This window comes from Heptranchias perlo, chromosome 1 (assembly GCF_035084215.1).
Source record: "Heptranchias perlo isolate sHepPer1 chromosome 1, sHepPer1.hap1, whole genome shotgun sequence".
Taxonomy (NCBI): Eukaryota; Metazoa; Chordata; class Chondrichthyes; order Hexanchiformes; family Hexanchidae; genus Heptranchias; species Heptranchias perlo.
The window spans coordinates 4,323,785-4,455,780 of record NC_090325.1 but is presented as its reverse complement, the minus strand read 5'-3'; the positions used below and the strand labels follow the sequence as shown (position 1 = coordinate 4,455,780).

General features: G+C 48.1%; 3 protein-coding genes across 3 annotated transcripts; 2 read left to right on the top strand and 1 right to left on the bottom strand.

Annotated features, from left to right (window-relative positions):
• Positions 1-22,098: 22,098 nt before the first annotated feature.
• smyd5 (SMYD family member 5) lies at positions 22,099-63,736 on the top strand. Its single transcript, XM_067979062.1, has 13 exons — positions 22,099-22,215; positions 34,413-34,521; positions 38,080-38,219; positions 38,699-38,820; positions 41,403-41,472; positions 45,090-45,194; positions 52,700-52,762; positions 52,898-52,968; positions 54,592-54,698; positions 56,394-56,450; positions 57,102-57,196; positions 59,571-59,641; positions 61,521-63,736. Exons 1-13 carry the CDS (start codon positions 22,123-22,125, stop codon positions 61,657-61,659), a joined length of 1,242 nt encoding a protein of 413 aa, XP_067835163.1. The 5' UTR covers positions 22,099-22,122; the 3' UTR covers positions 61,660-63,736.
• A 1,649-nt stretch (positions 63,737-65,385) lies between these two features.
• On the bottom strand, positions 65,386-79,826 carry LOC137322553 (protease-associated domain-containing protein 1-like). The gene is made up of 5 exons (XM_067985497.1): positions 79,690-79,826; positions 76,610-76,710; positions 68,183-68,292; positions 66,825-66,992; positions 65,386-65,654 (listed from the first exon to the last, which is right to left on the bottom strand). The coding sequence occupies exons 1-5, from the start codon at positions 79,754-79,756 to the stop codon at positions 65,534-65,536; spliced, it is 567 nt and encodes a 188-aa protein (XP_067841598.1). The 5' UTR covers positions 79,757-79,826; the 3' UTR covers positions 65,386-65,533.
• A 10,038-nt stretch (positions 79,827-89,864) lies between these two features.
• Positions 89,865-126,239, top strand: cct7 (chaperonin containing TCP1, subunit 7 (eta)). Its single transcript, XM_067978980.1, has 12 exons — positions 89,865-89,970; positions 98,550-98,703; positions 100,472-100,578; positions 100,927-101,052; positions 103,364-103,416; positions 109,146-109,317; positions 111,542-111,706; positions 115,689-115,877; positions 116,843-116,940; positions 123,982-124,114; positions 124,742-124,948; positions 125,730-126,239. The coding sequence occupies exons 1-12, from the start codon at positions 89,965-89,967 to the stop codon at positions 125,952-125,954; spliced, it is 1,635 nt and encodes a 544-aa protein (XP_067835081.1). The 5' UTR covers positions 89,865-89,964; the 3' UTR covers positions 125,955-126,239.
• Positions 126,240-131,996: the final 5,757 nt, after the last annotated feature.

The window sequence follows — 131,996 nt, the reverse complement described above, 5'->3', positions numbered from 1 at the left end:
CCAGGGGGTGGGGAAGCCAGGGTGGGCCGGGGTGGGGGCGGGAGAATCCAGGGCGGGGGGGGGGGGGGGTGGGCCATGGGGGGTGGGGGGGTGCGGGGTGGGGGTGATGGAAGAGAGGGGATGATTTGGGGAAAGACTGTGGTAATCTGGGAGTCTCAGGTTGCAGAATGTCGGTCAGCTGATCTCCAGCACTCCCTTGTGGCAGATTGAAGCTATTGCAGAACTTGAGCAGAATATAAAGATGTGGAGATGCCGGTGATGGACTGGGGTTGACAATTGTAAACAATTTTACAACACCAAGTTATAGTCCAGCAATTTTATCTCAAATTCACAAGCTTTCGGAGGCTTCCCCCTTCGTCAGGTTCACATCGTTCACCTGACGAAGGGGGAAGCCTCCGAAAGCTTGTGAATTTGAGATAAAATTGCTGGACTATAACTTGGTGTTGTAAAATTGTTTACAAGAATATAAAGACACAGAACATTTCTCACAAACATCTCGCTTAGATAAACGCAGAAGTTATTTTATTCAGAATAAATTGCAACGAGATGAATGACCAGTGAAGCTATTTTTTGGTTGTGTTAGTCGAGGTGGATCAGCAGGTAGCACTCTCGACTCTGAGGCAGGAGGTCGTGGGTTCATCGTCCCACTCCTGTGACTTGCGCTCGTAATCCAGGCCAATGATAAATCGCAGCAGTGACTGCCCTTCGTACGCACAGTCCCCACCACTTACAGTGGGCGTGATGGACTCAAGGCGATTTGCCCACTATACGCAGTGGCCGGAGTAAGCAGAAAATTTTAAAAGAGTTCTTTACAGACACAGAGCTCAACACTAGCTGCTCGGAGCACAAGCAGGAGTTCTCGAAGCCCCAGGGTCGGGAGGGGGGGGGTAACTGATAGGCGGCAGGGCTGCACTTTCTAACTTCCTCCTACAGTTATTAACAAGTCCCAAAGTCTCACACGCACTTGCAGGGGAGACCAGGGGGCCATAAATATAAGATAATCACAAATAAATCCAATAGGGAATTCAGGAGAAACTTCTTTACCCAGAGAGTGGTGAGAATGTGGAACTCACTACCACAAGGAGTAGTTGAGGCGAATAACATAGATGCATTTAAGGAGAAGCTAAATAAACACATGAGGGAGAAAGGAATAGAAGGATATGCTGATAGGGTTAAAGTACGAGGCTCGTGTGGACCAGAAACACCAGCATAGACCTGTTGGGCCGAATGGCCTGTTTCTGTGGTGTAAATTCTATGTAACATGAGATCAGGCCAACCTTTACTTCAATATCTTTGTTCTATTTATGTCTCTGTGGTTCTGTTTATGTGGTAAAGTGAGATGTTGATTGGATGCAATAAAAAATTGGCTGATAGACAGTAAGCAGAGAGTAGTGGAGGGAAGTTTACAGTGGTGTTCCCCAGGGGTCAGTATTAGGACCACTGATCTTTTTGATATTTATTAATGACCTGGACTTGGGTATAGAGGGTATAATTTCAAAGTTTGCAGATGACACGAAACTCAGAAATGTAGTAAACAATGAGGAGGATAGTAACAGACTTCAGAAGGACAGAGACAGACTGGTGAAATGGGCAGACACATGGCAGATGAAATTTAACACAGAGAAGTGTGAAGTGATACATTTTGGTAGGAAGAAAGAGGAGAGGCAATATAAACTAAATGGTACAATTTTAAAGGGGGTGCAGGAACAGAGAGACCTGGGGGTGCACATACACAAATCAATGCAGGACAAGTCGATAAGCCTCTTAAAAAAGCATATGGGATCCTGGGCTTTATAAATAGAGGCATAGAGTACAAAAGCAAGGAAGTTATGCTAAACCTTTATAAAACACTGGTTAGGCCTCAGCTGGAGTATTGTGTTCAATTCTGGACACCACACTTTAGGAAGGATGTCAAGGCCTTAGAGAGGGTGCAGAAGAGATTTACTAGAATGGTACCAGGGATGAGGGACTTCAGTTATGTGGAGAGACTGGAGAAGCTGGGATTGTTCTCCTTAGAGCAGAGAAGGTTAAGGGGAGATTTGATAGAGGTGTTCAAAATCATGAACGGTTTTGATAGAGTAAATAAGGAGAAACTGTTTCCAGTGGCAGACGGATCGGTAACCAGAGGACACAGATTTAAGGTGATCGGCAAAAGAGCCAGAGGTGACATGAGGAAACATTTTTTTATGCAGCGAGTTGTTATGATCTGGAATGCGCTGCCTGAAAGGGCGGTGGAAGCAGATTCAATAATAACTTTCAAAAGGGAATTGGATAAATACTTGCAGGGAAAAAAATTACGGGGCTATGGGGAAAGGGCAGGGGAGTGGAACTAATTGGATAGCTCGTTCAAAGAGCCGGCACTGGCACGATGGGCCGAATGGCCTCCTCCTGTGCTGTACCCACTATGACACTGTGAACAAATCTGAAGTGCAAGGTATCCACTCAGGACACTTTGTACTCTATGCCTCTATTAATAAAGCCCAGGATCCCATATGCTTTTTTAACAGCCTTATCGACTTGTCCTGCAATGATTTGTGTATGTGCACCCCCAGGTCTCTCTGTTCCTGCACCCCCTTTAAAATTGTACCATTTAGTTTATATTGCCTCTCCTCATTCTTCCTACCAAAATGCATCACTTCACACTACTCTGCATTAAATTTCATCTGCTATGTATCTGCCCATTTCACCAGTCTGTCACATGCGCCAAAAGATTTGGTCGGGTGACAGTATTATTTCCTCCTTTTCTCTTCCCTGTTCTCCTTTCCTATATTTCTTGTCAGTTTTCTCTTATCTCCCTTTTTTATAAGGTATTTTTCATCTGCTCGTTAAAGCTCGCCCGTTTGCTTGATATGAAGCTATGGAGGCTGGACGGTCCCAGCATTCATAGTGTCTGCGAAAGCCCTCTATTAACACTGGAAGACTGCCCCTTCTTCATAAAGGCATTTCACTGTCATTATGAATGCTGGGATATCTCCACCTCCATTGTGATCTCTTGCTTTCACTCTCCAGCCAGGGAAAACAAGAGAAATGCTGGGAATTGTGGACACAGTGCACACACCGGGGAGAGAACAATCCACGGGGAGACAGACAGGAGATTTAAATCCCGCGTGAGCTGGAGCTGAGAGGATTGGTAGACCTGCTTAAAGCTAGGAACCGGCAGAATATTTCACCTTTCCTCCACTGGTTATATCTTTTCCCAATTGCTCTGCTGATTAACAGGCTCCCAGATACCTTGGGGGCCCCATGTGTTCTTTTTGCTTGACTCAAGGAAAAATAAATAAATAGTTTTTATTTACCCATTGCATGTAGATGACGTTTGTTCCCCTCACATGTCACGATTACACAAATAAGTAACTCTCTTGCACTTGGCACTTGGCCAAGGCTTCTTCACCAGCACCTCCCAAACCCGCGACCTCTACCACCTAGTAAGACAAGGGCGGCAGACACATGGGAACAACACCACCTGCACGTTCCCCTCCAAGTCACACACCATCCCGACTTGGAAATATATCGCCGTTCCTTCATCGCCACTGGGTCAAAATCCTGGAACTCCCTTCCTAACAGCACTGTGGGAGAACCTTCACCACACGGACTGCAGCGGTTCATGAAGGCGGCTCACCACCACCTTCTCAAGGGCAATTAGGGATGGGCAATAAATGCCGGCCTCGCCAGCGATGCCCACATCCCATGAACGAATAAGAAAAATGAGACATCAGCTCTTTATCAGTTCCTCCAACTAAACATTGGGAAGACCGATGCCATTGTCTTCGGTCCCCACCACAATCTCCGTTCCCTCGCCACCGACTCCATCACTCTCTCCGCCCACTGTCTGAGGCTGAACCAGACCGTTCACAACCTCGACCTCCCATTTGACCCTGAGAGGCGCTTCTGACCCCATATCCGCTCCATCACCGAGACCGCCTACTTCCACCTCCGTAATATCGCCCGTCTCCGTCCCTGCCTCAGCTCATCTGCTGCTGAAACCCTCATCCGTGCCTTTGTTACCTCTAGACTTGACTATTCCAATGCTCTGCTGGCCGGCCTCCCATCTTCCACCCTCCATAAACTTGAGCTATGCAAAACTCTGCTGCCTGTATCCTAACTCGCACCAAGTCCTGTTCACCCATCACCCCTGTGCTCGCTGACTTACATTGGCTCCCGGTTCGGGAACGCCTCAATTTTAAAATTCTCATCACTGTTTTCAAATCCCTCCATGGCCTCGCCCCTCCCTATCTCTGTAACCTCCTCCAGCCCAACAACCCTCCGAGATCTCTGTGCTCCTCCAATTCTTGCCTCTTGTGCATCCCTGATTTTAATCGCTCCACCATTGGCGGCCGTGCCTTCAGCTGCCTGGACCCTAAGCTCTGGAATTCCCTCCCTAAACCTCTCCGCCTCTCTACCTCTCTCTCCTCTAAGATGCTCCTTTAAAACCTGCCTCCCTGTCCTAATACCTCCTTATGTGTCTCCGTCTCAAATTTTGTTTGATAATCGCTCCTGTGAGGTGCCTTGGGTGGTTTTACTACATTGACGGCACTATATAAATGCAAGTTGATGTTGTTTATCTTTTCGTTTCCATCTGTTTAGGATGTGATTATTATAATGAAAGGCAAGAAATATAGATGGTTACGGTGGTGTATTGGTTATGTTACTGGACTAATAATCCACAGAACATAAATTGAAATCCCACCATGGCAGTTTGCGAATTCTAATTCAGTTTTAAAAATTTGGAAATAATTAGCTGGTCTCAGTAAAAGTGACCGCCAAACCGTCAGATTGTCGTAAAAATCCAATTGGTTCAGTAATGTCATTTAGGGAAAGAAACCTGCCGTCCTTACGTGATCTGGGCCTATAGGTGACTCCAGTCCCACACCAACGTGGTTGACTCCTAACTGCCCTCTGAAATGGTCCAGCAAGCCACTCAGTTGTATCAAACTGTTGCCAGCGGTTCAAGAAGGCGGCCCACCACCACCTTCTCAAGGGCAACTAGGGATGGGCAATAAATGCTGGCCTAAACATGAATATAAAACCTACAAAAAGATTAAACTAAATTGCATTTTACTTCCTTTACTAAATATCTCTGCAACAGTGCCTACTGTCATTAAAAGGTTCTGCTCACATAAACACATTTAAATTTTCATTCAGAACCTCTCATAGTCATCTAGTACGGAGAAAAATTCTCAAAGAAAATCGTCAGATTGTGAACTAGGTTGTGGAACACTTTGGGAGATATAAACTAATGTGTAAGAGTCGGGGTTACACAGGGAAACTATTGGATTTTTTTTTGACAAGGAACGTAAGATGTCGATAAGGGCAGGAGTACAGATGAGATAAACTTGCATTTTAGGAATACTTTTGATAACTTCACTCTTGGAAAACTATGATGTGGAGATGCCGGTGATGGACTGGGGTTGACAATTGTAAACAATTTTACAACACCAAGTTATAGTCCAGCAATTTTATTTTAAATTCACAAGCTTTCGGAGGCTTCCTTCTTCGTCAGGTGAACGATGTGAAAATGAAATCCTCAAAATGAAATCGCATTTATAATTCACAGAACAATGCTTGGTGAGTACAGACAGTTTTTTCAACTGCCCGTTGCCAAGGCAATCAGTGTGCAGACAGACAGGTGTTACCTGCCAGGTCTCACAGAATATACAAATCACCAAAAAAAAACAACAAACAAAAAAAAACAGAGATAGAGAGGTAGAAACATAGAAAAGACAGCAACTGACCCGTTATATTAAAAACAGATAACATTTGTTCGCTGGTGGGGTAACGTGTAGCGTGACATGAACCCAAGATCCCGGTTGAGGCCGTCCTCATGGGTGCGGAACTTGGCTATCAATTTCTGCTCGACGATTTTGCGTTGTCGTGTGTCTCGAAGGCCGCCTTGGAGTATGCTTACCCGAAGGTCGGTGGATGAATGTCCATGACTGCTGAAGTGTTCCCCGACTGGGAGGGAACCCTCCTGTTTGGCGATTGTTGCGCGGTGTCCGTTCATCCGTTGTCGCAGTGTCTGCATGGTCTCGCCAATGTACCATGCTCTGGGGCATCCTTTCCTGCAATGTATGAGGTAGACAACGTTGGCCGAGTCACAGGAGTATGAACCATGCACCTGGTGGGTGGTGTCCTCTCGTGTGATGGTGGTATCTGTGTCGATGATCTGGCATGTCTTGCAGAGGTTACCGTGGCAGGGTTGTGTGGTGTCGTGGACGCTGTTCTCTTGAAAGCTAGGTAATTTGCTGCGAACGATGGTCTGTTTGAGGTTGGGTGGCTGTTTAAAGGCGAGTAGTGGAGGTGTGGGGATGGCCATAGCGAGGTGTTTGTCCTCATTGATGACATGTTGAAGGCTGCGGAGAACATGGCGTAGTTTCTCCGCTCCGAGGAAGTACTGGACGACAAAGGGTACTCTGTTGGTTGCGTCCCGTGTTAGTCTCCTGAGGCGGTCTATGCGATTTTTTGCTGTGGCCCGTCGGAACTGTCGATCGATGAGTCGAGCGTCATATCCCGTTCTTACTAGGGCGTCTTTCAGCGTCTGTAGGTGTCCATCGCGTTCCTCCTCGTCTGAGCAGACCCTGTGTATTCGCAGGGCCTGTCCATAGGGGATGGCCTCTTTGACGTGGTTAGGGTGGAAGCTGGAAAAGTGGAGCATCGTGAGGTTGTCCGTGGGCTTGCGGTAGAGTGAGGTGCTGAGGTGCCCGTCTTTGATGGAGATTCGTGTGTCCAAGAAAGAAACTGATTCTGAGGAGTAGTCCATGGTGAGCTTGATGGTGGGATGGAACTTGTTGATGTTATCGTGTAGTCTCTTTAGTGATTCCTTGCCGTGGGTCCATAGAAAGAAAATGTCGTCGATGTATCTGGTGTATAGTGTTGGTTGGAGGTCTTGTGCAGTGAAGAAGTCCTGCTCGAACTTGTGCATGAAAATGTTGGCGTATTGGGGTGCGAATTTGGTCCCCATGGCTGTTCCGTGTGTTTGGGTAAAGAACTGGTTATCGAAGGTGAAGACATTGTGATCTAATGTCCTTTAGGGAAGGAAGCCTGCCGCCCTTACCCGGTCTGGCCTATAAGTGACTCCAGACCCACAGCAATGTGGTTGATTCTGAATTGCCCTCTGAAATGGCCTAGCAAGCCACTCAGTTGTAAAATCTCGCAACAAAAAGTCATAATAAGAATAAAACCGGACGGACCACCCGGCATCGGACCACTAGGCACCGGACACGACAACGGCAAAACACCAAGCCCAGTCAACCCTGCAAGGTCCTCCTTACGAACATCTGGGGACTTGTGCCAAAATTGGGAGAGCTGTCCCACAGACTAGTCAAGCAACAGCCTGACATAGCCATACTCACAGAATCATATCTTTCAGCCAACGTCCCAGACTCTTCCATCACCATCCCTGGGTATGTCCTGTCCCACCGGCAGGACAGACCCACCAGAGGTGGCGGTACAGTGATATACAGTCAGGAGGGAGTGGCCCTGGGAGTCCTCAACATTGACTCTGGACCCCATGAAATCTCATGGCATCAGGTCAAACATGGGCAAGGAAACCTCCTGCTGATTACCACCTACCGTCCTCCCTCAGCTGATGAATCAGTCCTCCTCCATGTTGAACACCACTTGGAGGAAGCACTGAGGGTAGCAAGGGCACAAAATGTACTCTGGGTGGGGGACTTCAATGTCCATCACCAAGAATGGCTCGGTAGCACCACTACTGACCGAGCTGGCCGAGTCCTGAAGGACGTAGCTGCTAGACTGGGCCTGCGGCAGGTGGTGAGCGAACCAACACGAGGGAAAAACTTACTTGACCTCGTCCTCACCAATCTACCTGTCGCAAATGCATCTGTCCATGACAGTATTGGTAGGAGTGACCACCGCACAGTCCTCGTGGAGATGAAATCCCGTCTTCGCACTGAGGACACCATCCAACGTGTTGTGTGGCACTACCACCGTGCTAAATGGGATAGATTCAGAACAGATCTAGCAGCTCAAAACTGGGCATCCATGAGGCGCTGTGGGCCATCAGCAGCAGCAGAATTGTATTCCAGCACAATCTGTAACCTCATGGCCCGGCATATTCCTCACTCTACCATTACCAACAAGCCAGGGGATCAACCCTGGTTCAATGAGGAGTGTAGAAGAGCATGCCAGGAGCAGCACCAGGCGTACCTAAAAATGAGGTGCCAACCTGGTGAAGCTACAAATCAGGACTACATGCATGCAAAACAGCGGAAGCAACATGCTATAGACAGAGCTAAGCGATTCCACAACCAACGGATCAGATCAAAGCTCTGCAGTCCTGCCACATCCAGTCGTGAATGGTGGTGGACAATTAAACAACTAATGGGAGGAGGAGGCTCTGCAAACATCCCCATTCTCAATGATGGCGGAGTCCAGCACGTGAGTGCAAAAGACAAGGCTGAAGCGTTTGCAACCATCTTCAGCCAGAAGTGCCGAGTGGATAATCCATCTCAGCCTCCTCCCGATATCCCCACCATCACGGAAGCCAGTCTTCGGCCAATTCGATTCACTCCACGTGATATCAAGAAACGGCTGAGTGCACTGGATACAGCAAAGGCTATGGGCCCCGACAACATCCCAGCTGTAGTGCTGAAGACTTGTGCTCCAGAACTAGCTGCGCCTCTAGCCAAGCTGTTCCAGTACAGCTACAACACTGGCATCCACCCGACAATGTGGAAAATTGCCCAGGTATGTCCTGTCCACAAAAAGCAGGACAAATCCAATCCGGCCAATTACCGCCCCATCAGTCTACTCTCAATCATCAGCAAAGTGATGGAAGGTGTCGTCGACAGTGCTATCAAGCGGCACTTACTCACCAATAACCTGCTCACCGATGCTCAGTTTGGGTTCCGCCAGGACCACTCGGCTCCAGACCTCATTACAGCCTTGGTCCAAACATGGACAAAAGAGCTGAATTTCAGAGGTGAGGTGAGAGTGACTGCCCTTGACATCAAGGCAGCATTTGACCGAGTGTGGCACCAAGGAGCCCTAGTAAAATTGAAGTCAATGGGAATCAGGGGGAAAACTCTCCAGTGGCTGGAGTCATACCTAGCACAAAGGAAGATGGTAGTGGTTGTTGGAGGCCAAGCATCTCAGCCCCAGGGCATTGCTGCAGGAGTTCCTCAGGGCAGTGTCCTAGGCCCAACCATCTTCAGCTGCTTCATCAATGACCTTCCCTCCATCATAAGGTCAGAAATGGGGATGTTTGCTGATGACTGCACAGTGTTCAGTTCCATTCGCAACCCCTCAGATAATGAAGCAGTCCGAGCCTGCATGCAGCAAGACCTGGACAACATCCAGGCTTGAGCTGATAAGTGGTAAGTAACATTCGCGCCAGATAAGTGCCAGGCAATGACCATCTCCAACAAGAGAGAGTCTAACCACCTCCCCTTGACATTCAACGGCATTACCATCACCGAATCCCCCACCATCAACATCCTGGGGGCCACCATTGACCAGAAACTTAACTGGACCAGCCATATAAATACCGTGGCTACGAGAGCAGGTCAGAGGCTGGGTATTCTGCGGTGAGTGACTCACCTCCTGACTCCCCAAAGCCTTTCCACCATCTACAAGGCACAAGTCAGGAGTGTGATGGAATACTCTCCACTTGCCTGGATGAGTGCAGCTCCAACAACACTCAAGAAGCTCGACACCATCCAAGATAAAGCAGCCCGCTTGATTGGCACCCCATCCACCACCCTAAACATTCACTCCCTTCACCACCGGCGCACTGTGGCTGCAGTGTGCACCATCCACAGGATGCACTGCAGCAACTCGCCAAGGCTTCTTCGACAGCACCTCCCAAACCCGCAACCTCTACCACCTAGAAGGACAAGGGCAGCAGGCGCATGGGAACAACACCACCTGCACGTTCCCCTCCAAGTCACACACCATCCCGACTTGGAAATATATCGCCGTTCCTTCATTGTCGCTGGGTCAAAATCCTGGAACTCCCTTCCTAACAGCACTGTGGGAGAACCGTCACCACACGGACTGCAGCGGTTCAAGAAGGCAGCTCACCACCACCTTCTCGAGGGCAATTAGGGATGGGCAATAAATGCCGGCCTTGCCAGCGACGCCCACATCCTGTGAACGAATAAAAAATTTTTTAAAAAATCCAGGATGAAGCGGATGAGTTGTAGGATGGCGTCCGGAGATTGGCTGTTGTTGGTGTTGAGTATTGATGCTGTCGCAGCGATGCCGTCATTGTGGGGGATACTGGTGTATAGTGCCGAGACGTCCATCGTGGTGAGAAGTGTTCCTGGTTCAACTGGTCCGTGGGTACTGAGTTTTTGTAGGAAGTCTGTAGTGTCGCGACAGAAGCTGGGGGTTCCCTGTACGATGGGTTTCAGGAAAACTAGTTCAGATACGGTATTAGCAGGGTGATGGGAGACAGAGGGGCTGTCTGAATGGCAAGCATCCTGGATGGAGAGGTGGGACAAGTGGGGGCCCTGAAGTCTTGTTGTGGGGACCAGTACTCTGCAATGATTCTTAGAGTCTCGATTATTATATATAACCCCTTATGTGAACGGTTTCTTATTTTAAAACATTATCCATAACTCCTATGGATGAATAGACCCTATGCTATGAATTGTTATGTATAAAACCCTACGGGTGAATGGGTCCTATAATATAGGATATTGCATATAACACTCTATAGGTAAATGATTCATATACTATAGGTTATTATATAAAGTCCTATACTATAGATTGTTGTCCATAATGTCCTATGGGTGAATGATTCATAGACCATAAATTATAATCGGCTATAGATGAGATGAACCTATACCAGTAATTGTTACATATAACTTCTAAAGTCAATAGTTGCTATACTGTAGATTATTATCTATAGTCTCCTAAATATATATTCATATCCATAACCCCCTTTCGGTGAATAACACTTATACTATTGACTATTATCTATTATCCCTTACAGATTAATGGTTCCAATACTATAGTTTATAATCTAGAACCTCCTAAAGTTGAATGTTTTTATATTGTTATATATAATCCCCTATAGATGAATGATGCCCATATTATTGACTATTAACCCTTACACATAACACAAACATCATAAATAACACATACTAATAATCTACATACAATGTAAGCACTCTAAATAATATATACTAATAAACTATATATAAAACATAAACATCATAAATAATTTATACTAATAATCTAGAGAAAAATAAACACCACAAATAATCTATATTAATAAACTACATATAACACAAACACTATAAAATATATATTAATAATCTACATATGACATAAACATCATAATCTATACTAATAATCTGCAGTGAATTGCTTCTATAATACAGATCATGTATATTGTTTGTTATACATAGATTATTTGTGTTGATTATTTGTGTTGTTTATGGTATATGCAGATTATTAGTACAGATTATGCTGTTTATGTCATATGTAGATTATTAATATATATTGTATAGTGTTTGTGTTATATATAGTTTATTAGTATAGATTATTTGTGGTGTTTATTTTATATGTAGATTATTAGTATAAATTGTTTATGTTTTACATATAGTTTATTAGCATACATTATTTATGGTGCTTACATTGTATGAAGATTATTAGTATGTGTTCTTTATGGTGTTTGTGTTATATCGATTATTTGCATATGTTATTTATAGTGTTTGCGTTATATGTAGATTATTTGTGTAGATTATTTATGGTGTTCTATTTATGTGTAGATTATTGGTATAGATTATTGATGGTGTTGTCTTTATATGTAGATTATTGGTATAGATTATTGATGGTGTTGTCTTTATATGTAGATTATTGGTATAGATTATTGATGGTGTTTACTTTATATGTAGATTATTGGTATAGATTATTTATGGTGTTTACTTTATGTGTAAATTAATGGTATAGATTATTTATGGTGTTTACTTAATGTGTAGATTATTGGTATAGATTATTGATGGTGTTTACTTCATGAGTAGATTATTGGTATAGATTATTGGTGGTGTTTACTTTATCTGTAAATTAATGGTATAGATTATTTATGGTGTTTACTTAATGTGTAGATTATTGGTATAGATTATTGATGGTGTTTACTTCATGAGTAGATTATTGGTATAGATTATTGGTGGTGTTTACTTAACGTGGAGATTATTGGTATAGATTATTGATGGTGTTTCCTTTATGTGTAGATTATTGGTATAGATTATTGGTGGTGTTTACTTTATCTGTAAATTAATGGTATAGATAATTTATGGTGTTTACTTAATGTGGAGATTATTGGTATAGATTAGGTAGGGCGTTGGGGAGAGTTATAGAACAAAGAGATCTAGGAGTACAGGTTCATAGCTCCTTGAAAGTGGAGTCACAGGTGGATAGGGTGGTGAAGAAGGCATTCGGCATGCTTGGTTTCATTGGTCAGAACATTGAATGCAGGAGTTGGGATGTCTTGTTGAAGTTGTACAGGGCATTGGTGAGGCCACACTTGGAATACTGTGTACAGTTCTGGTCACCCTTTTATAGAAAGGATATTATTAAACTAGAAAGAGTGCAGAAAAGATTTACTAGGATGCTACCGGGACTTGATGGTTTGACTTATAGGGAGAGGTTAGATCGACTGGGACTTTTTTCCCTGGAGAGTAGGAGGTTAAGGGGTGATCTTATAGAAGTCTATAAAATAATGAGGGGCATAGATAAGGTAGATAGTCAAAATCTTTTCCCAAAGGTAGGGGAGTTTATAACGAGGGGGCATAGATTTAAGGTGAGAGGGGAGAGATACAAAAGGGTTCAGAGGGGGAATTTTTTCACTCAAAGGGTGGTGAGTGTGTGTAACGAGCTGCCAGAGTCAGTAGTAGAGGCGGGTACAATTTTGTCTTTTAAAAAGCATTTGGACAGTTACATGGGTAAGATGGGTATAGAGGGATATGGGCCAAGTGCAGGCAATTGGGACTAGCTTAGTGGTATAAACTGGGCGACATGGACATGTTGGGCCGAAGGGCCTGTTTCCATGTTGTAACTTCTATGATTCTATGATTCTATTATTGATGGTGTTTCCTTTATGTGTAGATTAGTGGTATAGATTATTGATGGTGTTTACTTTGTATGTAAAGTATTGGTATAGATTATTTATGGAGTTTACTTTAAACGTAGATTATTGGTATAGATTATTAATGGTGTTTATATGTAGATTAGTGGTATAGATCATTGATGGTGTTTACTTCATATGTAGATTATTGGCATAGATTATTTATGGTCTTTACTTTATCTGTAGATGATTGGTATAGATTATTGATGGTGATCACTTTATATGTAGATTATTGGTATAGATTATTTAAGGTGTTTACTTTATATGTAGATTAGTGGTATAGATTATTGATGGAGTTTACTTTATATGTAGATTATTGGTACAGATTATTGACGGTGTTTCCTTTATATATAGATTATTGGTATAGAATATTGATGGAGTTTACTTTATATGTAGATTATTGGTATAGATTATTGATGGAGTTTACTTTATATGTAGATTATTGGTATAAATTATTGATGGAGTTTACTTTATATGTAGATTATTGGTACAGATTATTGATGGAGTTTCCTTTATATGTAGATTATTGGTGTTGATTATTGATGGTGTTTACTTTGTATGGAGATTATTGGTGTTGATTATTGATGGTGTTTACTTTATATGGAGATTATTGGTGTTGATTATTGATGGTGTTTACTTTGTATGGAGATTATTGGTGTTGATTATTGATGGTGTTTACTTTGTATGGAGATTATTGGTGTTGATTATTGATGGTGTTTACTTTGTATGGAGATTATTGGTGTTGATTATTGATGGTGTTTACTTTGTATGGAGATTATTGGTGTTGATTATTGATGGTGTTTACTTTATATGGAGATTATTGGTGTTGATTATTGATGGTGTTTACTTTATATGGAGATTATTGGTGTTGATTATTGATGGAGTTTACTTTGTATGGAGATTATTGGTGTTGATTATTGATGGAGTTTACTTTGTATGGAGATTATTGGTGTTGATTATTGATCAGCAATTTTATTTTAAATTCACAAGCTTTCGGAGATTTTCTCCTTCCTCAGGCAAATGTTTCAAGATCTCCTTGAAGCCTACGCATTTATACATATTGAACAAAATATGGTGTTTACAGACTGCCCCTGCAACTGCCCGTTGCCAAGGCAATCACCGTGTTCAGACAGAGAGGTGTTACCTGCAGAACCCCCGAATACACATTCAACAAAAAAACAAACAGGGAAAAAAAACAGAGAAAAAAAAACACAGAGAGAGGCAGAAACATCCGGAAGGCAGAGAGAGCCAGCAAATGACCCATTATATTAAAAACAGATAACATTTGTTCGCTGGTGGGGTAACGTGTAGCGTGACATGAACCCAAGATCCCGGTTGAGGCCGTCCTCATGGGTGCGGAACTTGGCTATCAATTTCTGCTCGACGATTTTGCGTTGTCGTGTGTCTCGAAGGCCGCCTTGGAGTACGCTTACCCGAAGGTCGGTGGATGAATGTCCATGACTGCTGAAGTGTTCCCCGACTGGGAGGGAACCCTCCTGTTTGGCGATTGTTGCGCGGTGTCCGTTCATCCGTTGTCGCAGCGTCTGCATGGTCTCGCCAATGTACCATGCTCTGGGGCATCCTTTCCTGCAACGTATGAGGTAGACAACGTTGGCTGAGTCACAGGAGTATGAACCATGCACCTGGTGGGTGGTGTCATCTCGTGTGATGGTGGTATCTGTGTCGATGATCTGGCATGTCTTGCAGAGGTTACCGTGGCAGGGTTGTGTGGCGTCGTGGACGCTGTTCTCTTGAAAGCTAGGTAGTTTGCTGCGAACGATGGTCTGTTTGAGGTTGGGTGGCTGTTTAAAGGCGAGTAGTGGAGGTGTGGGGATGGCCATAGCGAGGTGTTTGTCCTCATTGATGACATGTTGAAGGCTGCGGAGAACATGGCGTAGTTTCTCCGCTCCGGGGAAGTACTGGACGACAAAGGGTACTCTGTTGGTTGCGTCCCGTGTTAGTCTCCTGAGGAGGTCTATGCGATTTTTTGCTGTGGCCCGTCGGAACTGTCGATCGATGAGTCGAGCGTCATATCCCGTTCTTACTAGGGCGTCTTTCAGCGTCTGTAGGTGTCCATCGCGTTCCTCCTCGTCTGAGCAGACCCTGTGTATTCGCAGGGCCTGTCCATAGGGGATGGCCTCTTTGACGTGGTTAGGGTGGAAGCTGGAAAAGTGGAGCATCGTGAGGTTGTCCGTGGGCTTGCGGTAGAGTGAGGTGCTGAGGTGCCCGTCTTTGATGGAGATTCGTGTGTCCAAGAAAGAAACTGATTCTGAGGAGTAGTCCATGGTGAGCTTGATGGTGGGATGGAACTTGTTGATGTTATCGTGTAGTCTCTTTAGTGATTCCTTGCCGTGGGTCCATAGAAAGAAAATGTCGTCGATGTATCTGGTGTATAGTGTTGGTTGGAGGTCTTGTGCAGTGAAGAAGTCCTGCTCGAACTTGTGCATGAAAATGTTGGCGTATTGGGGTGCGAATTTGGTCCCCATGGCTGTTCCGTGTGTTTGGGTAAAGAACTGGTTATCGAAGGTGAAGACATTGTGATCCAGGATGAAGCGGATGAGTTGTAGGATGGCTTCCGGAGATTGGCTGTTGTTGGTGTTGAGTATTGATGCTGTCGCAGCGATGCCGTCATCGTGGGGGATACTGGTGTATAGTGCCGAGACGTCCATCGTGGTGAGAAGTGTTCCTGGTTCAACTGGTCCGTGGGTACTGAGTTTTTGTAGGAAGTCTGTAGTGTCACGACAGAAGCTGGGGGTTCCCTGTACGATGGGTTTCAGGATGCCCTCGATGTATCCAGAGAGGTTCTCACACAGGGTTCCGTTGCCTGATACGATGGGACGTCCGGGTGTGTTGGCTTTGTGTATCTTTGGGAGGCAGTAGAAGTCTCCCACGCGGGGATTACGTGGGATGAGAATGCGTAGGATGCTTTGAAGGTCTGGATCGAAGGTCTTGATCAGTTTGTTGAGCTGGTGGGTGTGTTCTTTGGTCGGATCTGCGGGTAACCGTCTGTAGTGTTCCTGGTTGTCCAGTTGTCGGTATGCTTCTTTGCAATAGTCTGTTCTGTTCTGTATGACTATGGCTCCTCCTTTGTCCGCTGGTTTGATGACGATGTTGCGGTTGGTCTTGAGAGCGTTGATGGCGTTGCGTTGTGCTCGGGTGACATTCTGGACTGTCTTCTGAGTGCGGCTGATGAATCTGGCATTGACGCATTTCCTGACAGCTTGAGCATACATGTCCAGCTGAGGGCAGCGACCCTCCGGAGGAGTCCAGTTTGACTCTTTCCTCTTCGGTTGCTGTACCGCGGATCCCTCTGTCTGCTGTTCCGGATCGTCGATTGTCTCATTGGGTTCGCTGCTGAAATCTTGGGGTTTGTGGTAGAATTCCCGGAGCCTCATTCTCCTGATGAATTCCTCTGTGTCCGCCGCGAGACTAGTGGGGTCCATTTTGGTAGTGGGGCAGAAATTGAGCCCTCGGCTGAGAACTTCGATTTCGTCTGGTTGAAGGGTGTGGTCGGATAAATTGACAATAGACTTCCCTGTGGTTGCAACCGTGGTACCAGGGGAAGCTTGGTCGTTGCTGGTGGTGATGCCGAGTTTCTCAAGCTTCCTGCTCTTGGTTTTCATGTAGGCAGCGTAGTTCCGTTGCCTCGTCTGTTTGGCGGTATAACGTAGCTGGTCTGCTGTGTCCTGAGTACAGGTTGAGAGTATGGACTCTATCTTGGTTTCGAGGTTGTGGCGTCTGCTGTAGAGTTGGTGTATGAGATGGTTGCGGAGTGTGCGAGAGGTACGGCGGCAGAGTCTCTCAGCGTAATCCGAGTTGTATGTGGACTTGAGTGGGTTCGTGATCTGGAGTCCTTTCGGGATCTTGTCTGCTTTCTTGCAGCTCTGTAAAAACTTGATGTCTGTGTCTAAATGCGCGATCTTCTTGGATATCCTTTCCACTGTGAGCCGGCAGTTTGTGGTGTCGATGGTAGTCATGATGTGGAGATGCCGGTGATGGACTGGGGTTGACAATTGCTTCAAGGAGATCTTGAAACATTTGCCTGAGGAAGGAGAAAATCTCCGAAAGCTTGTGAATTTAAAATAAAATTGCTGGACTATAACTTGGTGTTGTAAAATTGTTTACAATTGTCAACCCCAGTCCATCACCGGCATCTCCACATCATGACTACCATCGACACCACAAACTGCCGGCTCACAGTGGAAAGGATATCCAAGAAGATCGCGCATTTAGACACAGACATCAAGTTTTTACAGAGCTGCAAGAAAGCAGACAAGATCCCGAAAGGACTCCAGATCACGAACCCACTCAAGTCCACATACAACTCGGATTACGCTGAGAGACTCTGCCGCCGTACCTCTCGCACACTCCGCAACCATCTCATACACCAACTCTACAGCAGACGCCACAACCTCGAAACCAAGATAGAGTCCATACTCTCAACCTGTACTCAGGACACAGCAGACCAGCTACGTTATACCGCCAAACAGACGAGGCAACGGAACTACGCTGCCTACATGAAAACCAAGAGCAGGAAGCTTGAGAAACTCGGCATCACCACCAGCAACGACCAAGCTTCCCCTGGTACCACGGTTGCAACCACAGGGAAGTCTATTGTCAATTTATCCGACCACACCCTTCAACCAGACGAAATCGAAGTTCTCAGCCGAGGGCTCAATTTCTGCCCCACTACCAAAATGGACCCCACTAGTCTCGCGGCGGACACAGAGGAATTCATCAGGAGAATGAGGCTCCGGGAATTCTACCACAAACCCCAAGATTTCAGCAGCGAACCCAATGAGACAATCGACGATCCGGAACAGCAGACAGAGGGATCCGCGGTACAGCAACCGAAGAGGAAAGAGTCAAACTGGACTCCTCCGGAGGGTCGCTGCCCTCAGCTGGACATGTATGCTCAAGCTGTCAGGAAATGCGTCAATGCCAGATTCATCAGCCGCACTCAGAAGACAGTCCAGAATGTCACCCGAGCACAACGCAACGCCATCAACGCTCTCAAGACCAACCGCAACATCGTCATCAAACCAGCGGACAAAGGAGGAGCCATAGTCATACAGAACAGAACAGACTATTGCAAAGAAGCATACCGACAACTGGACAACCAGGAACACTACAGACGGTTACCCGCAGATCCGACCAAAGAACACACCCACCAGCTCAACAAACTGATCAAGACCTTCGATCCAGACCTTCAAAGCATCCTACGCATTCTCATCCCACGTAATCCCCGCGTGGGAGACTTCTACTGCCTCCCAAAGATACACAAAGCCAACACACCCGGACGTCCCATCGTATCAGGCAACGGAACCCTGTGTGAGAACCTCTCTGGATACATCGAGGGCATCCTGAAACCCATCGTACAGGGAACCCCCAGCTTCTGTCGTGACACTACAGACTTCCTACAAAAACTCAGTACCCACGGACCAGTTGAACCAGGAACACTTCTCACCACGATGGACGTCTCGGCACTATACACCAGTATCCCCCACGATGACGGCATCGCTGCGACAGCATCAATACTCAACACCAACAACAGCCAATCTCCGGAAGCCATCCTACAACTCATCCGCTTCATCCTGGATCACAATGTCTTCACCTTCGATAACCAGTTCTTTACCCAAACACACGGAACAGCCATGGGGACCAAATTCGCACCCCAATACGCCAACATTTTCATGCACAAGTTCGAGCAGGACTTCTTCACTGCACAAGACCTCCAACCAACACTATACACCAGATACATCGACGACATTTTCTTTCTATGGACCCACGGCAAGGAATCACTAAAGAGACTACACGATAACATCAACAAGTTCCATCCCACCATCAAGCTCACCATGGACTACTCCTCAGAATCAGTTTCTTTCTTGGACACACGAATCTCCATCAAAGACGGGCACCTCAGCACCTCACTCTACCGCAAGCCCACGGACAACCTCACGATGCTCCACTTTTCCAGCTTCCACCCTAACCACGTCAAAGAGGCCATCCCCTATGGACAGGCCCTGCGAATACACAGGGTCTGCTCAGACGAGGAGGAACGCGATGGACACCTACAGACGCTGAAAGACGCCCTAGTAAGAACGGGATATGACGCTCGACTCATCGATCGACAGTTCCGACGGGCCACAGCAAAAAATCGCATAGACCTCCTCAGGAGACTAACACGGGACGCAACCAACAGAGTACCCTTTGTCGTCCAGTACTTCCCCGGAGCGGAGAAACTACGCCATGTTCTCCGCAGCCTTCAACATGTCATCAATGAGGACAAACACCTCGCTATGGCCATCCCCACACCTCCACTACTCGCCTTTAAACAGCCACCCAACCTCAAACAGACCATCGTTCGCAGCAAACTACCTAGCTTTCAAGAGAACAGCGTCCACGACGCCACACAACCCTGCCACGGTAACCTCTGCAAGACATGCCAGATCATCGACACAGATACCACCATCACACGAGATGACACCACCCACCAGGTGCATGGTTCATACTCCTGTGACTCAGCCAACGTTGTCTACCTCATACGTTGCAGGAAAGGATGCCCCAGAGCATGGTACATTGGCGAGACCATGCAGACGCTGCGACAACGGATGAACGGACACCGCGCAACAATCGCCAAACAGGAGGGTTCCCTCCCAGTCGGGGAACACTTCAGCAGTCATGGACATTCATCCACCGACCTTCGGGTAAGCGTACTCCAAGGCGGCCTTCGAGACACACGACAACGCAAAATCGTCGAGCAGAAATTGATAGCCAAGTTCCGCACCCATGAGGACGGCCTCAACCGGGATCTTGGGTTCATGTCACGCTACACGTTACCCCACCAGCGAACAAATGTTATCTGTTTTTAATATAATGGGTCATTTGCTGGCTCTCTCTGCCTTCCGGATGTTTCTGCCTCTCTCTGTGTTTTTTTTTCTCTGTTTTTTTTCCCTGTTTGTTTTTTTGTTGAATGTGTATTCGGGGGTTCTGCAGGTAACACCTCTCTGTCTGAACACGGTGATTGCCTTGGCAACGGGCAGTTGCAGGGGCAGTCTGTAAACACCATGTATTGTTCAATATGTATAAATGCGTAGGCTTCAAGGAGATCTTGAAACATTTGCCTGAGGAAGGAGAAAATCTCCGAAAGCTTGTGAATTTAAAATAAAATTGCTGGACTATAACTTGGTGTTGTAAAATTGTTTACAATTGTCAACCCCAGTCCATCACCGGCATCTCCACATCTTGATTATTGATGGTGTTTACTTTGTATGGAGATTATTGGTGTTGATTATTGATGGTGTTTACTTTGTATGGAGATTATTGGTGTTGATTATTGATGGTGTTTACTTTGTATGGAGATTATTGGTGTTGATTATTGATGGTGTTTACTTTGTATGGAGATTATTGGTGTTGATCATTGATGGTGTTTACTTTGTATGGAGATTATTGGTGTTGATTATTGATGGTGTTTACTTTATATGTAGATTATTGGTGTTGATTATTGATGGTGTTTACTTTGTATGGAGATTATTGGTGTTGATTATTGATGGTGTTTACTTTATATGGAGATTATTGGTGTTGATTATTGATGGAGTTTGCTTTGTATGGAGATTATTGGTGTTGATTATTGATGGAGTTTACTTTGTATGGAGATTATTGGTGTTGATTATTGATGGTGTTTACTTTGTATGGAGATTATTGGTGTTGATTATTGATGGTGTTTACTTTGTATGGAGATTATTGGTGTTGATTATTGATGGTGTTTACTTTGTATGGAGATTATTGGTGTTGATTATTGATGGTGTTTACTTTGTATGGAGATTATTGGTGTTGATTATTGATGGAGTTTACTTTATATGGAGATTATTGGTGTTGATTATTGATGGTGTTTACTTTGTATGGAGATTATTGGTGTTGATCATTGATGGTGTTTACTTTATATGGAGATTATTGGTGTTGATTATTGATGGTGTTTACTTTGTATGGAGATTATTGGTGTTGATTATTGATGGTGTTTACTTTGTATGGAGATTATTGGTGTTGATTATTGATGGTGTTTACTTTATATGGAGATTATTGGTGTTGATTATTGATGGTGTTTACTTTGTATGGAGATTATTGGTGTTGATTATTGATGGTGTTTACTTTATATGTAGATTATTGGTGTTGATTATTGATGGTGTTTACTTTGTATGGAGATTATTGGTGTTGATTATTGATGGTGTTTACTTTGTATGGAGATTATTGGTGTTGATTATTGATGGTGTTTACTTTATATGGAGATTATTGGTGTTGATTATTGATGGTGTTTACTTTGTATGGAGATTATTGGTGTTGATTATTGATGGTGTTTACTTTGTATGGAGATTATTGGTGTTGATTATTGATGGTGTTTACTTTATATGGAGATTATTGGTGTTGATTATTGATGGTGTTTACTTTGTATGGAGATTATTGGTGTTGATTATTGATTGTGTTTACTTTGTATGGAGATTATTGGTGTTGATTATTGATGGTGTTTACTTTGTATGGAGATTATTGGTGTTGATTATTGATGGAGTTTACTTTGTATGGAGATTATTGGTGTTGATTATTGATGGTGTTTACTTTGTATGGAGATTATTGGTGTTGATTATTGATGGTGTTTATTTTGTATGGAGATTATTGGTGTTGATTATTGATGGTGTTTACTTTGTATGGAGATTATTGGTGTTGATTATTGATGGTGTTTACTTTGTATGGAGATTATTGGTGTTGATTATTGATGGTGTTTACTTTGTATGGAGATTATTGGTGTTGATTATTGATGGTGTTTACTTTGTATGGAGATTATTGGTGTTGATTATTGATGGTGTTTACTTTGTATGGAGATTATTGGTGTTGATTATTGATGGTGTTTACTTTGTATGGAGATTATTGGTGTTGATTATTGATGGTGTTTCCAGCCCATGGCCATGACGCAGGGCTCTGCGCTGATTGGTTACTGCCCGGTAGGGGTCAGGGTTGAGAGGTGAGAGGAGAGGAAGATGGCGGCTCCCATGTGCGAGCTCTTCTCTCTGTGCCCGGACCCCGCCGCCGCCGCCTCCCGGGTCGAGGTCCGATTCATCAGCAACCTGAAGGTGAGAGTCCGCGGGGAGCGGGGGCAACAGGCTCGGCATCGCCCGCCGCCGCCACCCGGCTGCCGCTCACTGCCGGCGGGGCAACTCCGCTCCGGAGCGGGATAAGGGGCAAGGACACGGGGGCTGCCCCGGGACAGGCCGGAGTACACACAGATATAGGGGACTGTGTAGGGGGATAGATAGGGGGATATATAGGGGACTGTATAGGGGACTGTATAGGGGGATATATAGGGGACTGTATAGGGGGATATATAGGGGACTGTTTAGGGGGATATATAGGGGACTGTTTAGGGGGATATATAGGGGACTGTTTAGGGGGATATATAGGGGACTGTATAGGGGGATATATAGGGGACTGTATAGGGGGATATATAGGGGGATATATAGGGGACTGTTTAGGGGGATATATAGGGGACTGTATAGGGGGATATATAGGGGACTGTATAGGGGGATATATAGGGGACTGTGTAGGGGGATATATAGGGGACTGTTTAGGGGGATATATAGGGGACTGTATAGGGGGATATATAGGGGACTGTGTAGGGGGATATATAGGGGACTGTGTAGGGGGATATATAGGGGACTGTATAGGGGGATATATAGGGGACTGTATAGGGGGATATATAGGGGACTGTGTAGGGGGATATATAGGGGACTGTGTAGGGGGATATATAGGGGGATATATAGGGGACTGTATAGGGGGATATATAGGGGGCTGTATAGGGGAATATATAGGGGGCTGTATAGGGGAATATATAGGGGACTGTATAGGGGGATATATAGGGGACTGTATAGGGGGATATATAGGGGACTGTATAGGGGGATATATAGGGGACTGTGTAGGGGGATATATAGGGGACTGTATAGGGGGATATATAGGGGACTGTATAGGGGGATATATAGGGGACTGTGTAGGGGGATATATAGGGGACTGTTTAGGAGATCGTTAGGGGAATATATAGGGGGATGTATAGGGGGATATATAGGGGACTGTATAGGGGAATATATAGGGGGATATATAGGGGACTGTATAGGGGGATATATAGGGGACTGTATAGGAGATCGTTAGGGGGATATATAGGGGACTGTATAGGGGAATATATAGGGGACTGTATAGGGGGATATATAGGGGACTGTATAGGGGGATATATAGGGGACTGTATAGGGGGATATATAGGGGACTGTGTAGGGGGATATATAGGGGACTGTATAGGGGGATATATAGGGGACTGTATAGGGGGATATATAGGGGACTGTGTAGGGGGATATATAGGGGACTGTATAGGGGGATATATAGGGGACTGTATCAGGGGTTATATAGGGGGATATATAGGGGACTGTATCGGGGGATATATAGGGGACTGTATCGGGGGATATATAGGGGACTGTATAGGGGGATATATAGGGGACTGTATCGGGGGATATATAGGGGACTGTATAGGGGGATATATAGGGGACTGTATAGGGGGATATATAGGGGACTGTATCGGGGGATATATCGGGGGATATATAGGGGACTGTATCGGGGGATATATAGGGGACTGTATAGGGGGATATATAGGGGACTGTATAGGGGGATATATAGGGGACTGTATCGGGGGATATATAGGGGACTGTATCGGGGGATATATAGGGGACTGTTTAGGAGATCGTTAGGGGAATATATAGGGGGATGTATAGGGGACTGTATCGGGGGATATATAGGGGACTGTATCGGGGGATATATAGGGGACTGTTTAGGAGATCGTTAGGGGAATATATAGGGGGATGTATAGGGGACTGTATAGGGGGATATATAGGGAACTGTTTAGGGGGATATATGGGGGACTGTTTAGGAGATCGTTAGGGGAATATATAGGGGGATGTATAGGGGACTGTATAGGGGGATATATAGGGGACTGTATCGGGGGATATATAGGGGACTGTATAGGGGGATAGATAGGGGACTGTTTAGGAGATCGTTAGGGGAATATATAGGGGGATGTATAGGGGACTGTATAGGGGGATATATAGGGAACTGTTTAGGGGGATATATGGGGGACTGTATAGGGGACTGTGTAGGGGGATATATAGGGGACTGTATAGGGGGATATATAGGGGGATATATGGGGGACTGTATAGGGGGATATATAGGGGACTGTATAGGGGGATGTATAGGGGGATATATAGGGGACTGTATAGGGGGATATATAGGGGACTGTATATGGGGATATATAGGGGACTGTTTAGGAGACCGTTAGGGGAATATATAGGGGACTGTATAGGGGGATATATGGGGGACTGTATAGGGGGATATATAGGGGACTGTATAGGGGGATATATAGGGGACTGTATAGGGGGATTATATAGGGGACTGTTTAGGAGACCGTTAGGGGAATGTATAGGGGGATATATAGGGGACTGTGTAGGGGGATGTATAGGGGACTGTGTAGGGGGATGTATAGGGGACTGTGTCGGGGGATGTATAGGGGACTGTGTAGGGGGATGTATAGGGGACTGTGTAGGGGGGTGTATAGGGGACTGTGTAGGGGGATGTATAGGGGACTGTGTAGGGGGATGTATAGGGGACTGTGTAGGGGGATGTATAGGGGACTGTGTAGGGGGATGTATAGGGGACTGTGTAGGGGGATGTATAGGGGACTGTGTAGGGGGATGTATAGGGGACTGTATAGGGGACTGTGTAGGGGGATGTATAGGGGACTGTGTAGGGGACTGTGTAGGGGGATGTATAGGGGACTGTGTAGGGGGATGTATAGGGGACTGTGTAGGGGGATGTATAGGGGACTGTGTAGGGGGATGTATAGGGGACTGTGTAGGGGGATGTATAGGGGACTGTGTAGGGGACTGTGTAGGGGACTGTGTAGGGGGATGTGTAGGGGGATGTGTAGGGGACTGTGTAGGGGGATGTGTAGGGGGATGTGTAGGGGGATGTGTAGGGGGATGTATAGGGGACTGTGTAGGGGGATGTATAGGGGACTGTGTAGGGGGATGTATAGGGGACTGTGTAGGGGGATGTATAGGGGACTGTGTAGGGGGATGTATAGGGGACTGTGTAGGGGGATGTATAGGGGACTGTGTAGGGGGATGTATAGGGGACTGTGTAGGGGGATGTATAGGGGACTGTGTAGGGGGATGTATAGGGGACTGTGTAGGGGGATGTATAGGGGACTGTAGGGGGATGTATAGGGGACTGTAGGGGGATGTATAGGGGACTGTGTAGGGGGATGTATAGGGGACTGTGTAGGGGGATGTATAGGGGACTGTGTAGGGGGATGTATAGGGGACTGTGTAGGGGGATGTATAGGGGACTGTGTAGGGGGATGTATAGGGGACTGTAGAGGTGGATGTATAGGGGACTGTGTAGGTGGATGTATAGGGGACTGTGTAGGGGGATGTATAGGGGACTGTGTAGGGGGATGTATAGGGGGATGTATAGGGGACTGTGTAGGGGGATGTATAGGGGACTGTGTAGGTGGATGTGTAGGTGGATGTGTAGGTGGATGTGTAGGGGGATGTATAGGGGACTGTGTAGGGGGATGTATAGGGGACTGTGTAGGGGGATGTGTAGGGGGATGTGTAGGGGACTGTGTAGGGGGATGTATAGGGGACTGTGTAGGGGGATGTATAGGGGACTGTGTAGGGGGATGTATAGGGGACTGTGTAGGGGACTGTGTAGGGGACTGTGTAGGGGGATGTATAGGGGACTGTATAGGGGACTGTGTAGGGGACTGTGTAGGGGGATGTATAGGGGACTGTGTAGGGGGATGTATAGGGGACTGTGTAGGTGGATGTATAGGGGACTGTGTAGGGGGATGTATAGGGGACTGTGTAGGGGGATGTGTAGGGGGATGTGTAGGGGGATGTATAGGGGACTGTGTAGGGGGATGTATAGGGGACTGTGTAGGGGGATGTATAGGGGACTGTGTAGGGGGATGTGTAGGGGGATGTGTAGGGGGATGTGTAGGGGGATGTATAGGGGACTGTGTAGGGGGATGTATAGGGGACTGTGTAGGGGGATGTATAGGGGACTGTGTAGGGGGATGTATAGGGGACTGTGTAGGGGGATGTATAGGGGACTGTAGGGGGATGTATAGGGGACTGTGTAGGGGGATGTATAGGGGACTGTGTAGGGGGATGTATAGGGGACTGTGTAGGGGGATGTATAGGGGACTGTGTAGGGGGATGTATAGGGGACTGTAGAGGTGGATGTATAGGGGACTGTGTAGGTGGATGTATAGGGGACTGTGTAGGGGGATGTATAGGGGACTGTGTAGGGGGATATATAGGGGACTGTATCGGGGGATATATAGGGGACTGTATCGGGGGATATATAGGGGACTGTTTAGGAGATCGTTAGGGGAATATATAGGGGGATGTATAGGGGACTGTGTAGGGGGATGTATAGGGGACTGTGTAGGTGGATGTGTAGGTGGATGTGTAGGTGGATGTGTAGGTGGATGTGTAGGGGGATGTATAGGGGACTGTGTAGGGGGATGTATAGGGGACTGTGTAGGGGGATGTATAGGGGACTGTGTAGGGGGATGTGTAGGGGGATGTGTAGGGGACTGTGTAGGGGGATGTATAGGGGGATGTATAGGGGGATGTATAGGGGACTGTGTAGGGGGATGTATAGGGGACTGTGTAGGGGACTGTGTAGGGGGATGTATAGGGGACTGTATAGGGGACTGTGTAGGGGACTGTGTAGGGGGATGTATAGGGGACTGTATAGGGGACTGTGTAGGGGACTGTGTAGGGGGATGTATAGGGGAATGTTTAGGAGACCGTTCGGGGAATATATAGGGGGATATATAGGGGACTGTTTAGGGGGATATATAGGGGACTGTTTAGGGGGATATATAGGGGACTGTTTAGGGGGATATACAGGGGACTGTTTAGGGGGATATACAGGGGACTGTTTAGGGGGATATACAGGGGACTGTTTAGGGGGATATACAGGGGACTGTTTAGGGGGATATACAGGGGACTGTTTAGGGAGATATATAGGGGACTGTTTAGGGGGATATATAGGGGACTGTTTAGGGGGATATATAGGGGACTGTATAGGGGGGTGTATAGGGGGACTGTATAGGGGGATATAAAGGGGACTGTTTAGGGGGACATATAGGGGACTGTATAGGAGACTGTTAGGGGAATATATAGGGGGATGTATAGGGAACTGTATGGGGGACTGTAGTGGATGTATAGGGGGATATATAGGGAATATATACAGGACTGTGGGGGGGAATATACCAAACGCCATAGGGACTATATAGAGGTCGGTCTAGGGACTATATAGAGGTCGGTCTAGGGAATATGTACAGAACGGTCTGGGGAATACCTGCAGGACTGTAGAGGGGATACCTATAGAACATTATAGAAAAATTTACAGAACTGTAGAGGGAATACATACAGAACAGTTTAGGAAAATATACAGAACTGTATAGGGAATACATCCAGAATGGTATAGAGAATGGTATAGAGAAATGTATAGGAAAATATACATTACCATATAGGAAATATATACAGAACCATGTAGGAAAATATACAAAATAGTAAAGGAAATACATACCGAACTGTATAGAAAATACATACCAAACTGTATAGGAAATATATGCAGAACTGGATACAGATAGGAACTATATACGGAACTGTAAAGGAAATGTAGACACAACTGGATACAGATACATAGGAAATATCTTTAGAACCATATAGGAAATATATACAGGAAACATAGGCAATAAATACAGAACTGGATAGATACATATAGGAAATATATACATAACTGTATGGGAAATAGCTACAGAATTGTATAGAAAATACATGCAGAACTGGCTACAGGCGTGTAGGAAATATGTACAGAACTGAATAAGAACATAAGAAATAGGATCAGGAGTAGGCCAATCGGCCCCTCGAGCCTGCTCCGCCATTCAATAAGATCATGGCTGATCTGATCCTAACCTCAAATCTAAATTCATGTCCAATTTCCTGCCCGCTCCCCGTAACCCCTAATTCCCTTTACTTCTAGGAAACTGTCTATTTCTGTTTTAAATTTATTTAATGATGTCGCTAACAGACATTTGGAAATATCTCCAGAACTATATAGGAAAGATCTGCAGAACTTGAAGTGCCGTAATCTACAAGGCTACGGACCAAGTGCTGGAAAGTGGGATTAAGCATGTAGCTCTTTTTCGGCTGGTACAGACACGATGGGCCGAATGGCCTCCTGTGCCATAAATTTCTATGATTCCATGAGAACTGTATAAGAAATACATGCAGAACTATATACAGACACGTAGGAAATATGTACAGAAATGTATAGGAAATATCTACAGAACTATATAGAATATACATCCAGAAGCCTGTAGGAAATATATACAGAACTGTATAGGCAATATTAACAAAACTGTAATTGAAATATTAACAGAGCAGTATGGAAAAGGTATACAGAACTGTATAGGAAATATATACAGAACCGTGTATGAAACATATATAGAACTGTATAGGCAATATTAACAGGACTGTATATGAAATATTAACAGAGCAGTATAGAAAAGGTATACAGAACTGTAGGAAATATATACAGAACCGTATATGAAACATATACAGAACATTATGGAAAATATTAACAGAACTATATAGAACATATTTACAGAACCATATAGGACTAATACAGAATCGTATAGGAAATATCCACAGAATCATATAGGAAATATCCACAGAATCATATAGGAAATGTATACAGGACAGTGTAGGAAATGTATACAGGACAGTGTAGGAAATGTATACAGGACAGTGTAGGAAATGTATACAGGACAGTGTAGGAAATGTATACAGGACAGTGTAGGAAATGTATACAGGACAGTGTAGGAAATGTATACAGGACAGTGTAGGAAATGTATACAGGACAGTGTAGGAAATGTATACAGGACAGTGTAGGAAATGTATACAGGACAGTGTAGGAAATGTATACAGGACAGTGTAGGAAATGTATACAGGACAGTGTAGGAAATGTATACAGGACAGTGTAGGAAATGTATACAGGACAGTGTAGGAAATGTATACAGGACAGTGTAGGAAATGTATACAGGACAGTGTAGGAAATGTATACAGGACAGTGTAGGAAATGTATACAGGACAGTGTAGGAAATGTATACAGGACAGTGTAGGAAATGTATACAGGACAGTGTAGGAAATGTATACAGGACAGTGTAGGAAATGTATACAGGACAGTGTAGGAAATGTATACAGGACAGTGTAGGAAATGTATACAGGACAGTGTAGGAAATGTATACAGGACAGTGTAGGAAATGTATACAGGACAGTGTAGGAAATGTATACAGGACAGTGTAGGAAATGTATACAGGACAGTGTAGGAAATGTATACAGGACAGTGTAGGAAATGTATACAGGACAGTGTAGGAAATGTATACAGGACAGTGTAGGAAATGTATACAGGACAGTGTAGGAAATGTATACAGGACAGTGTAGGAAATGTATACAGGACAGTGTAGGAAATGTATACAGGACAGTGTAGGAAATGTATACAGGACAGTGTAGGAAATGTATACAGGACAGTGTAGGAAATGTATACAGGACAGTGTAGGAAATGTATACAGGACAGTGTAGGAAATGTATACAGGACAGTGTAGGAAATGTATACAGGACAGTGTAGGAAATGTATACAGGACAGTGTAGGAAATGTATACAGGACAGTGTAGGAAATGTATACAGGACAGTGTAGGAAATGTATACAGGACAGTGTAGGAAATGTATACAGGACAGTGTAGGAAATGTATACAGGACAGTGTAGGAAATGTATACAGGACAGTGTAGGAAATGTATACAGGACAGTGTAGGAAATGTATACAGGACAGTGTAGGAAATGTATACAGGACAGTGTAGGAAATGTATACAGGACAGTGTAGGCAATGTATACAGGACAGTGTAGGCAATGTATACAGGACAGTGTAGGCAATGTATACAGGACAGTGTAGGCAATGTATACAGGACAGTGTAGGCAATGTATACAGGACAGTGTAGGCAATGTATACAGGACAGTGTAGGCAATGTATACAGGACAGTGTAGGCAATGTATACAGGACAGTGTAGGCAATATATACAGGACAGTGTAGGCAATATATACAGGACAGTGTAGGCAATATATACAGGACAGTGTAGGCAATATATACAGGACAGTGTAGGCAATATATACAGGACAGTGTAGGCAATATATACAGGACAGTGTAGGCAATATATACAGGACAGTGTAGGCAATATATACAGGACAGTGTAGGCAATATATACAGGACAGTGTAGGCAATATATATGATAAGTACACATTACTGTATGATAAATACACAGTACTGTATGAGAAATATATGCAGAACTGTATAGGAAAATATACAGAATGGTAAAGAAAATACATAAACAGCTGTATAGGAAATACACACAGTGGTGTATAGGAAATATATACAAAACAGCATGGACAATATATACAGAAATTCATATATTCAGAACTGTATAGGAAATGCATTCAGGATGACATAGAAAATATATACAAACATAGGGATGATATGAATGACTGTAAACAAAATACACCCAAACATATAGGGAATGTATACAGAGCTGTATTTTAAATACAAATATATAGGAAATAAATGCAGAACTGTGTGGAAAATACCAATATATGAAATATGTACATCAATGTATAGAAAATACATAGTCATAGGAACCACATACGGAACTATATAGAAAACATAGGGAATATATACAGAATGGTATAGAAAATACATACAAATATATAGGTAATATATGAAGAAATGTATTGACCATACATACAACCATATCGGAAATACATACAGAACTATATAGACAATACATACAATCACATAGGAAATATATACAGAATAATATAGAAAATACATACAAACAAAAAGGAAATAAATATAGAACTGTGTAGAAAATGCATTCCAATATATAGACAATAAATGCAGAACCTATAGAAAACATACAATCACATTATATATTGTGTTATAAAATTTTATGTCTAAAATTATGTAGAATATTATAAAATATATTTTTATAAATTTGAAAAGTAATCAGGGGTGACCTGATATAGGTCTCTAAGATTATGAAGAGTTTGATAGGGTAGACGCAGAGCAGATGTTTCCACTTGTGGGGGAGACCAGAACTAGGCGCCATCAATATAAGATAGTCACTAATAAATCCAATAGGGAACTCAGGAGAAACTTCTTTACCCAGAGAGTGGTTAAAATGTTGAACTCACTGCCACAAGGAGTAGTTGAGGCACATGGAATAGATACATTTAAGGGGAAGCTAGATAAACACATGAGGGAGAAAGGAATAGAAGGACATGTTGATAGGGTGAGATGAAGTAGGGAGGGAGGAGGCTCGTGTGGAGCATAAACACCGGCACAGACCTATTGGGCCGAATGGCCTGTTTCTGCACTGTCGATTTGATGTAATTTATAGGTTTATCTATTTAAGAAATTCTAATTGAAATGGCTTTAATGCAGTAAAATGATGTATAGATACAATTTGATGTATAGATATAATATCGTTCTGTGTTATTGATAAAATATTAATTTGCCCGTGAAGTTGTCGCCCGCGGTCACCTGATCAATGCAGGTGTTTGCTTTAATATGCAAGATGGTGGCAATGTTGGGAGAGCAAGCCATTTTACACCACCACCTAGTGGCCAGAGCCTGCAATCACGTTGTGACTGTTGACATAGCAAAATTGGATGGGAAACGTTAACACCAAAGCCTGGCCAAAAATTGTGATATTCGGAAGTGCGTTTTCTCCTCATGATTATACGTGCATTACTTTCAAATAAGATGCAAGCAGTAAATGTACTCATTTTCATTCAATGTAATCAGTAAAATATTATTTAATATGTTCTTCATCAGAGCTTTGCAAATTAGCTGCAGAGGCGGCTATGTGTCTTAATTATCTGGTTGCAATGTACAATTAAACACATTGTATCAGTCAAGTCACACACATGGCAGGATTGCAGCTGTAAGAGGCAAATACCCGTGCATTAGTTTCATCTAAGTGGTACGTCTCCTGACTGGAATAGTTACAATGTGGAGTATATGAATAAGGTTTGCACGGGGCTAAACTCTTAATGTGCTGAATAGGAAGAAACATCTTGCATTTCTATAGCGCCTTTCATAGCCTCAGGACATCCCAAAGCGCTTTATAGCCAATTAAGTACTTCTGAAGTGCAGTCACTATTGTAATGTAGGAAACACGGCAGTCAATTTGCACACAGCAAGATCCCACAAACAGCAATGAGATAATGAGCAGATACGTTTTTATAGTGATGTTGGTTGAGGGATAAATATTGCCCAGGACACTGGGCAGGACTCCCCAGCTCTTCTTCGAAAAAGTGCCATGGGATCTTTTATATCCCCCTGAGAGGGCAGGCGGGGCCTCAGTTTAACGTCTCATCCGAAAGACGGCACCTCTGACAGTGCGGCACTCCCTCAGTACTGCACTAGGAGTGTCGGCCTAGATTCTGTGCTCATGGATATGGCGGGGAGGTATTGAGGGACACGGCGAGGGGGGGTACTGAGGGACACGGCGAGGCGGGGTACTGAGGGACACGGCGAGGGGGGGGAACTGAGGGACACGGCGAGGGGGGGGATTGAGGGACACGGCGAGGGGGGGGATTGAGGGACACGGCGATAAAATGGGTCGGTGCTGGTTAATCTATGACTCTGTTGGGCTGACAGGTTCTGGCCGTCCTGATTTATTGTGCGTTGAGTGTATTGTGTGAGGAGCCTCGTGCTCTGTGATATTCAGTTGTCCTTGTTGAAGTAAGTGGGACGCTGCAGCTGAAACTGGAAAATTGACTTTCCTCTTCCTGTAATTATATCTGTGCTGACTCCCTTGCAGGAGGTATTGACAGTGATTCCACACACACTACTATATTTGTAACACCCTCTCTGGTTCTCTCTCTTCCCCCCCCCCCCCCCCCCCCCCCCAATGAATACACTGACTCTCACTGGGGTACGGGTTCCACGGGCACTTGCTGCCCTCCGTCACCCCACTCCTTTGCCCATTCTTTACACTGAATGCTGAGATTCGACTATTCCAATGCTCTCCTGACCGCCCTCCTTCCACCCTCCGGAAACTTGAGCTCATCAAAAACTCTGCTGCCCGTATCCTAACTCGCACCAAGTCCCGTTCACCCATCACCCCTGTGCTGGCTGACCTACATTGGCTCCTAAAATGTCCCAAGGCGCTTCACAGGAGTGATTATCAAATAAAATTTGACACTGAGCCACAGGAGGAGATATTAGGACAGGTGATCCGGGAACGTCTCGATTTTAAATGTTTTCAAATCCCTCCATGGCCTCGCCCCTCCCTATCTCTGTAACCCCCTCCAACCCTCCGAGATCTCTGCACTCTTTCAATTCTGGTCTCTTGTCCATCCCGCACTCCCTTCGACCCATCATTGGCGGCCGTGCCTTCAGCCATCTAGGCCTTAAGATCTGGAATTCCCTCCCTAAACCTCTCCGCCTCTCTACCTCTCTCTCTTCCTTTAAGATGCTCCTTTAAAACCCACCTCTTTGACCAGGCTTTTGATCACCTGTCCTAATATCTCCTCCTGTGGCTCGGTGTCAAATTTTGTTTGATCGCTCCTGTGAAGCGCCTTGGGACGTTTTACTACGTTAAAGGCATGATATAAATGCAGGTTGTTGTTGTTAGAGGAGGATGCAGTGGGGCCACAGATATTTCAACCAGGGCAGCAGTTGGGTAACTACAGTTAACCTCAGTTGGGGGAGAGATGGGCAGAGAAATCAGACACCCCTGCTAGAAAATACGTGCACCCATAGACGTTCGGCTAGACAGGATTGTGCTTGGCTGTGATTCCCCACGTGGTAGAACAGTCTTTTTTGAGGCATGAAGACCAACGACAGTCATCCCTCCCCTGGACCGTACCCCAGCAAACAGGCAGCGCCATTAGGTGTGAAGAAAATGGTGGGGGGAGGGGGGTGGCGGAGATGGGTCAACGATTGCGTGGGTTCGATGGGCCGAATGGCCACCTTCCGCGCTGTCGCTCTGTTGGAGGGTCCACACCCGGAACGTTTCAGGCGAAGACGGACCTGCTGTGTCTTCTGTTTCTGCTGAGACTGATCCATTTTTTTCCCTTTCTTTTTGTCTCGAAGGGGAAAGGGCTCTTCGCCAGTAAGAGTATAAGGAAGGGGGAGACCATCTTTGTCGAGCAGCCCATAGTTTCGGCCCAGTTCCTCTGGAATGCCTTGTACAAATATAAAGGTAAGGTACCAAGTCAGGCTTGACGTCGCCCGCTGATTCGCACATCGATGTAGCGTGTTCCCGCGCAGCGACTCCCCCGCGGCTTATTGGGCCAATGCACCGTGTCGTGTGGCACTGAGCTCAACGTAGAAACAGGCCATTCGGCCCAACTGGTCTATGCCGGTGTTTATGTGCCACACGAGCCTCCACCCGCCTTACTTCATCTCACTCTATCTCCCCTCGTGCCATCTCTGAGCTCATCTTGACCGTGAGACCCACCTCCTGCCCCCTCGACCCTACTCCCACTAAACTGCTGACCATCCAACTTCCCTTCCTGGGCCCCATGTTAGCTGATATTGTTAACGGTTCCCTCTTCTCAGGTACTGTCCCCCCTCCCCTTCAAAACTCCCCTCCTCAAAAAACCCACCCTTGACCCCTCTGTCCTTGCAAACTCCCGCCCCATCTCCAGCCTCCCTTTCCTCTCAAGTCCTTGAACATTTTGTCGCCTCCCAAATCCGTGCCCACCTTTCCCGCAACTCCATGTTTGAATCCCTCCAATCAGGTTTCCGCCCCTGGCACAGCCACTGAAACGGCCCTTATCAAAGTCACAAATGACACCCTATGTGACTGTGACCGTGGTAAACTCTCCCTCCTCATCCTTCTCCATCTGTCTATAGCCTTTGACACGGTTGACCACACCATCCTCCTCCAATGCCTCTCCTCCGTCGTCCAGCTGGGTGGGACTGCCCTCGCCTGGTTCCATCCTTATCTATCCAGTTGTAGCCAGAGAATCTCCTGCAATGGCTTTTCTTCCCGCTCCCGCACCGTTACCTCTGGAGTTCCCCAAGGATCTATCCTTTGCCCCTCCTATTTCTCATCTACAGGCTGCCCCTCGGTGACATCATCCGAAAACACACCGTCAGGTTCCACATGTACACTGACGACACCCAGCTCTACCTCACCACCACCTCCCTCGCCCCCTCCACTGACTCTCATTTGTCACACTGCTTGTTCGACATCCAGTGAGCAAAAATTTCCTCCAGTTAAATATTGGGAAGACCGATGCCATTGTCTTTGGTCCCCGCCACAAACTCCGTTCCCTCACCACCGACTCCATCCCTCTCCCTGCCCACTGTCTGAGGCTGAACCAGACCATTCACAACCTTGGCCTCCTATTTGACCCTGAGATGAGCTTCTGACCCCATATCCGCTCCATCACCGAGACCGCCTACTTCCACCTCCGTAACATCGCCCATCTCTGCCCCTACCTCAGCTCATCTGCTGCTGAAACCCTCATCCCCGTGCCTTTGTTACCTCCAGACTCCACTATTCCAATGCTCTCCTGGCCGGCCTCCCATCTTCCACCCTCCATACGCTTGAGCTGATCCAAAACTCTGCTGCCCGTATCCTAACTCGTGCCCGTTCTCCCATCACCCCTGTGTTCACTGACCTACATTGGCTCCCGGTCCAGGAATGCCTCAATTTTAAAATTCTCATCCTTGTTTTCAAATCCCCCCCCCCCACCATGGCCTCGCCCCTCCCTATCTCTGTAACCTCCTCCAGCCCTACAACCCTCTGAGATCTCTGCGCTCCTCCAATTCTGGCCTCTTGCACATCCCCGATTTTAATCGCTCCACCGTTGGCGGCCGTGCCTTCAGCTGCCTGGACCCGAAGCTCTGGAATTCCCTCCCTAAACCTCTCCATCTCTTACTTGTCTCTCCTCTTTTAAGTCGCTCCTTAAAACCTACAAGCTCTTGGTCACCTGTCCTAATATCTCATTATGTGGTTCAGTGTGAAATTTTGTTTGATAATCGCTCCTGTGAAGCACCTCGGGACGTTTTACTACGTTAATGGCGCTATATGAATGCAAGTTGTTGTTGTATTCCTGTCTCCCTCATGTACTTAGCTTCCTCTCAAATGCATAGAATCGTAGAACGTTACAGCACAGAAGGAGGCCATTCGGCCCATCGTGCCTGTGCCGGCTCTTTGAAAGAGCTGTCCAATTAGTCCCACTCCCCTACCCTTTCCCCATAGCCCTGCAAATTTTTCCCCTTTCAAGTATTTATGCAATTCCCTTTTGAAAGTTATTATTGAATCTGCTTCCACCGCCCTTTCAGGCAGCGCATTCCAGATCATCACAACTCGCTGCGTAAAAATATTTTTCCTCTGGTTCTTTTGCCGATCACCTTAAATCTGTGTCCTCTGGCTACTGACCCTTCTGCCACTGGAAACAATTTCTCCTTATTTACTCTATCAAAATCCCACATGATTTTAAACACGTCTATTAAATCTCCCCTTAACCACCTCTGCTCTAAGGTGAACAACCCCAGCTTCTCCAGTCTCTCCACATAACTGAAGTCCCTCATCCCTGGTACCATTCTAGTAAATCCCCTCTGCACCCTCTCTAAGGCCTATGCTAGTGACCTCAATTACTCCATGTGGTAGCGAATTCCACATTCTCACCACTCTCTGGGTAAAGAAGTTTCTCCTGAATTCCCTATTGGATTTGTTAGTGATTATCTTATTTATGGCCCCTAGTTCTGATCTCTTCTCTACGTCTACCCTATCAAACCCTTTCATAATATTAAAGACCTCTATCAGGTCACCCCTTAGCTTTCCCTTTTCTAGAGAAAAGAGCCTCAGTCTTTCCTGGAAGTTATAACCTCTCAGTTATGGTATCATCCTTGTGAATCTGACCAACCACAGCCCCCGAAATCTCTACTCATCGGCTGAGGGGGGTCTCACTGAACTGGGGGCAGTGACCTGGTGGTTCTGGCACTGGACCAATGGACCAATGACCCAGAGGTCATGAGTTCAATCCCCACCACTGCAAGTCAGTCGACCAAATCCTAAATCATGGCATTGAACCCTGGGGTGGCACCAGATAAAGAGACCATGTAAAGCTGTTGGATTGTCATAAAAACCCAACTGGTTCATTAATGTCCTTTTGAGGAAGGGAATCTTACCCATGGCTGGTTCTTCTGCAAGCACTCCAGTTACTACTCAAGGAGGCCCACCATTGGGGCAATGAGCAATTGGCAATCAGTGTGTCGCCCACATCCGTCACTCATCAAGTGGGGAACGTGAGGAGGGTCATCAGTTGGGGTGTGCCATGCAAGGTCCTGTCCCCACCAACTAATTACAGGCAAACCTTCCAGAAGGTTCACTGGATAGTGAACAGGAGCAGTGTAGAGGGAGCTTTACTCTGTATCTAACCCGTGCTGTACCTGCCCTGGGAGTGTTTGATGGGACAGTGTAGAGGGAGCTTTACTCTGTATCTAACCCGTGCTGTACCTGACCTGGGACTGTTTGATGGGACAGTGTAGAGGGAGCTTTACTCTGTATCTAACCCGTGTTGTACCTGCCCTGGGAGTGTTTGATGGGACAGTGTAGAGGGAGCTTTACTCTGTATCTAACCCGTGCTGTACCTGCCCTGGGAGTGTTTGATGGGACAGTGTAGAGGGAGCTTTACTCTGTATCTAACCCGTGCTGTACCTGACCTGGGAGTGTTTGATGGGACAGTGTAGAGGGAGGTTTACAGCGGATATAATGCCTTCATTTTGTTGAATTGCTCTCCAGCGTGTGACCACTGCATGCGGTCCCTGGAAACGGCAGAGGAGAACAGCTGCAGACTATCAGGAAACCCCAGCCTGGTTCTTCCCCATCCGGAGCAGTGCAATGTCCGAAAGGAGCTCCTCGATACCTGTCCCATGTGCCAGGTAAGGGAAGTCCAGCCTCAGTGCGGGAGCGCCGCGGTTTCAGCACGTCCGGTCATTCAGTGCCAGAATAACCTGAGCACACAGCTAGAATTGCCGTATTGTGTGGAGGGAGTGGGCAACACTGCAGGAGGGAGAGCAATACGTGTACAGGTGGTGCACCGCAGGATCTGATGCAGACCCTCGCACACCAGGGAGATCGAGTGCGGACCCCTGACCAGTGGGGGATGCCCTGTAGGATTGCCTGCAGACCCGTAACCATGGGGGATGTCCTGTAGGATGGACTGCGGACCCCTAACCATGGGGGATGTCCTGTAGCATGGACTGCGGACCCCTAATGATGGGGGGACGTGCTGTAGGATGGAGTGCGGACCCCGAACAGTGGGTGACGTGTTGTCTGATGGAGTGCAGATCCCAAACGGTGGGGGATCTGTTGTTGGATGGAATGCGGACTCTCTAACTGGCGATATGTTTTCCTCCAGGTGTTGTACTGTAGCGTTGAGTGCAGGCAGGCTGCATTGAAACAGTATCACCAGGTTCTGTGTCTTGGTCCCTCGAAAGATGACCCACAGCATCCCCTGAACAAGCTGCAGGAAGGATGGAGGTGAGCGTCTGCGAGTCTGTCCTCACTGGGAAGGCGAACCTGACTTGTGTCCAATTCTGTGTACGGTAGTGTGCTGGTTCTGATACTGGACTAATATTCCAGAGAACGTGAGTTCGAATCCCACCAGGGCAGTTTGAGAATTTGAATTCAGTTTAAAAATAAATCTGGAAATAAAAATCTGGTTTCAGTAAAAGTGACCGTGAAGCTGTCGGATTGTCTTAAAAACCCAACTGGTTCACTAATGTCCTTTAGGGAAGGAAACCTGCCGTCCTTACCCGGTCTGGGCCTATATGTGACTCCAGTCCCTACACCAACATGGTCGACACTTAACCGCCCTCAGTTGTATCAAACCCGCAGCAGTTGAAGAAGAAGGCCCACCGCCACCTTCTCAGGGCGAGTAGGGATGGGCAATAAATGCCGGCCTTGCCAGCGATGCCCACGTTCTGAGATTGAATTTTTTAAAACTTGACGATGCACTGGGTAAATTCACCACCCGGGCTGGCACTTTTTAAAAAATTCGTTCATGGGATGTGGGCATCGCTGGCAAAGCCAGCATTTATTGCCCATCCCTAACTGCCCTTGAGAAGGTGGTGGTGAGCCGCCTTCTTGAACCGCTGCAGTCCGTGTGGTGAAGGTTCTCCCACAGTGCTGTTGGGAAGGGAGTTCCAGGATTTTGACCCAGCGACGATGAAGGAACGGCGATATATTTCCAAGTCGGGATGGTGTGTGACTTGGAGGGGAACATGCAGGTGGTGTTGTTCCCATGTGCCTGCTGCCCTTGTCCTTCTAGGTGGTAGAGGTTGCGGGTTTTGAACAGAGGTTCAGTTTCAGTTCCCAAACTTCACCGAGTTAACTGATCTGAGCCAGTTAAGGCGCCTGGGCTGGGGCAAAGCGAAAATTGATCGGCATCCCGGCTCCTGATCGCTATCCAGTGACCCTTGCTGGAAGGCAGGTGTGAGAACAGGAACTGTGATGCCCTATGCTGTCGAATAGCCTGCCAACACTTACTTTCCAGGTACCAGAGGGCAGGGGGTGGTGTTATCTGTACCCCAGGAACAGTCGACACCTTCAGGAAAGGAACAAAAGCTCGGAACGCGACCCCATAAAGATCCTGACCCCTTGGGTTTAAAAATGTGAGGTGTGGAAAGGACATTTTGGAAATGCAGGAATCTCCCCCTCTTCCCCACCTCCAGAAAATACAACCTAATCATGAGGAGCTTTGATAGAGTAAATAAGGAGAAACTATTCCCACTGGCAGGAGGGTCAGACGACACAGATTTAAGTTAATTGGCAAAAGTACCAGATGGGAGATGAGGAGTATTTTTTTTTACACGGTGAGTTGTGATGATCTGGAATGCGCTGCCCGAAAGGGTGTTGGAAACAGATTCAATAATTAGATCGTCACTGATCTGTACCTCAACTCCATTTACCCGTTTTTCTCCATATCTCTTGATGCCCTTAACCAATATCGATCTCAGTCTTGGAAATTTCAATTGATCCCCAGCCTTTTGGGGGAGAGAGTTCCAGATTTCCACTCCCCTATGTGTGAAAAAGTGCTTCCTGATTTCGCTTCTAAACGGCCTAGCTCTAATTTTAAGGTTCTGCCCCCTTGTTCTGGACTCCCCCACCAGAGGAAATAGTTTCTCTCTATCTACCCCATCAAATACTTCTAACATTGTCACCACCTCAATTAGATCACCCTTCAACCTTCCAAACTCGGGAATATAAGCCTAGTCTACGCAACCTGTCCTCGTAATTTAACCCTTTAATTTAGCCCCGGTATCATTCTGGTGAATCTGCGCTGCACCCCCTCCAAGGCCAATATATCCTTCCTGAGTTGCGGTGCCCAGAACGTATTTGGGGGGGGGGGGTGGGGGGGGAGGGTGGTTGTCTTCACCACCCCTAGATGTGGGAGTGGGAAATCCCCCCTGGTTCCTGCTCCTGATCTGGTGACTGCTGCTCGAAAGTGCACGTGAGTAGATGTCAGATGAGAGCAGCTGTAGGCTCGGCTATGATGCCCTCCATAGTCAAAAAGCTTGCTGACGCTCACCAGGCCCATACGTGAAGAACGGCCACTTGAGTGAGCTATTGCAGGGTGGTGGATTCCTGCTGAGTCCGTAACCCTGCGACACTCACCGCTCTCAGAGAAGAGAGAAGAAAACCAGCAGCAAAAATAAAATTGATTTTATAAAATATATAAAAAAGGTTTATGTCTATGCGTACTCCCTGTCAATTTTTCCCATTATAAATCTCTGCTTTGTTATTTATAATGGGAATTACCTATGTAAACTTGTCACACTGTAATTACATCCTACTGCCAGTGGAGGGGCTGCAGCACCACAAGTGGTGGGAGGGTGTAATTACAGCGTGACAAATTTACATTGGTAATTCCCATTATACATGTGCACATAGGAAGTTATAATTGGAATATAAAAATGAATGAGTTTTGAATCATGTCTGCATGCCCTGGTCGATTATCCCTTGCCCTGTAACCCAACTTCACCTGAAGACTTGTCCTCAACTCCCCATGTGCAGTGTCGTGGGAAATTAAGTGATAAATAAATATTCTCCTTTTATTGCAGGAACATGCATTACCCGCCAGAGACAGCCAGCATTATGCTAATGGCTAGGATGGTTGCCATGGTGAAACAGGTAATAATAAAAGAAGGACCCCCAGACAGTTGTACCTGAGCTGATGGATGATGGGATTTATTTCCCAACGAGATGGTGTGAATTAATTTGACCAAAGTTAGCCGGGGAACGGTCTGCTGACAGATCAGCAAGTTTAACCGGAGAGTTAGCTGGGAAAGGTCCCAGGTCTCTAGCCCTCATCTGTGCTGAGTCAACTGACTTCAGCTACAACAACAACTTGCATTTATATAAAGCCTTTAATGTAACAAAATGTCCCCAGGCACTTCACAGAGCCGTAGGGGGAAACAAAACGGACACAGAACCAAAGCCAAAGGTAACTAAAAGCTTGGTTGAAGAGGTGGGTTTTAAGAAGGGTCTTAAACCTCTCCACCTTTATGGAGGGAAAACTCCAGAGCGTTGGCCCCAGGCAGCTGAAGGCACGGCCGAAGGGAATGCACTAGAGGCAAGAATCGGAGGAGAGCGGAGATCTCGGAGGGTTGTAGGGCTGGAGGAGGTTACAGAGATAGGGAGGGGGAGAGGCCATGGAGGGATTTGAAAACAAAGATGAGAATTTTAAAATGGAGGCGTTCCCGGACCGGGAGTCAATGTAGGTCAGCGAGCACAGGGGGTGATGAGTGAACGGGACTTGGTGCGAGTTAGGATACGGGCAGCAAAGTTTTGGATGAGCTCAAGTTTACGGAGGGTGGAGGACAGGAAGTCGGCCAGGAGGGCATTGGAATAGTCGAGTTTGCAAGTGGCAAATGACGTGGATGAAAATTTCAGCAGCAGAAGGGGTGAGGCAGAGGCAATTGACCTGTTCAGATGGATATTAAAGATCCCAAGGCAATATTCAAAAAGGAGCTGGGGAGTTCCCCTGGTGTCCTGGGCCAACATTCCTCCCTCAATCAACATCACCAAAAAAAAAGATTGTCTGCTCATTCATTCTTGACTCTGTGTGTAAAATGGTTGCTACATTTTCCCACATAACAATTGTGACTACACCTCAAAAAAAATAATTAATTGTGTGGAACAGGCTCACAAGAGCATAAGAAAAAGGAGCAGGGTCCCTCAAGCCTGCTCCGCCATTCATAGGAACATACGAATTAAGAGCAGGAGTAGGCCATTCGGCCCCTCGAGCCTGCTCTGCCATTTCATAAGATCATGGCTGACCTGATTGTGACCTCAACCCTACTTTCCCGTCTACCTACTATAACCTTTGACTCCCTCGGTAATCAGGAATCGATCTAACTCAGCCTTAAAAATATTCAGTGACCCTGCCTCCACCGCTCTCTGGGGAAGGGAGTTCCACAGACTCACAATCCTCTGAGAGAAAAAATTTCTCCTCATCTCCGTCTTAAATGGGAGACCCCTTATTTTTAAACTGTGGCCTCTAGTTCTAGTCTCTCCCACAAGGGGAAACATCCTCTCAGCATCTACCCCTTCTAGTCCCCTCAGGATCTTATATGTTTCAATAAGATCACCTCTCATTCTTCTAAACTCCAATGTATACAGGCCCAACTTGTCCGACCTTTCCTCATAATATAACCCCCTCATCCCAGGAATCAGTCGAGTAAACCTTCTCTGAACTGCCTCCAAAGCAATTATGTCCTTTCTTAAATAAGGAGACCAAAACTGCACACAGTATTCTAGATGTGGTCTCACCAATGCCCTGTACAACTGTAGCAAAACATCTCTACTTTTATATTCCATTCCCCTTGCAATAAATGACAACATTCCATTTGCCTTCCTAATCACTTGCTGTACCTGCATACTAACTTTTTGTGATTCATGTACTAGGACACCCAGATCCCTCTGTACCTCAGAGTTCTGCAATCTCTCTCCATTTAAACAATATACTGCTTTTCTATTCCTCTTGCCAAAGTGAACAAGTTCACATTTTCCCACATTATACTCCATCTGCCAAAGTTTTTGCCCACTCACTTAACCTATCTATATCCCTTTACAGACTCCTTATGTCCTCTTCACAACTTACTTTCCTACCTATCTTTGTGTCATCAGCAAATTTAGCAACCATACATTCGGTCCCTTCATCCAAGTCATTGATATAGATTGTAATTAGTTGAGGCCCAAGCACTGATCCCTGTGGCACTCCACTCGTTACATCTTGCCGACCTGAAAATGAGCCATTTATGCCTACTCTCTGTTTCCTGTTAGCTAACCAATCCTTTATCCATGCTAATATGTTACCCCCTACACCACGAGCTCTTATTTTGTATAGTAGCCTTTGATGTGGCACCTTGTCAAAAGCCTTCTGGAAATCCAAGTACACCACATCCACAGGATCCCCTTTATCCACGTTGCTTGTTACTTCCTCAAAGAACTCCAATAAATTAGTCAAACACGATTTCCCTTTCACAAAGCTGTGTTGACTCTGCCTGATTGCACTCAGATTTTCTAAGTGCCCTGCTATAACCTCCTTAATAATAGATTCTAGCATTTTCCCTTTGACAGATGTTAAGCTAACTGGCCTGTAGTTTCCTGCTTTCTGTCTCCCTCCTTTCTTGAATAGAGGGGTTACATTCACTATTTTCCAATCTGATGGGACTCTTCCAGAATCTAGGGAATTTTGGAAAATTAATACCAACGCATCGACTATCTCTGCAGCCACTTCTTTTAAGACCCCAGGATGAAGTCCGTCAGGACCTGGCGACTTGTCAGCTTTTAGTTCTAATATTTTTTTCAGAACCCTTTCCCTGGTGATTGTAAATGTTTTAAGTTCTTCCCTCCCTTTCACCTCTTGATTCACAATTATTTCTGGCATGTTATTTGTATCCTCTACAGTGAAGACGGATGCAAATTATTTGTTCAATTCATCCGACATTTCTTTATCCTCCATTATTAATTCCCCAGACTCTCTCTCCAGAGGACCAACACTCACTTTACTTACTCTTTTCCTTTTTAAATCCTATAGAAACTCTTACTATCTGTTCTTATATTTCAATCAGATCATGGCTACCCTTCGACCTCAAATCCACTGTCCTGCCCAATCCCCATATCCCTTGATTCCCTTAGTGTCCCAAGTGCTCCAGGCAGAGGGTGGAAACGGTTATTATTGATTCATTAAATGCAAATTAGATTCATTTCGGAAAATAACATGGGATATAGTATGTGAATAATTTGAGACTTGTGGTGAGTGTAACAGGCTCGGGAGGAACAGGTGACTTTGGACCTATGGTTCCCAAAGCTCTCCACCACTGGGGGATTTCCTCACCTCATGTCTGGGGTCTGTTGTAGACTCATTGATGGAGGTTGATTTCTGTGATTAGTCAACAACTCCATTGTTGTTGTATCATGGGACTACCAGGATGGTAGACGGTGAGCTAGATGGGACCTTGATCTTTCTTCGTCCAGCAATTCCTACGTTCCTAAGTAGTTTGGGGCAGTGCACTAAATAATATTAATCTGTTTAATGTCGGTGCTGTCTTGCCCTGTCAGCGATGATCCTTTCTCTAGATTTCCCAGTGTAGGTCTACTTTTTATGGACTTCAAACCTGCGAGCTGGTCGATGGTTGGGGCCAGTTTGCTTATCCTACTAACCTTCCCCTGCGATTGGAGGAGATTGTGCGTCGTCAGTGCCGGTCTAACTCCCTTATTCCTATGTCTCTTTCTGTCCAAAGGCTAAAGACAAAGGCCGCTGGATGAAGCTCTTCTCCCAGTTCTGCAGCCGAACAGCCAACGAGGAGGAGGAAATAGTTCACAAACTGATTGGAGACAAATTCCAGGTAGGAGTTTCATCATTCGGCCTGCATTCTCTGTATAATCACTGTGTTTCGTCGAAGGATCAGGACAACCCAATTTACAGGGCCATCGAGGGGTCAAGACATAACCCAACTTTCAGGTCATCAAGGGGTCATGACAAAACCCATCTTACAGGGTCATCGAGGAGTCATAAGAACATAAGAAATAGGAGCAGGAGTAGTCCATACGGCCCCTCGAGCCTGCTCAGCCATTCAACAAGATCATGGCTGATCTTCAACCTCAACTCCACTTTGCTGCCCGATCCCCATATCCTTTGATTCCCCTACAATCCAAAAATCTATCTCAGCCTTGAATATATTCAATGACTCAGCATCCACAGCTCTCTGGGGTAGAGAATTCCAAAGATTCACAACCCTCTAAGTAAAGAAATTCCTCCTCATCTCAGTCTTAAATGGCCGACCCCTTATCCTGCAACTATGCCCCCTAGTTCTAGACTCCTTTGGCTCCTGTGTGAGGCAAAGGAGGAGATTGCGGGGGCTCTGACACATATATTCAGAACCTCTCTGGCCACAGGGGATGTGCCAGAGGACTGGAGAACCGCTAATGTAATACCATTATTCAAGAAGGGGAGTAGGGAAAAACCGGGGAACTACAGGCCAGTGAGCCTAACATCAGTGGTAGGAAAATTATTGGAAAAAATTCTGAAGGACAAAATTAGTCTCCACTTGGAGAAGCAAGGATTAATCAGGGATAGTCAACATGGCTTTGTCAAGGGAAGATCATGTCTGACTAATTTGATTGAGTTTTTTGAGGGGGTGACTCGGCGTGTGGATGAGGGTAACGCAGTGGATGTGGTATACATGGATTTCAGTAAGGCCTTTGATAAAGTCCCCCACAGGAGACTGGTCAAGAAGGTACGAGCCCATGGAATCCAGGGTGCCTTGGCACTTTGGATACAAAACTGGCTTAGTGGCAGAAGGCAGAGGGTGATGGTCGAAGGTTGTTTTTGTGACTGGAAGCCTGTGGCCAGTGGGGTACCACAGGGATCGGTGCTGGGTCCCTTGCTGTTTGTGGTCTACATTAATGACTTGGATATGAATGTAAAAGGTATGATCAGTAAGTTCGCTGATGATACAAAAATTGGTAGGGTGGTAAATAGCGAGGAGGATAGCCTCAGTCTGCAGGACGATATAGATGGGTTGGTCAGATGGGCGGAACAGTGGCAAATGGAATTTAACCCGGAAAAGTGCGAGGTGATGCACTTTGGAGGGACTAACAAGGCAAGGGAATACACAATGAATGGGAGGACCCTAGGCAAGACAGAGGGTCAGAGGGATCTTGGTGTGCAAGTTCACAGATCCCTGAAGGCGGCGGAACAGGTAGATAAGGTGGTAAAGAAGGCATATGGGATACTTGCCTTTATTAGCCGAGGCATAGAATATAAGAGCAAGGAGGTTATGATGGAGCTGTATAAAACACTGGTTAGGCCACAGCTGGAGTACTGTGTGCAGTTCTGGTCGCCACACTACAGGAAGGGGGGGACATGATTGAGGTGTACAAAATTATGAGGGGCACAGATAGGATGGATACTAAGGAGCTTTTTCCCTTCGTTGAGGGTTCTATAACAAGGGGACATAGATTCAAGGTAAAAGGCGGGAGATTTAGAGGGGATTTGAGAAAGAACTTTTTCACCCAGAGGGTGGTTGGAGTCTGGAACTCACTGTCTGAAAGGGTTGTGGAGGCAGGAACCCTCACAACATTCAAGAAGCATTTGGATGAGCACTTGAAATGCCACAGCATACAAGGCTACGGACCAAATGCTGGAATATGGGATTAGAGTAGACAGGGCTTGATGGCCGGCGCGGACACGATGGGCCGAAGGGCCTCTATCCGTGCTGTATAACTCTATGACTCTCCAGCCGGGGGAAACAACCTCTCAGCATCGACCCTATCAAGCCCTCTCAGAATCTTATATATTTCAATGAGATCACCTCTCATTCTTTTAAACTCCAGAGAGTATAGGTCCATTCCACTCAATCTCTCATAGGACAACCCTCTCATCCCAGGAATTAATCTAGTGAACCTTCATGGCACCGCCTCTAGAGCAAGTATATCCTTCCTTAGATAAGGAGACCAAAATTGTACACAGTACTCCAGGTGTGGTTTCACCAAAGCCCAGTACAATTGTAGTAAGACTTCCTTACCCTTGTACTCCAACCCCCTTGCAATAAAGGCCAACATACCATTTGCTTTCCTAATTGCCTGCTGTACCTGCATGCTAACTTTTTGTGTTTCTTATACGAGGACACCCAAGTCTCTCTGAACACCAACATTTAATAATTTCTCAGCATTTTAAAAATATTCTGTTTTTCTATTCTTCCTACCAAAGTGAATAACCTCACATTTCCCCACATTATTCTCCATCTGCCACCTTCTTGCCCACTCACTTAACCTGTCTATATCCCTTTGCAGACTCTTTGTGTCCTCCGCACAGCTTACTTTCCCACCTACCTTTGTATCGTCAGCAAACTTGGATACATTACACTCGGTCCCTTCATCTAAGTCATTAATATAGATTGTAAATAGCTGAGGCCCAAGCACTGATCCTTGCGGCACCCCACTAGTTACAGCCTGCCAACCTGAGAATGACCCGTTTGTTCTTACTCTCTGTTTTTCTGTCCGTTACCCAATCCTCTATCCATGCTCATAAGTTACCCCCGACCCCATGAGCCCTTATCTTGTGCAACAACCTTTTATGTGGCACCTTATCGAATGCCTTTTGGAAATCCGAATATACTATATCTACTGGTTCCCCTTTATCTACCCTGCTAGTTACATCCTCAAAAAACTCTAATAAATTTGTTAAACACAATTTTCCTTTCATAAAACCATGTTGACTCTGTCTAATCATATTATGATGTTCCAACTGCCCTGTTACCACTTCCTTAATAATAGATTCCAGCATTTTTCTAGAAGTAAAGGGAATTAGGGGTTACGGGGAGTGGGCAGGAAATTGGACATGAAGCTGAGTTCGGATCGGTCAAGGCCCTGTGGGTGGCGGAGAGGGCCCAGGGGCTGAGTGGCCGGGTCCTGCTCCTACTTCTTGTGTTCTTTAGATTTGAGGTTAGGATCAGATCAGCCATGATCTTATTGAATGGCGGAGCAGGCTCGAGGGGCCGATTGGCCTACTCCTGCTCCTATTTCTCATGTTCTTATGTTCTAACCGATGTCAGGCTAACTGGCCTGTAGTTCCCTGTTTTCTCTCTCCCTCCTTTCTTGAATAGCGGGGTCACATTTGCTACCTTCCAATCCACTGGCACTGTTCTAGAATCTAGAGAATTTTGGAAATCATAACCAATGCATCCACTATCTCTGCAGCCACCTCTTTTAGAACCCTCGGATGTAGGTCATCAGGTCCAGGGGATTTGTCGGCTTTTAGTCTCATTAGTTTCTCCAGTACTTTTTCTCTACCGATAATTACTTTAAGTTTCTCACTCTCATTAGCCCCTTGGTTCCCCACTATTTCTGCTATGCTTTTTGTATCTTCGACTGTGAAGACAGATACAAAATATTTAATTAACACGTCTGCCATTTCCTGATTCCCCATTATAATTTCTCCTGTCTCAGCCTCTAAGGGACCCACATTTACTTTCACTGCTCTCTTCCTTTTTACATACTTGTAGAAGATCTTACAATCTGTTTTTATATTTCTTGTTAGTTTATTTTCATATTCTATTTTCTCCCTTTCTTTAATTTTTTTGGTCATCGTTAGGTTTCTAAAACTCTCCCAATCCTCAGGCTTACTGTTCTTCTTGGCGACATTACAGGCCTCTTCTTTTAATCTAATATGATCATTAACTTCTTTAGTTAGCCGCGGGTGGATCACTTTTCCTGTGGAGTTTTTATTTCTCAATGGAATGTATATTTCTTTAAATATTTGCCGTTGCTTTTCAACCATCATACCCTTTAATTTAATTTCCCAATCATCCTTAGCCAACTCGCCCCTCATACCTATATAATTCACTTTATTTAAGCTAAAGACTGTAGTTTCTCACTTAAGTACGTCACTCTATTTGTAAATGGGAATCAGGGGGAAAACTCTCCAGTGGCTGGAATCAGACCTAGCACAAAGGAAGATGGTGGTGGTTGTTGGAGGCCAATCATCTCAGCCCCAGGACATTGCTGCAGGAGTTCCTCAGGGCAGCGTCCTAGGCCCAACCATCTTCAGCTGCTTCATCAATGACCTTCCCTCCATCATAAGGTCAGAAATGGGGATGTTCGCTGATGATTGCACAGTGTTCAGTTCCATTCGCAATCCCTCAGATAATGAAGCAATCCGTGCCTGCATGCAGCAAGACCTGGACAACATCCAGGCTTGGGCTGATAAGTGGCAAGTAACATTCGCACCAGACAAGTGCTAGGCAATGACCATCTCCAACAAGAGAGAGTCTAACCACCTCCTCTTGACATTCAATGGCATTACCATCGCCGAATCCCCCACCATCAACATCCTTGGGGTCACCATTGACCAGAAACTTAACTGGACCAGCCATATAAATACTGTGGCTACAAGAGCAGGTCAGAGGCTGGGTATTCTGCAGCGAGTGACTCACCTCCTGACTCCCCAAAGCCTTTCCACCATCTACAAGGCACAAGTCAGGAGTGTGATGGAATACTCTTCACTTGCCTGGATGAGTGCAGCTCCAACAACACTCAAGAAGCTCGACACCATCCAGGACAAAGCAGCCCGCTTGATTGGCACCCCATCCACCACCCTAAACATTCACTCCCTTCACCACTGGCGCACCATGGCTGCAGTGTGTACCATCCACAGGATGCGCTGCAGCAACTCACCAAGGCTTTTTCGACAGCACCTCCCAAACCCGCGACCTCTACCACCTAGAAGGACAAGAGCAGCAGGTACATGGGAACAACACCACCTGCACATTCCCCTCCAAGTCACACACCATCCCGACTTGGAAATATATCGCCGTTCCTTCATTGTCGCTGGGTCAAAATCCTGGAACTCCCTTCCTAACAGCACTGTGGGAGAACCTTCACCACACGGACTGCAGCGGTTCAAGAAGGCGGCTCACCACCACCTTCTCAAGGGAAATAAATGCCGGCCTTGCCAGCGACGCCCACATCCCATGAACGAATTAAAAAAAAAGAAATAAACAGCCTTTAATTTTGACTTTCTACCATTTTTCCCTACTTTGACCTTATTGATGCTCTATTATTGTTAAACTCTGTCCCCTCCTGCCACACTCTGCTGATCTTTACCCAAATCACTACACTGCTCTGTTGCCTTGACTTTTCTCATTAGATTTCTAAATTTCCCCTCCGCCCCCCCAGCCCCTCCTTTTTAGTTTAAAGCCCTATCTACAGTCCTAGTTATTTGATTTGCCAGGACCCTGGTCCCAGCCCGGTTTAAGTGAAGCCCGTCCGAATGGAACAGCTCCCTCTTTCCCCAGTCCTGGTGTCAGTGCCCCATGAATTGAAACCCCTGTCTCCCACACCACTCTTTGAGCCACTCTTTTAACTCTCTGATCTGTTTGACCCTATGCCAATTTGCACGTGGCTCAGGTAGTAATCCAGAGATTATTACCGTTGAGGTTCTGCTTATTAATTTAGACCCGAGCTCCTCAAACTGTCTCAGCAGAACCTCATTCTTAGTTCTACCTCTGTCGTTGGTTCCTACATGGACCACGACAACTGGATCCTCCCCCCTCATACTCCAAGTTCTTTTCCAGCCGCGAGGAGATGTCCTTAACCCTGGCACCGGGCAGGCAACACAGCCTTCGGGACTCCCGGTCACGGCTGCAGAGAACAGTGTCTATCCCCCTGACTATACAATCCCCTCCCACCACCACATTCCTTGCCGTGGTCAGTTTGCCCATCCTGTCTGCAGCCTTTGTTCTCATCCACACAGGTAGCAAGAGCCTCGTACCTGTTGGACAAGATCAAGGGCTAAAGCTCCTGAGGCAAGGGTCAGGTCATAACCCAACTTACAGGGTCATCAGGTCAGGACAATATCCAACTTACAGGGTCATTGAGGGGTCAGGACATAACCCAACTTACAGGGCGTTATTAGATTACAGGGTGCTACCGTTCTCTGGCACCCGGCTCACGTCTTTTATTCATTCTCGGGATGTGGGCATCGCTGGCGAGGCTGGCTTTTATTGCCCGTCCCTACTTGCCCTTGAGAAGGTGGTGGTGGGCCGCCTTCTTGAACCGCTGCGCTGAGTGGCTTGCTGGGCCTCTTCAAAGGGCAGTCAAGAGTCCACCACGTTAGTGTAGGGCTGGAGTCACATATAGTGAGCCAGTTGGGTTTTTATGACAATCTGACAGCTTCGTGGTAACTTTTACTGAGACTAGCTTTTTATTTCCACTTTTTTTAAACTGAATTCAAAGTCTCAAACTGCTATGGTGTGATTTGAACTCCCGTTCTCTGGACCTCTGGATTACTAGCCCAATTGCCTAGTGTCCCAGGATGGATACGGATAAGAAGGCATTTTGTCCCGATCTATTTCATCCATTGGGAATCATCGAATCTTACAGCACAGAAGTAGGCCATTCGGCCCATCATGCCTGTGCTGGCTCTAGTTCCTGTTGAACCTGTTTCCACCACCTTTTCTGGCAGCGCATTCCAGATCATTACAAATCACTGTATTAAAAAATTTCTCCTCATCTCCCCCCTGGTTTTTTTTGCCAATTATCTTAAATCTGTGCCTCTGGTTACCGACCCTCCTGCCAGTGGGAACAGTTTCTCCATATCTACCCTTCAGCATTTTGAACTCCTGTATTAAATCTCCCCTTAACCTTCTCTGTTCTAAGGAGAACAACCCCAGCTTCTCCAGTCTCTCCACATAACTGATGTCCCTCATCCCTGGTACCATTCTAGTAAATCTCCTCTGCACCCTCTCTAAGGCCTTGACATCCTTCCTAAAGTGTGGTGCCCAGAATTGAACTCAATACTCCAGCTGAGGCCTAACCAGTGTTTTATAAAGGTTTAGCATAACTTCCTTGCTTTTGTACTCTATGACTATATTTATAAAGCCCGGGATCCCATATGCTTTTTTAAAAGCCTTCTCAACTTTTCCTGCCACCTTCAAAGATATTTGTACGTACATCCCCAAGTCTTCCCATTCCTGTACCCCCTTTGCCAGTTTGACTCTGTGCTCCCTTGTCCTACTGTCACAGTTTAGTTTGATGTAGTATTCCAGGTGCAATTTTTCTGTACTGTTCACCGTCTTGCCCAGCCTGGTGATTTGTCTTGGGCAAGGGAATTGAGGGATACGGAACCAAGGCGGGTAAATGGAGTTGAGATACAGATCTGCCATGATTTAATTGAATGGCTGAATGGCCTCCTCCTGTTCCGATGTGACAGGCTCGAGGGGCTGAATGGCCTCCTATTCCCATTAACAGGCTCAAGGGGCTGAATGGCCTCCTCCTGTTCCTATGTTCCTGGTGCGAGGTCCTCCTCTTCTCTTGTCGGTTGTTTCACCTCTCTCCTGCTCTCTTTCAGGGTCAGTTGGAAACGCTGCACCAGCTCTTCGTCAAGGCTCTGTATGAGCCCAGCCTCAACAGGGTAAGTACAGCTGCCGACGGCTCGTGGGCAGATGTCCTCCCCGATTGCGTTCCTCGTTGCGTCTTGCGGTTCCTCCCGGCCTTTGTGGTTTGACATCTGTTCCACGCTCTCTCTCTCTCTCTCTCTCTCTTGCAGTGGTTTACTCCCGAGGGATTCCGCTCGCTCTTCACTTTGGTGGGAACCAATGGGCAAGGCATCGGGACCAGGTGGGTCGCGACCCAATCGGAATGGGCACGGGCGTGCGGTCAGTACCGTTGAATCCCCTCTTCCCCCACCCCCCCCCCCCCTTCGAAGACCCTGACCTGTGGGGTCCAGTTCCACGGGCACCGGTAGCCATTAAGTCAACCGACTTGGCCGTTCTTTTTCTCGTATGTGGACCTACCCGGTGAGTTTTGTCCGGGTATTTGACTGTGGTGGCATCGCAGCTGAGCTCGACTGACGCCCAAGGTCCAGGAAGTGGGGACTGGGCACGTGCGAGCCCTGACTAATCTCCCCCTCCTACTCCAGAGTCATTGAATCCCGTTACCATCAGCCGGCTGTGATCGAGGTTCAAATCGGCAGGAACCGGGGAAGGATTTTCTGGGTACTCACCGAGGTTACCGAGAGCCTTGCTGTGTGGAGTCCGGCATTGAAAAGAAAAAAAAACATAGTACTTGCATTTCTATAGCGTCTCTCACCACCTCAGGGCATTCCAAAGCACTTTACAGGCAATGAAGTACTTTTGAAGTGTAGTCACTGTTGTAATGTAGGAAACGTGGCAGCCAATTTGCACACAGCAAGATCCCACAAACAGCAATTAGGTAAATGACCAGATAATCTATTTTTAGTGATGTTGGTTGAGAGATAAATATTGGCCCCAGGACACCGGGGAGAACTCCCCTGCTCTTCTTCGAAATAGTGTCATGGGATCTTTTACATCCACCTGAGAGGGCAGGCGGGGCCTCGGTTTAACGGCTCATCTGAAAGACGGCACCTCCGACAGTGCAGCACTCCCTCAGTACTGGCACTGGGAGTGTCAGCCTAGATTCTGTGCTGAAGTCTCTGGAGAGGGACTTGAACCCACGACCTTCGGACTCGGAGGTGAGCGAGCTACCCACTGAGCCAAGGCTGGCACATTGCGATTGTGTAATAATCATGTCACTAGAATAGCAAACCCACAGGTTGTGAGAAAAAGACTCTAAAAGCTGATGTTTAGTTGTACAAGTCGATCTGGTTCACTGATGTCCTTCAGGGAAGGGAACCTGCCGTCCTTACCCAGTCTGGCATTAAGGGGTGATCTAATTGAGGTCTTTAAAATGTTTAAAGGATTTGATAGGGTGGATGGAGAGAATCCATTTCCTCTGGTGGGGGGAGTCCAGAGCAAGGGGACATAACCTTAAAATTAGAGTTAGAGATGTCAGGAAGCACTTCTTCACACAAAGGGGAGTGGAAATCTGGAACTCTCTCCCCCAAAAAGTTGTGGTCTACCCACTGTAAATGTGGCTTTGCCAGCATCACCCACATCCTGAGAACATTTTTAAAAACACAAGCTGGAACCCCAGCGTTCGTGTCTGCACCTGTCCAGGGGCTTCTCGTAGCTGAGAGTTGATGCTGGGGCTCAACTGAAATCTTCAAGACTGAGATCGATAGATTTTTTGTTGGGTAAGGGATGTGGAACAAAGACGGGTAAAGTGAGTTACAGTACAGATCAGCTGTGATCTAATCGAACAGCGGAACAGACTCATAGCACTGAATGGCCTCCTCCTGTTCCTGTGTAACAGGTTGGAGGGGCTGAATGGCCTCCTCCTGTTCCTATGAGTGAGCTGTTTCTGTGTTTTATTCCCTGACAGTTCCTTGAGTCAGTGGGTCCATGGCTGCGATGCACTCGAGCTTCCTGCCCAGGTGAGGGAGGAGTTGGACAGTTTCATTGACCAGCTGTACAAAGACATTGAGAAAGGTGGGAATTCCACAGATGTCTGTGTGTAAAGTGTAAAGAGTATGTTTACATATAGTGTCTGCGTAAAGTGTGTGTCTGCGTGTATGTAGTGTGTATGTGGGTAGTGTCGCGTTTGTGTGTATTGTGTGTGTGTTTTTCTGTGTAGGTGTGTATCGGTGTCTGTCTATGAGTGAATAGTGTGTTTGTGTCTGTCTCTCTCTAGGTGTGTAGTGTCGTGTGTGTGTCTCTGTCCATGGATTGTGTGTGTGTGTGTGTGTGTGTGTGTGTGTGTGTCTGTCTGTGGATAGTGTGTTTAGTGTTGTGTGTCTGTCTCTCTCTAGGTTTGTAGTGTCGTGTGTGTGTCTGTCTCTAGGTTTGTAGTGTTGTGTGTGTGTGTGTCTGTCCGTGGATAGTGTGTTTAGTGTTGTGTGTCTGTCTCTCTCTAGGTTTGTAGTGTCGTGTGTGTGTCTGTCTCTCTCTAGGTTTGTAGTGTCGTGTGTGTGTCTCTGTCTGTGGATTGTGTGTGTGTGTGTGTGTGTGTGTGTGTGCGTGCGCGCCCAATGTAACCAGCCTCCCTCAGTTCCGAGCTGTACTTGAGTGAGCTGAGAGTTTGAGATGCTCACCACAATATTTGAGTCTCCAAAACGAGCTACTGAGCCATCACACCAACCTGTCTACACTCACCCCCCCCCTTACCCAGGTCCAGAGCACTTGGCCACAGTCTGCCTGAGCCAAGGCTTAGGACCTCCCGTATATTCCAGCCTTACCAGCGAAGGACCACCAAAACGTTCCCCTCCAAGTCACACACCATCCCAACTTGGAAATATATCGCCGTTCCTTCATCGTCGCTGGGTCAAAATCCTGGAGCTCCCTTCCTAACAGCACTGTGGGAGAACCGTCACCACACGGACTGCAGCGGTTCAAGAAGGCGGCTCACCACCACCTTCTCAAGGGCAATTAGGGCTGGGTAATAAATGCCGGCCTCGCCAGCGACACCCACATCCTGAGAATACATTTTTAAAAAGTTGTATGCCACCATGCCCCATTGTGTTAACAGAATGCTCTCTGTCGAACACATAGGGCTACGTGAATGTAAGATTGAATTGGAAGGGGCTGAATGGCCTGACCTTGTTTCCATTTCATTCTGTTCTTTACCCTTCATAGAATGATACAGCACAGAAGGAGGCCATTCAGCCCATCGTGTCTGTGCCGGCTCTTTGAAAGAGCTATCCAATCAGTCCCATTCCCCTGCTCTTTCCCCATAACCCTGTAATTTTTTTCTTTTCAAGTATTTATCCAATTCACTTTTGAAAGTTATTATTGAATCTGCTTCCACCGCACTTTCAGGCAGTGAATTCCAGATCATCACAACTCGCTGCGTAAAAAAAATTCTCCTCATCTCCCCCTCTGGTTCTTTTGCCAATTACCTTAAATCTGTGTTCTCTGGTTACCGACCCTTCTGCCACTGGAAACAGTTTCTCCTTATTTACTCTATCAAAACCCTCATGATTTTGAACACCTCTATCAAATCTCCCCTTAACCTTCTCTGTTCCAAGGAGAACAATCCCAGCTTCTCCAGTCTCTCCACATAACTGAAGTCCCTCATGCTTCCTGACTGAATCGCTCTCACATTCTCAGCTGAAGGGAGGCTGAGCGAGACGTGCTGAAGGGAGTGTGGGAGTAAATCGCTGGACTGAAGGCTGTGTGTTTCCACAGAGAGCGGGGAGTTCCTGAACTGCGAGGGATCCGGCCTGTACATCCTGCAGAGCTGCTGTAAGTAGAATCATAGAATGGTTACAGCATGGAAGGAGGCCATTCGGCCCATCGAGACGGCGCCGGCTCTATGCAAGAGCAATCCAGCTAGTCCCACTCCCCCGCTCTATCCCCGTAGCCCTGCAAATTTTTTCCTTTCAAGTACTTATCCAATTCCCTTTTGAAGGCCATGATTGAATCTGCTTCCACCACCCCCTCGGGCAGTGCATTCCAGATCACAACCTCTCACTGTGTAAAAAAAGATTTTTCTCATGTCGCCTTTGGTTCTTTTGCCAATCACCTTAAGTAACTGAGATCAGGGGAAGGAGCAGTGTCAGAGTCGGGGCGTAGTTAACCAGATTCTCCATCAGCATCAAAAACAACTTTAACCATTGTTAGAAAAGAGCAAGGAATTAACACAGGGCACTGGGGGGAGGGGTTACTGAGTGACAGTGTGAGGGGGCTGGATTAACATCAGTAGAGATACAGTCAGTAACACAGGGCACTGGCTGGGGTGTTTGATGGGACAGTGTAGAGGGAGCTTTACTCTGAATAAATAAACGTTCCCTGGCGCAGTTCCTGTCGTATTGATCACACGTTTGAAGATGAACCATGTATGTGTTAATTCAGGGATGGATAGGGTGTGTAACCTTTGACCCTCCTTTCTTTCAGGTAACCATAGCTGCGACCCCAATGCTGAAACCTCTTTCCCAGAGAACAACTTCCTCCTCCACCTGACTGCGCTCCGAGATATCAAAGCCGGGGAGGTACGGCTCGCTGGGGGAAGGGTGGGGGGTGCGCGGGACCGGGGCGGGGGGCACCCCTCATCGCAGGACAGGCCAGTCTTTGAACCCTTGACCTGAAGGCCTTGTAGGAAAAGGCAGCCGCTGGTTGTGTTGCTGAGCCAAACTGACCAGGAAGGGCCTAGCTTCTCGATCCCTGCTCCATGCTCGGTTAACCAGTCTCTGCCTGGGGGCGATGGTGAGGTGGTTGGGTGGGGGGCAGCCTGAGCAGGTGGAGGGATGATAGTAGAGAATAGGCACTTGTCCAGCGGCCCTCTGCTGCAATTGTGCGATGACCTCTACAGTCGAATAGCCTGCCAATTGACTATGCTGACACATAGAATCATACCGCATAGAAGGAGGCTATTCGGCCCATCATGCCTGTGCGGGCTCTTTGAAAGATCTATCCAATTGGTCCCACTCCCCTGCTATTTTTCCCCCATAGCCCTGCAAATTTTTCCTACTCAAGTATTTATCCAATTCCCTTTTCACGATGAACGGACACTTTGATGAGGCCCTTATTTACCTCTAGAAGGACCCTCGCATTCGCCTCCTTTAAAGGCTGAAGAGCCTGAGGTTTTTTAATCTTTCCTTGTAACTGAGACCCCCCCCCCCGCCTGACCCTGGGGGATCAGCCTGGAAGCCCTTCTCTGCCTTTCTCTTAGATATAATCGGTGTAGCTGAACTCGAGGCTGCTGCCTGCGCAGGATACTGGTGTAGACAGCGCCTCTTCAATTACCTCTCGCTGGACACTTTCAGGGGGGGCTGAAAAAAGAAGAAAGGACTTGCATTTATATAGCGCCTTTCACAACCTCAGGACGTCCCAAAGCGCTTTACAGCCAATGAAGTACTTTTTGAAGTGTAGTTACTGTTGTAATATCATATCATCATAGTACGTACAGCACAGGAGGAGGCCAATCGGCTCGCTGAAAGATCTATCCAATTAATCCCACTCCCCCGCTCTATCCCCATAGTCGTGTCAATTTTCCCTTTTCAAGTATTTATCCAGTTCCCTTTTGAAAGTTACTATTGAGTCTGCCGACTGACTACGCTAACACGTAGAATCATACAGCATCCTTTCCACCAGCCCCCTTTCAGGCAGTGCATTCCAGATCATAACCACCCACTGCGTAAAAAAAAATTCTCCTCATCTTGCCTCTGGCATTTTTGCCAATCAACTTAAATCTGTGTCCTCTGGTTACCGACCCTTCTGCCGCTGGAAATGCAGGGAAACAAGGCGGCTAATTTGCGCACAGCAAGCTCCCGCAAACAGCAATGTGGTAGTGACCAGATAATCTATTTTAATGTAAGTTTGTTGAGGGATAATTATTGGCCAGGACACCAGGGAGAACTCCCCCTGCTCTTCTTCAAAATAGAGCCATGGGATCCACCTGAGAGGGCGGACGGGGCCTCGGTTTAATGTCTCATCCGAAAGACGGCACCTCCGACGGTGCAGCACTCCCTCGGCGCTGCATGGGGAGCGTCAGCCCTGATTATGTCCTTAACTCCAGCACTGCCTCCCCCTGTGCTGTAACCATTCTATGATTCTGTAAGTCTCTGGAGTGGAACCCACAACCTTCTGACTCAGAGGCAAGATTGCCACCTGCCGAGCCACGGGTGGCACCAGTGGGTGTGGGAGATGGAAGTGTCACCCTGCTGAGGAAATATGCTACCAGCTGGTTAGTTTGCCAGTGACCTGTTTCCCTCTATTCTCCCCACCCCCCAGCGAGTGGTTCTTCAGGCTTTTCCAGGCAGGTTCGAATTTCCCCCTCCCCATTAGTTTGTGGGTCCTCCTCCTCCTCACTGATGGTACTTCATCTCAAGACTGAGATCGATAGATTTTTGTTAGGCCAAGGGCATTAAGGGATACGGAGCGAAGGCGGGTAAATGGAGTTGCAGTACAGATCGGCCATGATCTGATTGAATTGCAGAACTGGCTTTGAGGGGCTGAATGGCCTCCTCCTGTTCCTGTGTAACAGGCTTTGAGGGGCTGAATGGCCTCCTCCTGTTCCTGTGTAACAGGCTTTGAGGGGCTGAATGGCCTCCTCCTGTTCCTATGTGACGGGCTCGAGGGCCTCCTCCTGTTCATGTGTAACAGGCTTTGAGGGGCTGAATGGCCTCCTCCTGTTCCTGTGTAACAGGCTTTGAGGGGCTGAATGGCCTCCTCCTGTTCCTGTGTAACAGGCTTTGAGGGGCTGAATGGCCTCCTCCTGTTCCTATGTGACGGGCTCGAGGGCCTCCTCCTGTTCCTATGTGACGGGCTCGAGGGCCTCCTCCTGTTCGTGTGTGTGTGTAGAGGGAGCGTGTAGCAGGGGTTAGCGGCCATGGAATTGATGGCGGATGGTTTGTGTTTTGACAGGAGGTGTGTATCACATACCTGGACTGCTGCCAGCGAGATCGGAGCAGGCACACCCGGCATAGGATCCTGAGGTACCGCTCCCCAATCCTTCTCACTCGACACTAGGCAACACCGCTCACAATCATAGAATCATACAGCACACAAGGAGGCCATTCCTCCCATCCTGCCGGTGCCGGCTCTTTGAAAGGGCTGTCCAATTAATCCCACTCCCCCGCTCTTTCCCCATAGTTCTGTAAATTTTCCCTTTTCAACTATTTATCCAATTCCCTTTTGAAAGTTATTATTGAATCTGCTTCCACCGCCCTTTCAGGCAGCGCATTCCAGATCATCACAACTCGCTGCGTAAAAGAAATTGACCTCATCTCCCCTCTGGCTCTTTTGCCGATCACCTTAAATCTGTGTCAGAATCATAGAAAATAAGAGCAAGTGTAGGCCATTCGGCCCTTCAGGCCTGCTCCGCCATTCAAAATGATCATGGCTGATCGTCTTACTCAGTAACCTGTTCCCACTTTTTCCCCATATCCCTTGATCCCTTTAGTGTCCTTCTGCCAATGGAAACAGTTTCTCCTTATTTACTCTGTCAAAACTGTTCATGATTTTGAACACCTCGATCAAATCTCCCCTTAACCTTCTCTGTTCTAAGGAGAACAATCCCAGCTTCCCCAGTCTCTCCACATAACTGAAGTCCCTCATCACTGGTACCATTCCAGTAAATCTCCTCTGCACCCTCTCTAAGGCCTTGACATCCTTCCTAAAGTGTGGTGCCCAGAATTGAACACAATACTCCAGCTGAGGCCTAACCAGTATTTTATGAAGGTTTAGCATAACTTCCTTGCTTTTGTACTCTTATGACTCTATTTATAAAGCCAAAGATCCTGTATGCTTTTTTAACAGCCTTCTCAGCTTGTCCGGCCACCTTCAAAGATTTATGTATTTGCACCCCCAGGTCTCTCTGTTCCAGCACCCCCTTTAAAATTGCATTACGAAATGAAACAGAGCCCTCGAGAGCAGGAAGATCCCAGATCCAGCCCTCACCCCTCCCCTCCTGTGTTGGGCTAGGAGTCAGGGCAGCAGGATGAGGCACTGCACTGGGCCTCAGTGCCCCTGGAGTAGGGAAGATCCCAGATTGAAACATCCCCTCCCCCAGTCTGTGCTGGGCGAGCTGAGGTGCAGCACCTTGCTCAGACCACACCAGGAGTACTATGTGCAGTCCTGGCCTCCATGATAAAGGGATATAGAAGCACTGGAGAAGGTGCAGAAAAGATTTACAAGGACGTTACCAGAATTGAGAGGGTAAAACTATCAGGAAAGACTGAACAGGTTGGGGCTCTTTTCTCTAGATAGATAAGTGTTGAGGGAGCTTTACTCTGTATCTAACCCGTGCTGTACCTGCCCAGGGAGTGTTTGATGGGACAGTGTAGAGGGAGCTTTACTCTGTATCTAACCTGTGCTGTACCTGCCCTGGGAGTGTTTGATGGGACAGTGTAGAGGGAGCTTTACTCTGTATCTAACCCGTGCTGTACCTGCCCAGGGAGTGTTTGATGGGACAGTGTAGAGGGAGCTTTACTCTGTATCTAACCTGTGCTGTACCTGCCCTGGGAGTGTTTGATGGGACAGTGTAGAGGGAGCTTTACTCTGTATCTAACCCGTGCTGTACCTGCCCAGGGAGTGTTTGATGGGACAGTGTAGAGGGAGCTTTACTCTGTATCTAACCTGTGCTGTACCTGCCCTGGGAGTGTTTGATGGGACAGTGTAGAGGGAGCTTTACTCTGTATCTAACCCGTGCTGTACCTGCCCTGGGAGTGTTTGATGGGACAGTGTAGAGGGAGCTTTACTCTGTATCTAACCCGTGCTGTACCTGCCCTGGGAGTGTTTGATGGGACAGTGTAGAGGGAGCTTTACTCTGTATCTAACCCGTGCTGTACCTGAAACCTGTGTTATTTTCTGAAGGGAGAACTATCTGTTCGTCTGCTCCTGTCCCAAGTGCGTGGCTCAGGCTGGTGAGCCTGACCTGACCTCTGAGGAAGAGGAGGAGATCGAGGCGGATGCGGAGAGCGCTGAACTGGAAGACGAGATGACGGATGTTTAGAGCAGACGCTAGGTCGAGCAATCAGCGGGAAGAGGTGCTAAGTACCTCTTCACCAATGCAATAACCACACGTAGATCTCCATTAAAAAAACACACACACACCCACCAATCTCTGTATAAAGCACTTGCTCCACATTACTGGCAGGCTGGTCGATTAATCACGCCAGTCGCTTCACGTGAGTGATTAAATCATCGCTGTTTTGGGAGAGCGGGCGACTGCTTCGAGATTCACCACACACCCCCTCTCCCCCCACCGCCCCTCTTTGCTTGCCGAGTGACCGGCTCCCGTTGCCGATTGTCCCCTTGGCCTCAATTGCTGTGCTCGAGAACTCCCCCGATAGCAGGCCCGTGATGTAACGGGGCAGAAGGGTCACTGGTCCGAGCCCGGGCCTGAGCTTGAGTTGGTGGTTTGGGCATGGGGAGGGGGCCGGGGCAGGACGGAGTGGGAATTGTAGCTCGCTGTCCAATGGCCCCAGCTGGAAAGTGCGTGCATCTGCGTAGCAACGGCGGGTTTGGCCGTGATTCCTCCCCATGGTGGAATAGCTCGTTGTCTGGGGCTCACGGAAGAACTTGAGGGAGGTTATTACGAGGTGTCCAGCATCTGTCGAGCCCGTATGCCAGCGAGAGTCAGCACCTCGCAGAGAGGAGAAACGCAAGGGATCGGGGGGTGGGGGTGGGGGTGAAGGAAGGGAGGGAGGGAGGGCAGATTCTACTCACCGTGAAGAAAGTGATTTGTATTTTATTTTAGCCTAACGCCCAGACTCCCTCCAGCGGCTGGGGATTGGTTTTAAATGGAGCAGCCTGGCACACTCCAAGTGTATTTGGCCCCAGTTCAGCTGGTGTGACGAGACAAAACACCTGTGTGTGTGTGTGTGGCTGTCTTTGTGGTGACTGTGTATATTTGTGTGCGTGCGTGTCTGTCCCACATCCTGCCTGGAGAACGAGGGCATCAAACTGCTGGTTCGAAGAGATTGTCTTCGACTGCCATGATCTTTTTCACTCCCCGTATGTTTATTGCAACAGCTCCTTCCGAGATATGGCCGTAAATCCAGCCCACGGACTGCCGATTGTCACCTGGACGAGGGCCGGAGATTGGAACCAGAACCGGGGAATTGTTCATCGACAGGTGTCAGCAAAACACTGGGGGAAAGGGGAGGGGGAGGGCGCTGGGTTGGGATGTGCAGCGGGAGAGTGGGTGTGCTGCTGTTTCTAGATCGTTGAGCGTTGTGTGCTGGCCTTTTAAGGGAACGAGCACAAGGTTGAATGTCTAATCTCTCTCTTACCCTCTCCTCCCACCTCGATCACTCCACAGGCCTGCCTTCAAGCAGCTGAGGGTGGGGTGGGGTCTACACATCAGCTCTCTGTGACCCAGGGTCTGGGTCGTTTCTCACTCCTCACTTTACTCACGGCCGCCCTTTCTGAAGACAGGAGGCCAACACTTCCGCTGACGTGCTTGGTTTACATAGAATGTACAGCACGGAAACAGGCCATTCGGCCCAACCAGTCTCTGCTGGTGTTTACGCAAGCCACCTCCTCCCACCCTACTTCATTTCACCTCATCAGCATATCCTTCGAGAAGTTAAGATGCAACGTAGCCAATGCCTGAAGAGGACACGAGTGAGTGTGGCATGGAGAGGGAGGGGCTACAAATGGCCTCAGTGTCCCGGGAGTGGGAGGAGGGGAGGCAGATAGCCTCCTGATCACCATCTTACTGGAATGTGTGTGTGGGGTTCAGGATAGGGAGGGTAGGATCAGGTTCGGCAGCAACGCCCCCCACCCAGGTCGAATATCCTGCTGCCCCTCACACATGAAGAATGGGCACTGGGGAGATGTACCCCCAAGGGGCCGGTGCCTGTGGAACCACCACCCCAGCAAGCAACCAGCGGCTTGTGAAGAGAAGAGAGGAGGGGGAATATTGTTTTTTTGTTATATATAATGGAGGGAAAAAAAATTCTATATAAATACTTTGCTTTAGGACGGGTCAGCGATGCACGAGCTGCCAATGTAAATCATCGCAGACTCACAAAGCACTGAGGTGTGATCAATTTGCATGTGCTCAATAAAGGTATGAAAAATAATCGAGCTGCAGTCTCTCTCTCGTCTTCCAGTCCCCCCCTCCCCAAATCAGCCTCTTGTTCTTGCCCAGATATTCAGCTGCTGGGAATATCAGTCACCCACTGTAAAGAACGGCTCAGTGAACTAGTGTTTTCATAGAATGAAGCAGCACAAGGGGAGGCCATTCGGCCCATCGTGCCTGTGCCAGCTCTTTGAACGAGCTGTCCATTTAGTCCCACTCCCCCTGCTCTTTCCCCGTAGCCCTGCAAATTTTCTCCCTTCAAGTATTTATCTAATTCCCTTTTGAAAGTTATTATTGAATCTGCTTCCACCGCCCTTTCAGGCAGTGCATTCCAGATCATCACAACTCGCTGCGTAAAACAATTCCTCTCCTCTCCCCCTCTGATTCTTTTGCCGATCACCTTAAATCTGTGTTCTCTGGTTACTGACCCTTCTGCCACTGGAAACAGTTTCTCCTTATTTACTCTATCCAAACTGTTCATGATTTTGAACACCTCTATCAAATCTCCCCTTAACCTTCTCTGTTCTAAGGAGAACAATCCCAGCTTCTCCAGTATCTCCACATAACTGAAGTCCCTCATCCCTGGTACCATTCTAGTAAATCTCTTCTGCACCCTCTCTAAGGCCTTGACATCCTTCCTAAAGTGCGGTGCCCAGAATTGAACACAATACTCCAGCTGAGGCCTAACCAGTGTTTTATGAAGGTTTAGTATAACTTCCTTGCTTTTGTACTCTATGCCTCTATTAATAAAGCCCAGGATCCCATCTACCATTTTAACAGACTTCTCAGCTTGTCCTGCCACCTTCATAGATTTGTGTATGTCTCTGAAGATGGCATCATTCTCGGGATGTGGGCGTTGCTGGCGAGGCCGGCATTTATTGTCCATCCCTAGTTGCCCTGAGAAGGTGGTGGTGGTGTGCCGCCTTCTAGAACCACTGCCGGTTTGTCATACAACTGAGTCTCTTGTGAGGTCACTTCAGAGGGCAGGTAAGAGTCAACCACTTTGGTGTGGGGACTGTGGTCAGATAGAGGCCCAGACCGGGTAAGGACGGCAGGTTTCCTTCCCTAAAGGGTGTGTCCTAAAGAAAAGATCTATCCTTACTCTTCTGATGGAGGGTCTACACCTGCGGGGTTAACTGGTCACTCGATTCGCAGCCAGATGGGGTGGCAGTCTCATTCCAGAATGTTCTGCTTTTTATCTCGGGTTGGGTCCCTGGTCCGTGCACAGATCGGGAGTTGTCACTAAGATTGACTTCAGCAGCCCTGGGCTGGCAAGGATGTAGAACCATAGAAAAGATACAGCACAGAAGGGGGCCATTCTGCCCATCGTGTCCGCGCCGGCTCAAAGAACAACCAGGTGCCCATTTTAATCCCACCTTCCAGCAGCCGGTCCGTAGCCCTGCAGCTGGGTGGGAAAATAATCAGCCAGTGTTCCCACTTTTGCCCGTGGATCCTGCGAGAAACCATGTGACCGGACAGGATTGAGCTTGGTGATGCCCCCTATGGTTGAATATCCTACCACCACCCATCTGGGTTCAGCCACTGAAGAATGGCCACTCGGGCGACTATACTCACGAACCCGTGTCCCGGCAGGAGACAGCACCTGTGGGAGAGGCGGAGTGAGAGAAAACGGGGGCGGGGAGGGAGATGAAAAGTGAAGAACAAATTTGTTTATTAAATAAAAATGTGTGAAAGCACAACCGTCACAAAGTCTTCATTCGATCGGAGAGAAAGATATTTTAGCAATTCGGAGTAGTGCAAACGTGCAGGCCCCCCCACCCCAGGTCAGGGTCCGTCTTTACCAGAGGGTCCAGGGTGGCTGTTTGAGTTGGAAGGTTGGAATCCCACTCACGTTCACTGGTATCGAGATCACAGCCCAGGGGAGCCCGTGTAGTTCCAGCGACCGCCTGATCATGTACCTGCCCAACGGGAGGGGAAAGAAAACAGCGTCATTTCACTCCATGGTTTTAATGTCCTTTCTATAATGGGGCACGCAGTGCTCGAACTGTGGCCCAACCAACGCATCATTAAAAAGCTCACTTTAGTACTGATCCTCACGCATAAAGTGGCCGACTCACGGAATGGACTCACAGACCATAGGAACAGGAGTAGGCCATTCAGCCCCTCGTGCCTGCTCCGCCATTTGATAACATCATGGCTGATCTGTGATCTAACTCCATATACCTGCCTTTGGCCCATATCCCTTAATACCTTTGGTTGCCAAAAAGCTATCTACCTCGCATTTAAATTTAGCAATTGAGCCAGTATCAATTGCCGTTTGCGGAAGAGAGTTCCAAACTTCTACCACACCAATGGAGGTCTACGCCCTGGAGTCACTCCAGGAGATAATTAGATCTTGCAATGGGGGTCATTCTGGATGGACGGGCCGAATGGCCTCCCTCGCCCCCGTAATCACTTTGCGAAATGAGCAGAAGGGTATTGCTCGCCTGAGCCCAACCCGTGAGGGGCCCGGGCAGAGGGCCTGCTCCCAGCCTCCGCTGGACCTGCTCTTCAACTGGACATTAGTTTGGGAGCCACAGGGCAGTTCTAACTCCCTCCCTCCCTCCCTCGTGTTGGACGATTTGAGATTTTTAAAAAATTCATTCATGGGGATGTGGGCGTCGCTGGCAAGACCAGCATTTATTGCCCATCCCTAATTGCCCTTGAGAAGGTGGTGGTGAGCCGCCTTCTTGAACCGCTGCAGTCCGTGTGGTGAAGGTTCTCCCACAGTGCTGTTAGGTTGGCAGTAGCACTTGGACACAACAGAGTCAATCACATTGGTGTTGGACCTGGAGTCACGTCTAGACTGGGTAAGGACGGCAGGTTTCCTTCCCTAAAGGACATTAGTGAACCAGTTGGGTTTTTAACGACAATCCGACAGCTTCACGGTCACTTTTACTTTATTTCCAGATGTTTTTTTTTTAAAAAGGTGTATTCCAATTCTCAAACTGCCGCGGTGGGATTTGAACTCCCGTTCTCTGGATTATTGCACCAGTTCCACTACACTTTTTTTTGGGAGTGCTTCAGAAGCGAGCGGAGATGTTTGGGTCACGGAGGGGAAAGTCTTCGCTGGAGGCCCAAAAACTCACCCGTCCTTGCCGAGGAGGAACAGAGCTGGGATCTCGCTCTCCCTGGCCGTGCCGTCCTGCACCATCTCGATGTGCGAGCTGTCGTTGTCGTACATGTTGTCCGAGATTATCACTGCCCTGCCGCCGTGCTCCTGAATAACGCGGGCTTTGGACAAGAAGGAGCAGTCCCTTTGGGACACAGAGAGACAGACAGATGTTTACCGCGCTCTGATTAGAATCATAGCATGGTTACAGCATAGAAGGAGGCCATTCGGCCCATCGAGCCCATACCGGCTCTTTTGTAAGAGCAAGCCAGTTAGTCCCATTCCCCGGCTCTTTCCTCGTAGCCCTGCAGACGTTTTCTCTTCAAATATTTATCCAATTCCTTTTTGAAAGCCATTCCCTGCCCCCACCCACCCATTTCTTGCGAAAGGCTGACTCTCTCTGGGGTACGGATTCCAGGGGTCCCCCGTCGTCTGACCCAAGGGGACCAGTCCTGCTCTGCGGGCTGGTTATTCCTCCATTACAACCGAGACTGCTACTGATATCTACACACGCGCTGTCCAGCGGGGGGTCACCGGACAGCGATTGTGGGGGCCTGATTCCACCCCCCCCCCCCCACCTCTGATACATTAACGCAGCAGAGACCAGCGATCGAACCCCAAGGCCCTCTGATCCATGAAGCGTAACGTTACGTCACACCATGCATTAACCCACTCAGCCACCAGGGGGCGCTAGTTGTATCAAAGTAGCAGCAAAAAAAAGTGCTCAGAAAAACACAGCACAATTCAAACTTTTCAAAGAACCAGGATAAAGGTTCATGTCCTGAGTAATGAGAGATACTCATACTATCCCAATGAACATAACAAGGCTTTCAAGTGACCTAAAAGTCTTCAAGACTCTGATGGGAGTTGATTAAAAACCCATCCAGACAATTTGTTCAAGGTTGAATGTTCAATCCCAGGGACACAAGTCAGGGAGTGAATAAAAAAATATTTGGAAGCTTTTCACTTATACAGGGCCTCAATACACTGAGACATTTCACAGACGATGAATTTCTTTCCAAGTGCGGAACGTGGCAGCCAATCTGTGCACAGCAAGGTCCCACAAAATGCAAATGAATGAGCGACCAGCTAGTCTGTTCTGTCAGCTGAAGGAGGATTATTGGCCACGGTACCGGAGGAACTCATCGCTGTTTGTGGGATCTTGCTGTGAACAAATTGGCTGCCGCGGTTCCTACATCACAACAGTGACTACACTTCAAAAAGTACTTCACTGGCTGGAAAGCACTTTGGGACGTCCTTGGGAGGTCGTGGAAGGTGCTATATAAATGCAGGTTCTTTCTTTAGACCAGTGTTAATTGAGCTGGTTAAACTTACCCTCGCTCCACCAAGGCGATCTGATCCTGAATGAAGGCCCCATTGTTTAAGTCACTGCAGGCGTGGGGTGGATCCGCTGGAACCAGATAAATCTGCTCGTATCTCGTGTGCTGCATAAAGAAACACAAAGTATAGTCAATGTTCCAAACACTGGACGTCACAGGACTATTACTAAATGGAGGCAGGAAGGGGCGGCTCTTGCAGTCAAATAGGAGTGTGAGGATCAAATGGACCTGAGGGGTAGGTTAAAATGCTGCAATATCAGCTCACTGACACCAGGGGGAGCCCTTGTCCCCCTAGCTCACTGAGGACATCTAGTGGTACAAACCAAATACGGCAAGGTGCAACCAGTCCCAACAACAACTTGCATTTATATAGCATAGCGCCTTTAATGTAGTAAAACGTCCCAAGGCGCTTCACAGGAGCGATTATCAGACAAAATTTGACACCGAGCCACAGAAGGAGATATTAGGACAGGTGGCCAAAAGCTTGGTCAAATAGGTAGGTTTTAAGGAGCGTCTTAAAGGAGGAGAGAGAGGTGGAGAGGTTTAGGGAGGGAATTCCAGAGCTCGGGGTCCAGGCAGCTGAAGGCACGGCCGCCAATGGTGGAGCGATTAAAATCGGGAATGCGCAAGAGGCCAGAATTGGAGGAGCGCAGAGATCTCGGAGGGTTGTAGGGCTGGAGGAGGTTACAGAGATAGGGAGGGGCGAGGCCATGGGGGGATTTGAACACAAGGATGAGAATTTTAAACCCACAGTTTAGGATGCAAGACTTCCACCTGAAAGCAAACTAGCCTCCCACCCAAACTGCCGACACGGCTCAACTCTCCTATCTGCTCGCTGTTAAACTCAACACTACAATTAAACAATCTAAAAAAAAAGCAGATCATTATAAGGAACTTTCATCAACAAGGCACTTTCAGGAGTAACAATAAACAATGTGCGCCAAGGAGGAGGGGAGAATAGGAGAGGGGGAATTCAATACGCGAGGGTTTGAGGAGACCTTTTAAAGCTGGGAGGGAAGAGGCAAATGGAGAGAGTTCCAGAGGGCAGGAACATTGTGGCCAAGTGAGTGATCACCATCGGTGGCATGGAGGGAGCAAGGGACAAGGGATTAGAGGGGTGGAGGGAGAGGGGGATTGGGAGAAGAGCAGGGTTAGAGGAGTGGAGGGAGAGGGGGATTGGGAGGAGAGCAGGGTTAGAGGAGTGGCGGGAGAGGGGGAATGGGAGAAGAGCAGGGTTAGAGGAGTGGAGGGAGAGGGGGAATGGGAGGAGAGCAGGGTTAGAGGAGTGGAGGGAGAGGGGAATGGGAGATCGGGGTTAGAGGAGTGGAGGGAGAGGGGAATGGGAGATCGGGGTTAGAGGAGTGGAGGGAGAGGGGAATGGGAGATCGGGGTTAGAGGAGTGGAGGGAGAGGGGGAATGGGAGAAGAGCAGGGTTAGAGGAGTGGAGGGAGAGGGGAATGGGAGGAGAGCAGGGTTAGAGGAGTGGAGGGAGAGGGGGAATGGGAGAAGAGCAGGGTTAGAGGAGTGGAGGGAGAGGGGGAATGGGAGATCGGGGTTAGAGGAGTGGAGGGAGAGGGGGAATGGGAGAAGAGCAGGGTTAGAGTGGTGGAGGGAGAGGGGAATGGGAGGAGAGCAGGGTTAGAGGAGTGGAGGGAGAGGGGGATTGGGAGGAGAGCAGGGTTAGAGGAGTGGAGGGAGAGGGGGAATGGGAGAAGAGCAGGGTTAGAGGAGTGGAGGGAGAGGGGAATGGGAGATCGGGGTTAGAGGAGTGGAGGGAGAGGGGAATGGGAGATCGGGGTTAGAGGAGTGGAGGGAGAGGGGAATGGGAGATCGGGGTTAGAGGAGTGGAGGGAGAGGGGGAATGGGAGAAGAGCAGGGTTAGAGTGGTGGAGGGAGAGGGGAATGGGAGGAGAGCAGGGTTAGAGGAGTGGAGGGAGAGGGGGAATGGGAGAAGAGCAGGGTTAGAGGAGTGGAGGGAGAGGGGGAATGGGAGATCAGGGTTAGAGGAGTGGAGGGAGAGGGGGAATGGGAGATCGGGGTTAGAGGAGTGGAGGGAGAGGGGGAATGGGAGAAGAGCAGGGTTAGAGTGGTGGAGAGAGAGGGGGAATGGGAGAAGAGCAGGGTTAGAGGAGTGGCGGGAGAGGGGAATGGGAGATCGGGGTTAGAGGAGTGGAGGGAGAGGGGAATGGGAGATCGGGGTTAGAGGAGTGGAGGGAGAGGGGAATGGGAGATCGGGGTTAGAGGAGTGGAGGGAGAGGGGGAATGGGAGGAGAGCAGGGTTAGAGGAGTGGACGGAGAGGGGGAATGGGAGATCGGGGTTAGAGGAGTGGAGGGAGAGGGGGAATGGGAGAAGAGCAGGGTTAGAGGAGTGGAGGGAGAGGGGGAATGGGAGATCGGGGTTAGAGGAGTGGAGGGAGAGGGGGAATGGGAGAAGAGCAGGGTTAGAGTGGTGGAGGGAGAGGGGAATGGGAGGAGAGCAGGGTTAGAGGAGTGGAGGGAGAGGGGGATTGGGAGGAGAGCAGGGTTAGAGGAGTGGAGGGAGAGGGGGAATGGGAGAAGAGCAGGGTTAGAGGAGTGGAGGGAGAGGGGGAATGGGAGATCGGGGTTAGAGGAGTGGAGGGAGAGGGGAATGGGAGATCGGGGTTAGAGGAGTGGAGGGAGAGGGGGAATGGGAGAAGAGCAGGGTTAGAGTGGTGGAGGGAGAGGGGAATGGGAGGAGAGCAGGGTTAGAGGAGTGGAGGGAGAGGGGGAATGGGAGAAGAGCAGGGTTAGAGGAGTGGAGGGAGAGGGGGAATGGGAGAAGAGCAGGGTTAGAGGAGTGGAGGGAGAGGGGGAATGGGAGAAGAGCAGGGTTAGAGGAGTGGACGGAGAGGGGGAATGGGAGATCGGGGTTAGAGGAGTGGAGGGAGAGGGGGAATGGGAGAGGAGCAGGGTTAGAGGAGTGGAGGGAGAGGGGGAATGGGAGAAGAGCAGGGTTAGAGGAGTGGAGGGAGAGGGGGAATGGGAGATCGGGGTTAGAGGAGTGGAGGGAGAGGGGGAATGGGAGATCGGGGTTATAGGAGTGGAGGGAGAGGGGGAATGGGAGATCGGGGTTAGAGGAGTGGAGGGAGAGGGGGAATGGGAGAAGAGCAGGGTTAGAGTGGTGGAGAGAGAGGGGGAATGGGAGAAGAGCAGGGTTAGAGGAGTGGAGGGAGAGGGGGAATGGGAGAAGAGCAGGGTTAGAGGAGTGGAGGGAGAGGGGGAATGGGAGGAGAGCAGGGTTAGAGGAGTGGAGGGAGAGGGGGAATGGGAGATCGGGGTTAGAGGAGTGGAGGGAGAGGGGGAATGGGAGGAGAGCAGGGTTAGAGGAGTGGAGGGAGAGGGGGAATGGGAGAAGAGCAGGGTTAGAGGAGTGGAGGGAGAGGGGGAATGGGAGATCGGGGTTAGAGGAGTGGAGGGAGAGGGGAATGGGAGAAGAGCAGGGTGAGAGGAGTGGAGGGAGAGGGGAATGGGAGATCGGGGTTAGAGGAGTGGAGGGAGAGGGGGAATGGGAGAAGAGCAGGGTTAGAGTGGTGGAGGGAGAGGGGAATGGGAGAAGAGCAGGGTGAGAGGAGTGGAGGGAGAGGGGAATGGGAGAAGAGCAGGGTGAGAGGAGTGGAGGGAGAGGGGAATGGGAGATCAGGGTTAGAGGAGTGGAGGGAGAGGGGGAATGGGAGATCGGGGTTAGAGAGGTGGAGGGAGAGGGGGAATGGGAGATCGGGGTTAGAGAGGTGGAGGGAGAGGGGGAATGGGAGATCGGGGTTAGAGGAGTGGAGGGAGAGGGGGAATGGGAGATCGGGGTTAGAGAGGTGGAGGGAGAGGGGGAATGGGAGATCGGGGTTAGAGAGGTGGAGGGAGAGGGGGAATGGGAGATCGGGGTTAGAGAGGTGGAGGGAGAGGGGGAATGGGAGATCGGGGTTAGAGAAGTGGAGGGAGAGGGGGAATGGGAGAAGAGCAGGGTTAGAGGAGTGGAGGGAGAGGGGGAATGGGAGAAGAGCAGGGTTAGAGTGGTGGAGGGAGAGGGGGAATGGGAGAAGAGCAGGGTTAGAGGAGTGGAGGGAGAGGGGGAATGGGAGATCAGGGTTAGAGGAGTGGAGGGAGAGGGGAATGGGAGAAGAGCAGGGTGAGAGGAGTGGAGGGAGAGGGGAATGGGAGATCGGGGTTAGAGGAGTGGAGGGAGAGGGGGAATGGGAGATCGGGGTTAGAGGAGTGGAGGGAGAGGGGGAATGGGAGATCGGGGTTAGAGAGGTGGAGGGAGAGGGGGAATGGGAGATCGGGGTTAGAGAAGTGGAGGGAGAGGGGGAATGGGAGAAGAGCAGGGTTAGAGGAGTGGAGGGAGAGGGGGAATGGGAGAAGAGCAGGGTTAGAGTGGTGGAGGGAGAGGGGGAATGGGAGAAGAGCAGGGTGAGAGGAGTGGAGGGAGAGGGGGAATGGGAGAAGAGCAGGGTTAGAGGAGTGGAGGGAGAGGGGGATTGGGAGGAGAGCAGGGTTAGAGGAGTGGAGGGAGAGGGGGATTGGGAGAAGAGCAGGGTGAGAGGAGTGGAGGGAGAGGGGGAATGGGAGATCGGGGTTAGAGGAGTGGCGGGAGAGGGGGAATGGGAGAAGAGCAGGGTTAGAGAGAGAGAAGTGGGACAAGACCAGTATGATTATATACACGCCTATACGTGTGCACAGAGGTCGAGTCTCAGCTTTGGTGCCCTCCATCTTTTAATACCCGGCCAAAACTCACAGCACTTGGGCAGAGTGCACTGCAACAAGGGCCGCCACCTTCAGGAGAGACGGCAGAAAACCGCAGAGACTTTCCAATTTCCTTCTTCTGTCTCCCCATCCCTCCACCCGGGCTACTGCCCCCGAGCGAGACAGGGGCCAAATAACTCCTGGGTCCCCATCCCTCAGTCATCTGCCCTTAGAAAGGGCCACAAATAGCTCGGGGATAGTCTGCAACTGTCGGAGGTGCCAGCTTTTGGATCAGACGTTAAACCGAGGCCACGTCTGCTCTCTCAGGTGGACGTAAAAGATCCCACAGCACTATTGGAGGAAGAGCAAGGGAGTTCTCCTCTGTGTCCTGGCGCCAATATTTATCCCTCAACCAACATCACTGAAACAGATTATCTGGTCATCATCTCATTGCTGTTGGTGGGATCTTGCTGTGCCCAAATTGGCTGCCGCGTTTTTTACGTGGCATAGTGCAAAACAAAACTAAGATGACCAGCAATCTTAAAAAGACAAGTCTCAAGGCATTGTGTCTTAATGCGCGGAGCATTCGCAATAAGGTAGATGAATTAACAGCGCAGATAGATATTAACGGGTATGATATAGTTGTGATTACGGAGACATGGCTGCAGGGTGACCAAGGATGGGAACTGAACATCCAGGGGTATTCACTATCTAGGAAGGACAGGCAAAAAGGGAAAGGAGGTGGGGTAGCATTGTTAGTAAAGGAGGAAATCAACGCAATAGTGAGGATGGATATTGGCTCGGAAAATCACGATGTGGAATCTGTATGGGTGGAGCTAAGAAACACCAAGGGGCAGAAAACATTGGTGGGAGTTGTCTATAGGCCCCCAAACAGTAGTGGAGATGTAGGGTAGGGCATTAAACAGGAAATTAGGGTACATGCAAGAAGGGTACAACTATGACCATGGGTGACTTTAATCTACATATAGATTGGTCAAACCAAATTAGCAATAATACTGTGGGGGAGGAATTCCTGGAGTGTGTACGTGATGGTTTTCTAGACCAATACGTTGAGGAACCAACTAGAGAACAGGCGATCCTAGACTGGGTATTGTGCAATGAGAAAGGATTAATTAACAATCTTGTTGAGCGGGGTCCCTTAGGGAAGAGCGATCATAACATGATAGAATTCCTCATTAAGATGGAGAGTGAGGTAGTTGAATCCGAAACTAGGGTCCTAAATCTAAATAAAGGAAATTAGGAAAGTATGAGGTGCGAGTTGACTATGATAGATTGGGGAACTTTACTAAAAGGGATGATGGTGGATAGGCAATGGTTAATATTTAAAGATCGTGTGCAGGAATTACAACAATTATTCATTCCTGTCTGGCACAAAAATAAAACAGGAAAGGTGGCTCAACCGTGGCTTACAAAAGAAATTAGCAATAGTATTAGATCCAAAGAGGAGGCATATAAAATTGCCAGAAAAAGCGGCAAGCCTGAGGATTGGGAGCAGTTTAGAATTCAGCAAAGGAGGACAAAGAGATTGATTAAGAGGGGAAAATAGAGTATGAGAGTAAACTAGCAGGGAACATAAAAATTGACTGTAAAAGCTTCTATAATATGTCAAGAGAAAAAGATTAGTGAAGACAAATGTAGGTCCCTTACAGTCAGAAATGGGGGAAATTATAATGGGGAACAAAGAAATGGCAGAACAATTAAACACATACTTTGGTTCTGTCTTCACAAAGGAGGACACAAATAACCTCCCAGGAATGTTAGGGAACCAAGGGTCTGGTGAGACGGAGGAACTGAAGGAAACCAGTATTAGTAAAAAAAAAGTGCTAGGGAAATTAATGGGGCTAAAGGCTGACAAATCCCCAGGGCCTGATAATCTACATCCCAGAGTACTAAAGGAAGTGGCCCTGGAAATAGTGGATGCATTGGTGATCATCTTCCAAAATTCTATAGACTTTGGAACAGTTCCTACAGATTGGAGGGTGGCAAATGTAACCCCACTATTTAAAAAAGGAGGGAGAGAAAAAACAGGGAATTACAGACCAGTTAGCCTAACATCAGTAGTGGGGAAAATGCTGGAGTCTATTATAAAGGATGTGATAACAGAACACTTGGAGGGCATTAACGGGATTGGACAAAGTCAGCATGGGTTTATGAAAGGGAAATCATGCTCAACAAATCTGCTGGAGATTTTTGAGGATGTAACTAGTAGAATAAATAGGGGAGAACCAGTGGATGTGGTGTATTTGGATTTTCAGAAGGCTTTTGATAAGGTCCCACACAAGAGGTTAGTGTGCAAAATTAAAGCACATGGGATTGGGGGAATATACTGGCATGGATTGAGAATTGGTTGACAGACAGGAAACAGAGAGTAGGAATAAACGGGTCTTTTTCCGGGTGGCAGGCAGTAACTAGTGGGGTACCGCAGGGATCAGTGCTTGGGCCCCAGCTATTCACAATATATATCAATGATTTGGATGAGGGAACTAAATGTAACATTTCCAAGTTTGCAGACGACACAAAGCTGGGGTGGAATGTGAGCTGTGAGGAGGATGCAAAGAGGCATTCAAAGTGAGCATTCAGGTGCAGCAAGCAGTTAGGAAGGCGAATGGTATGTTGGCCTTCATTGCAAGAGGATTTGAGTACAGGAGCAGGGATGTCTTACTGCAGTTGTACAGGGCCTTGGTGAGACCACATCTGGAGTATTGTGTGCAGTTTCGGTCTCCTTATCTGAGGAAGGATGTCCTTGCCATGGAGGGAGTGCAATGAAGGTTTACCAGACTGATTCCTGGGATGGCAGGACTGACGTATGAGGAGAGATTGGGTCGACTAGGCCTATATTCACTAGTAGCCATGATGTGGAGATGCCGGTGATGGACTGGGGTTGTAAACAATTGTAAACAGAGGTTCGAGGATTTCTTGACATTCACCTGAGGAAGGAGGAAGCCTCCGAAAGCTTGTGAATTTTAAAATAAAATTGTTGGACTATAACTTGGTGTTGTAAAATTGTTTACATTCACTAAAGTTTAGAAGAATGAGAGGTGATCTCATCGAAACATATAAAATTCTAACAGGACTAGACAGACTAGATGCAGGGAGGATGTTCCCGATGGCTGGGGAATCCAGAACCAGGGGTCACAGTCTCAGGATACGGGGTATGCCATTTAGAACCGAGATGAGGAGAAATTTCTTCACTCAGAGGGTGGTGAACCTGTGGAATTCTCTACCACAGAAGGCAGTGGAGGCCAAGTCATTAGATGTATTCAAGAAGGAGATAGATATATTTCTTAATGCTAAAGGGATCAAGGGATATGGGGAAAAAGCAGGAACAGGGTACTGAGTTAGACGATCAGCCATGATCATTTTGAATTGTGGAGCAGACCCGAAGGGCCGAATGGCCTACTCTTGCTCCTATTTTCTATGTTTCTACATTAAAGCAGTGACTGAACTTCAAAAGTACATCATTGGCTGTAAAGCGCTTTGGGACGTCCTAAGGTCGTGAAAGGCGCTATATAAATGCAAGTTCTTTCTATCTATGAACTCAAGACACGAAACAAACATGGCGTCGACTGTTTGTGTGACCTTGTGACCTGTGCTCCTTTGTGTCCCTTGTTGAGTTATCCGGATATCGTGCAGCACAGTCAGAAAGGGCTGAGGCAGCAGAGGCCTGGAGAACCACAGCAATATTGCAAAACTAGCCAGTACTTACAAAAATACCACCAAAGTCTTTGGCCAGGTTTGTCTGAAAGATGTACCGAATGTCTCCAGGGCTCAGAACTTGGAAATATAAATACTCATTGACTCCCAGACCTGTATTGAAGAATTAAACAAAAACAAGTCAGACATAAGAGAATCAATCGACCCAAACCATTGAGATTATTCCAGTTTAACAGGTTCGGGGGGGGGCACTGGGGGGCACGAGTTTAAACGATGGAAGAGTAGGAGCGCACTGGATGTTGGGCGGTTCCTCCTCTCCCGGAGAGCAGTGAACCTCTGGAATACGATGCCGGCTGGTGACGTGGGAACTGACGCTCTCCGAGCCTTCGAGAGGGACCGGGACCGGATCCTGACTGGGGGCAGAGGTCACATCATATAGAAGGTAAGAGTCTTTATAGATAACGCTGGGTCCGTGTGATCTCCTGGACTGGTTTCCATCGCCTGAGGCAGGGTCGGAGAGGGAGTTTACAGAGTATTTTCCCCTTATTGACCCTGGGATTTTTTTCTCTGATTTTCTCAGGAGATTGAGGTCGGGGGGTGGTCAGGCCGAGGTGTGAGGAGCCAAGAAGTGATTAGCCATGATGTTCCAGCCATCATGCAGTGGGGCAAGCTTGATGGACCAGCTGGTCTTTTCCTGCCTGTTAATTTCCAATGTTCATATGCCTGTAAACCCCTCCCACCTCGCAGCCCGAGCACGGGCCCCCCTCACAGACCGGGCGCCGGCCCCTCCCCCCCGCACAGACCGGGCGCCGGCCCCTCCCCCCCCGCACAGACCGGGCGCCGGCCCCTCCCCCCCGCACAGACCGGGCGCCGGCCCCTCCCCCCCCGCACAGACCGGGCGCCGGCCCCTCCCCCCCGCACAGACCGGGCGCCGGCCCCTCCCCCCCCGCACAGACCGGGCGCCGGCCCCTCCCCCCCCGCACAGACCGGGCGCCGGCCCCTCCCCCCCCGCACAGACCGGGCGCCGGCCCCACCCCCCCCCCCTCACAGACCGGGCACCGGCCCCTCCCCCCCCGCACAGACCGGGCGCCGGCCCCTCCCCCCCGCACAGACTCTGCCTTGGTCCAACCCATTCAGATTTTGGCCACAGCTGCTAGAAATATCTAAAATTTAAACTGTGTACCGAAGGCCCTGAGGTCGATAATGTGCTCACGTTCACCGACTCATCAGCGACAGAGCAGACATCAGAACTTGGGTCACAATCCCACCCCATCTCCTAGGTGTCTGCCGTGGCTCAGTGGGGAGCACTCTCACCTCTGAGTCAGAAGGTCACATGTTCAAGATTGTGGGTTCAAGCCCCACTATGCAGTATTGAGGGAGTGCTGCGCTGTCAGAGGTGCTGCGTTTCAGATAAGCTGTTAAACCACGACCCTCTCTGGTGGATCTAAAAATCCCAAGGCACTATTCAAAGAAGTCTGTTGTAGGCTAATTGATGGAGATTGATTCCCAGAAGGGGCTTTGGTTTAACAGCTCATCAGACAGTAAAAAAAATAACGCCTTTCACAACCTCAGGACGTTCCAAAGCACTTTATAGCCAATGAAGTACTTTTGAAGTGTTGGAATGTAGGAATCGCGACAGCCAATTTCCACAAAGCAAGATCCCACAAAAAGCAATGAGTTAATGATCAGATAATCTGTTTTAGTGACGTTGGTTGAGGGATCAATATTGGCCCAGGACATCAGGGAGAACTCCCCTGCTCTTCTTTGAATAGTGGCCATGGGATCTTTTCGGTCCACCGGAGAGGGTAGACGGCCCCTCCAACAGTGCGGCGCTCCCTCAGTGCCGACCCTCCGACAGTGCGGCGCTCCCTCAGTGCCGACCCTCCGACAGTGCGGCGCTCCCTCAGTGCCGACCCTCCGACAGTGCGGCGCTCCCTCAGTACCGACAGTGCGGCGCTCCCTCAGTACCGACAGTGCGGCGCTCCCTCAGTACCGACAGTGCGGCGCTCCCTCAGTACCGACAGTGCGGCGCTCCCTCAGTACCGACAGTGCGGCGCTCCCTCAGTACCGACAGTGCGGCGCTCCCTCAGTACCGACAGTGCGGCGCTCCCTCAGTACCGACAGTGCGGCGCTCCCTCAGTACCGACAGTGCGGCGCTCCCTCAGTACCGACAGTGCGGCGCTCCCTCAGTACCGACAGTGCGGCGCTCCCTCAGTACCGACAGTGCGGCGCTCCCTCAGTACCGACAGTGCGGCGCTCCCTCAGTACCGACCCTCCGACAGTGCGGCGCTCCCTCAGTACCGACCCTCCGACAGTGCTGCACTCCCTCAGTGCCGACAGTGCGGCGCTCCCTCAGTACCGACAGTGCGGCGCTCCCTCAGTACCGACCCTCCGACAGTGCTGCACTCCCTCAGTGCCGACAGTGCGGCGCTCCCTCAGTACCGACAGTGCGGCGCTCCCTCAGTACCGACAGTGCGGCGCTCCCTCAGTACCGACAGTGCGGCGCTCCCTCAGTACCGACAGTGCGGCGCTCCCTCAGTACCGACAGTGCGGCGCTCCCTCAGTACCGACAGTGCGGCGCTCCCTCAGTACCGACAGTGCGGCGCTCCCTCAGTACCGACAGTGCGGCGCTCCCTCAGTACCGACAGTGCGGCGCTCCCTCAGTACCGACAGTGCGGCGCTCCCTCAGTACCGACCCTCCGACAGTGCTGCGCTCCCTCAGTACCGACCCTCCGACAGTGCGGCGCTCCCTCAGTACCGACCCTCCGACAGTGCTGCACTCCCTCAGTGCCGCACAGTGGGGTTTAAACCCACAATCTTCTGCCTCAGAGGCGAGAGTTCCACCCACTGAACCACAGCTGACACCTAAAGGACTGGACTGGACTGTCAGCCTGCTCCTAGCCGAGAGATAGGAGTGGACCTTTGAGCCAGGCTGACACCTGCCCACATGCAATGGCCAACAGCCTCCCTTGCTGCTCTGCCCCCTGCACCAGACCCTGGTTTGGGTTTGGATCCAGTTTCCCTTGTCCGCAGTCCTTGCCCCGAGCTCCCGTCTCCCGCCCCCAGGGGCCCTGCCTTTTAATCTGGTTAAAATCTCCAATGCAATGAACGGAACGCGTTGCATTAACCCACCTGCGGTTAGCAGCGCCTGCTGGAGCAGGACAAGAGCCGGCCAGCAGCCGCACACAAGCGGCCACATCCTGCCTCCAGCAGCCGCTGTCAATCAGCCGCCGGGCGCCCGGGACCCGGAGGAGTGAATGCCCGCCCCCGCCGCCGCCGCCGCAGCTTCTCATTGGATACACAGGCAGGGGTGCGCATCTCCCATTGGCTCCGTCTTCTGTCCATCACGGTGACGGTTCACGCCCACGCCTCTCTTCATTGGATGGGTCACAGGAGACCGCTTCCCCATTGGTAGTAACTGCTGTCAATCACCGGGGCGGGAGCTCGAGGTCTGTCCCGCCCCAGCCGTGGATTGGTCCAGGGACGGGCCCGGGGCTGAATTCTGATTGGTTGCCTTCATTGTCTATTAAATAAACACCGTGTTACGATTGGACAGTTGAACTGTCAATCACAGCGGGCGTTTCGAATTTGCTCCTTCGTCACACGAGACCACCCCGCCCCCTGACCCTGACCCTGACCCCTCAGGCCCAGGTCCTACCCCTAACCTGGGGTACAGGTCCTGACCTGCCCTCTGACCCTGACCCCTCAGGCCCAGGTCCTACCCCTAACCTGGGGTACAGGTCCTGACCTGCCCCCTGACCCTGACCCTGACCCCTCAGGCCCAGGCCCAGGTCCTACCCCTAACCTGGGGTACAGGTCCTGACCTGCCCCCTGACCCTGACCCTGACCCCTCAGGCCCAGGTCCTACCCCTAACCTGGGGCACAGGTCCTGACCTGCCCCCTGACCCTGACCCTGACCACTCAGGCCCAGGTCCTACCCCTAACCTGGAGTACAGGTCCTGACCAATGCCAAGCCCAGTCGATCGGGCAATGTCCTCCTCACGAACATCTGGGGACTTGTGCCAAAATTGGGAGAGCTGTCCCACAGACTAGTCAAGCAACAGCCTGACATAGCCATACTCACAGAATCATACCTTTCAGCCAACGTCCCAGACTCTTCCATCACCATCCCTGGGTATGTCCTGTCCCACCGGCAGGACAGACCCACCAGAGGTGGCGGTACAGTGATAAACAGTCAGGAGGGAGTGGCCCTGGGAATCCTCAACATTGACTCTGGACCCCATGAAATCTCATGACATCAGGTCAAACATGGGCAAGGAAACCTCCTGCTGATTACCACCTACCATCCTCCCTCAGCTGATGAATCAGTCCTCCTCCATGTTGAGCACCATTTGGAGGAAGCACTAAGGGTAGCAAGGGCACAGAATGTATTCTGGGTGGGGGACTTCAATGTCCATTACCAAGAGTGGCTCGGTAGCACCACTACTGACCGAGCTGGCCGAGTCCTGAAGGACAGAACTGCCAGACTGGGCCTGCTGCAGATGGTGAGAGAACTAACACGAGGGAAAAACCTAAACATGAGGTGCCAACCTGGTGAAGCTACAACTCAAGACTACATGCATGCTAAACAGCATAAGCAGCATGCTATAGACAGAGCTAAGCGATTCCACAACCAACGGATCAGATCAAAGCTCTTTGGTCCTGCCATGTCCAGTCTAGAATGGAGGTGGACAATAAACAACTAACGGGAGGAGGAGGCACTGTGAACATCCCCATCCTCAATGATGGCAGAGTCCAGCACATGAGTGTAAAAGACAAGGCTGAAGCATTTGCAACCATCTTCAGTCAGAAGTGCCGAGTGGATGATTCATCTCAGCCTCCTCCTGAGATCCCCACCATCACAGAAGCCAGTCTTCAGCCAATTCGATTCACTCCACCTGATATCAAGAAACGGCTGAGTGCACTGAATACAGCAAAGGCTATGGGCCCCGACAACATCCCAGCTGTAGTGCTGAAGACTTGTGCTCCAGAACTAGCTGCGCCTCTAGCCAAGCTGTTCCAGTACAGCTACAACACTGGCATCTACCCGACAATGTGGAAAATTGCCCAGTTTTGTCCTGTCCACAAAAAGCAGGACAAATCCAATCCGGCCAATTACCGCCCCATCAGCCTACTCTCAATCATCAGCAAAGTGATGGAAGGTGTCGTCGACAGTGCTATCAAGCGGCACTTACTCACCAATAACCTGCTCACCGATGCTCAGTTTGGGTTCCGCCAGGACCACTCGGCTCCAGAATTCATTACAGCCTTGGTCAAAAAGTAAACAAAAGAGCTGAATTCCAGAGGTGAGGTGAGAGTGACTGCCCTTGACATCAAGGCAGCATTTGACCGAGTGTGGCACCAAGGAGCCCTAGTAAAATTGAAGTCAATGGGAATCAGGGGGAAAACTCTCCATTCCCCAATGCAGAGATCCCCCATTCCCCAGAGCTTTTGATCCCCCATTCCACAGCGCGGGGATCCCCCAATCCCCAGCGCGAGGATCCCCCATTCCCCGGTGCAGTGATCCCCATTCCCCAGTGCAGTGATCCCCCATTCCCCAGTGCAGGGATCCCCCATTCCCCAGTGCAGACATCCCCATTTCCCAGTGCAGAGATCCCCCATTCCCCAGTGCAGAGATCCCCCATTCCACAGTGCAGCGATCCCCCATTCCTCAGTGCAGTGATCCCCCATTCCCCAGTGCAGAGATCCCCCAATCCCCAGTGCAGTGATCCCCCATTCTCCAGTGCAGTGATCCCCCATTCTCCATTGTGGAGATCCCCCATTCCCCAGTGCAGTGATCCCTCATTCCCCAGTGCAGTGATCCCCCATTTTCCAGTGTGGAGCTCCCCCATTCCCCAGTGCAGTGATCCCCCATTCCCCAGTGCAGAGATCCCCCAATCCCCAGTTCAGTGATCCCCCATTCCCCAGTGCAGTGATCCCCCATTTTCCAGTGTGGAGCTCCCCCATTCCCCAGTGCAGTGATCCCCCATTCCCCAGTGCAGTGATCCCCCATTCCCCAGTGTGGAGATCCCCCATTCCCCACTGTAGTGATCCCCCATTCCCCAGTGCAGTGATCTCCCATTCCCCACTGTAGTGATCCCCCATTCTCCAGTGCAGTAATCCCCCATTCCCCACTGTAGTGATCCCCCATTCCCCACTGTAGTGATCCCCCATTCCCCAGTGCAGTGATCTCCCATTCCCCACTGTAGTGATCCCCCATTCCCCAGTGTAGTAATCCCCCATTCCCCTGTGCAGTGATCTGCCATTCCCCAGTGCAGTGATTCCCCCTTCCCCAGTGCAGGGATCCCCCATTCCCCAGTTCAGAGATCCCCCATTCCCCAGTGCAGTGATCCCCCATTCCCCAGTGCAGAGATCCCCCATTGCCCAGTGTAGTGATCCCCCATTCCCCAGTGCAGGGATCCCCCATTCCCCAGTGCAAGGATCCCCCATTCCCCAGTGCAGGGATCCCCCATTCTCCAGTGTGGAGATCCCCCATTCTCCATTGTGGAGATCCCCCATTCCCCAGTGCAGTGATCCCTCATTCCCCAGTGCAGTGATCCCCCATTTTCCAGTGTGGAGCTCCCCCATTCCCCAGTGCAGTGATCCCCCATTCCCCAGTGCAGAGATCCCCCAATCCCCAGTGCAGTGATCCCCCATTCCCCAGTGCAGTGATCCCCCATTTTCCAGTGTGGAGCTCCCCCATTCCCCAGTGCAGTGATCCCCCATTCCCCAGTGCAGTGATCCCCCATTCCCCAGTGTGGAGATCCCCCATTCCCCACTGTAGTGATCCCCCATTCCCCAGTGCAGTGATCTCCCATTCCCCACTGTAGTGATCCCCCATTCTCCAGTGCAGTAATCCCCCATTCCCCACTGTAGTGATCCCCCATTCCCCAGTGCAGTGATCTGCCATTCCCCAGTGCAGTGATTCCCCCTTCCCCAGTGCAGGGATCCCCCATTCCCCAGTTCAGAGATCCCCCATTCCCCAGTGCAGTGATCCCCCATTCCCCAGTGCAGAGATCCCCCATTGCCCAGTGTAGTGATCCCCCATTCCCCAGTGCAGGGATCCCCCATTCCCCAGTGCAAGGATCCCCCATTCCCCAGTGCAGGGATCCCCCATTCCCCACTGAGGTGATCCCCCATTCCCCAGTGCGGCAATCCCCCATTCCCCGGTGCGGTGATCCCCCATTGCCCCGTGCGGTGATCCCCCATTGCCCAGTGTGGTGATCCCCCATTCCCCAGTGCGGTGATCCCCCATTGCCCAGTGCAGTGATCCCCCATTGCCCAGTGCAGAGATCCCCCATTCCCCAGTGCAGTGATCCCCCATTCCCCAGTGCAGTGATCCCCCATTGCCCAGTGCAGTGATCCCCCATTGCCCAGTGCAGTGATCCCCCATTCCCCAGTGCAGTGATCCCCCATTCTCCATTGGGGAGATCCCCCATTCCCCAGTGCAGCGATCCCTCATTCCCCAGTGCAGCGATCCCCCATTCCCCAGTGCAGCGATCCCCCATTCCCCAGTGCGGCGATCCCCCATTCCCCAGTGCAGGGATCCCCTATTCCACTGTGCGGCGATCCCCCATTCCCCGGTGCGGCGATCCCCCATTCCCCGGTGCGGTGATCCCCCATTGCCCTGTGCGGTGATCCCCCATTGCCCAGTGCGGTGAACCCCCATTGCCCAGTGCGGTGATCCCCCATTCCCCAGTGCGGTGATCCCCCATTGCCCAGTGCGGTGATCCCCCATTGCCCAGTGCGGTGATCCCCCATTGCCCAGTGCGGTGATCCCCCATTGCCCAGTGCCGTGATCCCCCATTCCCCAGTGCAGTGATCCCCCATTGCCCAGTGCAGTGATCCCCCATTGCCCAGTGCAGTGATGTCCCGTCCCCCAGTGCAGTGATCCCCCATTGCCCAGTGCAGTGATATCCCGTCCCCCAGTGCAGTGATCCCCCATTGCCCAGTGCGGTGATCCCCCATTGCCCAGTGCAGTGATCCCCCATTGCCCAGTGCAGTGATGTCCCGTCCCCCAGTGCAGTGATCCCCCATTGCCCAGTGCAGTGATCCCCCATTGCCCAGTGCAGTGATGTCCCGTCCCCCAGTGCAGTGATCCCCCATTCCCCAGTGCAGTGATCCCCCATTTTCCAGTGTGGAGCTCCCCCATTCCCCAGTGCAGTGATCCCCCATTCCCCAGTGCAGTGATCCCCCATTCCCCAGTGTGGAGATCCCCCATTCCCCACTGTAGTGATCCCCCATTCCCCAGTGCAGTGATCTCCCATTCCCCACTGTAGTGATCCCCCATTCTCCAGTGCAGTAATCCCCCATTCCCCACTGTAGTGATCCCCCATTCCCCACTGTAGTGATCCCCCATTCCCCAGTGCAGTGATCTCCCATTCCCCACTGTAGTGATCCCCCATTCCCCAGTGTAGTAATCCCCCATTCCCCTGTGCAGTGATCTGCCATTCCCCAGTGCAGTGATTCCCCCTTCCCCAGTGCAGGGATCCCCCATTCCCCAGTTCAGAGATCCCCCATTCCCCAGTGCAGTGATCCCCCATTCCCCAGTGCAGAGATCCCCCATTGCCCAGTGTAGTGATCCCCCATTCCCCAGTGCAGGGATCCCCCATTCCCCAGTGCAAGGATCCCCCATTCCCCAGTGCAGGGATCCCCCATTCTCCAGTGTGGAGATCCCCCATTCTCCATTGTGGAGATCCCCCATTCCCCAGTGCAGTGATCCCTCATTCCCCAGTGCAGTGATCCCCCATTTTCCAGTGTGGAGCTCCCCCATTCCCCAGTGCAGTGATCCCCCATTCCCCAGTGCAGAGATCCCCCAATCCCCAGTGCAGTGATCCCCCATTCCCCAGTGCAGTGATCCCCCATTTTCCAGTGTGGAGCTCCCCCATTCCCCAGTGCAGTGATCCCCCATTCCCCAGTGCAGTGATCCCCCATTCCCCAGTGTGGAGATCCCCCATTCCCCACTGTAGTGATCCCCCATTCCCCAGTGCAGTGATCTCCCATTCCCCACTGTAGTGATCCCCCATTCTCCAGTGCAGTAATCCCCCATTCCCCACTGTAGTGATCCCCCATTCCCCAGTGCAGTGATCTGCCATTCCCCAGTGCAGTGATTCCCCCTTCCCCAGTGCAGGGATCCCCCATTCCCCAGTTCAGAGATCCCCCATTCCCCAGTGCAGTGATCCCCCATTCCCCAGTGCAGAGATCCCCCATTGCCCAGTGTAGTGATCCCCCATTCCCCAGTGCAGGGATCCCCCATTCCCCAGTGCAAGGATCCCCCATTCCCCAGTGCAGGGATCCCCCATTCCCCACTGAGGTGATCCCCCATTCCCCAGTGCGGCAATCCCCCATTCCCCGGTGCGGTGATCCCCCATTGCCCCGTGCGGTGATCCCCCATTGCCCAGTGTGGTGATCCCCCATTCCCCAGTGCGGTGATCCCCCATTGCCCAGTGCAGTGATCCCCCATTGCCCAGTGCAGAGATCCCCCATTCCCCAGTGCAGTGATCCCCCATTCCCCAGTGCAGTGATCCCCCATTGCCCAGTGCAGTGATCCCCCATTGCCCAGTGCAGTGATCCCCCATTCCCCAGTGCAGTGATCCCCCATTCTCCATTGGGGAGATCCCCCATTCCCCAGTGCAGCGATCCCTCATTCCCCAGTGCAGCGATCCCCCATTCCCCAGTGCAGCGATCCCCCATTCCCCAGTGCGGCGATCCCCCATTCCCCAGTGCAGGGATCCCCTATTCCACTGTGCGGCGATCCCCCATTCCCCGGTGCGGCGATCCCCCATTCCCCGGTGCGGTGATCCCCCATTGCCCTGTGCGGTGATCCCCCATTGCCCAGTGCGGTGAACCCCCATTGCCCAGTGCGGTGATCCCCCATTCCCCAGTGCGGTGATCCCCCATTGCCCAGTGCGGTGATCCCCCATTGCCCAGTGCGGTGATCCCCCATTGCCCAGTGCGGTGATCCCCCATTGCCCAGTGCGGTGATCCCCCATTGCCCAGTGCGGTGATCCCCCATTGCCCAGTGCGGTGATCCCCCATTGCCCAGTGCGGTGATCCCCCATTCCCCAGTGCGGCGATCCCCCATTCCCCAGTGCGGCGATCCCCCATAGCCCAGTGCGGCGATCCCCCATTCCCCAGTGCGGCGATCCCCCATTCCCCAGTGCGGCGATCCCCCATTCCCCAGTGCGGCGATCCCCCATTCCCCAGTGCGGCGATCCCCCATTCCCCAGTGCAGGGATCCCCCATTCCCCTGTGCGGCGATCCCCCATTCCCCGGTGCGGCGATCCCCCATTCCCCGGTGCGGCGATCCCCCATTGCCCAGTGCAGTGATCCCCCATTGCCCAGTGCTGTGATCCCCCATTGCCCAGTGCGGTGATCCCCCATTCCCCAGTGCAGTGATATCCCGTCCCCCAGTGCGGTGATCCCCCATTCCCCAGTGCGGTGATCCCCCATTGCCCAGTGCGGTGATCCCCCATTGCCCAGTGCGGTGATCCCCCATTGCCCAGTGCGGTGATCCCCCATTGCCCAGTGCGGTGAACCCCCATTGCCCAGTGCGGTGATCCCCCATTGCCCAGTGCGGTGATCCCCCATTGCCCAGTGCGGTGATCCCCCATTCCCCAGTGCGGTGATCCCCCATTGCCCAGTGCGGTGATCCCCCATTCCCCAGTGCGGTGATCCCCCATAGCCCAGTGCGGTGATCCCCCATTGCCCAGTGCGGTGATCCCCCATTCCCCAGTGCGGTGATCCCCCATTCCCCAGTGCGGTGATCCCCCATTCCCCAGTGCGGTGATCCCCCATTCACCAGTGCGGTGATCCCCCATTGCCCAGTGCGGTGATCCCCCATTCCCCAGTGCGGTGATCCCCCATTGCCCAGTGCGGTGATTCCCCATTGCCCAGTGCGGTGATCCCCCATTCCCCAGTGCGGTGATCCCCCATTGCCCAGCGCGGTGATCCCCCATTCCCCAGTGCGGTGATCCACCATTCCCCAGTGCGGTGATCCCCCATTCCCCAGTGCGGTGATCCCCCATTCCCCAGTGCGGTGATCCCCCATTCCCCAGTGCGGTGATCCCCCATTGCCCAGTGCGGTGATCCCCCATTCCCCAGTGCGGTGATCCCCCATTCCCCAGTGCAGTGATATCCCGTCCCCCAGTGCAGTGATCCCCCATTCCCCAGTGCAGTGATCCCCCATTCCCCAGTGCAGTGATATCCCGTCCCCCAGTGCAGTGATCCCTCATTCCCCAGTGCGGTGATCCCCCATTCCCCAGTGCGGTGATCCCCCATTCCCCAGTGCGGTGATCCCCCATTCCCCAGTGCGGTGATCCCCCATTCCCCAGTGCGGTGATCCCCCATTCCCCAGTGCGGTGATCCCCCATTGCCCAGTGCGGTGATCCCCCATTGCCCAGTGCGGTGATCCCCCATTGCCCAGTGCCGTGATCCCCCATTCCCCAGTGCAGTGATCCCCCATTGCCCAGTGCAGTGATCCCCCATTGCCCAGTGCAGTGATGTCCCGTCCCCCAGTGCAGTGATCCCCCATTGCCCAGTGCAGTGATATCCCGTCCCCCAGTGCAGTGATCCCCCATTGCCCAGTGCGGTGATCCCCCATTGCCCAGTGCAGTGATCCCCCATTGCCCAGTGCAGTGATGTCCCGTCCCCCAGTGCAGTGATCCCCCATTGCCCAGTGCAGTGATGTCCCGTCCCCCAGTGCAGTGATCCCCCATTGCCCAGTGCGGTGATCCCCCATTGCAGTGATCCCCCATTGCCCAGTGCAGTGATGTCCCGTCCCCCAGTGCAGTGATCCCCCATTGCCCAGTGCAGTGATCCCCCATTGCCCAGTGCAGTGATCCCCCGTCCCCCAGTGCAGTGATCCCCCATTCCCCAGTGCAGTGATCCCCCATTCCCCAGTGCGGTGATCCCCCATTCCCCAGTGCGGCGATCCCCCATTGCCCAGTGCAGTGATGTCCCGTCCCCCAGTGCAGTGATCCCCCATTGCCCAGTGCAGTGATGTCCCGTCCCCCAGTGCAGTGATCCCCCATTGCCCAGTGATCCCCCATTCCCCAGTGCAGTGATCCCCCATTCCCAAGTGCGGTGATCCCCCATTGCCCAGTGCAGTGATCCCCCATTCCCAAGTGCGGTGATCCCCCATTCCCCAGTGCGGTGATCCCCCATTCCCCAGTGCGGTGATCCCCCATTCCCCAGTGCGGTGATCCCCCATTGCCCAGTGCGGTGATCCCCCATTGCCCAGTGCGGTGATCCCCCATTGCCCAGTGCCGTGATCCCCCATTCCCCAGTGCAGTGATCCCCCATTGCCCAGTGCAGTGATCCCCCATTGCCCAGTGCAGTGATGTCCCGTCCCCCAGTGCAGTGATCCCCCATTGCCCAGTGCAGTGATATCCCGTCCCCCAGTGCAGTGATCCCCCATTGCCCAGTGCGGTGATCCCCCATTGCCCAGTGCAGTGATCCCCCATTGCCCAGTGCAGTGATGTCCCGTCCCCCAGTGCAGTGATCCCCCATTGCCCAGTGCAGTGATCCCCCATTGCCCAGTGCAGTGATGTCCCGTCCCCCAGTGCAGTGATCCCCCATTGCCCAGTGCGGTGATCCCCCATTGCAGTGATCCCCCATTGCCCAGTGCAGTGATGTCCCGTCCCCCAGTGCAGTGATCCCCCATTGCCCAGTGCAGTGATCCCCCATTGCCCAGTGCAGTGATCCCCCGTCCCCCAGTGCAGTGATCCCCCATTCCCCAGTGCAGTGATCCCCCATTCCCCAGTGCGGCGATCCCCCATTGCCCAGTGCAGTGATGTCCCGTCCCCCAGTGCAGTGATCCCCCATTGCCCAGTGCAGTGATGTCCCGTCCCCCAGTGCAGTGATCCCCCATTGCCCAGTGATCCCCCATTCCCCAGTGCAGTGATCCCCCATTCCCAAGTGCGGTGATCCCCCATTGCCCAGTGCAGTGATCCCCCATTCCCCAGTGCAGTGATCCCCCATTCCCCAGTGCGGTGATCCCCCATTGCCCAGTGCAGTGATCCCCCATTCCCAAGTGCGGTGATCCCCCATTCCCCAGTGCGGTGATCCCCCATTCCCCAGTGCAGTGATCCCCCATTCCCCAGTGCGGTGATCCCCCATTGCCCAGTGCAGTGATCCCCCATTCCCAAGTGCAGTGATCCCCCATTCCCCAGTGCAGTGATCCCCCATTCCCAAGTGCAGTGATCCCCCATTGCCCAGTGCCGAGATGGCGTCGTTGTTGCGGGAACTCGAGCGTGCACTGTTACCATGGCGACCGTCCGCCGCCTGTACGCGTGACGTCAGGACGTAGAGCCGCGCGCGGCCGGTTGCTGGAAGTTTCGAGCGCCGCGGTGCGAGGTGGGAGCGATCGGAGCGGCGGCCGCTGGAAGGAGAGAGTCGGTCGACAAGATGATGGTGAGCGAGGGCAATCCGGTGCCATCCGCCCGCTGGGGCTGGGTTCATAACGAAATACCGCGCCGGATGTAAACGGGACGGTGCCAGCTTACGGATAAAGCCGATATTTTGCAGGATTCGGTGCTCGATGCTCTCCGTTTGCCCCCGTGTGATGCGTGTCGGTGTCGGCGGTTGCGCTTCGGGCCGGTGTTGAAGGGGTTTGGATGGATGGTTTGGGTGGGGTGGGGTGGGGTGGAGAATAAATCATGTCGGGCCGCCGGAGTGTTGAACGGGCCGGGAGCCGCTGTGGGATTCGGCAACCCGAGAAATAATAAAAGAAAATCCCGTAATCTCTTAAAGGGGGCGGTGACCATGAGGCGGCGGGTGGGGCCCACCCCGGAGCTGAGCTCAGTGATGGACTGCGGGGCCCGGAGGCAAGGGCTGCTGCCGCTGCTGGGTCTCTCAGGCTCTGCCCATCCAACTTTGGACATTCTGGAAACTTGTAGAATCACCCAGCAAAGTTTGTCTGTTCCCATTTCGGATTAGTTTGGCTCAGTGACCCACTTGAGCCCATTATCCTGCCTGACACCTTACAATCCTACCGCCTTTATTTCTAGAGGGATGGAGTATAAAAGCAGGGAAGTCATGCTCCAACTGTACAGGGTGCTGGTGAGACCACACCTGGAGTACCGTGTACAGTCCTGGTGCCCTTATTTATGGAAGGACATACTTGCATTGGAGGCGGTTCAGAGAAGGTTCACTCGGTTGATTCCGGGTATGGAAGGGTTGTCTTGAATGATTGAACAGGTTGGGTCTGTACTCATTGGAGTTTAGAAGAATGAGAGGAGATCTTATTGAAACATACAAGATTCTGAGGGGACTCGATAGGGTAGATGCTGAGAGAATGTTGCCCCTCATGGGGGAATCTAAAACTAGGGGGCAGAATAAGGGGTCGCCCGTTTAACATGGAAATGAGGAGGAATTTCTTCTCCCAGAGGGTCGTGAATCTTTGGAATTCTTCACCCCATGAGGCTGAGTCATCGAGTACATTCAAGGCTGATTTAGACACATTTTTGATCATCAAAGGATATGGGGAAAGGGCGGGAAAGTGGAATTGAGGTAAAAATCAGATCAGCCATAATCTCAATAAATGGCGGAGCTGGCTTGAAGGGCTGAACGGCCTCCTCCTGCTCCTATCTCTTACGGTCGCACAGAAGGAGGCCATTCGGCCTGTTCTTATGCCGGAAAGAGCTATCCAGTTTAGTCCCATAACCCTGCAATTAGGCCTCTTCAGGTACATGTCCAGTTGCCTTTTGAAAGCTCCAATGGAATCTGATTTCCACCACCCTTCAGGAAGTACGTTCCCGTGCTTGACAACCCTCTGTGAAAACATTTCTCCCCAATTCCCCTCTGGTTCTTCAGCCAATTATTTTCATTTTAAATCTGTGGCCTCTGGTTACTGATCCACTTGCCAGAGGAAACACTTTCTCCTTACTTAAAATCATAGAAAATTTATGGCACAGAAGGAGGCCATCCGGCCGATCGTGCCCGTGCCGGCCAAAAATGAGACATCCAGCCTAATCCCACTTTCCAGCACTTGGTCCGTAGCCCTGTAGGTTACGGCACTTCAAGTGCACATCCAGGTACTTTTTAAATGAGTTGAGGGTTTCTGCCTCTACCACCCTTTCAGGCAGTGAGTTCCAGACCACTCTCTGGGTGAAATAAATTTCCCTGTAATCCTTCTACCAATCACTTTAAATCTATGCCCTCTGGTTATTGACCTCTCTGCTAAGGGAAACATAGAAAATAGGAGCAGGAGTAGGCCATTTGGCCCTTCGAGCCTGCTCCGTCATTCAATATGATCATGGCTGATCCTCTATCTTAATACCATATTCCCACTCTCTTCCCATAGATGGAGCATGGTCACTTGCTCCACCAAAGCCCCTCATAATTTTGCACACCTCTATTAGGTCTCCCCTTAACTTCCTCTGTTCTAAGGAGAACAATCCCAGCTTCTCCAGTCTCTCCACATAAGTGAAGTCCCTCATCCCTGGTATCTTCCTGGTAAATCTCCTCTGCACCCTCTCTAAGGCCTTGACATCCTTCCTAAATTGTGGTGCCTAGAATTGTACACAATAATCCTGCTGAGGCCTAACCAGTGATTTGTAACATGACTTCCTTGTTTTTGTATTCTGTGCCCCTATTTACAAAGCCAAGTATCTCTTACCCTTTCTTAGCAGCCTTATCAACTTGCCCTGCCACCTTTAAAGATTTCTGACTATGACCCTCCAGCTCCCTCTGCTCTTGCACCTCCTCAAAATAGTACCATTCAGATTATATTGCCTCTCCTTGTCGTTTCTCCTAAAGTGCATCACTTCACACTTATCCGCATTAAATTGCATCTGCCATGTGTCTGCCCATTTCACCAGTCTGTCTATGTTCTCCTGAAGTCTGCTAATATCCTGCTCACTATTTACTACATTTCCAAGTTTTGTATCATCCACAAGCTTTGAAATTGTACTCTCTATACCCAAGTCGTGGTCATTTATATATTTAACAAGAAAAGCAATGGTCTTGATACCGATCCCTGGGGGACCCCACTGCATACTTCTCTTCGGTCAGAAAAACATCCGTTCACCACTACTCTCTGCCTCCTGTCCCTTAGCCAATTATGTACCCAGGTTACCATCGCCCCTTTAATCCCATGTGCTTCTATTTTCCGAATAAGTCTGTTATGTGGTACTTTTGAAAGGCCATGTGTACATTTACTGCTCTACCTTCATCAACCCTCTCTCTTCATCAAAGAATTCAATCAGGATAGTCAGACATGATTTGCCTTTAACAAATCCGTGCTCGCTGTCCCTTATTAACCGATGTTTCTCCAAGTGAGAATTAATTTTGTCCTTGACAATGGACTCTAGTAGTTTTCCCACCACTGATGTTAGATTGGCTGGCCTGTAATTACCAGATTTACCCCTCCCCCTTTTTTTGAACAGGGGTGTAACATCTGCAATCTTCCAGTCCTCTGGCACCACTCTCATATCCAAGGAGGATTGAAAGATTGAGGTCTGAGCTTCTGCTATCTCCACCCTTGCTTCCCTCAGCATCCCATCTGGACCGGGTGATTGGTTAACTTGAGTGATGGCAACCTATTTAGCACCTCCTTTCTATTTATTTTTAACCTAGAATCATAGAAAGGTTACAGCACAGAAGGAGGCCATTCGGCCCATTGAATCCACACTGGCTCTATGTAAGAGCAATCCGGCTAGTCCCACTCCCCTGCCCTTTCCCTGTAGCCCTGCAAATTTTTTCCTTTCAAATACTTATCCAGTTCCCTTTTGAAGGCCATGATTGAATCTGCCTCCACCACCCCCTTGGGCAGTGCATTCCAGATCCTAACCACTCGCTGTGTAAAAAAGTTTTTCCTCATGTCACCTTTGGTTCTTTTGTCAATCACCTTAATCTATGCTCTCTGGTTCTTGACCCTTCTGCCAATGGGAACAGTTTCTCTCTATCTACTCTGTCTAGACCCTTCATGATTTTGAATACTTCGATCAAATCTCGCAACCATCTCTGTTCCAAGGAGAACAACCCCAGCTTCTCCAGTCTATCCACGTAACTAAAGCCCCTCATCTCTGGAATCATTCTAGTAAATCTCTTCTGCACCCTCTCTAAAGCCTTCACATCTTTCCTAAAGTGCGGTGCCCAGAACTGGACACAATACTCCAGTCGTGGCCCAACTTGTGTTTTATAAAGGTTCATCATGACTTCCATACTTTTGTACTCTATGCCTCTATTTATAAAGCCCAGAATCCCGTATACTTTTTTAACCGCTTTCTCAACCTGCCCTGCCACCTTCAACAATTTGTGCACATATACCCCCAGATCTCTCTGTCCCTGTACCCCTTTTAGCCCTCTAGTTTATATTGCCTCTCCCTGTTCTTCCTACCGAAATTATCACTTCACCTGTCCAATCTCTCTGCTCCCTCCTTCTACTGCGAAGAATTGACTTTATGTTCAGCATTTTAGATATTTCGGAGCGATGTGATAAGTTGTTAGGTGCAGTTCCTCCTGTAACATAGTGTGGATGTGTTATTGAGATTTTGAATGAATTTTTGTAACCCATCAAACACACTCCCTCTGGATAAGTATTTGAAAAGAAACATTCCTCAATGGAACGTGGGAACAGGAGGAGGCCATTCAGCCCCTCGAGCCTGTTCGGCCATTCTGATGGATCATGGCTGCACTGTACCTCAACTCCATTTTCGTCGCCTTTGTTCCATATCTCTTGATACCCAACAAAAATCTATCAATCACAGTCTTGAAAATTTCAATGGCCCAACATCCACAGCCTTTTGGAGAGTTCCAGATTTCCGCTATGCTTTGTGTGAGGAAATGTTTCCTGATTTCACTCCTAAATGGATTAACTCTAATTTTAAGATTATGCCCTCTTGTTCTGGATTCCCCCACCAGAGGAAATTGTTTCTCTATATCTACCCTATCGAATCCTTTTATTATTTTTAACACCTCGATTAGATCACCACTCAACCTTCCAAACTGAGGAGAATACAAGCCAAATTTATGCAACCTCGCCTCATAATTTAACCCGCTAAGCCCTGGTATCATTCTGGTAAATCAACACTGTACCCCCTCCAAGGCCAATATATCCTTCCTGAGGTGCAGTCCCAGAACTGCACGCAGTACTCCAGGCGGGGCCTGAACATGATCTGTACAACTGAAACGTAACTTACTTTCTCACTTTTGTATTCCAGCCTCCTTGAGATAAAGGCCAACATTCCATTTGCCTTCGTACCTGTGCACTCGCTTTTAGTGATTTGTTTACATGGGCACCCAAATCCATTGCTCTTCCACAATTCCTAGTTTTGCACGATAAAGAAAATATTCCGATTTGTCCAAAGTGAATGACCTCACTCTTCCCCACATTGATTTCCATCTGCTACAGTTTTGCCCATTCACTTAATCTGTCTATGTCCCTTTGCAACTTCCTGCTCCCATCCACACAGCTTACTCTGCCTCTTAACTTGGGTATGCAACTCTCTGTACCTTCATTCAAATCATTGATATCTATGGAGAAAAACTGAGGTTCCCTGGAGCAGCACTTGTCACATCCCACCAATCAGAATACACTCCCTTTATCCCTAATCTCTGTCTCCTAACTAGAATCATAGAAAGGTTACAGCACTGAAGGAGGCCGTTCAGCCCTTTGAGTCCACCTGGCTCAATGCAAGAGCAATCCAGCTAATCCCTATCCCCATAGCCCTGCAAATTTTTTTCTTTCAAGTACTTATCTAGATCCCTTTTGCAGGCCGTGATTGAATCTGCCTCCACCACCCGCTCCCAACCAGTTATTCCCTTATTCACTATGTTGGTAACCTCAACTAGATTAGTCATACTGACCCACCCATCGCGAACCCATGCTGACTCTCTGATCAGCTTGTTTTTGTCCAAGTGCAGTCATTTAGGCACCCCTTTTGCTAACAGTAAGATCCCACAAACGGTTGAAGGACTAGTTAATTTTTTTGGTGGTGGTGGTTGAGGGAAGAATGATGTGGGCTGTAGGTAGCCCTTCCGTTGTATCCCTGTGAGTTTTGAGCCATGAAGGACCAAGCTATGAGGTGCATTTGTGGCAAAAAGACATAGCAGCTGGAGGGAGGGAGGGATGGATGGATGTGGCCTGCACTGATCTGTTACTGAAGTCAGCTTTGCAGCACGCATGTCTTTTTACCAAAGGACCTGAATTAAGTAGTTGGTGATGAGGAACCCTAGTGTGTGACAGCAGACTTGGATGCTGAAGGAGGATACTGGTCTTGTAGTTGACAACTTTCAGATTCGAAGGCTATGCTTGGAGATCAGGTTTGAAAACTTGTGCTCCTATATCCAAGGGTCAGTGCTCACCACCATTGTTGGGCTGTAGGGAGGCAAGCAGTTGCTGTTGAAGCTCTACACCCCAGCCAGTGGACTCACTGCTTGATAGGCAATGGTGTGTGTCCATGTTGTGGTCATCAGGACGATAACAATTCAATCCCTCTTTATAATGAGCTGTGGTGCTCTTGAGGGGCTCCTGGCACTTGCTGCCCACCAACTGAGGTGATCCTCACCTAGTGCGGAAGGGAGAGTGATGAGGTAATCAGGTTCTCTTTGGGATCGAGAGTGCTCCAAGATGACATACCTGGTGAAGTTTGAAACCGAGTTAACATCATGTGGCTGCACTTTTGTTTGAGGTGTACTCACTATTTCCTACCAAACACAGTAGCTAATTTGCACAAGCAAGGCCATACAAATAGCAAGTGAGATAAATGACCAGTTAATCTGTTTTAGTTGAGGGATGAATGTTGGCCAGGACACTGGGACTACTCCCTGTTGTTCTTTTTTTAAAAAAAAACTGCCATTGGATCTTTTGCAACCACCTGAACAGGCAGATCAGGTCTCTGCTTAATGCCTCGTCCCACAGTACTGCAGTGAAGTATCTGTCTAAATCATGTGATCAAATCCTGGAAATTTGACGCCACAACCATGTGACTCAGGCAAGATTTACCAATTGAGCCAAACTGACCATGTTGAAGAGAAGGGTTTTCAGGAAGTTCACTCCACATTGCTCTGGTGATACTAGTAGAGGATGGGGCTGCTACTTCTCTTTCACTGGAATGGCTGCTGAATGGGTTTGGGAGTTCTTACAGCCCCTCCCGAATATTCTGTTCCTCTGGCCTCTAGTGCATCCCTTTTCCCTTTGCCCCACCATTGGCGGCCATGCCTTCAACTACCTAGGCCCCGTGCTCTGCAATTTCCTCCCTAAACCTCTCCACCTGTATCTCCTCCTTTAACATCCTCCTCAAACCCCACCTCTGACCAAGCTTCAGGACGTCCCTCCTAAGATCTTCTTTGGCTTGATGTCCATTTTGTGTTTATCACGCCCCTGTGAAGTGCTTTGTGACGTTTTACTATCTTAAGTGCTGTATTAAGGCACGTTGTTCCAGTAATCAGTGCCAATGTTGTATGTATGTAGGTATCTACTCTTAACTCATTCTCTTCCTGGTTGCTATGCTATATTTGATGCCAGTGGAGAACGGAAAGAGTGAAGATGTTGTAATGAGTGGTTTGGCAGATCTCAAACAGTGGTCCTGGTGGTGCCCACTTCAGATCACACTGCCATTCAGCCCATCTTAGTGCATCCGTCCAGCAAGAGCCTTTAATGAACCTGGGATTTTCACCGTCACTACTTTATAGTGTCTAACCTTTTGTATCGCCTAGTCCCGGATTGAAAGGAATGTGTCTGGCCCAGTGCAGATAGCTAAATGGCCATTAAGTCACAAACTGAGAGTGCAGCTGGGATTTTCAGCTTCGGACCCCAGTGATCAGGCTGTTGTGCCACAATGCCGTGTTTGTTGCTGAGTACCCTCCAATAGGATCAGTCTCAAGTAGCGGAGCAGAGAGGGAAGTGGAAGGGTGAAAATTAATTCGGGATGTGATACAGCTGAGTGACTTGCTACGGCAGTTAAGTGAACCTCGTTGGTGTGGGGCTGGAGTGATATATAGGCCCAGACTGGGTAAGGACGGCAGGTTTCCTTCCCTAAAGGACATTATTGAACCAGTTGGGTTTTTAACCACAATCCAACAGCTTTCTGGGTTACTTTTACTGAGGAACTGAAAGGGTTTGGGGGAAGAGGCAAAAGACTATAGTGATTGTAATACTGATACTGAGCAGGTGAAGGAGCGTAAAACTGTGGAGCTTCTTACCTTCATCGGTCCTTCCTCTTATAAGCTTTTAAACCCTAAGCTCTTTTTTTAGTGCAAGAGCATCGCTGGCATTTATTGCCTATCCCTAATTGCCCTTGAGAAGGTGGTGGTGAGCCGCCTTCTTGAACCGCTGCAGTCCGTGTAGTGAAGGTTCTCCCACAGTGCTATAAGGTAGGGAGTTCCAGGATTTTGACCCAGCGGCGATGAATTATTGGCTAGGCAATATTTAGAACAGTTTTAGTGCCCTACCTTAGGAAGGATATCAAGACTATGGACTAGGTGCGGGGATGAGAGACTTTAGTTGTGAGGAGAGACCAGAGAAATTGGGGCCCATTTCATTAGAGCAAAGAAGGTTAAACGGAGATCTAAAAGAGCAGTCCAAAATTATGAAGAATTTTGATAGCATAAATAGGGCAAAATGAATTCCCCTGATTAGTGAGTCGGTAACTCGGGGGCATAAATTTAAAATTGAAAGGAACAGAGAAATTATTTTACACAGAGGGTTGTCGGGACAGAATGAAACACTGGTGGAAGCTGAATCCATAATAGCTTTTAAAATGGGAGTGGATAAATATTTTAAGACAAGTTTAAAACAGTTGGGCAGAAGAACGGGAGAAAGTGGATAGCTCTTTCAGAAAGCCACCACAGGCACGATGGGCCTAACAGCCGCCTCCTTTACTATAAAATTCTGTGATTCTAATTGCAATTTCTTGGTTTACATCGTTGTCTTCTAGTCTTTTCAACCTTGGTGGTGTTTTGTGCTATGGACTTTGGTCTTCAACAGGTGACTCAATAAAACGATAGCGTCCAAATATTAATAGTCTCAACTTGCTTTTCAATCCCAGTCCACACCAGTCATCCTCCTCAAGGAAGGGACGGACACTTCCCAGGGGACTCCACAGCTGATCAGTAACATCAATGCCTGCCAGGTGATCGCTGAGGCCGTTCGTACCACGTTGGGACCACGTGGGATGGACAAGCTCCTCGTGGATGACAGAGGTAAGGACAGTGGGCATGTTGTCCCAATATTTCTAACTTTTCCACTATGAATTTGTGTGACACCAGAATAGTAAATATTCTCAAACGGTATTCAGTAGCTGCACCACATTGCTTTATTATTTATATTTCAGAGGCAGCGTGGATACAAAATTGGCTAAGGGACAGAAAGCAGAGAATAGTGTTGAACGGTTGTTTTTCAGACTGGAGGGAAGTATATAGTGGTGTTCCCTAGGGGTCAGTATTAGGACCACTGCTCTTTGGACTTGGGTATACAGGATATAACTTCAAAGTTTGCAGATGACATGAAACTTGGAAATGTAGTAAACAATGTGGAGGATAGTAACAGACTTTAGGAGGACAGAGACAGACTGGTGAAATGGGCAGACATGTGGCAGATGAAATTTAATGCAGAGATGTGTGAAATGATACATTTGGTAGGAAGTTCGAGGAGAGGCAACATAAACTAAATAGTACAATTTTAAAGGGAGTGCAGGAACAGAGAGACCTGGGGATGTAGGTACACAGATCTTTGAAGGTGGGAGGCCAAGTTGAGAAGGCTGTTTTTAAAAAAAAAACATATGGGATCCTGGGCTTTATTAATAGAGGCATAGAGTACACAAGCAAGGAAGTTGTGTTAAACCTTTATAAAACACTGGTTAGGCCTCAGCTGGAGTGTTGTGTTCAATTCTGGGCACCACACTTTAGGAAGGATGTCAAGGCCTTAGAGAGGGTGCAGAAGAGATTTACTAGAATGGTACCAGGGATGAGGGACTTCAGTTATGTGGAGAGACTGGAGAAGCTGGGGTTGTTCTCCTTAGAACAGAGAAGGTTAAAGGGAAATTTGATAGAGGTGTTCAAAATCATGAAATGTTTTGATGGAATAAATAAGGAGGGTCGGTAACCAGAGAACACAGATTTAAGGCAATTGGCAAAAGAGCCAGAAGTGACATGAAACATTTATTTACGCAGCGAGTTGTGATGATCTGGAATGCGCTGCCTGAAAGGGCGGTGGAAGCAGATTCAATAATAACTTTCAAAAGGGAATTAGATAAATACTTGAAGGGAAAAAATTTACAGGGCTATGGAGAAAGAGCAGGGTAATGGGACTAATTGGACAGCTCGTTCAAAGATCTGGCACAGGCATGATGGGCTGAATGGCCTCCTATGCTGTACCTACTATGATTGTGATATTGTGTGTATGTTGCAGGCCATTGAATAGACTGGTGCATTATAATGTGCCATGCAGTTTGTGGAATGGTTTAAAATAACCTTTGCCCTTAATACAGTGCTAAATTTAATTTTGAAAATCTAAATGCTCATGTAGAGTTGCCATTAGTTTCCCAGCCCCACTCCCTAAGTTCCTGATGCTTGTCAGCACCCCTCGCTACTGTAACCATTCTTCGTGCACGGGCTTAGATGGGTGTTTCAAGCTGTTTGACCATGAGGATCATCGTTACTGGACACATGGCTGTTCCTCAGTGACATCCGCACATGCAGTTTGCAACTGGGAATCACCCAATACATGTATGAGTGGGAACTCATTCTGGCCCACTCCCCATGCTGATGCCAGTTGTGCTTCCACTACTGCTCAGCTAATCCAACATAGACCAAGGATTGAGCCTGGCACCTTTTACTTTGTGTGACTAAGTGGTGCATACTAGATGGTTCGAAGAGACTCTGGAGCGTTATTGCTCTGGAAACACATTTTCCGGGGTTTCTCCCATGTGTCGCATACTCCAAGTTTAACCATGTGTGGTGTTTTTTTTAGGGAAAGCTACCATTTCAAATGATGGAGCCACCATCTTGAAGCTTCTCGATGTTGTTCATCCAGCTGCAAAAACCCTTGTGGACATCGCAAAATCACAAGATGCTGAGGTAAAATGAATTAATGTACTTTTGTTTCCTCTTTTCAAAAAAAACATGCAAGGGACACAGTGGGTCAGACCTTGTCCTTTTACACTCTGGGACCAGGTGAGACAGAGGGTCAGACTCTGTCCTTTCATACTCTGGGACAGTGGGGCGGACACTGTCCCTTCACACTCTGGGACGGTGGGGCGGACACTGTCCCTTCACACTCTGGGACGGTGGGGCGGACAGTGTCCCGTCACGCGGTGGGGCGGACAGTGTCACGTCCTTTTGAACTCCAGTCCGTAATTGTTGTAGGGATGAAGTTTAAAATGTACATCAAGTTAATATGGTGACCGTTCTTGTGTGTGTTTCTAGGTGGGCGATGGGACCACTTCCGTTACCCTACTGGCTGCGGAATTCCTGAGACAGATCAAATCCTACGTGGAAGAGTCTCTTCACCCCCAGATTATTATCCGAGCCTTTCGTACGGCCACGCAGTTGGTAATATGGCTCTTCATTTATTTCTCTGTGACTGTTGCAGGGCTATGATTTAATGGATGCTTACAGGTCTCTGATACCTCATCCAAATGGCCATCCTTCCATGTGCCAGTCCAGACTCAGTGCTGGTATTCAACCACAGGGGGCATGACAGTGAAGGTCGTCGTCATGTATTAATAGGGTTTCCTGGAAAGTAATCCCAAAGACACGCGCTCAGTTTATTGATTTATTATCCCTTTGTCTCTCTTTATCTCCCCCCCAACTCAGTGTGATTTCATGTTTTGTGACGTACACATTAACCAGTGAGCAGGAGCATTCACCACAACTTAACAGTTGGAGCCTATCACGGCTGTAAGGGTTTGTTGCTGTGTTCTGAATTATCTGTGTGTTGTCCACTCTTCCGAGGTTTGAAGTGTGATCTAAATCACACGTGGCACCCTCTGTGACTGACCATAGTGCACATTCCTTCTCGACCTTCCTGCAGCCTTTGACACGGTTGACCACACCATCCTCCTCCAACGCCTCTCCTCCGTTAAACAGCTGAGTGCCCTAACTTGGTTACATAAGAACATAAGAAGTAGGAGCAGGAGTAGGCCATTCGGCCCCTCGAGCCTGCTCCAGCATTCAATCAGATCATGGCTGATATCCGACCTCAACTCCACTTTCCCGCCCGATCCCCATATCCATTGATTCCAAAAATCAGTCTATCTCAGCCTTGAATATACTCAATGTCTCAGCATCCACAGCCCTCGGGTAGAGAATTCCAAAGGTTCACAACCCTCTTAGTGAAGAAATTCCTCTTCACCCCAGTCCTAAATGGCCGACCCCTTTTCCACTCTTGCCTATCTGGTCGCAGCCAGAGAATATCCTGCAATGGCTTCTCTTCCCACCCCGCACCGTTACCTCTGGAGCCCCCAAGGATATGGAACCTTGGCCTCATCCTATTCCTCATCTACATGCTGCCCCTGGCCGACAACATCCAACGACATGACGTCATGTTCCACGTGTATACTGTCGACACTCAGCTCTACCTCACCATTGCCCCTATTTTGACCCCCTCCAGTGCCTCTGATTTGTCACCCTGCTTGTCCTACATCCAGTCCTGGATGAGCCACTATTTCCTCCAATTAAACATTGGGAAGACCGAAGCCATTGTCTTCGGTCCCCGCCACAAACTCCCTTCCCTCGCCGCTGATTTCATCCACCTCACTGGCCACTGTCTCAGACTGAACCAGACTATTCGCAGCCTCAGTGTCCCATTCGTCCGTGAGCTGAGCTTCCAACTCCCGTGTCCTCATTGTAAACACTGCCTACTTCCACCTCCATCATATTGCCCGTCTCTGCCCCTACTGTAGCCCATCTTCTGAAACCCTCATACATACATTTGTTACCTTCAGATTCAACTATTCCAATGCTCCCCTGGCTGGCCTCCCATCTTGCACCCTCCATAAACTTGAGCTCATCCAAAACTCTGTTGCCTGTATCCTAACCTGTATCAAATCCCATTCACCCATCACCCTTGTGCTTTCTTATCTACATTGGTTCATGGGCTATCAAAGCCTGAAATTTAAAATTCTCACCCCTCCCCATCTGTAACGTCCTCCAGCCCTACAACCCTCCATGAACAGCTCGCAGTACTCCAGATGTGGTCTCACCAGGGCCAATTACAATTCTAAAATGACCTCTCTGGATTTCTATGCTATACCCCTTGCTATGACAATTTCCTACACATGTATACAATTAGTAAGGTGAGGAGTGCTCTCTTTTCAAGTGTACCCATTCCATATCTTCCTTCAACTCTGGCCTCTTGCGCATCCCCCACTTCCTTCACCCCATCATTAGTGGCCGTGTCTTCAGCTGTCTAGGCTCTAAGCTGTGGAATTCCCTCTCCTTTAAGACCCTCCTTAAAACTGATATTTGACCAAGCTTTTCGACACCCCTCCCAATATCTCATTGGCTGGGTGTTGATTTTTGTTTCATGGCGCTCCTGTGAAGTGCCTTGGGGTGTTTCACTACGTTAAAGGTGCCATATGAATGCAAGTTGTTGTGGTTTTTAAGAGTTTCTGATGCTGTTAATACACTGATCGTTCACTGTTCACTGATCGTTAGTGAGCTTCACAGTCACTGGTATCTCCTCCGCTTTCCCCAATGTTACCAGCACTTAGTTTTAAAAAAAGTGTATTTTAAAAACTTTGCTTGGCTCTGGCAATAGCTCAGTGCACACAGTGTAACGGAGCCGTACAGACCAGGAAGCCCGCAGGATGTTTTTTTCTGCAACCGTGTGGCTGATCTTGATTTTTGTTTTCTGGAACAGGCTGTGGAAAAAATCAAAGCCATCGCTGTAACCGTGAAAAAAGACGACAAGGAGTAAGTATAAAATATGGTTATTTCAGAGATTGTACATGTGGGAACACTGCTTGTGTCGGTCAGGAATGCAGGCACCATGCTACAAGAGAAATGTAAATGAGCCTGGTAACACGGGTACTGATGTGCCCTGGATTGACCGAGAGAAAGCAGCTTCCTGCAGTTCTGATCTCTCAATAACTGCATCAGTGAAATCGGTCCATAGACACTCATTGTGGGTGGCTTTTACATTTATTCAGCTTCTACCAATTATTTGATTTTTTTTTTAAAAAAGAAACATATGAAAATTTTTTAATGGATACACTGCCATCGGCCACCTCCCAGTACTGTACAACCAAGTTTGTAGCGCAGAAGATGTGTCTGTGCTAGCTCTTTGCTGCAGCAATCCAAAACTAATCCCACCACCCCGCTCTCTCTCCATAGCCCTGTATCTTTCTCTACTTGAAATATCTATTTTCCCTTAAAGGATGCTATGGTCTGTCTCAGCCACTCCCTGTGGCAAAGCATTCCATGCTGCATCAACCCTCTGTAGAGAAATTTCTCCTAACCTCTCTAAGTGACAATTTTAAATTGATGGTATCTTTTCACTGACTCCCCAACCAGAGAATATAATCTTTCCCTGTTGGCCCTTTCAAAACCCTTCATAATTTGAAAAACCTCTATAAATTTCCCCCTCTCAAACAGATATGCCACTTTGGATGCTGTTGGGGGGGATGACTTATCAGGGGAAGGCAGCAGCAGCAGCAGCCAACTTCCTGGCACCACGGGTAGCTCTGCTGCACAGGCTGGGAGGAAAAAGAGTGGCAGAGCTATAGTGATAGGGGACTCAATTGTAAGGGGAATAGACAGGCGTTTCTGCGGCCGCAACCGAGACTCCAGGATGGTGTGTTGCCTCCCTGGTGCAAGGATCAAGGATGTCTCGGAGCGGCTACAGAACATTTTGGAGGGGGAGGGCGAACAGCCAGCTGTCGTGGTGCACATAGGCACCAACGATATAGGTAAAAAAGGGGATGAGGTCCTAAAAGCAGAATATAGGGAGTTAGGAGGTAAATTAAAAAATAGGACCTCAAAGGTAGTAATCTCAGGATTGCTGCCAGTGCCACGTGCTAGTCAGAGTAGAAATAGGAGGATATTTCAAATGAATACGTGGCTAGAGGAATGGTGCAAGGGGGAGGGATTCAAATTCCTGGGACACTGGAAACGGTTCTGGGGGAGGTGGGACCAGTACAAACCGGATGGTCTGCACCTGGGCAGGGCCGGGACCGCTGTCCTAGGAGGAGTGTTTGCTAGTGCTGTTGGGGAGGGTTTAAACTAAAGTGGCAGGGGGTTGGGAACCTGAGCAGGGAGAGAGAGGAAAGCGTAACAGGAAGGGACAGAAGGTATGGAGTAATAGGTAAAGTGTTAAAAAAGGAAAAAGCAGGAACTAAGCGTCACAAAACAGATTTGAAAGTTCTTTATCTGAATGCACGTAGCATTCGTAATAAAATGGACGAGTTAACGGCACAAATAACTACGTATGGGTATGATCTTGTGGCCATTACAGAAACATGGCTGCAGGGTGACAACGACTGGGAATTAAATATGCCAGGGTATTTAACAATCAGGAAGGACAGGCAGGAAGGAAGGGGAGGTGGGGTGGCTATGTTAATAAAGGAAGGAATCACTGTAATACAGAGAAATGATATTGGGACAAAGCATCAAGATAATGAAACAGTTTGGGTGGAGATAAGGAATAATAAGGGAAAAAAACATTAGTGGGCGTAGTATATAGGCCTCCTAATAGTTGCAACTCTGCTGGAAGAAGTATTAATCAGGAGATAGTCGGGGCATGTAATAAGGGAACAGCCATAATTATGGGGGATTTTAATTATCATATTAACTGGACAAATCAAATTGGGCAGAGCAGCCTTGAGGACGAGTTCATTGAGTGCATCAGGGATGGATTTCTTGAGCAGTATGTAACTGATCCTACAAGGGGGCAGGCAACCTTGGACCTGGTCCTGTGTAATGAGTCAGGATTAATTAATAATGTCCTAGTTAAGGATCCCCTTGGAACGAGCGACCACAACATGGTTGAATTCCATATCCAATTAGAGGGTGAGAAGGTTGATTCTCAAACAAGCGTACTGAGCTTGAATAAAGGAGACTATGATGGTATGAGAGCGGAATTGATTAAAGTGGACTGGGAAAATAGATTAAAGGGTAAGACGGTACATGAGCAGTGGTGTTCATTTAGGGAGTTATTTTACAACTTTCAAAATAAATATATTCCACTGAGGAAAAAAGGGTGTAAAAGAAATGACAGCCACCCGTGGCTAAGTAAAGAAATCAAGGATAGTATCCGACTAAAAACAAGGACATATAAGGTAGCCAAACTTAGTGGGAGGATAGAAGATTGGGAATTCTTCAAAAGACAGCAAAAAGTAACTAAAGGATTGATTAAGAAAGGGAAGTTAGATTATGAAAAGAAATTAGCAAAAAATATAAAAACAGATAGCAAGAGTTTCTATAGTTATATAAAAAGAAAAAGGGTGGCTAAGGCAAACATAGGTCCCTTAGAGGATGAGACCGGGAAATTAATGGTGGGAAACATGGAGATGGCAAAAATGCTGAACAAATATTTTGTTTCAGTCTTTACAGTAGAGGACACTAAGAATATCCCAACACTGGACAAACAGGGGACTCTCGGGGGGGGGGGGGGGAGGAGCTAAATACGATTAAAATCACTCAGGAGATGGTACTCAGTAAAATAATGGGACTCAAGGCGGATAAATCCCCTGGACCTGATGGCTTCCATCCTAGGGTCTTGAGGGAAGTGGCAGTAGGGATTGTGGATGCTTTGGTGATAGTTTTTCAAAATTCCCTGGACTCAGGAGAGGTCCCGGCAGATTGGAAAACTGCTAATGTAACACCGTTATTTAAAAAGGGTAGTAGGCAGAAGGCTGGAAATTATAGGCCAGTTAGCTTAACATCTGTGGTGGGTAAAATTTTGGAGTCTATTATTAAGGAGACAGTAACGGAACATTTAGATAAGCATAATTTAATAGGACAAAGTCAGCATGGCTTTATGAAGGGGAAGTCATGTCTGACAAATTTGCTTGAGTTCTTCGAGGATATAACGTATAGGGTGGATAAAGGGGAACCAGTGGACGTAGTGTATTTAGACTTCCAGAAGGCATTCGACAAGGTGCCACATAAAAGATTATTACTTAAGATAAAAAATCACGGGATTGGGGGTAATATTCTGGCATGGGTGGAGGATTGGTTATCAAACAGGAAGCAGAGAGTTGGGATAAATGGTTCATTTTCGGACTGGCAACCAGTAACCAGTGGTGTTCCACAGGGGTCGGTGCTGGGTCCCCAACTCTTTACAATCTATATTAACGATTTGGAGGAGGGGACCGAGTGCAACATATCAAAATTTGCAGATGATACAAAGATGGGAGGGAAAGTAGAGAGTGAGGAGGACATAAAAAACCTGTAAGGGGATATAGACAGGCTGGGTGAGTGGGCGGAGATTTGGCAGATGCAATATAATATTGGAAAATGTGAGGTTATGCACTTTGGCAGGAAAAATCAGAGAGCAAGTTATTTTCTTAATGGCGAGAGACTGGAAAGTACTGCAGTACAAAGGGATCTGGGGGTCCTAGTGCAAGAAAATCAAAAAGTTGGTATGCAGGTGCAGCAGGTGATCAAGAAAGCCAACGGAATGTTGGCTTTTATTGCTAGGGGGATAGAATATAAAAACAAGGAGGTATTGCTGCAGTTATATAAGGTATTGGTGAGACCGCACCTGGAATACTGCATACAGTTTTGGTCTCCATACTTAAGAAAAGACATACTTGCTCTCGAGGCAGTACAAAGAAGGTTCACTCGGTTAATCCCGGGGATGAGGGGGCGGACATATGAGGAGAGGTTGAGTAGATTGGGACTCTACTCATTGGAGTTCAGAAGAATGAGAGGCGATCTTATTGAAACATATAAGATTGTGAAGGGTCTTGATCGGGTGGATGCAGTAAGGATGTTCCCAAAGATGGGTGAAACTAGAACTAGGGGGCATAATCTTAGAATAAGGGGCTGCTCTTTCAAAACTGAGATGAGGAGAAACTTCTTCACTCAGAGGGTGGTAGGTCTGTGGAATTTGCTGCCCCAGGAAGCTGTGGAAGCTACATCATTAGATAAATTTAAAACAGAAATAGACAGTTTCCTCGAAGTAAAGGGAATTAGGGGTTATGGGGAGCGGGCAGGAAATTGGACATGAAGCTGAGTTCGGATCGGTCAATGCCCTGTGGGTGGCGGAGAGGGCCCAGGGGCTATGTGGCCGGGTCCTGCTCCGACTTCTTGTGTTCTTTAGATTTGTGGTTGGGATCAGATCAGCCATGATCTTATTGAATGGCGGAGCAGGCTCGAGGGGCCGATTGGCCTACTCCTGCTCCAATTTCTTATGTTCTTAAATTCTCCCCTTAGCCCCCCCTGCTCCAGTGGCGTTAGTTCCATTTTCTCCAGTCTCACAACTATAGTTTCCATCCTTGGCACCGTCCCTTAAGTGTCCGTTCTCCACGTGTGAGTTCAGAAAGTGCTGGCAGGCCATTCGATAGTTGAGGACATCGCACATGGGGCCTGTTCCTGATCTCAACAGACCATCATGCACCATCACTTTCTAGCAGGGAGCACTAGATAGTGACCTGGCTGATTTTTCTGCCATCCCCCCTCACCCTCCCTCCAAACCAGGGGGTCTTCATTTGGTAGAAGTCCAACAATAATGCTGTGTGAAACCTTAGTTGTGAGTTTAGCATTGCCAACCTGGCATGGATCTGAAACGGTGGGTTTGGTGGTAGAGAAGCTGGATTCTTTTTGCTAAATTCTGTGTTCAGGATGATGATTGGCTGTAGAATGAAATACGTTTCATTTGGGGCACCCAGGTCACAATAGAGTACTTCCCAATTAGGTGAATCATCCAGAGTAAAGCCCTCTGCACTTCGCACCGACAATGTGCCTTAGCCCTAACCTATGGCACTACCTGTAACATTCTCCACCTCCTTCACTACTCACCCTGTGGCCTCTCTGAGCCTATTTAGTGTCAGTTTTGTGCTTTGGGTCTCCGACACTGGTCAAAGATTGAGACCACCTCAAAATGATTTCACATAGGAGGGCTGTGTTTTTTCAAAAAAATTTCTGGATCAATGTTACATTTTTAAAATTTATTATGGGAATTTTTTTTATTCGTTCATGGGATGTGGGCGTTGCTAGCAAGGCCGGCATTTATTGCCAATCCCGAGTTGCCCTTGAGAAGGTGGTGGTGGGCCTTCTACTTGAACCGCTACAGTCCGTGTGGTGAAGGTAATCCCACAGTACTGTTAGGTAGAGAGTTCCAGGATTTTGACCCAGTGACGATATATGTCCCAAGTCCGGATGGTGTGTGACTTGGACATGATGGTGTTCCCATACATCTTCTGACCTTATCCTTGGTGGTGGAGGTTTAGGAAGTGCTGTCGAAGAAGCCTTGGTGAGTTGCTGCAGTGCAATCCTATATGTAGGGCACACTTCAGACACGGTGCACCGATGGTGGAGGGAGTGCATGTTTATGGTGGTGGATGAGTTATCGATCAAGTGGGCTGCTTTGTAATTCCATTAACAGGCCAGGTGCAGATGTGGAATGACCTTGCCTTGTAGTTTTAGCGCTGCTCCTTTCAACGTACACTGTTTGTTTTCTCTTGCCCCGCCCTTTGCAGGCATCAGAGACAGCTTCTTGAGAAATGTGCTGCTACTGCCCTCAGCTCCAAGCTGATTGCTGTGCACAAAGGATTCTTCTCCAAGATAGTGGTGGATGCAGTCATGATGCTGGATGATCTTCTCCCACTGAAAATGATTGGGATGAAGAAAGTTCAAGGAGGTGCTCTGGAGGTCAGTGTTGGGCAGCATTAATCCTAGCCGGTATCATTTGTATGCAATAAATTATTTTTCTTGCTGGAAGCAAATACCAAAAGAATTTCACATGCCCCCTCTCCCCCCCCCCCCCCCCCCCACCAATATCTTAGTGAGTTTTAAAAAAATATCTGTTCTTTTAATTTGTAAAGGTTTAGCATAACTTCCTTGCTTTTATACTGTGTGCCTCTATAAAGCCGTATGCTTTTTTAACAGCTTTATCAACTTGACCTACCACCTTCAAAGATTTTCATACATAAACCCCTAGGTCTCCGTTCCTGCACCCCATTTAAAATTGTACTATTTAGTTTGTACTGCATCTCATCACTCTTCATTGCAAAATGCATTACTTCAGTTTGTGGTCAGTGTTGGGACCACTGCTCTTTTTGATACATATTAATGGCCTGGACTTGGGTAGCATAATTTCAAAGTTTGTAGACGACACAAAGCTTGGAAATGTAGTAAACAGTGAGGAGGATAGTAGCAAACTTCAGGAGAACGTAGACAGACTGGTGAAATGGGTAGACACATGGCGGATGAAATTTAACACACAGAAGTGTGAAGTTTGGTAGGAAGAAAGAGGAAAGGCAATATAAACAAAATGGTACAATTTCAAAGGGGGTGCAGGAACAGAGACCTGGGGATGTAGGTACACAAATCTTTGAAGATGGCAGGACAAGTGCAGAAGGCTGTTAAGGCATATGGGGGGACCCTGGGGTTTATAAATAGAGGTATAGATGATAGATGTCAAGGTCCTAGAGAAGGTGCAGAGGAGGTTTACTGGAATAGTACCAGGGACTTCAGTTCTGTGTAGAGACTGGAGAAGCTGGGATTGTTCTCCTTAGAACTAAGAAGGTTAAGGGGAGATTTGATGGAGGTGTTCAAAATCATGAACAGATTTGATAGAGTAAGTAAGGAGAAACTTTTCAGTGAATGGTTGGTAACCAGAGACCACAGGTTTAAGGTAATTGGCAAAAGAACCAGAGGCAACATGAGGAAAAAAAAATTTACGTAGCGAGTTGTTATGACCTGGAATGTGCTGCCTGAAAGAGTGGTGGAAGCAGATTCAATAATAACTTTCAAAAGGGAATTGGATAAATAGTTGAAGTGGAAAAATCTGCAGGGCTATGGGGAAAGAGCAGGGGAGTGGGACAAATTGGATAGCTCTTTCAAAGAGCCGGCACAGGCACGATGGGCTGAATGGCCTCCTAAGCTATATCATTATATGATTCGCATTTCTCTGCATTAAATTTCATTTGCCATGTGCCTGACCATTTCACCAGTCTGTATATGTCCTGCTGAAGTCTGCTACTATCTCCTTTCTGTTTACATTTCCAAGCTTTGTGTCATCTGCAGACTTTGAAATTATGCCCTGTCTGCCCAAGTCCAGGTCATTAATATGTATCAAAAAGTGCAGTGGTCCTAATATTGCCCCCTGGGGCACACCAATGTAAACTTCCCTCCAGTCTGAAAAACAATCGTTCACCACTACTCTCTGTTTTCTGTCTTATTCAATTTTGTATCTGTGCTGCCACTGCCCCTTTAATCCCTTGGGCTTCAATTTTGCTAACAAGTCCATTATATGGCACTTTGTCAAACACCATCTGAAAGTCCATATACAAAACATTAGCTGCACTCCCCTCGTCAATTCTTTCCGTTATTTAATTGAAGAACACCTGCCCCTTCTCTCTCCAATAAGCCCTTTTCCGCCTGGCCCGATTGTTTGGAAAGAGATCAGTGTCCAGTCAACACCAATCAGCGTCCTTGTGTAGTCCTGCGCAACTCTACGTATCAGCATTGGGTCTGTGGGAGGGCCATGGGATGCTAGAGATAGTCAACGTTCTGTCCATGTGGGGTGAAGCATATCATGCACTGTGAGCACAGTGACCAGAGAATTCTGACTTCTATACTTGTTGGATATTAATCAACTCTTTTTGTACCGGTTCCTTTGGGTAGTTGACATTGAGAAGTTATGACGGTGGGAGTGGAGGTTCCCAGGTGGTCTTGTACACTGTAAAATTTGAAAACCATCAGTGTATGCACAAATGCTGCAGGACCATACGTCGACTGTATCTCACCTCAATCTTTTTTTAAAAAAAGCTCAACATGAAGATTGAATCTAAAGGTTATTTTTTACAACTTCCTAGTTTCAGTGAATTTCTCGAGTCTCGATACTTAGACATGTGCTCGGTGTTGATCACAGGAATCTCAACTGATAGCTGGTGTCGCCTTCAAGAAAACGTTCTCTTACGCTGGGTTTGAAATGCAGCCCAAGAAGTATGAAAACCCTAAGATCGCACTGCTGAATGTGGAGTTGGAGCTCAAAGCCGAGAAGGATAACGCAGAGGTCCGGGTGAAAAATGTTGAGGTCAGTGCTCTTGAGGACAGGTCAGTAAATGTCACTGCACCGGTGTGAGGTTTAATTCTGCACTGAGCTTGTGCAGAGTGGGGTGGGGAATTTCGCCAGGGTTGCTGCTCCTGTTTGCTGTCCAGTGCAGGTGCTGCATACCCTGAACACTGCTGATAGTCACAATGAAGAATTGGCACTCAGTTGCGATATCGGATAGCTGTTAGTACCTGCGGAACCATGTCCCCAGCAAGGAGAAGCACTTTAATCAGCAGACAGGGTAAAAATTGATGGAGCTCATGTTCTCCAGCCAGAGAGTGGGGTGTGGTACAGATTTCTTACTGTTCCCATACAATTGAAGCACATGTCTATCTGGGTGATCCAACCAGTAATGGCTTCTCCCATCCTGGGATACCCAGAACACTGTAGTTGTATGTCTCAGGCCAGTCCCAATAACTAATGTCTTTCATTGCTCACTCCCTCAATATCTCCAATTTTCTCAGTGCAGAAAAAATATATATCAGCCATGCAGCAGTTTGTTAATCCCCATACATTGCACAGCTTGCATACTTCACTGTGTATATAGTGCGCAAGGTATGAAATGCATGGGGATTAACAGCTAGAGATGAATGGGGAGTGTATGTTGATGCCAGCTGATTCGATTCTGTTTGCCCCCCTGGCTGGCTCAGGGAGTTGGAACTTGGCCTTTCACTTCGAGAAGCTGAGTTTAAATTGAGCCCAGACTGATGGCATGAAAGTATTGTTTCCCTGCTATCTAAGAGTCTTCTGTGGAATCATTCTAGGTATGTAAGAAATAGGAGCAGGAGAGGGCCATATGGCCCCTCGAGCCTGCTCCGCCATTCAATAAGATCATGATCTTCTACCTCAACTCCACTTCCCGCCGGATCCCCATATCCCTTGATTCCCTAAAGAGTTGAAAAATCTATCGATCTCCGTCTTGAATATACTCAACGACTGAGCATCCACAGCCCTCTGGGGTAGAGAATTCCAAAGATTCACAACCCTGAGTGAAGAAATTTCTCCTCATCTCAGTCCTAAATTGCTGACCCCTTATCCTGAGACTAAGGCCCCTAGTTCTAGACTCTCCAGCCAGGGGAAACAGCCTCTCAGCATCTACCCTGTCAAGCCCCCTCAGAATCTTCTATGTTTCAATGAGATCACATCTCATTCTTCTAAACTCCAGAGAGTATAGGCCCATTCTGCTCAATCTCTCCTCATAGGACAACCCTCTCATCCCAGGAATTAATCTAGTGAACCTTCGTTGCACCGCCTCTAAGGCAAATATATTGCTTGCTGTACCTGCATGTTAACTTTCTGTGTTTCGTGCACAAGGACACCCAAATCCCTCCAAACACCAACATTTAATAGTTTCTTACCATTTAAAAAATATTCAGTTTTTCTGTTCTTCCTACCAAAATGAATAACCTCACATTTCCCCACATTATACTCCATCAGCCATCTTCTTGCCCACTCACTTAACCTGTCTATATCCCGTTGCAGACTTTGTGCCCTCCTCACAACTTACTTTCCCCCCAACTTTGTATTGTCAGCAAACTTGGATACATTACACTCGGTCCCTTCATCTAAGTCATTAATATAGATTGTAAATAGCTGAGGCCCAAGCACCGATCCTTGCGGCACCCCACTAGTTACAGCCTGCCAACCTGAAAATGACCTATTTATTGCTACTGTCTGTTTTCAGTCCGTTAACCAATCCTCTATCCATGCTAATATGTTACCCCCAACCCCATTGGCCCTTATCTTGTGTAACAACCTTTTATGTTTGTAAACAATTTTACAACACCAAGTTATAGTCCAGCAATTTTATTTTAAATTCACAAGCTTTCGGAGGCTTCCTCCTTCCTCAGGTGAACGTTGTTGGAAATGAAATCCTCGAAACGACGTTCACCTGAGGAAGGAGGAAGCCTCTGAAAGCTTGTGAATTTAAAATAAAATTGCCGGACTATAACTTGGTGTTGTAAAATTGTTTACAATTGTCAACCCCAGTCCATCACCGGCATCTCCACATCATGGCAACCTTTTATGTGGCACCTTATTGAATGCCTTTTGAAAATCCAAATATACTACATCCATTGGTTCCCCTTTATCTACCCTGCTAGTTATATTCTCAAAAAACTCTAATAAATTTGTCAAACACTATTTCCCTTTCATAAAACCATGTTGACTCTGCCTAACAACATTATGACTTTCTAAGTGCCCAGTTGCCACGTCCTTAAATAGATTCTAGCATTTTCCCGCGACTGATGTCAGGCTAACTGGCCTGTAGTTCCCGGTTTTCTCTCTCCCTCCTTTCTTGAATAGCGGGGTTACATTTGCTACCTTCCAATCCACTGGGACTGTTCTAGAATCTAGAGAATTTTGGAAGATCACAACCAATGCATCCACCATCTCTGCAGCCACCTCTTTTGGAACCCTACGATGTAGGCCATCGGGCCCAGGGGATTTGTCGGCTTTTAGTCCCATTAATTTCTCCAGTACTTTCTCTTCACCAATATTAATTATTTAAGTTCTTAACTCTCATTAGACCCTTGCTTCCCCACTATTTCTGGTATTTTTTTTGTGTCTTCTGTGAAGACAGATACAAAATATTTGTTTAACATCTCTGCCATTTTCTTATTACCTATTCTAATTTCTCCTGTCTCCGCCTCTAAGGGACCCATGTTTACTTTTGCTAATTTTTTCCTTTTTATATACTTGTAGAAGCTCTTACAATCTGTTTTTATATTTCTTGCTGGTTTACTCTCATATTCTATTTTCTCCCTCTTTATCAATTTTTTGGTCATCCTTTGCTGATTTCAAAATTCTCCTACTCCTCAGGCTTACTATTCTTGGCAACATTATAATCTGATACTATCCATAACTTCTTTAGTTAGCCACGGATGGATCACTTTTCCCGTGGACTTTTTATTCCTGAATGGAATGTATATTTGTTGAGAATTGTGAAATATTTCTTTAAATGTTCGCTATTGTTTATCTACCGTCATATCTTTTAATCTAATTTCCCAATCTACCTTAGCGAACTCGCCCCTCATATCTATGTAATTGGTTTTGTTTAAGTTTAAGACTCTGATTTCAGACTTAAGTACGTCACTTTCGAACTCTGAAATTCGATCGTGTTATGATCACTCTTCCCCAGAGGATCCTTTACTGTGTGATTACCAATTAACCCAGTCTCATTACACAAGACGAGATCTAAAATAGCCTGTTCCCTGGTTGGTTCCACGACGTATTGTTCTAGGAAACCGTCTCGAATACATCCATGAGCTCACCCTCCAAACTACTTTTGCCAATTTGATTTGCGCAGCCTATATGAAGATTAAAGTCCCCTCATGACTATTGCATTACCTTTGTTACAAGCTTCTCTTATTTCTTGATTAACACTCTGGTAGTTACAATATAGATTCTAGTGGGCACAAGCCCACAACACAAAACGGACTCTTATACCGCATTAATTGGCGGTATTTCAGAGGAGGAATAGGATGTCTGGTATGGGAAATGGAGAAGTGTCACACTTTGCAGTAGGGAGTGCTGCTCTTATCGGGAGTGCTTGATGCAGAGTCTGGAGTAGAAGAGTTGCACCAGCCCTACACTCACTCCTTCAGCACAAAGTTTGATATTTGTTGGCAGTGACACCTTATGCTGCTCCCCTGTTCCGTTAGCCCACGTATGAACCCAGTGAAGCTGGAGCTAAACGACAATTCCAAGATGCTTGCTTGGATTTGAAAAGGTGTGACTGTTTGTTCGCTGACTGGCTGAGAATGAGTGACCCGTCATGGAGCAGGGATCGAATAGTGGGTACTGGTCATGCGGCTTAGCTTCAGCTGGATTTGAACCCGGGATGTAGTATGGTATTAAAAGACCAGTGTGCTCATCCATTTCCCCACCAAACCACAGTGTACGGACTGGTTCCACTATATTCACACTGTCACCGTTAATTACTCTGAACTCTTTCTGTTTCTAGGACTATCAGGCCATCGTTGACGCAGAATGGAATATCCTTTATGATAAGCTTGAGAAAATCCACCTGTCCGGGGCCAAGGTTGTGCTGTCCAAGCTGCCCATTGGAGACGTGGCAACCCAGTACTTTGCAGACAGGGACCTGTTCTGCGCTGGCAGGGTCCCAGAGGAGGATCTCAAGCGGACTATGATGGTCAGTGAGTAATCGGTGATGTTAGAATGGGAATGAGCTGCCTGAAGTGTTACTAGTTATGTTTTTGCTGTTGATAATCCAGCAGATCTGGGAATGGGAACTGCTACTCTCACTGGTCACGCTCACTGACAATCTTGTGGCTAGTATTAGCTGAGCAAATCCACCCTCGCTGTATATAATATATATATATATATATATATATATCGATCAATCTATCCAGTCCATGCTGCAATCTGTCACCAACAGATAGGTGCTAGTCATTGTGATGGCTTATTAAAACGCGTGGAAAAAAGGATACCTTAAGTACTTGATACTGAAACTTCTGCATTGTACTGGCACAATCTCCTTTAAGCAAGCACTAAAGTATAGGCAAATAACTGAGCGATTGTTGATTATTGGGTATCAGTTATGTAATGCAGAAGATATTAATCAAGGTTCTTTCGCTGATCCCTTCCTTCCCACGGTTTCTCTTTGCGAGGCTGACTGTTTCTGCAGCCTGCTTTTATGGGCACTGGCAACTGTTCAGACCCTCTCCTCTGTTCACATTGTTCACACTTGAGTCAGGACACCGGGATCGGACGGCTGTTTGACCATGGAGAGCATCAGAGCTGAGCCTGACATGGGTCCATTCTTCAGCGGGGGTTAATAACTATCAGGGGCAGGGTTGTGACGGAATCGTCCGTCAGTGTGTGTGTCCCCTCCCCCCCGCAGTGCAAGGGACAATTGCAGCGGTCCCAGTTATAAGCCAGAGTCATTTGCTGCTCAGGCTGTGGACAATTGACAGCATAGACAAGGAATGCATTCTGGTCTACACCGTGTACTATTAGCCCACATAGTGCGTTTGGCCACCAGGGTATGTTTAGAACAGTCGGGATCCAGGGGGTTTGAAGGCTGAATATAGACCTACAATACCGGCTTGATGTTAATGGAACATTTTTTGTGTTTTTACCTTTCTTGCCGTCTAGGCATGTGGTGGTTCCATTCAGACCAGTGTTAACGCCATGACAGATGATGTGTTGGGACTGTGTGCGCTGTTTGAGGAGGTCCAGGTTGGAGGTGAAAGGTATAACCAAAACTGGGTGCTCTACCCTGCTTATAGCCTGAAATCTGCTGCTCTTGATATTAGCGATCACTCCGTGGGTTAATATGTGTTAAAATATCACTTGCAGTAATTTTAGGCTGTAGCGTTAGCCCACTTTTCTAAGCCGGTTTCTATCATTCGGTTCTCCTTTAGATAAATCTTAATTTACAAACAAACCGACATTGGTGACAGACAGGCATTATGGTAGCATGTGTTCCACCTAACTGATTTCAGCAGTCATTACACCGAGATAAACACAAGGGGCTACACCAGTGCTGGCGATGGAGTGCTGAGTGAGGAGATGGGGTTCAGGGCTCAGTGTTGGAACTATTGCTGCTTCTAATTTACATAACTAACCTGGATTCAGAAACTCCAGGCAAAGTGATTAAATTAGATGGGGCAGTGGAATTAGAAGAGATAGCTAGAAGTTACAGAATGAGTTGGACATGATATATAAAGTGGGCTGAACAAGTATAAAGTGCTACAGATAGGAAGGAAAATAGACAGGACACATACTTCATGAATGGTGTTAAAATAGCTGAGGATGAAACTGAAAAAGACCAAGGCGTCTCAGTCGACTTAATGGTAAAAATGTCCAACCAATGCCGATCAGCAATCAATAAAGCCAATAGGATGTTGACCTACCTATTCTAAACACTAGAATACAAGTCTGAAGAGGCAGGTGATCACACTGTTAAGTGTTCTGCTCAGACTTCACTTTGAATACTGTGTCCAGTTTTGCTTGCCAAGAAACGAGAGACAATGGCCCAGAATTTGCTGTAGCCGGTCAATGAATGGCACCTGCCATTAGTTGGACTTGCTCCTTGCCCGTTTAATCTCCATGATATTTTGCGCTGCATGTTGCTGGAAGTTGGAGATGGAAACATCGCGGGGCCCTCTGCAGGGCATCTGAGACCTGAGTGAACGGGGCAAGTAACTACGTATCTCCTTCACCAATCAGATTGAAGGATTGTGAAACAAACAGTGCAGTCTGAACAAGGAAGTATAAGTTAGAATAGTGAATTCAATGTCAAATCAGGTACAGAAAGAGAAATAGAGAGGGAAAGAAAGATTGGATTAAGAGAGAGAAAGAAAAAGTAAAAAAATAATTTTTTAAAAATCCCCAACAATTAAAACCTGAAGGAATGAAACTCCACACTTGTAATAGTTAATTTTCAGTGCCAGAGAGGTTGATTGGTGGTAATTAACACTTATGCCATTAAAAAGGGTACTTAGACTGAAATGGACAACCCCTAAAACCTTCTAAGAACATAAGAACTAGGAGCAGGAGTAGGCCCATACAGCCCCTCGAGCCTGCTTCGCCGTTCAATCAGATCATGGCTGATCTTCAACCTCAACTCCACTTTCCCACCCGATCCCTATATCCCTTGATTCCCCTAGAGTCCAAAAATCTATCCGTCTCAGCCTTGAATATACTCAACGACTCAGCACCCACAGCCCTCTGGGGTAGAGTGTTCCAAATATTCATAACCCTCTGAGTGAAGAAATTCCTCATCTCAGTCTTAAATGTCCGACTGTCCCCTAGTTCTGGACTCTCCAGTCAGGGGGAAACAGCATTTTTGCCCTCTTAGAATCTTCTATGTTTCAATGAGATCATCTCTCATTCTTCTAAACTCCAGAGATAGGCCCATTCTACTCCATCTCTCCTCATAGGTCAACCCTCTCATCCCAGGAATCAATCTAGTGAACCTTTGTTGCATCACCTCTAAGGCAAGTATATCTTTCCTTAGAGAAGGAGACCAAAATTGTACACTGTACTCCAGGTGTGGTCTCACCAAAGCCCTGTATAATTGCAACAAGACTTCCTTACTCTTATACCCCAACCCTCTTGCAATAAAGGCTAACATACCATTTGCTTTCCTAATTCCTTGCTGTACCTGCATGTTAACTTCCTGTGTTTCTTGTACGAGAACACCCAAATCCCTCAACACCAACATTTAATAGTTTCTCACCGTTTAAAAAATATTATGTTTTTCTATTTTCCCTACCAGAGTGAATAACCTCACATTCCCCTACATTATACTCCATCTGTCACCTTCTTGCCCACTCAACTAACCTGTCGATATCCCTTCGCAGACTCTTTATATCTTGCTCACAGCTTATGTTCCCACCTAGCTTTGTAAACTTGGATACATTACACTCGGTCCCTTCATCCAAGTCATTAATATATATTGTAAATAGCTGAGGCCCAAGCACTGATTCATGCAGCACCCACGAGTTACAACCTGCCAACCCGAAAATGACCCATTTATTCCAACTCTATTTTCTGTCTGTTAACCAGTTCTCCATCTGTGTTAATATATTACCCTCAATCCCATGAGCCGTGATCTTGTGTAACAACCTTTTATGTGGTACCTTATCAAATGCCTTTTGAAAATCCAAATATACTACATTCACTGGTTTCCCCCTATCTACCCTGCTAGTTACATCCTCAAAAAAAAACTTCAAACACTATTTCCCTTTCATAAAACCATGTTGACTCTGCCTAATCATATTATGATTTTCTAAGTGCCCTGTTACTACGTCCTTAATACTAGAATCATAGAAGTTACAACATGGAAACAGGCCCTTCGGCCCAACATGTCCATGTCGCCCAGTTTATACCACTAAGCTAGTCCCAGTTGCCTGCACTTGGCCCATATCCCTCTATACCCATCTTACCCATGTAACTGTCCAAATGCTTTTTAAAAGACAAAATTGTACCCGCCTCTACTACTGCCTCTGGCAGCTCGTTCCAGACACTCACCACCCTTTGAGTGAAAAAATTGCCCCTCTGGACTCTTTTGTATCTCTCCCCTCTCACCTTAAATCTATGTCCCCTCGTTATAGACTCCCCTACCTTTGGGAAAAGATTTTGACTATCTACCATATCTAAGACCCTCATTATTTTATAGACTTCTATAAGATCACCCCTTAACCTCCTACTCTCCAGGGAAAAAAGTCCCAGTCGATCTAACCTCTCCCTATAAGTCAAACCATCAAGTCCCGGTAGCATCCTAGTAAATCTTTTCTGCACTCTTTCCAGTTTAATAATATCCTTTCTATAATAGGGTGACCAGAACTGTACACAATATTCCAAGTGTGGCCTTACTAATGTCTTGTACAACTTCAACAAGACATCCCAACTCCTGTATTCAATGTTCTGACCAATGAAACCAAGCATGCTGAATGCCTTCTTCACCACCCTATCCACCTGTGACTCCACTTTCAAGGAGATTCTAGCATTTTCCCTACTACTGATGTCAGGCTAACTGGCCTATAGTTCCCTGTTTTCTCTCCCTCCTTTCTTGAATAGCGGATTCTCTTGGGATCTCTCTGGATGGATGATGGTGAGAGGGGATATATCCGAGGGTTCGCCCACTGAGTCCATATGGGTAGAACTGAAAAATAAGAAGGGAGAGATCACTTTGATAGGATTGTACTACAGACCCCCAAATAGTCAACGGGAAATTGAGGAGCAAATATGTAAGGAGATTACAGACAGCTGCAAGAAAAATAGGGTGGTAATAGTAGGGGACTTTAACTTTCCCAACATTGACTGGGACAGCCATAGCATTAGGGGCTTGGATGGAGAGAAATTTGTTGAGTGTATTCAGGAGGAATTTCTCATTCAGTATGTGGATGGCCCGACTAGAGAGGGGGAAAAACTTGACCTCCTCTTGGGAAATAAGGAAGGGCAGGTGACAGAAGTGTTAGTGAGGGATCACTTTGGGACCAGTGATCATAATTCCATTAGTTTTAAGATAGCTATGGAGAAGGATAGGTCTGGCCCAAAAGTTAAAATTCTAAATTGGGGAAAGGCCAATTTTGATGGTATTAGACAGGAACTTTCAGAAGTTGATTGGGAGAGTCTGTTGGCAGGCAAAGGGACGTCTGGTAAGTGGGAGGCTTTCAAAAGTGTGTTAACCAGGGTTCAGTGTAAGCACATTCCTTATAAAGTGAAGGGCAAGGCTGGTAGAAGTAGGGAACCTTGGATGACTCGGGAGATTGAGGCACTAGTCAAAAATAAGAAGGAGGCATATGACATGCATAGGCAGCTGGGATCAAGTGGATCCCTTGAAGAGTATAGAGATTGCCGGAGTAGAGTTAAGAGAGAAATCAGGAGGGCAAAAAGGGGATATGAGATTGCTTTGGCAGATCAGGCAAAGGTGAATCCAAAGAGCTTCTACAAATACATAAAGGGCAAAAGGGTAACTAGGGAGAGAGTAGGGCCTCTTAAGGATCAACAAGGTCATCTATGTGCGGAACCACAAGAGATGGGTGAGATCCTGAATGAATATTTCACATCGGTATTTACGGTTGAGAAAGGCATGGATGTTAGGGAACTTGGGGAAATAAATAGTGATGTCTTGAGGAGTGTACATATTACAGAGAGGGAGGTGCTGGAAGTCTTAACGCGCATCAAGGTAGATAAATCTCCGGGACCTGATGAAATGTATCCCAGGACGTTATGGGAGGTTAGGGAGGAAATTGCGGGTCCCCTAGCAGAGATATTTGAATCATCCACCGCTACAGGTGAGGTGCCTGAAGATTGGAGGGTAGCAAATGTTGTGCCTTTGTTTAAGAAGGGCGGCAGGGAAAAGCCTGGGAACTACAGACCAGTGAGCCTGACATCTGTAGTGGGTAAGTTGTTAGAGGGTATTCTGAGGGACAGGATCTACAGGCATTTGGAGAGGCAGGGACTAATTAGGAACAGTCAGCATGGTTTTGTGAGAGGAAAATCATGTCTCACGAATTTGATTGAGTTTTTTGAAGGGGTAACCAAGAAGATAGATGAGGGCTGTGCAGTAGACGTGGTCTACATGGACTTCAGCAAAGCATTTGACAAGGTACCGCATGGTAGGTTGTTACATAAGGTTAAATCTCATGGGATCCAAGGTGAGGTAGCCAATTGGATACAAAATTGGCTTGACGACAGAAGACAGAGGGTGGTTGTCGAGGGTTGTTTTTCAAACTGGATGCCTGTGTCCAGCGGTGTGCCTCAGGGATCGGTGCTGGGTCCGCTGTTATTTGTTATTTATATTAATGATTTGGATGAGAATTTAGGAGGCATGGTTAGTAAGTTTGCAGATGACACCAAGATTGGTGGCATTGTGGACAGTGAAGAAGGTTATCTGGGATTGCAACGGGATCTTGATAAATTGGGCCAGTGGGCCGATGAATGGCAGATGGAGTTTAATTTAGATAAATGTGAGGTGATGCATTTTGGTAGATCGAATCGGGCCAGGACCTACTCCGTTAATGGTAGGGCGTTGGGGAGAGTTATCGAACAAAGAGATCTAGGAGTACAGATTCATAGCTCCTTGAAAGTGGAGTCACAGGTGGATAGGGTGGTGAAGAAGGCATTCGGCATGCTTGGTTTCATTGGTCAGAACATTGAATGCAGGAGTTGGGATGTCTTGTTGAAGTTGTACAGGGCATTGGTGAGGCCACACTTGGAGTACTGTGTACAGTTCTGGTCACCCTATTATAGAAAGGATATTATTAAACTAGAAAGAGTGCAGAAAAGATTTACTAGGATGCTACCGGGACTTGATGGTTTGACTTACAGGGAGAGGTTAGACAGACTGGGACTTTATTCCCTGGAGAGTAGGAGGTTAAGGGGTGATCTTATAGAAGTCTATAAAATAATGAGGGGCATAGATAAGGTCGATAGTCAAAATCTTTTCCCAAAGGTAGGGGAGTCTATAACGAGGGGGCACAGATTTAAGGTGAGAGGGGAGAGATACAAAAGGATCCAGAGGGGCAATTTTTTCACTCAAAGGGTGGTGAGTGTCTGGAACGAGCTGCCAGAGGCAGTAGTAGAGGCGGGTACAATTTTGTCTTTTAAAAAGCATTTGGACAGTTACATGGGGAAGATGGGTATCGAGGGATATGGGCCAAGTGCAGGCAATTGGGACTAGCTTAGTGGTATAAACTGGGCGACATGGACATGTTGGGCCGAAGGGCCTGTTTCCATGTTGTAACTTCTATGATTCTATGATTCTATGAATGTCCTTCTCATCTGAAATTATCTTGTGATAGCTAATCCATGGTGTAAACTCGTACTTGTTTTGAGGATGAGTGATGCGTGAAGAAAAGGTTGGGGTCAGGCATGTAAAAAGTCAGTTAGCCAGGTGGTGAAGGATGGAATACTGGAGCCTGGTCTTCAGTTGCTTCTAAGCCTTTATTCTTAGATCCCCCTTACACACCGTGCATCCCCTAGATAAGCTCCCTCCTATGAGTGGATACAAGAGAGTCCCCAATTGATACCCACCACCTGAATACAATTAACACTAATTGATATAAATCACATGGATACAATTAGCAAGGCACTCAGCATGTGAAGAGAAAGGGCAGGTTAACATTTCAGGGAGCGGCTCCTCATCAGAGCTAAGAGAGGAAAGGAAAGGGAACTTTTATCAGACTGAGCAAAACCAGAAAGTGTAGGGGAGAGAACAGTTCGAGGTCACAACTACATATATGTACATGGGGTTGGTTACATAATCTTGGAAATATGGGGAATTATTTTATTTTGGGATGTGAGTTTGAATACTGTATTGAGGGTACGATTCAGTATTTAAAATCAGTCATGGACAGGGTGCTATTTATACCTAGATCTCTAACCAGCAGCGTTAAATAGGGGATGGAAATGAGAATGTGTATCCCATTCCAGGGGGGTGACAAAGGACTGGCTATTGTAGTGCATAAAGCACTGGCCCTTCACCTCTGGGACTTGGGCTAACATCCAGCCCAGATAGATGGGGTGAAAGTCGTCTGTCTGGCAGTGAGGGCCCTACCTGAAGTGATTTGAGTTGTCTCAGCCTAGTTTCCAGTGAGTATGGGTCAACAGCACAAAGCTGTCCTGTAATCTGGCTGTCTCGTTGAGGATTATTCCATTCACCTTCACGAGCACAGAGTATATATCCTGAAAGGTGTTCTTTAAGCTTTCGGCCGGTGTGACGGTTTCAGTTTAAGTGTGGAAGTTCCATAATGGAATTGTGGCCTCTTTTCCCCTCCCAGATACAACTTCTTCACCGGGTGCCCCAAGGCCAAGACCTGTACGATCCTCCTTCGAGGGGGTGCAGAGCAGTTTATGGAAGAGACGGAGCGCTCCCTTCATGATGCGATAATGATCGTTAGACGGGCCATAAAGGTGAGGATCTAAAAGGCGCTGTGAGACCGGGGAGAAGGGCATCACTCGAAGGCCACAATGCCTCTGATTTACAGACTCTTCAAAAGTAAAATCAGTCTGAGTGTTGAGTGGAGGCCAGAGATATCATTCAGGTCAAATGAAGCAGTGGGGCTAGGGCGAGGGGCTGTGCATTTCCTTTAAAAGCCACTAGAGAGAAAAACTACCTCCAGTTCAGTTCCACATTTGGTGCATGCTCATGTGGGAGCACTCCAGCCTGAGAGTCCAGTAAAGATTGGTGTACACGGAGTAGACTTTGAATCCAGCTCAGGCAGCCGAGCCAAAGGTTTCTCTCCCTTCGCGCGCTTGCTGCCTCTTTCCCTGAAAGCGCCCTTCTTTCTGCGCGCTTGTAGTTCAGTTCTTAATTCGTGTTAAGCTTGTGGCATAAAACCAGCTCTAACTAGCAGTAAGTTTATTCAGTGGTGAGGATGTCAGTGATGGGGAGTGGGAGTGGACCCGTCTTCCATTTGCGCCGTTCTGTTGACCTGCCTTGCCTGTCGAGCATGTCAGCGCGGCTCTCTGCTGTAGAGCCTGTGGCCGGGATCCTGAGTGCTGTAGACCTGTAAATCGCTTATTCCTGTGTTTTTGCAGAATGACTCTGTTGTTGCCGGGGGAGGTGCGATCGAGATGGAAATCTCCAAGTACCTGCGGGATTATTCTAGAACCATCCCTGGCAAACAGCAGCTGCTGATTGGGGCGTATGCCAAGGCCCTGGAGGTGATCCCACGTCAGCTGTGTGACAACGCTGGCTTCGACGCCACCAACATCCTCAACAAGCTGCGTGCCAAACACGCTCAGGTAATGCCCGGCTCTCTCGCCAACCCCTCCATGCTGAGCTGTGTTACTCTTCGCCGAGAGGGAACAGTCGGTCTGCGGAGCCTCTCGAGCTGCATTGCACGTGCCTCTCGCAGATTCTTTCTGCAGATGTGTTACAAACTTTTTATCCCCACCCCACCCCTTGCTGTTGTCGTTTCTTCAGGCCCTGAGTTCCCCGGGACCCCACCACATGCCACTATTCACTTGTACCATCAATGCACGATGACGTGACCACAGCAAGTGAAGCCTGGCCCTGTCTCACTTAACACCCCCACATGCACACTTCCAACAGGGACCCCCTGGATAATGATCAGCAGAAGCGGGGACTGAGCTCCACTGGCCCCATCCAGCTTGAAATCAGCTAATGCAGCACAGAATGAATATCGAGCGTGGGACTTCCTGAACCACTGGGGAGGGGAGAGCTCTGTCGGCGGTGGAGGTGGGGGAGGAGCTCTGTCGGCGGTGGGGCAGGAGGGGAGGAGCTCTGTCCTATTAAAAAAAATGTTCCCCCTGAATTTGGTGCTCGCAAGGGGTGAGCTTTGGAGGTGCCCGGGAGTGGGGGTGGGGAGGGGAGGGGGGTGGAAGGAGCTCTGCCTGGTTTTGGAGGGGAGGGGAGGGGAGGGGTGGGGTGTGGTAGTGGGGGGAGCACTTTGACTAGAGATCACTTGTCCTGAATGTAAAAGATGACTTTATGAACGGGGTGGAGTGTTTGACTGATTGCAGTTCTGAAATGCCCATTTGATGTCCTTTCCGGTGTTTACAGGGTGGAGTGTGGTACGGAGTCGACATCAACAATGAAGACATTGCAGATAATTTTGAGGCCTGCGTCTGGGAGCCTGCTGTTGTCCGGATCAACGCGCTCACCGCTGCCTCAGAGGCTGCCTGCCTGATCCTGTCCGTCGATGAGACGATCAAGAACCCTCGCTCGACGGTCGACTCACCGTCCATGCCCAAGGGTCGGGGCAGAGGCAGGCCGCATGCCCATTGAGGCAGCCTGTCGAGTAGTTGCTGCTCGGACTGACCTAGCACCAGTTTCAGTCTGTCTGCCAGCTGCAGTGTACAGTAACTACTCCTGAAGGTTTAGTGTGCTGCCGGTACCAGGACTCCGACTAACACCCTGGGCTCGGCACTCTTTGCAGGCAGCATCCTCATACTGTTACCTCCAGGTTCAGACCCTAGGAACGGCAGCCTTCAGCTCTATTTATTATTCTGATCGTTTTTATTTGTGGACAGAAATGTTTGTGAAAAATAAAGTTCCAGTTACCATGCCGCAGTAAGTTGTGTGGTCTGTCCTTTTTGTCTGGTGAGATTCTTGTTTTATGTATTACATAGAATTTTACAGCACAGAAACAGGCCATTCGGCCCAATGGGTCTATGCTGTTGATAATGCTCCAAACCAGCCTCCTTCCTCCCTACTTCATCTAAGCCTATCAGCATATCCTTCTGTTTCTTTCTCCCTTGTGTACTTATCTAGCTTCCCCTTAAAGGCATGCACCCTGTTCACCTCAACCACACCATGTGGTTGCGAGTTCTGCATTCTCATGTTAAAGGACTGAATCGGTTAGGTTCTGCAGAAGAAGTTGTTGAGTGGGACAGCGTTAACCCAAACCTCTGTTTTAGACCCATTTCTGTCTTCTGCATTGTTAAAGGTACCTTGCATCTCACTTCACCCAAGTCCCTGTTGCTCATGTGGGCCTAGCTGCAGCTCGACTGGAGCGTGTCTGAGAACCCTGACGGTAAAACTTTCCGCTATTAAACCGTGGTTAGATCTAGGCTTCAATGTACTATGCAGCACTGCCACCGTGTTAAGTGGGACAGACTAAGGACCGATATGCCAGCCCAAAAACTGGGCATCCATAAGACCCTATGGCCCATCAGCTGCAGAATTGTTTACCACCTTAGTCTGTAATGTCATGGTTTAGCACATCCCTCAGCCCTCGATCATCATCAAGCCAGGAGACCAACCCTGGTTCAATGGGGAGTGTAGAAGGCATCTGAGAAGCACCACCAGGCATCCCTTTGAACCAGGAACGAATGTAGTGAAGCTGATACACAGGATTACCTGCGTACTAAGCAGCAGGTATAGACAGAGCTGAGCAGATCAGAGCAAAGCTCCACACCGACCACATCCAGTTGAGAATGACGTCGGGCAACCAGACAACCAACGGACGGAGGAAGTTCCATGAACATCCAACCTCGACAACAGTTGAACTCTGCACTTGCGTGCGTGCCAGAGGCAAGGTGGATGATCATAGAAACAGCCAGAAGGGCCCGGTGGATGATCATAGAAACAGGAGGAGGCCATTCAGCCCCTTGAGCCTGTCCCACTATTCAGTCAGATCATGGTTTATCAGTATCTTACACCCATCTACTCGCCTTGGTTCTGTAACCCTAAATAGCCTTGCCTAACAAAAATCTATCTCAGATCCAAGTTGACCTCCTTCAGCATTGTGGATGTATTCTCCAGCCACATCGGTGCACTCCATACAACAGGAAAGACTGCTCTCCAATAACATTCAAGCTGTAGTGTGCTAGAACTAGCCACTCCCCTGGCCAAGCTGTTCCAGTACAGCTATGAAACTGGCATCCACCCAACAATGTGGAAGATTGCCCAGGTATATAGCCTTAAAAAACACGGTATTTCTAACCTGGCCAAACACCACTTTATCATTCATCAGTTAAGTGATGGAAACATTCAACCAATTATGGCAACAAGGAGCCTAAGCAAAACTGGGGTCAAAGGGAAGACCTTCCCTTTGAAGGACTTCCAGTGGCTGGAGTCATTCCGCAAAGGAAATTGGTTGTAGTTGTTGGAGCCCAGAACATCGCTGGAAGTGTTGCTCAGGGAAGCATCCTCAGCCCTACCACCTTCAGCTGCTTCATGGATTTGTAAAAGATAAGTCATGTAAAATCAACCTAATTCAATTTTTTTGAGGTAATTAACACTGTAGATAAGGGAGTGCCGATGAACATAAGAAATAGGAGCAGGAGTAGGACATTCAATAAGATCATGGCTGATCTTTGACCTCAACTCCACTTTGCCACCCTATCCCTATATCCCTTGATTCCCAAATATACTCAACGACTGAGCATCCGCAGCCCTCTGGGGTAGAGAATTCCAAAGATTCACTATTATTTGTATGGACTTCCAGAAGGCACTCAATAAGGTTCCACATAAGAGACAGTTAACAACAACTGGAATTGGAGGAAACCTATTGACATGAGTAGGGAGTTGGTTTAAGAGGTCGGTGTCAGAGGAGGGATAATGGGTATGTACTCAAATTACATAGAAAATAGGAGCAAGAGTAGGCCATTCGGGCCTGCTCCGCCATTCAAAATGATCATGGCTGATCATCTAACTCAGTACCCTGTTCCTGCTTTTTCCCCATATCCCTTGATCCCTTTAGCATTAAGAAATATATCTACCTCCTTGAATACATCTAATGACTTGGCCTCCACTGCCTTCTGTGGTAGAGAATTCCACAGGTTCGCCACCCTCTGAGTGAAGAAATTTCTCCTCATCTCGGTTCGAAATGGCATACCCCATATCCTGAGACTGTGACCCCTGGTTCTGGATTCCCCATCCATCGGGAACATCCTCCCTGCATCTAGTCTGTCTAGTCCTGTTAGAATTTTATATGTTTCGATGAGATCACCTCTCATTCTTCTAAACTCTAGTGAATATAGGCCTAGTCGACCCAATCTCTCCTCGTACGTCAGTCCTGCCATCCCAGGAATCAGTCTGGTAAACCTTCGTTGCACTCCCTCCATGGCAAGGACATCCTCAGATAAGGAGACCAAAACTGCACACAATACTCCAGGTGTGGTCTCACCAAGGCCCCGTATAACTGCAGTAAGACATCCCTGCTCCTGTACTCAAATCCTCTTGCAATGAATGCCAACATACCATTCGCCTTCCTAACTGCTTGCTGCACCTGAATGCTCGCTTTCAGTGACTGGTGTACAAGGACACCCAGGTCTCGTTGCACCTCCCCTTTTCCCAATCTATCACCATTCAGATAATAATCTGCCTTTCTGTTTTTACAACCAAAGTGGATAACCTCACATTTATCCACGTTATACTGGATCTGCCATGTTCTTGCCCACTCACCCAACTTGTCTAAATCACATTGGAGCCTCTTTGCATCCTCCTCACAGCTCACATTCCACCCCGGCTTTGTGTCGTCTGCAAACTTGGAAATGTTACATTCAGTTCCCTCATCCAAATCATTGATATATATTGTGAATAGCTGGGGCCCAAGCACTGATCCCTGCGGTACCCCACTAATCACTGCCTGCCACCCGGAAAAAGACCCGTTTATTCCTACTCTCTGTTTCCTGTCTGTCAACCAATTCTCAATCCATGCCAGTATATTCCCCCCATCCCATGTGCTTTAATTTTGCACACTAACCTCTTGTGTGGGACCTTATCAAAAGCCTTCTGAAAATCCAAGTACACCACATCCACTGGTTCTCTCCTATCCTACTAGCTACATCCTCAAAAAACTCCAGTAGATTTGTTGAGCATGATTTCCCTTTCATAAACCCATGCTGACTTTGTCCAATCCCGTTAATGCCTTCCAAGTGTTCTGTTATCACATCTTTTATAATAGACTCTAGCATTTTCCCCACTACTGATGTTAGGCTAACTGGTCTGTAATTCCCTGTTTTTTCTCTCCCTCCTTTTTTAAATAGTGGGGTTACATTTGCCACCCTCCAATCTGTTGGAACTGTTCCAGAGTCTATAGAATTTTGGAAGATGATCACCAATGCATCCACTATTTCCAGGGCCACTTCCTTTAGTACTCTGGGATGTAGATTATCAGGCCCTGGGGATTTGTCAGCCTTTAGCCCCATTAATTTCCCTAGCACTTTTTTTTTACTAATACTGGTTTCCTTCAGTTCCTCCCTCTCACTAGACCCTTGGTTCCCTAACATTTCTGGGAGGTTATTTGTGTCCTCCTTTGTGAAGACAGAACCAAAGTATGTGTTTAATTGTTCTGCCATTTCTTTGTTCCCCATTATAATTTCCCCCATTTCTGGCTGTAAGGGACCTACATTTGTCCTCACTAATCTTTTTCTCTTGACTATTGCGTTGATTTCCTCTTTTTGCCTGTCCTTCCTAAATATTGAATACCCCTGGATGTTCAGTTCCCATCCTTGGTTTTTACAGTCAGTTTTTATGTTCCCTGCTAGTTTACTCTCATACTCTATTTTTCCCCTCTTAATCAATCTCTTTGTCCTCCTTTGCTGAATTCTAAACTGCTCCCAATCCTCAGGCTTGCCGCTTTTTCTGGCAATTTTATATGTCTCCTCTTTGGATCTAATACTATTGCTAATTTCTTTTGTAAGCCAAGGTTGAGCCACCTTTCCTGTTTTATTTTTGCGCCAGACAGGAATGAATAATTGTTGTAATTCCTGCACATGTTCTTTAAATATTAGCCATTGCCTATCCACTGTCATCCCTTTTAGTAAAGTTCCCAAATCTATCATAGTCAACTCGCACCTCGTACTTTCATAATTTCCTTTATTTAGATTCAGGACCCTAGTTTCGGATTCAACTACTTCACTCTCCATCTTAATGAGGAATTCTATCATGTTATGGTCGCTTTTCCCTAAGGGACCCCGCACAACAAGATTGTTAATTAATCCTTTCTCATTGCACTTTCGGATCGCCTGTTCTCTAATTGGTTCCTCAACGTATTGGTCTAGAAATCTATCATGTACACACTCCAGGAATTCCTCCCCCACAGTATTATTGCTAATTTGGTTTGACCAATCTATATGTAAATTAAAGTCACCCATGATTATAGTTGTACCCTTCTGGCATGCATCTCTAATTTCCTGTTTAATGCCCTCCCCTGCATCTCCACTACTGTTTGGGGGCCTGTGGACAACCCCCACCAACGTTTTCTGCCCCTTGGTGTTTCTTAGCTCCACCCATACAGATTCCACATCATGATTTTCCAAGCCAATATCCTTCCTCACTATTGCGTTGATTTCCTCTTTTACTAACAACGCTACCCCACCTCCTTTCCCTTTTTGCCTGTCCTTCCTAAATATTGAATACCCCTGGATGTTCAGTTCCCATCCTTGGTCACCCTGCAGCCATGTCTCCGTAATCGCAACTATATCATGACCGTTAATATCTATCTGCGCTGTTAATTCATCTACCTTATTGCGAATGCTCCGCGCATTAAGACACAATGCCTTTAGACTTGTCTTTTTAAGGTTGCTAGTCATCTTAGTTTTATTTTGCACAATGGCCCTATTTGTTTCTCGCCCTTGTTTTCTTTGCCTTCCACTATTGCTTCTTCCCTTTCTGTCTTTTGTTTCTATCCTTGTTTCCCCCTCTCTGCTCAGGTTCCCATCCCCCTGCCAGAAATTGGCAGGATGTGACCTGTGGTGTCCTAAGGGATTTGTGTGATATTTGGGCAAGGTGGTATATTTGGGTGATGCAGTGCTCTTGTGTACAGTTATTTAAAAAAAAATCTTTTAGTTCATTTCGAGTCGGCCAGCAGTGCACCTTAAGTAACTAAAACTGGGAGTGTGTTGGATAACTTCAGGCACTGGTTAAAGGTCTCAAGGTGGAGGCGTCTTTGTGATTGTGAATCATTATGTTTCAGTTATAGGCTTTGGGGGGGTGGGGTGGAAGGGGTGGAGGGGGTTGGGGCAAGGTGGAGGGGGGTGGATGAAGGTGGGGCGGAGGGGTGGGGGTGGGGCGGAGGGGTGGGTGGGGGTGGCGGGCGGTGGTCATTACTGAAATTTAACTGATGAAGCATCTCCAGTTCAAAGTTGTCTTGTTGGAAAAAAGTACAACTGAACAGATTTGCTATGCAGTTTGGGCCACCAGATGGCTCCCTTGGAACGCCGGCAGGAATGTGAAGAAGCTCAATTGTGTTGAGAGCATCTTCTCTCATCCCTGGAACCATTCTAGTAAATCTCTTCTGCACCATCTCTAAAGCCTCGACACCTTTCCTAAAGTGCGGTGCCCAGAACTGGACACAATACTCCATCTGGGGCCTAACCA

Bases quoted from the DNA above. Each gene is read 5' to 3' on its own strand.
- smyd5 (XM_067979062.1), top strand. From the start codon at position 22,123: ATGGCGGCTCCCATGTGCGAGCTCTTCTCTCTGTGCCCGGACCCCGCC. The intron at 22,216-34,412 runs GTGAGAGTCCGC...TTTGTCTCGAAG, and splicing joins GATTCATCAGCAACCTGAAG to GGGAAAGGGCTCTTCGCCAG. The intron at 52,969-54,591 runs GTGGGTCGCGAC...ATTCCCTGACAG, and splicing joins GGGCAAGGCATCGGGACCAG to TTCCTTGAGTCAGTGGGTCC.
- LOC137322553 (XM_067985497.1), bottom strand. From the start codon at position 79,756: ATGTGGCCGCTTGTGTGCGGCTGCTGGCCGGCTCTTGTCCTGCTCCAG. The intron at 76,711-79,689 runs GTGGGTTAATGC...TCTTCAATACAG, and splicing joins GCAGGCGCTGCTAACCGCAG to GTCTGGGAGTCAATGAGTAT. The intron at 65,655-66,824 runs GTGAGTTTTTGG...CCCGTTGGGCAG, and splicing joins TTCCTCCTCGGCAAGGACGG to GTACATGATCAGGCGGTCGC.
- cct7 (XM_067978980.1), top strand. The intron at 98,704-100,471 runs GTAAGGACAGTG...TGTTTTTTTTAG, and splicing joins GCTCCTCGTGGATGACAGAG to GGAAAGCTACCATTTCAAAT. The intron at 124,115-124,741 runs GTGAGGATCTAA...GTGTTTTTGCAG, and splicing joins TCGTTAGACGGGCCATAAAG to AATGACTCTGTTGTTGCCGG.